Source organism: Erpetoichthys calabaricus, chromosome 18 (genome assembly GCF_900747795.2).
Source record: "Erpetoichthys calabaricus chromosome 18, fErpCal1.3, whole genome shotgun sequence".
Taxonomy (NCBI): domain Eukaryota; kingdom Metazoa; phylum Chordata; class Cladistia; order Polypteriformes; family Polypteridae; genus Erpetoichthys; species Erpetoichthys calabaricus.
In genome coordinates, this window is record NC_041411.2 from 35998091 (window position 1) to 36142269 (window position 144179).

At 42.4% G+C, this 144179-nt stretch overlaps 2 protein-coding genes across 5 annotated transcripts; both read right to left on the bottom strand.

The window, feature by feature from the left end:
* Positions 1–305: 305 nt before the first annotated feature.
* On the bottom strand, positions 306–89739 carry LOC114668545 (uncharacterized). 3 transcript variants are annotated; one of them, XR_007933911.1, is made up of 5 exons: positions 89134–89739; positions 61239–62915; positions 61012–61146; positions 2754–9960; positions 306–2684 (listed from the first exon to the last, which is right to left on the bottom strand). XR_007933911.1 is itself a non-coding variant. In XM_028824341.2 (4 exons), exons 2-4 carry the CDS (start codon positions 62854–62856, stop codon positions 7907–7909), a joined length of 3807 nt encoding a protein of 1268 aa, XP_028680174.2. In that variant the 5' UTR covers positions 62857–62915; positions 89134–89739; the 3' UTR covers positions 306–7906. The 3 variants fall into 3 exon arrangements, 2 of the variants coding, with proteins under 2 accessions (XP_028680174.2, XP_051777248.1); XM_028824341.2 differs by having other exon boundaries at positions 306–9960; XM_051921288.1 differs by lacking the exon at positions 89134–89739 and adding an exon at positions 72617–72795 and having other exon boundaries at positions 306–9960.
* Positions 89740–122405: 32666 nt separating this feature from the next.
* On the bottom strand, positions 122406–143456 carry ogg1 (8-oxoguanine DNA glycosylase). 2 transcript variants are annotated; one of them, XM_028824715.2, is made up of 9 exons: positions 143390–143454; positions 140406–140535; positions 134831–134951; positions 131971–132386; positions 131296–131475; positions 129543–129721; positions 129275–129422; positions 129131–129180; positions 122406–123149 (listed from the first exon to the last, which is right to left on the bottom strand). In XM_028824715.2, the coding sequence occupies exons 2-9, from the start codon at positions 140512–140514 to the stop codon at positions 123024–123026; spliced, it is 1329 nt and encodes a 442-aa protein (XP_028680548.1). In that variant the 5' UTR covers positions 140515–140535; positions 143390–143454; the 3' UTR covers positions 122406–123023. The 2 variants fall into 2 exon arrangements, with proteins under 2 accessions (XP_028680548.1, XP_028680550.1); XM_028824717.2 differs by lacking the exon at positions 140406–140535 and having other exon boundaries at positions 122407–123149; positions 143390–143456.
* Positions 143457–144179: the final 723 nt, after the last annotated feature.

Genomic DNA, 144179 nt, shown 5'->3' on the forward strand with positions numbered 1-144179 from the left:
ATAATATATAAATATTACACAAAATATGGAATTTACACACTATTTGTAAAAAACAAATCTTTTTTTATTTACAGTAAGGAGAGCCGGTAAAGATCCACATTAATATGCCTAATACAGAACCCCCCATCCCCCCCCCCCCCCCCCCCCCCCATAGGGAAATCTCCATTCTGGAAACTTCTCGCATATTATTTAAGACTCTGGAAATGTTATGGCTGTTATTCAGAATATCAATACTGATAGTCATATAAATAGTAATTCACGTTGTGCATACCTAATATTAAGAACCCTTGTGCTCATTCTTCCAAATTTTTCATTTGAGACTTTGCAACGCTCAGTACATGTCCATTTATCAGAAGTGGTGTTCATCCATCGAGCCCTTTCCTGGACTCTGTTATCGCATTACAGGTTTTGTCACAGAAGTCAGTGCCTATCCTGACAGCAGTGGGCATAAGAAATAAAAAAAAATAAAATAAAATTAAACCAGAACTGTAGATGGGATGGCAGTGGACAGCAGGACAATGTTGTGCTCACACCCACTGGCTTAATTTCAGTTCTCCAGTCAACCTAATCTGCACATATTTGGGATATTCGAAGAAACATACAACTTGTGAAAAGCCTACATAGATGCAGCATGATTGTTCATCCTCCACACAAACAGGGCTTGGGCAGGATTTGAACCTAAAGCTGTGTGGCAACAGTGACAACCAGTGCATCACCAGGGCGCCCACTTTCAGAGCATGTGATACATCAGTCCATCTTTGACGATGTTCCATGCCACTCCAGGGTCCATAATTTTTGTTGTTTTTGTACAGTGAAAGTCCTTACTAGTTCAAACCTTCAACAATCACACGTGCCTTTTGGCAGAGGTTTTCAGTGTACTTATCCTTGGTGTACTGCTCATGTTTACAGCTTTCGCTCTCATTATCCAGAAGCTGCTTAAGTATTTTGGGTCGGTTAAAGTAGAAATTGTTTGACTCTGATAGCAATGCTGTGCCACATAAATCACGCTGGAGTTTTTTGTTTAACTTGCTTGCCCATTAAACCCTACGTTCTAAAGGTCTGGACTATTTAGAGCATCGTTACATGTTACGGGTGGGCAGACTCCAATTGAAGGGCATCGTTACAGTTTAGGGGTAGGCAAACTCCACTTTGGAGGGCATCGTTACATATTAGGGGTGGGCAGACTCCACTTTGGAGGGCTTCAGTGAGTACAGGTATTCATTGGAGCCTGTATTTCTAAGGGACTGGCAGAGTAACCATTCAGCCTTCAGAACATTTAGTAACAATTTGCACAGTTTTGACATCACCGCACAGCTTGTAGCAGAACTGTGGTCAGTGTCACAATCTGCTAAAATCCAAAGGGCCCTTGTGAGAGGTGAACACTGGCGTGAATGACAAGTACTAAATAATAAGCTTATCTCTCACTCCGATGTCTGTTAATCAGAAATGTACAGCTTTATAAGAATCATTTAGAAAGGTGGGGTTTGACAGAGACTGAAGTGAATGAACAGAATGTGCAAATTATCTGACGGCAGTCCAAACCAAAGACTATACTACAGAAAAGCTGCTTAACCAAAGCCTTCGTATACAGGAATAATCCCGCTTTGATCGATAGATTACCCATTGTGCATTTCAGGAGCAAGTTTGTTCACTTCAGCCACATGAGGTTATGAAGACAAAAATATTCATCTAGGCCACCGATATGTATCTTATGCCACATTCCATAACTACATGGGCACAAAACAACATTAATTTATGACCACAAAAGTGTTAACACTTGTGGGCAAGTAATCTTTTAATTTATAGCCAGGACTAATTAGATCTTAGGTTTTTGGTTTCTAGGATATGGCCACCAGATACACGAGTTTCATGCTTAGGCAGGTGTGTGTTAGAATGGAGACAAGACTCTTTGTAGACTCAAAACCAAAACGTGGTTGAATCTCCATGATTTTTATTTCCGTTCTTTTTAAAAAAAAGGAAAACCATAGCCATTAGATTTGTGCTGAGGAGGATGATCGCACCAGTCAAACAAAAACGTTAAGCATGTCGTATCCAACCGTTCATCCTTTTTGTAACCTGAATAGCCGGTTCAGGGTTGTGGGAAGCTTAAAAAGGGGAACCAGCCGTTAAAGAGGCATCTGCCCATCATTGGGCACACTGATACACACTCACATATAAAGACCCACAAAGGCACTAGAAGAACATGCAGACTCTACACGGGCACGGGATTCAAGCCCAGAACTGGGTCAGTGAGGCAGAAGGGCTAATCCTGCCACTTTGATGCCCATAAGTAACTATCTCAGGATCAAAAATGAGTGTTACACCCATATCTACACGCAACATTTTTTAATTATATTAATTTCTTAAGGCTTCCAAAATAATGAATTATTTAGTAGTGCACCAAATTGGACAAAGCATACATTGTAGTCAATTTAATTAAAGTTACAACTTACCACTGGCTAGTGTTCGCTATAGAAATTAGTTGTATGGAAATACAATTTACATTATTCAGAACTCTAGAATTTAAAGTCCCTTAGACAGAATGGTTTATAAGCTCTGCCTGAACAGGTCACCGTACTCAGACCTTCACAACTTAACATATTCCACTACTTCAGACTCCAATACTGCAATATTCCATCTTCTCTACCTTCTTTGTGCCCTTGTTCTCAACGTTTCATCATTTACTCACAACAACTTTGGACCCGGAACTCTGAGGCAGTGAACTTTCACATCGATCACGTGTAATGTTACACTTTCCAGATCTTTCCACACCTGTTATCCTAAACGTTAAATTTTATTGCCAAGAATTTTTTCATGGATGTGGTGGTTTGGTGGCGCACTGGTTAGCTGAGCTACATCATGGATCCAGAGTCCTGCTGGTTGTTTGTGTGGAGTTTGCACATTCATCCCTCGTATCTGCATGGGCCCTTCTCTCCGGTCTTTAGAGATGTGCTGGCTAGAATGCAATCAGCGAGTTTACGAGTGGGTCCTATGACCAAAACCAGGCCTCAGTGCTGCTGGGATAAACCCAAACTGGATTAAATAGGGTTTGAGAATTTTATGTTAAGTTAGAATTATTTGGAAGTTTTGACATTTGTGTTGTCAATGGACAAGTCACAAGACTGAAGGTGTTAGCTGTTGTCCATTCATTTTCACTTTTGTAATACGAGATGGGGGGGGGTGCACAGGGAGGGCAACAACGTGCCAGAAACCAGCTTAAAAGGGATGCCAATCCACAGCAAGGAACAATTATAAAAACGCACTTGCTAATGCCAGGTGAACCAGACCAACTGGTGTGCCTCTGGGATGCAAACTCCACAAAGGTCACATCCGTGCAAGTTCATGAATCAGGCCCATTGTTCTTTAAAGCAAATCCATTGTGCCACAGTCCCACCCAATTTCCATTCCCACTCCACTTCAGCCAGACTATATAACTGCCTCTCGAGCTCTCTTCAGGGTAGATGGCACAATAATGAATCCATTGAAATCATGGCTGAGCAGATTCCACAGCAGCGCCTCCTAACACTACCACACACTCTGGGACAAAGAACCAATTTGGGTTTCAATAAAAGAATACACCTATGACAGACTTCACAACACCTCCTCGCCGCACCCATTCCTGCTTGTCCAATTGTCCTGGGCACCCGGCACACATCCTCTCTGTGGTCTTGAACACTCTAACAAAGAAGGTGAAGCTGGCTTGCTTAGGAAGGAAAGCTGCAGACCAACCGTTACCAATTTTCTCGAGCTATGCCAGGCTTTTGGCACCAGCTTCTTTAACTGTAATCTTTTTGGTGAACCTAGCTTTCACTTACAGATAAAAGTAATGCTGTCAGTTACAAAACGAGTGAAGCGCTTTGCATAAACACAAGAAGAGTCACGAAACTTCACTGGAAGGGAAGTGAACAGTACCCAAAAGAAAACTCGACAAAACAAGTGTAAACTCCTGTCATCATGCAGCGTGCACAGCACAGAGGAAAGCCTGCACTGCTTTTTGGAGCTAATATGTGCCACACACACACACACATCCCCTGCACGACGATGTGGCAGCACGTGGAGTCATTAGTGCTGCATTAAGAAATTAATATCACAGCCAAGAAATGTTTGAAAAGGCAAAGATCCAGAAGTGGTCTGTCAAATTGTTGCTTATCTTCTCCTCGCCAAAAATCCACAGTAAGATTACTCATATAGTGCATGTCATTGATTTTTTTCTTTTCTAAAATTGCATATTACTTTGTTATACAAAAATATAATTTCTACTGATTGTTCTAGCTGTAAACAGAAAGAGCTGGAAGATCTTTTCCTTATCTATTGTTACCACCTGCCAGCTCAAGAAAACGCACAGTAAAAGTCCGAGTACAACACTGACAACGGTCTGAAGGGGAGTATGGCCCTAGTATGTATTCAGCCATATCTGCAACTATCCTTACACAACTACACAATGAAAGCATTCAGTGTTAAATCTAGTCAAACCATTTGACAAGGTATCTTGAAAAGACATACTGTACCGTGACACTCACTTTAGAAAAAGGATTAGAAACTTGTTACAATCCTCGCCATACATTTTAGTTTGGGCGGCAGTCCAGTTGATTTTTAGAATTTCTATTCTATTTCCTTTCTGGCACTAATAAAATGTTCAAATTATCCTGTAGGATAAACAAATGTCCTAGTTTGGATTTTGCTAAAATGCCAAAAACAAAAATGGCACGCAGTCTCGATTTTAAACACCACTGGGAAATATCATTACTTCAAAGCCATATCCATCATCAACTTTCATAAAGAAAAGACTTTTATTGCTATACATTCTCAAAATTTTGAACCACCAACAGTACACAACTATTAACATCAAGAATTTGTTTGGTTGTGCTCAGTATTATGGATTTAATTTAATGCCAACTATTTACTACAACTTTCTGATTATCCATCTATCAGTTATCCAAACTCTCTTGTTCTGGCAGCATCATCAGGTACAAAGAAGGTGTCATCCAGTGCAAAGGATACCAGGGTGTCACAGCAGACACTCATCCAGACTTGGGCATACTGTGCCAATGCAGTCACCGTCAGCTGAAGCTGTGCGCTTCTCAAAGGAAAGCGGTGTACCCAAAGAAAAGCCACTATAAACTGACCAATAGAATTGCCTACAAAATTTACCCAAAATGCCAAATGCATCTAACACGTTTACTTCAGCAGTTATAATGGAAAGTACTTGTTATTCACTTGATCGCCACTATCAACACTGACTGAAAGCCACAGTCTGAAGATTTGTTCTAGTGAACACACTGTTTTTTAATTCACTAACATACAGTTTGATTTTTTGGATATATCCTACACCTGAGATATACTATATATACTCGCATATAAGTCGGTTCTTGAAACCCGAAAAATCAATCATAAAATCAGACCCCGACTTATACGCCCGTTCCAAACTACACGTACATTTTTTTACATCTTCTTTCCTCCTTCAAACTCGCACCAGTTTCTCAGACACATCGAATTTTGTTGCAGCAGCGCAGTCCCCAATTTCTTTCACCACTCCAACGACTTTTAATTTAAAGCCAGCTCTTACGATAAAGGTGTATGAAGGTGTGAGATACAAAAAACACAAAATAGTGCAAATGTCGCTTTGGAATAGTTTGGGTATTACCGTGTGGTCACATAGGTACAACACATAGAAAAAACGGGCAGTGTGCTCCGTGGTTACTCTCTCAGGTGGGCGTTAGCATAGCATAATCTCTTGAACCAATAGCGTGAGTTTCCCACATTCGACTTATACAACTGACCCTTCACCGTGATAGGTCAAGGAGCTCAGCAATAAGGAAGATCTAGAAAAGTCAGTTGAAGTGGTTTTTTGGAATGCGCAATTAGTGCCTCCTTCTTCTTCTTTCAGCTGCTCCCGTTAGGGGTTGCCACAGCAGATCATCCAAAATTGTTGTCCGCATATTGATTTGGCAAAATTTTACACCGGATGCCCTTCCTGACACAGTGGTAGCATTATAAAATACCAAATATTATACGGTAAAATCAAGTCCTGACTTATACGTGGGAGAACTTATCCGCGAGTATATATGGTATTAAAAATGTATGTAAATCTCCATCTAATGGGTATTTGAACTCAACTTTGCCCTTAATCAGTGAAGAAACAGCATTCTCCTCCAGAGTCTGGTGAACTGGTAATTGCAACTCAAACCCATAGACTGCTTTTGATATGCAGCTGTCATGGAACAAAACTGAAAAGGATTCATTCAGAACTAAGTGTCCATTGGGCTCAAAGCTTACAGACTCAGAATAAATCAATGATCTAGTCATTAGTTCATTTAGTTAAAAACAAGCAGGCAAGTCTCTTTCTAAACAGGCGGTGATTGTAATACAGACCAATAATTTCAGGAATTGTGATTACGCAGAAAAGAACATTAGAACCACACAATCTGTAGGTTTATAGCTGAATGGTTGCTGCACTGGTTAAATGTTTAGGAGCAATGGCTATATAGCAAGATCAGGTCGAGGGCTTTCAGACTTGGGCACACAGTGACTTAATAGTTTTGTGAGGCTACTTCCGAATTTGTAGCTCTTCTCCAATTTCATTTTTACAATACTACTTACCCAAGCCACACAACGTTAGGTTTAGAGCTATAGTAGAGCTGCTCAAGGCCTTAAAACAACTTGAGGCAGTGCAGAACCATCACCTCAGTAGGTGAATCGCACTTGCACTCCCTTGGTGGCTTCAGCTTGTTCCTTTGGATAAATGACTTACGAAAAAAAGACCCAAGTGGAATTATCAGTGAAATCTGTATTGCACAACCACTGACAGTCCTCATATGTGACTTCCAGTCTCCCAAAGAAGTCTGTGAAGAGCCGCCAGAAAGATAATGGTTTTTCCCGTTGCATTACCCCTGTATGGCCTGATGAACAGTAGCTCATCTCAATTATATGATGTCTTTCAGTTCTTACAGTTGTACCTCAGCGTAGCAGCAGTGTAATAATGAAAAGGACAGCAAGGTCTAAGCAACTGCACTGGAAACGGAAATCGAGATTCACTTCAAGAGACTGCTGAGAAACACCCAAAGGACAGCAATTGCAATGCATTATGGTTTACGATGCAACAATGTAAGTAAAATAAAACTGCAAGTGTTCTGTTCTCCAAACCAGCTGTACACGGTTGCCCACATATTTATGCATTCATATTTGATGTTTCCTGGGTGGTCCACTGCTTTATTCCTATACTTTTTGGGTACCTTTGTTTCTGATCTTTATTCCAATTGACACCTTAACAGTATATTTGACATTTTCAAAGTCCACTCTTTCCCTTGACGCCTTTAGGATATTGGACTCTTTATATCTTAATGAGCTGCGTCCACTTTTATGACGGCTGTGTTTATGTTTCTGTTTATTCCTTCAATCACAGCTGGTATTTTTTGAGTGTATTTTAATCCTTCAAGTTTCAATAAAGAGGAGCTGACAAGATGACAGGTACAATGATACCCTGTTGTTTTCCACTGGAACTCAAAAAAAAAACAAACACACTGACTTTAACAGTCATGATCAAGAGACTTGGAATGTGCAATGGGCCGACCTGGTGTAACTCGGCCCTCTGACTTCTTCTGAGACACTGACAGAACCTGGGGTGGACCTCCATGCATTCTGAAGCCTTCTGTGTAATGCTTCCTAGCTGCCCATTGGTCCATGGTGTTGGACATCTGTGATTGTCAGAGAAATAAGCTGGCATCTTACTAACATTTTGTATAAAGTATTGATGGCAACTTATCAGGCAGTCACTGTATGGCCACCACTGGCAAGGAATTCACAGGTCAATGGTGTCACTGATAATGCTCACTGAATCAATCTGCCGGCTTATTTCTAAGAAACTTTGCCTTGCTTCTGAATCAGGGTCACACAACTCTTCTCTGTCCTACAGGCAGTCCTCACGCAGGAAAGGCTCACTCAAGTCGGCTTCTGTCTCTGTGGGCGAGAGCCCCTGGCCTCTGAGCTGAGGAAAGCTGATGGGAACAGACAAGCCTGAAAAGCTGCTGTTTAATGAGTACTCAGAAGGCTCTGTCCCCAGTCTGCTTGAACTTTGCCCTGAAACGTCATGGCCTGAAGTTGGGGATTTCCCTTTGGCAACTGGTGACATCTTGCTAGGTGAAGCCGGTGAGTTTCCAATAACCACTGGTGGTGATGTTTTGTAGCTCAGGCTTTTATCTCTGTCCTCTACTGCATCGCCAGCAACACCGCCATTTGTTGGGCGGGAAGTCTTCTCCTCTTGTCCACAAGCTGTGTTGAGCTCTGCCAGTGAGCTGCACTTGGTGAGGCTGTAGAGATAATTGGGATCGCTGCTCCTCCGCCTGTAGACACCTTGGGATATTCCATCATTCTGAGTGGGACACAGTTCTTGAAAGGAAGATTCTGAATTGTCAGCATCAAGGTGGTGTGTCAGGAATCCAGATTGGCTAAAGATACTGTCCTTGACAAGGTGCTCTTTATACAAGGCTTCATCTATGCTGCGGCTCAGGTCGATAGGGGATGGGGGTCGCAGATCGAAGTCGGCCAAGGAAAGGACAGATTCCTTCTCAAAACACACAGTGCTGTGTGAGCGCCGCAACATGGCCAAGTTGTGACTCTTTCCCACAATGATTCCGCTTTGCTTCAGCAACAACAGAGAATTGGTGGAGCCACCCCCCTGCGGCGCATAGAGGGCAAGCCGGGCTTTGCTTTCATTGTTTTCTTTCAGGGTCCTCAGAGGAACATTCTCAGGGTGGTTGCGGATCAGATTCTTACTGATATCTACTCCTGTCCGGTCTTGATTGGTCCTATTGTTTGGTAGGTCCAGAGTTCCATTTCCCGCCCCGTTCGACTGGTTGCTGCTTTCATACTTTCTGCCCTGCTGTTTGCGGCTGCACAGGCTTTGCACAATTTTGACCCAACACGTATGACTCCCTGATGTTCCTCTATTATCCCCTTGGCGCCAGTAGACCCAAGTTGCCACCACAAGCATCGAGAAGCCCCATGCCAGTTCCAGGAGGCGATACCAGAACTGAACAAGCCACCATGACCAAGTAAAATGACGCCAGTCGCCCAAGATATCATATAGCCACAGAATTGCATAAACCTGCAGGCCACAGCAGAGAAGGCCCAGAATGGCACAGATTGTTAAGACTCGGGACAGAACGAGCAGCTGCCTCCTTTGTGAGCTCTCGAGGATATAACCTAGAGCATCTGAAGATCCACCTTCCCGCAAGCCATCTTCTAGAGAAGGGCTGGTTTGTCTCCTCAGCCTTGGATAGGAGTATAGGTAGCCGGCGTTGAGGAAAGTCCCCCAAGACACTGAGAGTACCTGCAGAACAACTTGAACTGAAGGGTTAAATGCCAGAAAGAGAAGATCTGCTGCTAACAGCAGTGTAGTGTGAAGCACAGCCACAGCTGCCACCACTGGGAGGCGCTGCAGACTGGCCGGTAACACGTGCAGTCGAGCCATTCTGAATGCTAGCAAGCACAGGGTTCCAAAAGCAGAAAGGAGCAGAGGAAAGGCCAGGTTATAGAGCCCCACCTGAGCAGGACGATGGAGAACCTCTTTGGAGCCATAAGGATCTGTTAGGAAATATCCAGCACGACAGCCTCCAGTGATTAATAAAAGTGCACTGGTCAGACACAGGCATGTGCACCTAGGGTACCCCACAATGGGCATCCCGATGAGGTTGATCAGTGACCACAGTGAGAGGAGCAAAAACAGAGACGCAGTGCCATAAACATGCATCTCCCACGCAAAGGCCAGCGTGCGCCGCAGGTCATCCCAGGAAAGCGAGGTCCTGTTGAAACTTGGCAGGGGGCTGCAAACACCAGAGCAAGGGTCCCAGTCCGAGGGATGACCCCTACCATGTGGTGTAGAAGCGGCAGGCACAAGGCGATCAAGTGGAGGTATCATCTTGGCATCAAGGCTGTGAGTTGGCTCCTGGGTAGTTGTTGAAACTGCAGGGAGATAAAAAAAAGCAAAAATAAATATTTACTAGAGTCTCATTTCAGAAGCTGCTGGGCCTGTCTGCCTTTATAGGGGCAAAGAGTTTACCTGCCTGTCAAACAACCCGGCAGCTGGCGTCAACCTGCCCGTGACATACACTTTGCACCCACCTGCCTGACATGTTCTGAGTCCGCCCTCAATAGGATTAAGCCAGCTTGAGCCAGTTGCTAGTCACACATAACCCTATTCCCTGGAATTATAATTCCAGTTAAATAAAGAGGAGGATTGGCTAATGGGATTTAGTACCTATCATGAGCGTTAGGCCATCGCTTAAACAATTACATAAGCAGGCAGTATTTGTGGGAACAAATCCACCGGTGCTATAGATCTGTTCAAGTCTGTGTGCTTTCAAAAGTCATAGATGATATCAAAGAAAAGGAGGACTAAGTTCCTCTGAGGAGTGCATCTGAAAAACGCAGAGCTGAGATACCAGAAAAGGCTTCAAGGCCAGTTGTTGATATCACACAGCTTATTTTTTCCTCTGTGTTTATCTTACATTTCCTTCTCCCACAGCAAGAAAAACCTTCAGCAATTCAGGGCCAAGCAACGGTTTTGAGCTTCACAATCCTGTAATTACAGATGGCCAGTGCACCGTCCCTTTCCTTCACCAGGCAGGCCTTGTGATGGATTGCAAGGGTGTAAATAGCACAAATGGAATATCACACAGAAATTAACATGGATAATGTCCAGAAAGAAAAAGGGCATTCTTATATATTTGGTGTGGGCCCTTACCCAAGACAACATACGAGATCAGGATATGTCACAGATGCTTACATACAGTTGCAAGGTTTGGAACATTTTTAAACTACGGAGGTTTCTGTATTAGTTACTCATTAAAATGTGGTCAGATGGTTAACTAAGTCACAATAATGGACACAATCTGTTCAAACTTACAAAACACAAACAATTGTAATTCTACAGGTCAGTACTGAACACAACATTTAAACATTCACAGCATTGGCTAGAAAAAGTTTGTGAACCTGTAGGCCAATGATTGCTCCCAAAGCTCACTGGAGTCAGGTGTTCCAACCAATCAGATACGGTTGAGGTGTGGCTTGGACCTGCCCTGTCCTATTAAAAGGAACACTAAATTGGGGTAAAATAAAGTAGTATCTATCTATCTATCAACTGACTTTGTCTCTCAAGAGAGAGCTGGTCATGTTAACTAAGGAACATCAGAGGACCTCAGAAGATGAATTGTAAAGATATATCAAGTTGAGAAAAGGTTACAAAAGCATTTCTAAAGGCCAGAGTGTTCATCAGTCCACAGCAGAACAGACGGACTACAAATTGAGGAAATTCAGTGATGTTGCTACACTCCGTAGGACTGGACGTCCTGCAATCGAGACAGCAAGAGTGCAGTATAGATGAGGTGAAAGAGAACCCTGCAGTAATGGCATAGGACATGCAGAAGTCTCTTAAACTTGCTCAAGTCTCTGTTGATATGTCCAGTGTAACAGAAAACACTTGACAAGAATGGTGTGGTCATGGAGGGACACCACAGAGGAAACCACTGCTCTCTTAAAGGTATATTGTTGCATGTCACATGTTTGCAAAACCCCATCGAGTTGTTTAATTGTGGGACAATGCTCTGTTGATTGATGAACAGATAATTGATTTCCTCATATTAGATTTCCTACAAAAGCCATTTTATATTTATATTAATGTAGACCACTTCAAAGCAGAGAACTGATTTCACTTTGACATTCAAGTGTCATTTTCTGTTGATCGGTGCCTAAACAGTGAAATTGTACCCACTGAGATTCAATGTTATATAAAAAATAAAAAATGTTAAAACTTCTAAGAGGGTGAAGACTTTTTACGCACTGTATTTTGAGAGAGGCACCTGGCTTTGAAGGGCACCCCCAAGTTCTAATCTTGGTAAAACACGGGACTCAACTGCAGTACACTCCTGACTACTTGTCGCACTTTACATTTCAGTATTCATATTTGAATATATATTCTTTTTTTTGTTACATCTTGTAGAAATTTCACATCATAAAGAACATTTTATTGAATTAACATAATTAGAATTTAATCTTGCCATTGCATATATCAGAAGACTCACATGAAAGAACACATTTATTTTAATGTAGTGTTTGGAAAGTTGGAATAAATTTTGTCACCGAAACACACTGCTGCCTTAAGTGGGTGGATAGATAGATAGATAGATAGATAGATAGATAGATAGATAGATAGATAGATAGATAGATAGATAGATAGATAGATAGATAGATATTATAGAAGATGTGAAAGATGTCACTTCCCACATTGAAGGAATGCATTCTCCTAATGAAGAAATTTCTCCTCCGCAATTTCTTACATAGTTCCTCTGTGTTACAAGACCAGTCCAACCTGTCATTGATGTGGACCCCCCCAAGTATTTATAGCAATGCACCACCTCCACATTGACCCCCTGAATTGTGATCAAACATAGAGGATCTTTGGTAAAGCGAAAGTCAATAACTGGTTCGTTGGATTTGCCAATGTTACGGTGCACCCAATTCTTTCTCTACCAAGAAACTAAGCTCTTCACTTGACTCCTATACTTTGCCTCACCAGCCTCAAGTCCAGAATCATCTGAAAATTCCTGCAAGTGATATGACTCGGTGTTATATTTATAGTCTGAGGTGTACAAAGTGAAGTGAAACACCTGTTCCTTGCGGTGTTCACATCCATATCAGAAAACACAGTCCCCGAGTCTCACAAGCAGCAATCTGCCAGACTCAAAGTCCATCCTCCAGGACACCAGAGGCTCCTCCACCTGCATATCTCCAAGTTTGCCCTTTATTGATGGCACTGAAGAAATCAAAAAACATAATCCTCCCAGTGCTGCCAGCTTTGTCCAGGTGAGAATAAGCCTTGTAGAGCGGACAGATAATTGCATCCTCCAAGTCAGCCTAGGTGGCCTGTCACACGAGGACTCATATAGTCCAGGACCAGCCACTCAAAGGTCTTCATGATGTGAAACGCAAGTGCCTTTAGGTGAAAGGGTGCCCGTTTCTATTGGTCTATTAATGTGCTCCAAGATTTTTCAGCAAAGAAAGACAGAGGTATTGAGAATAATGCAACAAAAGTCCATGCACCTTTTCATCCCGTATCTTGGTGTCCAAACTTTTCTGCCTGCTGCACTCGCAGAAAGCCTTGTGTCCTGAGTGTTAGGCCCAAGGTTGCCAGCTCAGTTCCCCTGGACAACTGAATATACTCAGAAAGGCAATGACTGAGAAGGATTTGAGCTCATGTTATTGGAGCTGTGAGCCAGCAGCACTAACACTGCAACCCCATGTTAGATATTTTGTCCTTCCTAATTTATCATTAAACTCTGTTACTCCGTTAGTAGAGTGGTGAGACAGAGCTGGGCACCAAGGTGTCAATGCATAGAATAAGATGGGTGCGTGTGCAGTTTTATTTTATATCACGCATTGCACAGGGGAGAAAGTGTAAAAGTGAAAAGGTAATCACAAATGTTACCAAACTTTATTACAATTAAACTTGTTTCAGGAAAGATTCTTTATATATGTTACCGGCAATGTATGAAAGGCAGGCATTATAAAGAATGCCTAGGCAATATATAGAATGCCTGGCGTTTTTGGGCAAAGTATGAAATATCCAAATTGTTTCAATATTATATATACTTTTCCTAGGCATTGTATGTAATACCTAGGCATCAAATAAAATGACAAATGCTATTTAGGCAATTAAAGGAGAGTCATGAAAAGGCTTTTATTGAAAAGACGTATATGAAAATGAAAAATACAAAATCAAGTATAGGACTTTCTTATTGAGGAAAACAAGACAAAATAAAATATGAACCTACTTGTTGCCACGTGACATTAGAAACATCATTAGCGGGAGTATTTTATATTTTGCCAGTTTGTCTTTTGGCACTGCACAGAATGCCTAGGAAATATGATAACATATTAATCGTTTCATACTTTGCTGTCCAATTTTCGGCATTCTATATATTGCCTAGCCATTCTATACAATGCCTACCTTTCATACATTGCCAGTAACATATACAACATTCTTGGTTTTTCCTTCTGATGCAAAGACCCCTGAGCTCCAATAAATAACTCTGGAGATAATATGTCTCTACCTGTGTTGGCTCGAAGCCATCACAAAAATAGTTGATTAAAGAAAAAGTTCAATGCAATGGGCAATCAAACATTGATTTCTTGGTGGAAAGGCAAGCATATTAATCATCAAACTGCCATCACAACTTGTATGGCATCATTTCCGTCGCCACACTTTAGTATTTCTTGTCGCTAGTTTTGTCCTTGTGCCATCCCTGTGGCCAAACGTTACCCATCAGAAACCAGACTTATGGTGAGAACCTGTGTGCCAAATTCAAGTCTGTAGCTTGAAAACCAAAGCTGTGCATAAATGAACAAAGATAGAGGTGGAGATTGTTGACTACGCCTCATGAAACCACAAGCTACAATAGCCAGAGATGTCTGCCTTGAATTAATCGTACAAATCACTGCAGCGTGCCTCCATTTCCTTTCTCTTAATTTTGTTTCTATTGCGAATTGCAGCTCTCATTTGGAGCCCGCATACCACGAGTTGGCCGAGATTTTATTTGCCTAAACAGACGTTCCTCACCCAAACCTGCCTGCTTCCTTGTTGAGGTCACAGCTTTTGCATTCCGACCCAAACTGTCCCTCTGCCAACCTCCAGATACCAACTTACATTCTAAAACACAAGAAGTCTGAAATACAAGGTCGAGGACTCAACAGCTTGCAGCTGGCAAAGCTTTTGGCAGTGGCGTCTAGGTTAGAGGCTGCCTCGCATGAACTGAACAACACATGCCTTGCATTCCGGGCATTTCAAACTCAGATACAGAATAGCGAGGGGCAGATGTCGTGGCTAACAAGTCATAGGCAGTCCAGAAGGCAGGCCAGACTGTACAACACTGAGATGGGTGAAATGGTGGATGTGGATCCAGAACCCTTCTTGCCACCAGAGGTCACTGTACACTTAGATGTCGCTCAACCCCACTCCTCCCTGCCCGGTTTTGCCTCCACTATGTCATTGGGTGCTGTGTTGCTCAAAGGCAGATAAGCAATGAGACAGTCTTCCTGATGCTTGTGAAGGTCACAGCACAAGCCTCCGAGACCCGTCTTTTTACGTGTAGTGCTGAAGAGCAGCGTTTATGAAGACGATATCCCTCAGACCTGCCTGTCTAGCAAGCTGGTGGCAGAGTTGAAGCCTGAGCATCACAGACATATCTGCTTCTCTGTACGGCAGGAGTCATGCCATTATGATCAGGGCCCTGTCTGTCTCTGTACTACGGCCATGATGATGTTAAAACATCTCTTGATATGTCTGTCCATATCCCTATTACAGCTGTGGTAGAGCAGTGATGTCTGGGGTATGCTTGTGTGTGTAATATCATAATTTAAAAGTGGAGTCCTCATTGTCATTTCTATCCATTTCTGTTACAGCTCTGGTAAAGAAAGAGCCACTCTGTCTTTCTGTTTAAAGTGAGATGAAGCTCATTACATCCCTCGCCACATCTTTGGCTGTCTGTGTGACTCAACTGCCCCACTGATAAAGCCGGAGACCCTTTGAGATGTCTGTTTGTATGTATCAAATACAAACATAATGTACATATGTCTGTTAATGTCTATGTGTACTACAGCCATGATGAAGGGGGCTCCACTCGGACCCATTGAAGCTGTGTGCATCTATGCTGCATTGTTGAAACTGGACCTTCTTGTATGCACTGGTCTGCATGTCCTTTCGGTCCACCGCTGTAGGCTAAGGCTGGAGTGGTTTGGATATACCTGTTCAAACGTCAGTCGTGATAAAGCGTATATCTGATGGATGCTGCTGGCCCCCCAGGACACACCTAATTATCTGGCTTATGGAGCTAAGACGTCTTGGACATAGCTGTCTTTCTGAATGTTACTCTTGCAGCCATGATAAGGCTCACACATTTCTCTGTCTGTCTCTGACAAATAAATGTTGAAGCTGGAGATGGTGAGATGTGTTTGCATGACTGTACATCAGTCATGATGCAGTGGGAGGTGTAGTGAAGCTGAGCCAGGTCCCTCTTGGGCACATCTGGCTCTTTCTTAACACTGCAGTGATAAAGCAGGGCCTGAAGGACAAGGCTGTCTGTTTGAATGTCCGCACTGCAGTGATGATGAAGTGGAGGCCTCCCTGAATCAAAGATTTGTCCAACTCGGCTCATTTTTGTTCATGGATTATGAGCTCCAAGCGCTTACACATATTTTCAAGAGTAAATTACTAATCCATACAACATTTACATAAATAGACACAGACAAAGTCGACAAATAGTAAAACTGAAAAAGATCAAAATGATTAACATAAACAAATCATGGCAATTTAGTCTCAGTATTAAAAAGACGCTGAGGACCCTGGGCCTGTCCTTCAAGTCTTGAACTTGTAGTCTTTCATATACAGCAGTCTGTATTTCAGCCCTGCTAAAGTGTTGGCCGCTCTGCTTGTGTCTGCAGTGAAGCTGGGACCCCCCCTAGGTCATGTCTGTCTATACTGCACTTGTCATTAATAGGAGACACCTCTGACCTGCCCTGTTAGATGCTCCAACATGTCTAAGTGTGCAGCAGTGGCAGATCCCCCTATCACTGATGTATTGTGCTGCTGTGACAATGCAACGTTTCCCTGTAATGTTCTTTTTTGTTACTTATATAAATTGAGATTTTTTTTACTACAGTTTCCACAGCTCCAGTGCCAAGCTGCATATGGTTTAAATTACCAGCTACTTTAAGACAACTTTAAAAGCCCTCACCACCATCACCAGCTTGTTTAGTAACTGTGCCCCCCACCCGAGTCACACAGAAACAGCTTCCTTTGGACTGCTGGTACACGAGTGCTAAATGTGTAGGGAGCGTCAGGGTGAATAGGCAACAATGGAATGAAACCGAGATCCTGTTCAACGCAGCAGAACGTGAAATGAGAGACGCTGCATGACGCACCCATATGATGCACAAGGTCACGCAGTTTGGGTGGCGAGCCACCACGATAGGCTGGGGTGCTGCAAGAGGTGCTGTCCCCATCTGTCTGTTTTGTGTCATCTCACGCTATGTTATGGAAAAGAGCTGCACTTCAACCAGCCCACCCGTCGGCACTCCAGCCTGCCAGCACAGACAAGTGGCAGCCAGGAGAGAAGGGGCTGTCGCCTGACCTAATCTCACCCTGCAAAGTACAGAGGAGATGACAAAGGAATAGGACTGATGGGATTCCATCCACAGTATAAACTAAAGTCAGGGCTCACACTGGAAGCTCATTATTGCACTGTTAAGTCTTTTCTTTGTATAGTGTCGTTCACAGTTACTGCCTTACAAGAGGTGGGCAAGGAAAAATATCACAAAATTAATTACTGCCACCCAGTGAGAAAAAGACTTCACTTTTCCTTAGTGGTTTTGCCGAGACTTTTTTTTTTTTTCCACTTCGTTTTTAGCCAGCCATAACTTGAGGTTTTGCATTAAAAGCAGTGTTGGGGATAAACTTTCACTTCCAGCAAGGGGGTCTGAAACTTCTTGCCAAGCTGTTCTCATTCACACAAATTAAAAGAATGTCCGGGCCGTCCACGTTTAAGAGCTTGGAGGCACTGGGAGAGGATTTGCTTTCAGTTTAGTGTCCCCACATGATGACTCACTCTTTATGTCTTTTTCTTTTTTGGATAAAACCCAGAAAAACTAAAACAAAAAAAAATGTTCCAGTTATCCGCCCACATCTTCTGGCACAGAATCATTGTTTAACGCAAAAAGAGAGAGAAATAAAAGTACAAAATTTGAGAATAAGAAGGTGTCATATGAGATGTCTGGGGCCCGTTGTGGAGCGAGACAACAGAACGACAGAATGGCAGCCATGGTGGGACTGAACAGCGACTAGTCTGGTTGGACTTTTACCTGTGATGACAGGCAGAGGCAAGAGTTACTTGACATGCGGGATCCATTGATGAGATAAGACTTGCTGCTGTTTTGGATGACATAGTTATCAGGAAGTGATTTATCCAAAGGGGCAGATACGGGTAAGGTGAGAGGAGTTCTGAGCCAGGAATTGGAATCTTTAGTAGCTGATCTGATTGCTAGTCTCCTGCTTGGCAGTAGCCTAAAGCATTAAGTGTGGGGGGACCACAAGAAGACTAAGTTATGCCCTTCAAATCAGGCAGCGTTGATTCCACATAGGCCCCTTCGACCAAAGACAGGCAGTCTAAGGGCTGTTACGGAACAGTGGGATCCTAGGGTTATGGGATTAGGTTACCCAATGGTGGCCCCACTTCTTTGGTGAATGAACACTAACTTTGTAGCTGAAGTTCAGAATTAAACACCAGGAGGGTTGAACATAGCTGACCCTTTCCAGAGTTAACAGAGTTTAGATTCAGGAGGATGACAGTGACAGCTATTTGGCATAAAGGAAGACGCAGTGGCCAAGCCGTGGAGAGGATGAGAATTGAGAGGATGAGATTAATTGGGTGGATGATTAGGGGAACTGAGACAGAAAAGAAAACAAGCAACAGGGGCCCAGTTCTTACGCAGCAACGCACAGATTGGGCCTACAGGCATTTCTTGCTATGCTGTGTGCTGTGGTTTTCTTGCCTCTCCTGTGTCGTCCTCCCTAATTATTAAAACAAACATCTTCAGGGCATACGTTTTCCTTTTTGTCTCTCTGAATCCAGGTTTGTGTGGTTTGGGGAGAAAGACTAGCACTCGGGCTAATATACAGAAGAGTGCATTATTAATCAGCCAGGAGGAACACAAATGAAATAAGACCACGCAAATTGAGAGGATGTCCACATGGACTCTGCTACATCTACTATTATATTATATATATATATATATATATATATATATATAAATAAAATCCTAAACCTAAAAGTGCAACGATTTTGTGCAATGTTTTTTTGTCACGCTTTAAATCTGGCTTATTTTAAAACCTACATATAAAATGTTTGGTATCATTCTTTTCAGAATTTATCGAACTTTAATGTGTTGTTAGATTTTCAGATTTTTATTCTGTTTTTAAATTATAAACTAAAAAATATCAAGAACTCGCGTCCCGCGAGACAAGACTTTGTGCCGAGATTTAACCATACCCGGTGCTGGAAATAAAAGACAGAGTAGGACAGCAGCAGTACAGGCTTTTAAATGTTTGAAGCGCCGCGCGAGGTGCAGATCATGTGGCATGGCAGCAGCAGCAAGCCAGCAGCTGATTGGGCAAAGAGGAGGTAAAAAAAAAAACTACTTGCTTCCCATTGTATCACTGTTCAAGAGGGACTTTCAGAGGAGTGACTGCGTCTCCTTGGGGTGCGTTCAGACAAATGGCTGGCGCGTAGTGCAGGGGGGGTTGGCAAGTGAAGCGTGCAGGGGGTAACCCCCCTAGTAAAAGACAAACCTTCTATCCACATGGACTCCACTACACAAGACATAGCATTAACTATCTAGTGGTATTGTCGTTATAATGGCGTGTGAGGATGAAATACACTCTTGTACCCAGTCTCACCAAGGAGATGTTATACACACAGTGCCAGGAAATATGTGTGAACTTCCATTATTGTGTCTATTTGACACAGGACCCTCTTAGGTGCATCAATATGTCATATCCACTGACTGCTACTAACTCATTATTATAGCTTTCTCTTCTCAGCATCCTGGGCACCCACTCCAGGAGAACGGACCTTCTTAAACCTGAGCCACACCAAACTGGGTAAACAGCGCCTCCTAGCTTGACTGCATGCATTTTATACATCCACTACTGCTGAAACAGTCTGGATTAACTGCAGCACCATTGTCTCTGTGAAAATGTAATATGGCACCAGCGTATTTATCACTGTCTGTCTCCCTGTTCTGCTAGGAGTCTTCTTCAAATACCGGTAAGTACTGACAGAGATTTGGTATTCTCAGCTGTACTTGCTTTTGCAGGATGCTGCTTCTAGTCACATGGGCTGGCAGTGAGAGTCTCCCCTGACTAAGAAAATGAAAACCCATTGCTGGCCTACAAAACTACAGGGTCTCATCCAACCAATACCTAGAAGTGGCCTGTCACCTTAGTGCTCTACTTCCCTCTGTGCTGCTCCATAACCATCTTAAAAAGCTGGCATCAACCTGCAGAACTCTCCTTTCTTTTTACCGTCTTCTCAGCATCTTGCAGCTGCCATGTCACAGGCTGACATCGAGCAAGTTCACTTAAGTTGTCTAAATCAGAGGTTTTCAAGTTCTGTCCTGGAGGACTAACATGGCTGCAGATTTTTATTTCAATTAATTCCACAAACAGTATGTCATTATTACTTTTAATTGTTGAAGAGAAAGTGCCTGAAGGAACATAAACAAAAAAAAAAATATGCTTCCCATTCTCATGAGATAATTTCACATGCACATGAATAAATATAAAATGACACAAGTACTCAAAAGCTTCCCGTGTGCACACAAAAAATATCACAAACATTTCTCGTGCGCAAAGGAAACTTTTTGGAACGCACAAGTAATACGAATTATTTTTTTTTATCTCTCTATTATAATAAAAAAAAATCCTGGGACAAGACTTTTTCAGGGAGATACTTTCACGTCTCGCGAGACAAGACTTTGTGGCAAGAGATGTAAAAGACAAAGAGTAGATGACAAAGTAGAACGTCGTAAAGAATTCAAAAACGTTGGCGCGATACACATACAGAGCAGGTTAGAGATAATGGAAGTACTAAAATTTGAAAGTCTCAAAAAAATAATAGTAAAGATCGCATTAGCGCAAACAAACGGAAATTATTACTCGGTGAAATAACGGAACAGCAAAAGAGATCGAATATATTGTTCAGATTTAAGTCGGAGACTTGTAGATCGTCTAATTCGTGTTGCCATCAGGGAAAAGTAGTGTTTCTTCCCAATGAAGAGACAAATCCATGAGAATTAAAAGATATGTTGTTTGGTGAAAGTGAAATCCACATACGCGAGCGGCTGGAGATGTAAAGTGGCTGGCATGTAGCACAGGCCGAGGGAGGTTAGCGAGTGAAACAAGTACAGGGCAAAGCCCCCTAGTGCTTCTAAAAAATGAACTAATGTTTGTATTTTTTTGCCAAAGCTCTCCCTGCTGCTCCCGGACCTTCATCAAATGCCGTGATCAGTAACAGTGACTTGACACCTGTGCTTTCCAATTAGCACTCCTCCTGCCTCACTGTTTACCCAGGTAGACAGTGAGCCACAGCTCTGATACAACCTAAACGTATGCCCTTTACTGGGTACACTCTAGTGCCTCTGATAAAAGTGTGCTGACTTCCCAACTGGCATCTCTTTGTGTCCCTGCCATTTCAATATTGAATCTCAGGAATTACCAACTTACTAGCTAACTGATACTGTCTCAGGATGGAAGCGAGCCGATGCCAGAGAAGGTGATGTCCGCTGTGCCAGGGGAGTTTTTAACTATGAATAATTTTGGTAAGAGTGCACAACTTCATAGTACTCAACTCCAGGGCCTGGGCCATCATTTCTCTCCTTCCATGTTGGACTAGCATTGACACTACCACTTGTCTTTAAGTTGCCTTTAAATATAGCCCCTTAACCAACTTGCTCTGCTGTATTTGAGGTGCTGGGGCCTCAGAATGAAGTTCTGATTTGCTGAGTCCTCACAGATTAACCACATTGGGATTGCTTGCCTGACAGTGTTTGATGAGCTCCACTCCCAGAAAAGCCTAGTCTGTCTTGTAACATGCCTCTGTAATTAAGTAGTAATTAAAAAGCAGAGACCTTAAACTGGCTCAGCGTTTCAAACAGCCTGCACAAAACCACAGGAATGGCCTGGCAGCTGCCTGACAGAGCTCCACGGATCACTGCGACTCACAGTCAGTTTCTCCGAGATCCTCTATTCAGTCTGTTCATCCATCATGGCCTCTGCGACTTGAACGCAATTCCCCGTCTAGGTGTGTGCCCAGTTATTCCCTCCCGTTCTCCATGCGCTTCTGGGCATACGTAGTGCAGCCATGCACGTGGCTCATATTTTGAAACAATGGAAACATTTGTAGCCAGACAACTGCTGCTTGTTGGGACCTGTCCATTGTGTGCTGGATCTGATGCTGTGAATTGTTTTCTGAAGGTTTTCTCAAGTCTCAACTCACGATTACAAAATGAGCAGAAATACAGATGCTTCTCTTGATAGACTGTGGGGGGTTCCCTACGGTGTCAAAAACAAGATTTTAGATGTGAGAAAATGAAATTCAGATGATGCAATGGAACACATTGGAAATGTGGAAAGCCTTTGGAAGCACACATTCCCATTACATATGGCCTGTTCCCGGAAGCGCCGCACAGAGTGGATGTGACTCTCACTCAGCATCTCTGCTCTTAGCCAGAGCGACTTTGAAAATCCATCTGCCCTCTCACGACATTTGAAACAAAAAGATATTTTCAGATGCTCACCCATCTGAAGAACCCTGACCACAATGTGGTGTCCTCTGGGGCTCCCACGCTTTGCTGCTCAAGGAGGTTTCCTCCCCATAGCCATGGCGCACTCCTTTTCAAATTAAATAATTGGAGGCTTCTCTTGTGAGTGGCTTGCCAAACCGACTGCAAGTAAATTTTGTTCTGTTTTTAGTTTTGGAATATTGCAGCTCAATCTGAAAGTCTCATTTGCTCAAGGTTTGGCCTTTCATGTATCTCCAAGCCTGGTCTCCGGCACTCCCCATGGAGACATGAAGGTTTATGAAAACTCGCTCTGTGTAGACACTGAATGCCAGTGCTTAGTCCTTCATGAGCTCCAACAGGACGAGTAGATAGTGTAAAACAATGTGCGTTTCTTGCATCTTTCCGAAGATGTCTTTGTGTCCCTTACACCCATGTGAAAAAGTAAATGCACACTATGAAATGTTTCTACTTTTTTAACATTTGAGGGCATATCAAGATTCGATCTTCATTTAAACTGTATCTTTAGATAAAGGTGATATAACAAACATCATTCACATTTTAGAGTCCATTATATAATTTAAATAAACAAACTTGTAAATTTTGCATGTGGAAAATGTTAGTACACCCCTACTTTTATCACCTAAAATTAGAATCAGGTACACCAGATCATCTGCAAATGAACAGAACAACATTAGAGAGGATCCTGCCTTATTTAACCCTCAGCCATTTAGTTTGATTTGCTCTTTGCAGTTGTGTGTTATCGCCATGACTTGATCAAAAGAGTTCCCCAAGTCCTTGGGTTATAGATGCCAAGTCAACCATTCCACTCTGTAGAAGATCATCTAGAAATGAAGAAGATTTCGACCAACTGCCAACTTGTCCAGGCCAAGGTTAAACCAGCAGGTTCAGCTAGTGAGCAGAACACAAGATGTTGGAAAAAGTCTCTAAGAATCCCAGACATTCATCATGGCACCTACAGGTAGCTCTTGCCACTGTTGAAGTCAAAATGCAGGTGTCTACCATTATAAAGAGGCTGTATACATCAGATGTACATGGGAGAAATGCCAGGAGAAAAACTTTGCTGTCCTTCCAGGGCAAGACTGACATTTCCCCATGAACACCTAGGAAAGAGACAAGGATTTATGGAACAACGTGCTCTAGTCAGACAAGGCAAGGATGTACCAGAAGATATGTTAGTCGAAAGCCAAATACGTTTGCCAGAAGAGACTAATACCAGCTATAAAGTATGGTGGTGAAAATGTTCCAGTTTGTGAGCACAGACCTAGTCAGCTTACCATCATACAATCCACTATGAATTCTTCATTATACTAGAGAGTGCATGAGAATAACGTGAGATCATCTTTCACAAGACTGAAGCTGAACCAAAGTGGGAACCAAAGGGGACCACAAACCCCTTCCCTTCAATCTGCAATAATACTGTATGTATAGCAATTGCCTTCATGACTCTTTGATTTGGCCGTTACATTTTCAGTTTTGCCTAAGGCAGCAAAAACCTACAGCAGGTCTACACACATCAATCTGCCACAACATTAAAACCACTGATAGGTGAAAAGTGAATAAGGCTGATTATCTCGTTACAATGATACATGCCAAGGGGTGTATATACTGGGCAGTAAGTGAACAGTCAGTTCTTGAAGATGAAGTGTTGGAAGCAGGAAAAATGGACAAGTGGAAGGATCAAGGGCCACATTTTGATGGCTAGGGAACTAAGTCTCAGCATCTCCAAAAATGATAGGTCTTGTGGGATGTTCCTGGTATGTAGTGGTTAGAACGTAGAAAAAAAGCGGTAAAAGGAAAGGACAACCGGTGACTGAGTCCTGGGCATCCGAGTGTCATTGATGCAATTGGGAAGTGAAATTCTGATGCCACACAAGAGCTACTGTTGTAAAAACTTATGAAAAACTTAATGTTGACCATGAGAGAAAGGTGTCAGAGCACATGGTGCTAAACATCTTGCTGTGTATGGGGCTGCGTAACTGCAGACTGGTCAGGGTGCCTGTTCCCCTCCCTGTCCTCCTCCGAAAGTGCCTACAATTGGCACGTGAGCATCAGAAATGGACCATGGAATGCTGAAAGAAAGTAGCCTCCTCTGATGAATGACATTTTCATTTAGATTATGTGGACAGCCAGGTATGTGTGCATTGATTAACTGTGGAATATGGCAGCAGGCTGCACTATGGGAGTGGAGTGGAAGCAGTGTGATGCTCTGGGCAATGTTCTGCTGGGAACCATGTGTCCTGGTATTCAAATGGATATTACTTTGACACGTACCTAAAGATTGTTGCAGAAATCATAGACCCGTTCAAGGCAACCATATTCCCTGATGGCAGTGGCCTCTTTCAGCAGGATAATGTGCCCCACCAAACTCCAAAAATTGTTCAGCAATAGTTTGAGGAACATGACATTGAGTTCAAGGTATTGACTTGGCCTCCAAATTCCCCTGATCTCAATCTAATCAAAGGATATGTGGGATGTGCTGGAAAAATAAGTCCATGGAGGCACCACCTCGTAACTTTCAGAACTTAAAGCATCAGCTGCTAAAGTCTTAGTGCCAGATACCCCAGGACACCTTCAGAGGTTTTGGGGAGTCCATGCCTGGAGGAGTCAGAGCTCTTTTTGGCAGCGTGAGATCAGTGTATGTTAAAGTAAAAATATTAGCGACAGTAAATGTGATGGGTAAAACATAGGGGAAAAGCCTGAGAAAGCAGGGGGCTCCCAGTTCAAAGTCTGTGTTCTCAGTCCCAGGATTGGTTTCATCTCCTTGTTTCCTACTGTTGAGGCCTGTTAATTCAGCTGAAAAGGACTAAGGCTGTCCGTTTCTGTGTCGTTCACATCTGGGTGTCCTTCAGAAAATGCTATGCAATCTGATCCCTTTTGTGTCCTTTGACCAGTTATGTAGGACATATACAGTAAAAGGCTACAAAAGCAGAAAGTTCTCCGCCCCAGTGTTTGCGTGGCCTCCTTTTTTTGAAAGTTAGGTGATAAGGCATTTTAGACCAGGCCCACCGATTGAGTGGTCAATAATATCAAGGCATTGTCACATTATGTGATTTTTCCAGTGATTTTCAGTCATAGTTTTCATTTACATAATCCTAGCGAGTCAGAGTTATTCAGCAGCATGCTTCTGTGAAGCTGGTCACCTCATGTGATATTCCTAATGACTCAGATTAACTAGTTTCATGATTCACTCTGACAAAATCAAGCAGGTTTGATTTTTGTCTTTAATTGTAAGGGCAGACTTGGTGTTCATGTTAGCTGACAACCAATGAATGCTCATCCAGCATGCAGTAACCAAGAATTAGGAATGCCAAGGGCCTCACAAACAGAAGAGAACCTTGTCCGTCTGAAATCTCATGTTTTTACGTATCTCCGCAGAATGTCAGAAATTAAAAAAAGGGCCGAGATTGCAACTGTGCTCGCTGTAGCTCTTAACCCTTTGTGTCAGGCAGCACATTTTTGGCTGTCAGAAAAAGGGTTGCACACTACTGTGCTGGAAGATCAGCACTCACTTGGTAAATGGGACATGGGTAGTGATTTTCAATCATTTAAAATGACATAATTCAACAATGTGATCAACAACTAAGGTTGAAAAATCTGACATACCACATGAGTTGTGGTTGCGCAAGGTGCCATTGGCTTAACTGGCATTAAAACTGAAAGATCTTAGTTGATTCGGTTTGCCCCTTTATTTGTCTGTATTGGGCCCAACAGGCCTGTCCCCATCTAGCTTTTACAGCGGTCTAGGAAATGTGTTTATCATCAAATTCACCAGAAAAGCACTTTAGCCCACACCAGCGTTTCTCAACCTTTAAGTATTTGCGACCCGAGTTTTCATAACAGTTTTAAATCGCGTCCCCCTAACGTTTTTTTGAAACCCTAATAAAATTTATTCCTATATTTTTTTGCTGCCGATACACTGCTACAAGTTTAAAATTTCCCTACGAATAGCGAAATTACGCCACATATGGCAACATTTGCGCCCCATTTTTGTTACTTCCCCCACAGTTTGAGAACCCGCTGGCCCACACAGTGGTTGCCTCATCATAGCATGCATTCAATCAATCACAGAATTTTTCTCACTTTATGCAAAGGCCAGTCAATGGCACAACGTTATTTACAATTTGAGTCTGAAGCCTTGTGTCTTCAAGAAAGGCAGCAATGTGCAGATTGGAGGTCTCAGGTAATTAAAGGAAAACTGTAGTTTAGAAAGCAGCGGGCCACCCAGTTCAAATTCCAGTCAACCTTTAATTCCCCAACTTTCAACTCTTCACTTCCCAGTCTAATTCAGACGCACATGTATGTCCAGTTCATCTGCTACCGCCTGTGCTGTAGCAACAAATACGTTCATTAAAACTGCATCCCGTTCAAGAGGAAAAATTCTTGTAATACTTTTATAAGGCAGAGATGCTGAGTGTTAATGAAGCTTGATGTTGATCAATTAGGCAGAACAGGGAGGCTTGCCAGTGCACTGTCAAATTGGGCAAATCCTCCTTCATGCCCCATAAACATCTCCACCATTGCAAACAGGAAGGGGGAATTCCTGTTTCCACTTAGAAAAGTTATTTTGGCTTTAGGGAGTCATTATTCTTATCCACTGTTACATTTCACGCTCTTCAATTTGAAACACAAAAAGCCTACCCACAACCATGGTTCACTTTCCTCATCTAATTTCTTTGAATATTTGAGTATAGACACCGCTTTTAACATTCCAACCAATAATTTGTGGTGCTGTGACTTTTCCATCATTCCTGGGAACAACTATGGTGAGGCTTCCCCAAAAGAACCAAGAGTCTGAGTGAAACATTCCACAACGTACACCTCTGCAGCACTTGGAGGACCTGATCGTGTCTTCAACACAAATCCAGGTTCATGTGCGGTTTGTCTAAAACTGCACCTTTCATGCCTGTCTAAGAGAGAAAAACACACTGGCACTTAGGGAACACCTCTACTCCACAACGATACCAAAAGACTAGGGGTAACTAGGGAGGTGGTAGACCCTACCCAATCAATGGCGACCCAAAAATGAAGCCCCCATAGGTACATAAATGAGAGAGAGTAAAGTCTCAAAGGTCTGACAAGAGGCTTAAATGGATCCTAGATGGGAAAGTTGGACCCAGGGCTTGAGGCAGGCCCACACTCACCAGTACTCTAACGGCACTGCTACATTTTGTTGTGTGGAGTAACGGGAGTGTCTGAAGTCAGCTGGTACTCACCCGTATGCACTACCAGCACTTCTCACAGTCATTTCTAGCCAGCTGTTATCTCCTGGAAATTCTACTGAGGCTGAAGGTCTTGAAGTATAAAATCTACCCATCTCGAAACTTCTATGTATCAGCTGAAGATGCTGAACCATATGCAATGCCACGTCTTCTCCTACCATTACCCGCTGTTTAGGAGTGACACTTGGGAGGACTGGCTGCAGGAGAGAACTTTTCCTCCAGTGCCTGCCTGAGATAAGTGGGACGGAGCTGCCAGTTTGAATCTGACGGCCTACGCGCTCGCTGTCTTTGCAGCAATTTATGGACTACTTAGGATATCAGGAAATCATTGTCCTCCGGTGGAAGAGCTAGCCTGCTGTATCTGTAATCAAACAGCACTCCTCCTCCTTGAATATGGTTTTAAAAGTTGACTCCCTGTGAGTGTGAGGAGGGGAGAGGGGCCGAAGCCGTCTGGCTAATGGAAGAGAGGAAAAAGTTCACAGAAAGAGACATAAAGTGAAAGAGGCCGGAAATAAAAAGGTAGAAGTAGTTGTGTACTGCTTGAGAGGTGGACAAGTAGGCGAGTCACCAGACTGAAAACCAAACGAGATTTCCCAGTGTAGTTTTACATTTGGGTCACCATTCAAAGGCACCCTATTGGGAATGTTCCCTGCCCTTTGTGACTCTGGTAGTACTCTTAGTCTGGCAAGACTTTACCATCTAAGCACTACTATTTGTTTGAACTTTAATTTGTATTACATACGACATTTTTTTAAGGTATATTTATTTAGAGCAGCGTGGTGGGTGCATCTGCTGTATAATTCTCAATCTTCACTGGAAGCAAACCAAAGATTCCTAATTAAATTTCACAGCCAAACAGGACCGACTGAGCCAAAATACAAGTGAGTGTGGGTGTTTAGTTAAGTATGCCCTGATGAGATGGCATCCCATCTATGGTTGATTACTGCTTTGCACCTTATGCTGTGTAAATAGTAAATGGATGGATGGAATTAGAATGATGCAGGGCCTCACAGTTCAGGCCGTCACTGTCTATGTGAGTCCACACACTCTTACCCCATTCCACATGTGTTTTGCCACATCCCCAAGGCATGCAGGCCGGCTTGACTGGTGGCTCTAAATTGGCTCCGTCCGAGTATGTGTGTGCCCTGTGCCTTGAAATTCAGTACTATCCAGCCATCCCTGTTAAAGGGTAAACTCAGAGATATGCAGGTGGATGACCCTCTGGACAACGGACTATCTGTCGGGCAGACTCAAGGAATGTGTTTCTGATACCAATGTGAACCACACTGGAACACCAGAAGGAAAAGTCCTGTCTCTTTTTCTCTTCACTTTGTACACTTCCGACTACAAATATTACACCAGGTCATGTGTAATTCACGGATGCCTCTGCACTTATGGGGTGTATTGATGAAGGGAATGAGACAGAGCAGAACTTTAAGAACTGTTTGCACCTTAACATCAGCAAAACCAAGGAACTACTTACTGACTTTGGTCACACCAAAGAGTTTCTAGGTTTAGCCCGTATTCAGGGAGTGGAGGTAGAAGTGGTGCACTCCTACGAGTACTTAGGGGTCCACATCAATGACAGGTTGGACTGGTCTCAGAAAACCAAGGACATTTATAAGAAAAAGCAGAGCAGGCTATCTTTTCTCAGGAGACTGTGTTCCTTTGACGTGGGCAGCGACATCCTTCACATCTTCTACAATTCTGTGAAGGCCAGAGGGATTTTCTACACTGTGGTATGCTGGGCTGGTAACATCATTTCAGGAGAGGCCCACCGAATCAACAAGCCAATTAAAAGGGCAAGCCTAGTTATGGGATGAACTCTGGACCACCTGGGGGTAGTAATGAAGGAGAGAATTAAAATAAAACTTTGCGTCATTGTGAACAGTGCTGCACATCCTCTTCTTGACACACTCACACAGCAGAAGTGTATCAAGAAACAGTATGGCGCCTCCTTTATACCAATAGCAACATACTTGCATAATCCCTCGCTGGGACGGAGACTGCCAAGTCAGATTTTCTCTTTTCCTTCTTTTTCAAATTTTCTTCCTTTTCTGTAATTCTGGTGTGCGTTCAGACCTTAGTGTTTGTGTATATTTATTTATTTATTTATCTATTTATTTATTTACAGAGCTTCTGCAAAAAGCCAGATTTCCCTCTGGGGAGAAATAAAGTTCTATCTATCATATAGTGCCTTTTATCTAGCCATCCAAGTGAATTATACTGGGACAGGCTTCAACTATTCCTAATACTGCAATTTAAAAACAGGTTAAAATGGCAGGGCGTGTTAGGCATAAAGGCCATTATAAACAATATTAAAGTACTGGCAACCTATGCTTCAGGGATAGGCTCCAGTGCCCGATAATTCTGATGAGGGGGAGAGGGCTCTTAAACTCAAAATCATGTTGGTTTATTTTGCTTGCACACTCCTTTGTAGATTAAAGCGTTGCTTGTTCATTTCCATTTCAGGGTGTTTTCCAAAGCTGGCAGCAAGATAAAAAATGTGTCCTCCCATAAGCCCCTTTGCTGGGCTGACTGCACAAGATGGACTGCAGCTCGGTAGGTCAAGGGCTCAAGCAGTGGATCTTCCTCCCCTGGGATTCTTCTGCACTTTCTCAACAGCGGGTTCTGTTTGTTTCTGACTGGCAGGTTGAGGGTCTAATCGCTCACGGAGTCCACTCCAGGCCCATACTGTGTTCTATTGTGACTTACTAGTTGCCATTGTATGCCAAAACAAGCAAAGGTTGCTTACAGTGTAGTGAAAACTTGCCTTGTTGTAGTCAGAAAGCGTAAAATATATTTATTTTAGTGGTAGGAACAGCAGTATGATACTACTATGAAATAGCTTTCACCTTGGGACTCGCAAGTGTCTACTCCTGTCTGTTACCTTGGTCCCCATGGGAGTGTGTTTAAAGACTCAGTGGCTGTTAATTCTTTGTTTTGCATTTCTCCCAACAGGAGCTTTGTTTTCAAATATCTCAGCAACCTATTGGCAAGGCAGCAGTTAATAATGGAAATTGGAATCAGGATATACGACGGACATTCAAAAAGTTTCCGCACTTTTATATTTTTGTTGGAAACGGTGAAGGTGGGAGGAGTAGTAGATTGCATCAGAAATGAATGTGACTATGTAGAAAAGTGATGCAATTTGTTTTTGAAATTCTTAATAAACAGAGTTAAAAAAAAGAGTGCGGAAACGTTTTGAATGTCTATCGTAAATTGTAGTCAAAAGTCGTAAGCAGGAAGAAACAATCAAAGCTTAATATGTGTAACAATAATCGTAGTCAAATAACAACGTAGCAAGCTGAAAACAAGGGAGTTCGCACATAACCAGGGCCAAAACATTACAAAAATCGAGCCAGAATTGGTAAACGAGACTTTCAAAAAAATAACTAACAAAAGAACAAATGTTTGGGGCAAATCCACAATCTAGGATGAAGCGTCCTAGCACAAAGCCGGCTTAAATATAGTCGTACTGATGATGTCATACAGCGTGACTTCCAGGACATTGTCCCTAACAGCTGTCTGTCATGGTATGGCAACGAAAGCAGAAGATGGCCGAGTCCATAAAAAAAACAAAATGGAATCACTGGAGAATGGGATTCATTTTTAACAGTTGAAAAAACTCAACGTAAAATTAAGAATTCCCCGAATTTTAAAACATTAGCTAATATGTATAGATTTTATGTCAAGTCCAAGAAACAGCCAGAAAGAATTAAATAAGGAATCGGATCATAACACTGGTGTTTTAATCTCCTATGAATTCTGACAGCCCTCGATACTCCTGACCACACCTTCCACTTGCTGTTTTCATGGCATGACATTTATGAGGCCCATCAGTCTTTATCCCGTAGCAGCACTATTTGAGAAGGACTACGATTGCAGCATTCTGCGGGATTACTGCACAGGGGCTGTTGGGCTATCATTTAAAAATGACGCCAGTTTGGGCAGAAAGATCTCCTCTTTTTTCATATCTTTTCACAACTTCAGCAAATCATTTTCCTTTCATATTGTTTTGGATTATAACCTCATCATTAGCCGTAAGGACTGCAGTTCTTTCCTGGATTGCTCGGTTTGTTCATTTGATTTTCTGCGTTTGGGGTCGTCATCATATGGAGTGCACTCCTTCAGTTACAGATCATCATTGGATATGCGACAAACATCAGGACAAAGTGAACATTTTCCAAAGGGCTGTTGACTTTGGCTGTTTTCATATCTCAATTATCAACTCCATCCCATAATTGGATGGTTTTTTGAACTGTGTTAAGTAGATGTCATACCATATATTGCAAGTCATTGAATATTGGGCGGGATTTTGTAAACGGAGACTGGGTTTTTTACGTCAGTACAATGTGTCTATCTGGGAGGGGAAGCATGTCAGTCCAGGCCAGTTGCCACCCTGTTAAAAAATAACCAAATCACTGTTTGATACAGTGTGAATCTTAGTGCCTCAGGGTTGTGATGGGCATTTCAATTCACTTTACTGATTCCATTCTTTATAACTACCCATTTAAGTAAATTGATTCTTTTGATTCTTCTTTAAGGTACTGGTGCATACAGTGCACCCGGAAAGTATTCACAGCGCATCACTTTTTCCACATTTTGTTATGTTACAGCCTTATTCCAAAATGGATTAAATTCATTTTTTTCCTCAGAATTCTATACACAACACCCCATAATGACAATGTGAAAAATGTTTACTTGAGATTTTTGCACAAATCTGGGGAAGGTTACAGAAAAATTTCTGCTGCTTTGAAGGTCCCAATGAGCACAGTGGCCTCCATCATCCGTAAGTGGAAGAAGTTCGAAACCACCAGGACTCTTCCTAGAGCTGGCCGACCACCTATACTGAGTGATCGGGGGAGAAGGGCCTTAGTCAGGGAGGTGACCAAGAACCCGATGGTCACGCTGTCAGAGCTCCAGAGGTCCTCTGTGGAGAGAGGAGAACCTTCCAGAAGGACAACCATCTCTGCAGCAATCCACCAATCAGGCCTGTATGGTAGAGTGGCCAGACGGAAGACACTCCTTAGTAAAAGGCACATGGCAGCCCGCCTGGAGTTTGCCAAAAGGCACCTGAAGGACTCTCAGACCATGAGAAAGAAAATTCTCTGGTCTGATGAGACAAAGATTGAACTCTTTGGTGTGAATGCCAGGCGTCACGTTTGGAGGAAACCAGGCACCGCTCATCACCAGGCCAATACCATCCCTACAGTGAAGCATGGTGGTGGCAGCATCATGCTGTGGGGATGTTTTTCAGCGGCAGGGACTGGAAGACCAGTCAGGATAAAGGGAAAGATGACTGCAGCAATGTACAGAGACATCCTGGATGAAAACCTGCTTCAGAGCACTCTTGACCTCAGACTGGGGCGGCAGTTCATCTTTCAGCAGGGCAACGACCCTAAGCACACAGCCAAGATATCAAAGGAGTGGCTTCAGGACAACACTGTGAATGTCCTTGAGTGGCCCAGCCAGAGCCCAGACTTGAATCCGATTGAACATCTCTGGAGAGGTCTTAAAATGGCTGTGCACCGACGCTTCCCCATCCAACCTGATGGAGCTTGGGAGGTGCTGCAAAGAGGAATGGGCGAAACTGGCCAAGGATAAGTGTGCCAAGCTTGTGGCATCATATTCAAAAAGACTTGAGACTGTAATTGCTGCCAAAGGTGCATCGACAAAGTATTGAGCAAAGACTGAACACTTATGACGTGATTTCTCAGTTTTTTTATTTTTAATAAAATTTGCAAAAACCTCAAGTAAACTTTTTTCACGTTGTCATTATGGGGTGTTGTGTGTAGAATTCTGAGGAAAAAATGAATTTAATCCATTTTGGAATAAGGCTGTAACATAACAAAATGTGGAAAAAGTGATGTGCTGTGAATACTTTCCGGATGCACTGTAAGTAAAGCCTGCTATGTGGGTTTGTTGGGGTATCCCTCTCTGATCACATCACCCTATCATTCTCTGGAGCTGTTTCAGCCACAGAGAGGTTTCAAACCACAATCAGCTGCAAAAGAAACACTCTTTCAAACAACGTAAAGTATACCTTTGTAGGATCAGCTGTAGGCGATAGCACGTAAGTCATATATCACACGGTGTCAGGAGGCGTTAAAGCCAGCTCACTTATGTGGTATTTTGATCCCTGTCCCGTGCAGACCGCCTGCGGCTCCGCTCCTGCCTCCCTTCAACGGAACGCTTTGGAGGAAGACACCTTTGAATTCTTTTAATCTGAAGTAACCACTGCTGGTGAAAACAACCTAAGATGCTGTTAAGTCTGCTTTGTGTTTGATTAAAGCTCCTTTGACTGTTCCTTCAAGTGTCACAATAATTCATATGTCATGTGACTCATTTTTGGGTAATGATTCAATTCAAACTCAAAAGAATAAGCAAATTTTACATGCCCACTGCTGGCAATGAGACATAAACATAAAAATGTGCACTAAAGTAAAGCTGAAAACAAATAATTGTTTCAGTACGCAAAGCACGACAACACATTTAAGATGGGATGCACCGTTAAAATAAGCCTTTATATCATGTTACGGAATCACAAGTGAATGAGAATCGTGTTGTTCGTTCCTGGTAATAATTCAGTTCACAAATAAAATGATTAAGGACCGAGCAACTCATTCTTGGGTAACAATTCAGTTCAAACTCAAAAGAATCAGTAAATCAGTGAGATGTCAAAGTGTGTGCGCTAAAGTACAGTTGAAACAAAAAATTAAAATACATTTATAAGATTCAGTTTTGTACAACTGATTTGTTGAATGTACAAAAGGACAAACATTAGTTTGAATATTGTTTATGTATTAATTTTAAAACAGCTGCAATAACAAATTCATTCTATTATTACTGTACCAGTAACAGTGCACTGCACAATAATAATGACTATGACTTGGGCATTCCTAGTTTTCATCCTCTTTCTCTGTACGTTTACCATTTGTTTGCTCAGAGGTTGATGCGCTTGCTGCTTCCTGAGCAGCTCTTCTTTTCTCCACCCTAGCGTCCCGCTTCTTCTCTTCTTTCGTCGGCATCTTTTTGCGTTAAAACTGATTAAGTCAGTGTTTGCGTTGCAATTACTTAGTACGTTTCTTTAATTTTGCACTCAAGTGTTCAATCTGCTTCAAGAATGAATTAAGATATGAAGAGGTAGGGGAAGTGATGACGCAGGTGGTAGAGATGAGAATGGCGCTCGTATGCATGCGCCGCACAGTCGCCCTGCCGAGACTTGATTCTACAATAAAATAAAAATAAAAAAAGAGGAATAACCTTGGAGGTCAATCATCACCCTGAAAGCGGATAGTAGACATCATGTAGTATATGTGTACCGGATTTCAGGTCAATAGGTCAAACGGTTTGCGAGCTACAGGTGATTTAAAATCCTGGACAGACAAACGAACAGCCACGGTTGCGTATTATATATAAAAAGACTACCTGAAATACCCAGCGTTGCCCGGGAGGAAAAAAAAGTTTTTTGGTTTTTTTTTTTTCCAAATTATTTGAGAAAAATCTAATTAAAAAAACTTTAAAAATGGGCGGCACGGTGGCGCAGTGGGTAGCGCTGCTGCCTCGCAGTTGGGAGATCTGGGGACCTGGGTTCGATTCCCGGGTCCTCCCTGCGTGGAGTTTGCATGTTCTCCCCGTGTCTGCGTGGGTTTCCTCCGGGTGCTCCGGTTTCCTCCCACATTCCAAAGACATGCAGGTTAGGTGGATTGGCGATTCTAAATTGGCCCTAGTGTGTGCTTGGTGTGTGGGTGTGTTTGTGTGTGTCCTGCGGTGGGTTGGCACCCTGCCCAGGATTGTTTCCTGCCTTGTGCCCTGTGTTGGCTGGGATTGGCTCCAGCAGACCCCCGTGACCCTGTGTTCGGATTCAGCGGGTTGGAAAATGGATGGATGGATGGAAAACTTTAAAAATAATAATAAATGAACAAACAATGTTTGTATTTTATCATCCAGTTGATACTCAGAACCGGCCAACTCTATTTAATTTCAAAAGCAACAGGGGCGTGGTGGCGCTCAAAACAAAGAATGCTGCCAGTCACTTTCAGTTCGCCCTCTGGTGGTCATTCGGAGTGTCAACTAGATGATAACATGCATATATGACCGCAAGATCACCCCCCATTGTACCCAGAAGGGGGTGGGTTAGGGTTGATTTCACCCTACAGTATTTTTAGTCAACCAATGAGGAACGTGTGTACCAAGTGTCATGAAAAATCGCTTCAGACGTTGGGAAGTGATGCTGGAACATTGACTTTTTTATGTTATATACAGTGGAACCTCGGTTTGTGAGCATAATTCGTTCCGGAAACTTGCTCGTAGTCCAAAGCACTTGTATATCAAAGTGAATTTCCCCATAAGAAACAATGGAAACTCAGATGATTTGTTCCACCATCCAAAACTATTCATATAAAAATGATTAATATAAAATATAAAGTAAAAATACATAAAACAAATTAACCTGCACTTTACCTTTGAAAAGAATCATGGCTGGCGCGAGTTTCTAAACTCTTGTGTGACTGCGCCCAACGGGACGACACGCGGAAGAGCATCAAAGCAATCGCAGTCTCCCAGCGCTGTAGCAATTTGCCGTAAAAGCGAATCCAAAAAGATCGCGGACATGCTATAAGTGCCTGCCGTCGATGGGTGATACAAGGAACATTATAAATGCACAGGTCCCTGCCTGACTGCTGTGTCTGTGTATAGGAGAGCGGCAGATCCTGCTACAATAAATAACCGCGCTGTTGCTGTTTCAAGCTGAATAAAGCTGGTGTTGCTAAAGTACTGAGACTCAGCTTCGTGTTTTAGGTTCAAGACGGGGACTCACATGTCACAGCACGTGAGCGCACGCACACACACACACACGAGCGTGCGCATGCACAGACACACACACGAGTGAGCGAGCACACACACATACATACACACAGTCACAATGCTAATGCTGCAGTAAACAGTATACGCTCGTACGGATGTTGACTATATGAGTGAGGCACGCTGACTCAGATGGAGAATAGGAGACGATTGCCCACAATCCCGCAGCGAGAGAGAGAGAAGAACCATCAGCTCAGTTGTGATCACATGACGCTCAGCAGACAAAGCGTATACATACTACTCGTACTGCAAGACCTCGCTCGTTTATCAAGTCAAAATTTATTAAAAATTTTTGCTCGTCTTGCAAAACACTCGTAAACCAAGTTACTCGCAAACCGAGGTTCCACTGTATCATATTATATATATATATATATATATATATATATATATATATATATATATATATATATATATATATATATATATAGAGATAGATAGATAGATAGATTGTACTTAGATGATGAATGAGAGAATCACTGATATTAATATAGTTTGAACTAAAAAGAATCGTAAGTGAACAAGTTGAGCCTCATGATTCAGGTGGTTCTTGCACCTGCCCTTAAAAGTCTGCCCGTGTCAGCTAAACCAAAGATGCTCATGACATCACCAAGGACACACATGTGCAATAGCTACAGCATTTGTTCATGCTCATGAATTGATTTATATGATTCACTCAAGAGTCATTCCAAAACAATGAATCAGTCGTTAGTCGCCCATCACTGGCCGCTATAATCCAAGCATATGCAGTTATTGCTAAATACAGAGGCAGGATCTTGGGGAGCTGGTGTCTATTCTGAAAGCACCAGGCACAAGACAAAAACCAACCCTGGTTGGGGCACTAGAAAACCTGCTGCAAGGCCCATGATCGTATTGTTTTTGCCTTCAGTTGCTGGTACAGTAGACCCACCATATCCTGCCCCCAAGTAGTTTATCACTAACCCACATTTAGAGGTGCTGGGGTTTCACATCTTAGTCTCACTTTTCTGGAACAGTCCAGGTTCTCTCTTGTCCATAATATGTATGTCCACATGTGTTAACCATTCATCATGCTTAGCCATTTCATCCTAAGAACTTTGATGTTGACTTTACAAATAGCAAAACCGTAAAAACCTTGCAAAGGTTCACTCTCTTGTTGTTGGCAGACTTTGGGAACTACACTTTCTCCAAAAGGCAGATACTTAAAACAATATTGACCAAAGGGTGTAATAAAAGTTGTCAGTAGGCCCGAAATGTGCTGAACGTAGCTCGGTACATTCAGCGATTAAAACCCAGAGGTCCCTTTTACTTCAGTTAGAATTTCCTCTGTGGTAGGCAGTATAAATCTTTTCTTTTTCAATGTTTCATTTACGTTGTTTAGATCAGCTCCTGTTTATATTTTTCCATTTGGTTTTATCGCTGGTGCCATGAGTGCACACACGTCAGTATTTTGGGTACTTCTATTCTCCATTGCTTTATCCTTGATAACAATGAGGCTGCTCCACCTGCTGCATGAATGCGTTGTGCGTTGGATTTTTCTTTAAACCTAACTTTTACTGGTTGCCAAGTCTTCCACTGGTTCCTCCATTTTGAGAGTAAGCCCCTTCTCAGCTGCTGCCAAGCTGCTGGACACATCATTATATATACAATAAAGCATGTCACTATCTTTACCTTATTTGTGCCAACTATTTCATTGTCAACCCAGATGTCTTCAGTACTGAATTCACCTTGCCTTATTTTTAAACATTTGCGATTTATTAATCATATATTTCAGTGCAACTGCTCGTTAAGTTTATATTTTTTTTCTCTACTGGCTTTCTTCCTGCTGAGACAGAATGTTCTAGTATCTGGACTCTCTTGATCATGACAAATCTGCTCCCGGCAGCCCATCTTCTTGCATTATGATTCCAGAGCACAAATCCTGTGGCTGGCTGTATCTTCTACACCGAGTGACTCACTTCATTTTCCTGCCATGTTGTAGCATCCATTCCTTCAGACGGCTCAGAATTCTGCACTCTCAAAGCTTGGCTTGGATTTGTGCTTATCCCTCTGCTCCTCAAAGTCTCCTTTATCCAACACTTGATAAAAGTGTGCAGATGTGTATTCTAGCCACTTGTCATTTTTGTCAAAGGTTTGCAGTTTGCTTTTGAAACAATGCGTGTGGAATATTTAACTAGCAGAAATGCAAGTGTAGCACAAGTGTCAGTGTCTTTTCTGCATGTAAAAACCTCAAAATATTTTTGTCTCCTTGCCCATCAGTCAACTTGAAATTTAACAACATGTTCTCTTCATTTGCAGGCTAGGTGGCATGTCACAAAGAGTGCATTCCATGAGGGTCAGTCTGTACATTTTCACAAAGATTAAACATTTTTCTGTTTCCTTCTCTCCATCAGTGGGCTTCCTCCTCTTTTTCTAAAGTGCTTCTATTTACCGTAAAATTTTACATATAATGTGCACTCGCATATAATGTGCACTCGCATATAATGCACACGCTGATTTAGCCCAAAATTTTCAGGTAAAAAAAAAATTCATATGTAATGCGCACCTGTAACTTTTCAAGATTTTATTACCTCTTTTAGGGTGGATATCGACATCTGTTGACAGGAGGGGTAAGGATGATAATCAGCTACAAACATTAAAAAAAAACTCACCGTTATGGTAGAGGTAAACTCTCTTTGCTTGGGGGAATGTTAGACTCGTTGACTTGTGATGTCTAATCACTGCATACGCGTGAGCAGCGAATCGCAAACAAGGACAAAAATAACATCGACATCTGGTGAGAGTGATGCGACTGCAAAAAGCAAAATACTCGGTGAAAGACGTTTAGCATATATTTTGAATTGGATTTTGGTGCAAGGGATCTGGAGATGGAGATCAAAAACACAAGTCCCAAGCTGATCGGCGTGCTGAACATGTTTGTGTAGCTGATGCTCCTATGGCAACGTTCGCCTGTGAAGACCGCCACTTATGATGACAAGAGGTACAAACCAGATTGTGTTGCACTGTGACCTCCGCCGACACCCATTCCACACAGCTACTGCCACTGTAGCCAGAGATGGCGAACACACAGCGAGAGTGGCCATAGAACAAGCAACAGACATTGCATGTTGATTTATGTGCAACCATTGCTTTGTGTGTTTTTCAGAAAACAGCCCGGCAGCCGCTTACTGCTCGCCACCTCAACTCCTACCCTGCCCTCACCTTCGCCCCTGCTCCACCAAGCTGCTGCTGCCGCAGACCTGAGATGGCTAACACAAGGTGACAGCGCACTGCATGCAGCAACAGATGTTTTATGTTGATATATGTGAGAAACTACTGCTATAAAATTATGTCTCGCATATAATGTGCACTCCATTTTTTAGTGAACTAAAAACAGTGAAAAACTGCTCGCATTATACATGAGATTTTACGGTAGTTTAGCAGACACCCCGAGCGGCCTGGTACCTGGCCAAGTGATCGTTTAAAAAGCTTTCGGCATATCAATACTGGTGAACCATGCCACGCACTGACGTAAACAATACCTCGTTTTCAACTGATGGGTGTCAACTTCATGCTCCAAGTAATCAAATTGTTACAATATTTACAGTTGGCTTGTATTTTGGTATGAAATCGCACCTGTGGGGTTTCATAAATTGTCATGAATATATTTGAAAAATTGTTCTGCATAAGGAATACCCAAGTGTTAGGCATCAATTAAAAAGTCCTAGCCCATAGATTTCAACCAATGCAATGAACCCTCCCACCGACTGAGCAGACGCAAGCTATAGGCTAAAAACTGCAAACAGCGTTACACCGAACTTTGGATTTTTCCATGTGCTCTCACATACTACTTCATAAAACAACAACAGCAAATGTCTATAAGTGACACATCAGTACTTAAAGTAGATTCTCCAGATCAAAACAAGTCCAAGCAAATTATTGTACAATGCATCAATCATGAGATAGGAATCACAAGGTGACCTTTGACCACCTCACATTTCCAGGTCATTAGCTCAGACTCAATAGGTCACACACTCGCAAAGTTTATACCACCAGATGGCAGTGACTGTGACGTCTCCAATGGTACATAAATGTCCACATATGGACCCGATAAGATGCAGCTGAGGGTGTGCGTAATGAAAAAAATCCACCGTTTGAAGCAGGAGCAAACAATGTAAATGGCTCCATGTAAAATGTGTAGGTGGGGTACTTAAATGTAAGATTATTAGGGGATGGGGTTAAGACTTTTAATATGATTTACTGTTTTATGCGAATTAAAATTAATCTGAACCTGGATCCCCGTTTGGAGAGGTTTTGGATAGGAGAGGGGGACACATGATGCTAAATGCTATTACTCTCTTTCTTTCTTTGTGTTATCGACATGAAACTTTAGACCGGTACAGCTGACATGTCTGGGAACATTTCAGAGGTGAAAAACTGCCCTGGTATTACTTGTACAGGAGATACACTATATCAGAAAACAAAACTTTGAAAATATTACTGTGAGCGCCTGCTTTTTTTCCCTATTTTAGCAGCAGTTTTTAAGTAAAGGAATGTTTAAATTTGACACAAATACAGATTCTATCACATGTGAGAAGCTATCTGTCAGATTTTTGTGAAATACCGACTGTCCCGACTATTTTTTGAATAATAAGGATTTATTTTGGGGCACCCCTCCACCCAGGTGGAGACTGCCCCCAGGGTGTAAGGGGTTTTAAGTACTCTTGACCCTTTGTCATGTGTTGTTTAGCTATATGAGATCATTTTATTTAGTTCAAGCGTACATCAATTTAAACTCCAGATGGCTTCTGTTCATAGCTCGTGTGCATCATTTAAACATCACCTTGGCAAGCACGAAAGGGAAGCATTTTAAAGGAAAAGACACCCGTTTGTTGGAAACTTCATTTTCCAATATAGGGTTGCAAGAAGCCACAGCCTGCCAGGGCAGCAGGGATTGCAACGCAGGAACCAGCTGTACATGAGGCACCACATGCGGATCCAAAACTGGGAGAATTATTAATAATAAGTTTTATTCATGTAGCGCCTTTCATAGACTCAAGGACACTTTACAATTCAATACACACATTAACAACACAGTAGAAATTACATACACGAAAAAGAATAATACTCATTGAAAAGATGTGCTTTTAACAGAAGTTTGAAATGAATAATAGATTTTTCCTCGTGAAGGCTGAGAGGGAGAGAATTCCAAATTTTAGGGGCTATCACACTGAAAGCTCTGCCACCCATAACTACTAATCTGTATTTAGGTATAATGAGTAAGTTAGCATCCAGTGATCTTAATGCACGGGCAGGAGTGTAAGGAAGCAGCAGCTCAGACAGATAATAAGGGGCGAACCCAAAAGAGCTTTAAAGGTGATGAGAAAAATTTTATATTTGGATTATTGAAGAAACTGGTAACAAATGCAAATCATAGCGGACATTAAGAGGATGCAACCTGGCCAGCCTGCATGTATACGGGATATCAGAAAAACACCGACACAAGAAGACACACAGACACTTTATAAATGGGTAGTGAGCTAAGCCTGACCAGATGCTGGAACTTTAAGGCAATAGCATTAGCCATTGTATCTCAACCAAAAAACTAAAGCTGAGGACATGCCAGGTCATTTTTATTGTTTATTTTTGTTTTTCTTTGAAATGTACTATCTATGCATCCATTTTTTGAACTTGCTTATCAAGTTCAAGGATATGGAAAACCAGTGCCTGTCTTGGCAGCACTGACCACAAAGCACAAACCATTCCAGTATGGATGCACATTCACACATAGGCACATATATACTCACTCATATTCACATAATATAATTTCCAGTTAGCCTAACAGCATGTCTTTGGGATGTGGGAAGAAAACCCAAGAGTACCAGGAGAAATGCTTCACAAAAACATAGTGGAACATGCAAAGTCCTTGCAGATAGGGCCTAAGCAAGGACTGGAGCCCAGTACTCTAGAGCTGCAAGGCAGCAATGTTAGGCGCTGTGTCATCTTGTCACTACTTAATGTAATTTGTAATTATAAATAATGTGTTCATCTCATATGGGATTTTACAGTATGAATCTCTCTCACTTGGACAGAGGCAGTGGTGCTGTAAGAATTATGTTTCTGGACTTCTCTAGCGCCTTCAACACAATCCAACCTCTGCTCCTTAGGGACAAGCTGATAGAGATGGGATTAGATTCATACCTAGTGGCATGGATCGTGGACTATCTTACAGACAGACCTCAGTATGTGCGTCTTGGGAACTGCACGTCTGACATTGTGGTCAGCAACATAGGAGCGCCACAAGGGACTGTACTTTCTCCGATCCTGTTCAGCCTATATACATCGGACTTCCAATACAACTCGGAGTCCTGCCACGTGCAAAAGTTCACTGATGACACTGCTATCGTGGGCTGCATCAGGAATGGGTTGGAGGAGGAGTATAGGGACCTAATCAATGACTTTGTTAAATGGTGCGACTCAAACCACCTACAACTGAACACCAGCAAAACCAAGGAGCTGGTGGTGGATTTTAGGAGGCCCAGACCCCTCATAGACCCCGTGATCATCAGAGGTGACTGTGTGCAGATGGTGCAGACCTATAAATATCTGGGAGTGCAGCTGGATGATAAATTAGACTGGACTGCCAATACTGATGCGCTGTGCAAGAAAGGACAGAGCCGACTATACTTCCTTGGAAGGCTAGCGTCCTTCAACATCTGCAATAAAATGCTGCAGATGTTCTATCAGACAGTTGTGGCGAGCACCCTCTTCTACGCGGTGGTGTGCTGGGGAGGCAGCATTAAGAGGAAAGACGCCTCATGCCTGGACAAACTGGTGAGGAAGGCAAGCTCTATTGTTGGCATGGAGCTGGACAGTTTGACATCTGTGGCAGAGCGAAGGTTGCTCAGCAGGCTCCTATCAATTATGGAGATTCCGCTGCATCCACTAAACAGTGTCATCTCCAGACAGAAGAGCAGCTTCAGTGACAGACTGCTGTCACTGTCCTGCTCCACTGACAGATTGAGGAGATCGTTCCTCCCCCAAACTATACGACTCTTCAACTCCACCCGGGGGGGTAAACGTTAACATTTAACATTATACAAAGTTATTGTCTGTTTTTCACCTGCTTTATTATCATTCTTTAATTTAATATTATTTATTGTATCAGTATGCTGCTGCTGCTGGAGAATGTGAATTTCCCATTGGGATTAATAAAGTATCTATCTATCTATCTAAATGCTATTTACAGATGGCTGCCTTGCATTGGCACCCATTGTGATAATGGATAAAAGGGCTGGGTGGTACAGAATCTTCTTAAATGGCGTCTTCTTGCTTATATTGTAATATAGCAGATAAAATGGATGACTCTGATAAATAAATGAGCTTTTATTCTGCGTATTCTGTTTACTGCAGTACTTGCACAATTATTTCCAACACCAGCCCCCTCTCTCTATCTGTCTGACTAGGGCTGAAAACAGAGAATTATGGGCTTCTCCTCTAAAACAAAACTTTTAACGTAAGTAAAAGTGAGGTATTACACGTAGGAAGTAGAAATGATAGATTTGAATACACAATGGAAGGTCTGAAACTTGAAAGTGAGCAGGACCAAAGAGTTACAATGGATTCATCACTATCTACTGTACATATGTCAAGACAGATGTGATCAAGAAGGCTAATAGGATGTTAAGTTATATATCACAATGTGTGGAGCTCGGCTTAAGACATATAAATGTGCTAGTGGGGCCTCGTATGGAACACTGCATACACTTCTGGTCTCCAAATCACAAAAAAAAGACATAGCAGCACTTGTGAATGTCCATGTGAGGGCGACTAGGCAGATTTCAGGCCTGAGGTGTATGAGCCATGAGGAGAGATTAAAGGAGCTTGAATATATTACTACTTGTACTTGTAATATTTTTATATTGTACTAGACAAAGACCCCGTTTCGACAACGCAAGATGAAACGGGCACGAGTGGAATAGTAATAAGTATAAGCACCACAAACCTGATATAGGTGTATTGAATGAATGCATAATTGAATCAGAATGCGTAATTAGGCCTCGAGCTGTAGTTGAAATCGCCTTTCAGGCCTCTAGAGCTTTAATCGAAGTCGCCTTTCTCTTTGAATTTTTGCGGCCGTAAATCCACCGCCTGCCGCGATGTTGGGGTTGGATGTCGGTCGAAGTCGCCTTTCTCTTTGAATTTTTGCGGCCGTAAATCCGCCACGATATCGGTCTCGTAAGGTTTTTCGGGCAGCTGCGCAGAAGGCGACTGCGCATTCGGCTTCGGACGGACGTGAGTGAGTGAGTGAGTGAGTGAGTGAGTGAGTGAGGAGGCTGGCGAATTATGTATTAAGATTGAGGATTTGTTCTGTTCTATATATTGTATTGTATTGACCACTCATTTTTTTGACCCCCACATCACGCCCAACCTACCTGGAAAGGGGTCTCTTCTTGAACTGCCTTTCCCGAGGTTTCTTTCATTTTTTCCCTACTAGGGTTTTTTTTGGGAGTTTTTCCTTGTCTTCTTAGAGAGTCAAGGCTGGGGGTCTGTCAAGAGGCAGGGCCTGTTAAAGCCCATTGTGGCACTTCTTGTGTGAGTTTGGGCTATACAAAAATAAATTGTATTGTATTGTATTGTATTGTATTTTCAGTTAAGGCAAGCGGAGATTAAGTGGTGACATGACTTTCAAAAAAAAAAAAAAAAAACGTAGGGATACGGTTGAAAACTTAAGGGCAAATTTTGCACAAATGTTAAAAAGCTTTTCTTCACACAAAGAATCATAGACACATGGAATAAATTACCAAGGAGTGTGGATGAAAGAAAGCAGGCCTCCAGGGACCTTCACATTATTGCTATCAGGCAATTCAATGCTTCCACCCGATGTACTTGTTAAGCGTATTTATTTATTTATTGCTTGATTAACTGATTGATTGGCTGTATTCTTGTTTTTGTGTTTCTGCCGCTGCATGCATTTGAATTTCCCCACAGGATTAATAAACTGGCGAGCTTGTTGGACTGAATGGCCTGTTCTTGTGACAATTATTCTAATGATTTAATGTGATCCCACTCTCTGATATAATATAAAATCTCAGTGCATCCATCTGTCTTTTCTCTCAAGCAGACTGCACCCCCCCCCCGACCAAACGTGACACTGTCAGGCCAAAGAGTCAGATTCCTGAGAAGTCATCCAGGCATTATCTACACACACATCTCTTCCATCTCAGGGTCACAGGGTCCCATCATGGAAGCAATGGGCGCAAAGCAGGGCCCATCACCAGAGAGTATGAGTACGGTAAAGTAATTGTTAAAAAACATTACAGAGTCATGCATACAGCAAACTACATCCAAAACAGTTAAAGCATCTACATTGTGATGCAGCTCTGCATGATTAAAGGATCCCTCGACACAGTACTGTGCAGCCAACTAAGCCTGCCAATCCGAATGAAATGGGCAATTGAGAATTTTAATCGCTCTCGCTCTGTAAAACGTATTGCTTTAATTGGGCACAGAAAAGAGCCGCATGATCTAAATGTCACCTGCAAGTGTTTTTGGAGTTATCTTCAAAGAGCAAACCCCCCCCCCCCCCCCCCCCCGGCCAGCACACACCATACAGTGCTATTATCCTAGAGAATAACAATAACCAGGAAACCTGAGCCGAGTGGTGCTGATGAGAAGAGCAGAGTGCTGTCTGCCCAGGGTTTCACAAAGCCAGACAGGCTCCCCATAAAAGTCCCACTACAGTATCTTCCAGCCACTGTCATAGAAAAATTGACTCAGTGAGTACCGGGAACCAATAATATACAGAGAGAGGAATAAAAAGAAAACAGATTGCTTCTCAATTTTCCACACAAAAAGAACATGACAAGAGATCTGCATGCAGAAATAAAAGGAAATTGAGCCATTTGTGGGTACCTCCCTCTTCTATCCTGAGGGTTTTTACCTTTAAATAAGTCAATAAAAATAAAATTAAAAAAAAAAAAAAAAACACAACAGCTTTTTGACTTCAAGAAAGAAAAAACAATTGGTAGCTCTGCCTTAAGTCGTGCAGCAGCTTGTGAGCAAAGTGTTCCAAAACCGTACTTTGCCAGTAAGTTTGGCAAGGCCTGGAGACAAATTCTCAGCCTGGCTTAATTGCTCTCTCACTGCGGTTGGTCTGAGGGGGAGCTGGAGAAGACTTGAGATTGGAAAAGTGAACGTGCAACTGCATTAATGTCATGGATGTAGCTGTCCCGGACTCAGTGTCGCGGACCCTTCAGACACAGCTGGCCACAATTATTTTCTACATCACAAAGACAGGTTCTTCCAGGAGTGAAAGCACTGCATTATATCCTTAGGTGACAAATGGAGTATCTATCAATCATATATGTTACCTTTTATTATCTATCTATCTATCTCTCTGTATGCGTCAGTGTGCACTGAGAACATTGTGCGTCACTTTACACATCTTTGTTTATCCGGAGGCAGTCCTGCTGGATCAGTTTCCACATATCGGGATCACATGTCAACCTGGGTGACAGAGCTGTGTCATTTTCTTTGCTCTGTTATGTCCCGACAGGCAGGCCATAGGACTGGCACATGTGATCCAAAATGAGTCTCCTCTGTGTGCGGTTTGGATGTTTGGAATTAATGCAATGCTTCCCAAACCCCGTGTTGTTTCCTAACATCTCAACCCAAAGAAAACAGCTCATCCTTTGTTTTCCATTCCTTGATCTCTCCAACCTCTCTTCAGTTAGTGTGCCACCATTCTATGTCAGCCATCACTGGGATGCATTCTGTACTCACGGCAGCACCCAAGAATGAACAAATAATGAGAAAGACAAACTGTGGAGGCTGAGCACTAGCAATCTGTGTAGAATTAGCTCTCCACGTCTCCTAAGTACAGGACTAATCACTCTTTGAAAGTCAGCATTAAGTCTCTTTATTTGTGAGAAGTATTCCGGTACAGAGTGCAGGTGGAGAGCAACAGAGAACTGGCCGCTGTACAAATATTTACTCAGTTGCTCACACACATACACAATTAAATAGATACCGGTACACAAACAGTTTCGTTCAGATATACACACACTGTCCCATAGCTACATGCACTCACGTGTCTCCAAGGCCACACACACACAAATACAGATGTGGTTACAGATCTATAGACACAACAAGGCGTGCATATAAAAAAAGTGTGTGTACACACATGCTGCCCGAGTTGCTCGGACACACAGCCAAGTATGGAAATGGTCATTAGTTCACAAACAGGATGCATACACTGTCCCACATTAAAAAGCACAAACATGCACATAGAGAACATGACATACATGTCCTAAGTCAACACACACACATACTCACATGTTTGTAAATGGAAACTGGTACACAAAAGTGGTATTGACATACACAAGCAGTCACAGAACTATAAGCTCAAGCATGTGTAAACACACACACTTAAATGGATGCTTGAATACATATAGGGGAATTCAGAAACACTGCCCTAAATATGTTGTACACACACACGCACACACACACACACATACAAAAAAGTGTTGCTTCAGTTTTTCTGGCATGCATATAGAGACTCAAACAGAAAGCCAGTGTTGCGTAAACCGAATACAGAGAGAGATGTGCCTTCAGTTACAGAAATACGCCGGCAGAGTGGCATTCACATATGCAGACGCTCAAGCAGTTTCAGGACAACAGAACTTTCAACAAAATTAACTGCTCCATAAACTCCCCTTTCTCACACTGAATAATGCCAGCCTCTACCACTTCAACAGTGTCTCTTCTTCCAAAGCTTTGCCATGGTCTTACTGGGAGTGAGACACATTTTGAAAATGCTCCTTATCCATTGGCATGTTTCATTGTCTGTGTTTCTGAGGTGGGCCACAGATATGCTGGACTGTCTGTGTGTGATTTGGCAAAGAGAAAGGTTGACCGTTAATAACCATCAGACACCAGTGCATGGGCTGTACGTTACATACTGGTGCTCTGGTTAGGCCGTCTGGTGATATCATTGTCCTACTCCATCATACTGTGCTGCACTCCAATCTGGAGAGGCAGACAGGCGCTGAAATTTAAGCTTGTGACACAATCCAGATGTGCTCCAATTGCACAATCCTTTGTAAACACTTGAAAAACAGTGAATGAATAGCCGTTGAGCATCAGCAGACCCTTGGCTGAACCGGCCAGCTCTGTCGAGTGAGAATGCACGGCAATAAGTAAGCCAGAGAACTACTAAGTACAGCTGCACAACGAGCCGGGATGACAAGATCAAATTGAGATAAGCAACATCGAGATTTAGAAGGCCAGCAAAGTCACAATTAGGGCTGCAAATGGCTAGTGCTCGAGTATCACTTAGGATGTCTAAGAGTAGGCCAGAGCTGCAAGAGCAGACTTCAGATGGGTGGTTAATTAGGGGTGTTTCGTGTTGTCTGAACCACATTAGACAGTCTACAACTCGGCTCTAGAACTTCAGCTTCCGGCATGAACTTTTCATTATAATTGTCAGAATGGAACTGGCTTTGACGTGGAGGGACAGTCGAGATATAGGTGGATAAGTCAGTTAGTTCATTAGCCACGTGTCTGTCATCTTCGACGTGGAGTCCCTGCCTGTTATAAAGCTTCCTCCACTCCTCTATATCCTGTACCACTTCCTCTGGGTTTCTTCCCCTTCCTCCTCTATCTCTTGTTTCTTCTATCACCATATCTTTTCACATTTTTCTTGGCCTTCCAGCTCCTCTCCTTCCTACTGGCTACCATCTTTCCACTCTTCTTGCTGTCCTGGAGACATTCATGCGCCATACACGTCCTGTCCATCTTATCATTCTCGATATGCCGACTTAACTTACCTCTTTCTGACCAGTGTTTGTTTCAAATCCTTGTTCTTGGCTATTTTCTTGGATCAGCAAAAATTTACAAAGCTAATAGCTGAATAAAATTACACAAAAATGGATACATATTCTATAATGTAAAATATTTCTTAAATATGAGATGAATAAGATGAAAATGAGATATTTTACTCTGCTGTAATATCTCTCTATTATATAAAAAAATCCTGGGACGACACGAGATTTTTTATCCTGGGACAAGACAAGACTTTTTCAGAGAGATAAATTTCAAGTCCCGCAAGACGAGACTTTGTGCCAAGAGATTTAACCACGCCCGGGGCCGGAAGTAGAAGACAAAGAGTAGAAGACAAAGTAGAACATCATAAAGAGGTTCAAAAATGTTGGTGCGATACACATGCAGAACAGGTTAGAGATTATGAAAGTACTAAAATTCAAAAGTCTCAAAAAAATGATAGTAAAGATCTCATTAGCACTAACAAACAGAAATTATTACTCGGTGAAATAACGAAACAGCGAAAAGAGATCGAATATATGGACATAGGTGATATGACAGAAGTATGTAGATATTGTTTGGCTTTAAAGTTTAAGTTGGAGACTTGTAGATCGTCTAATTCATGTTGCCATCATGGAAAAGTAGTGCTTCTTCCCAATGAAGAGGCCTATCCGCGAGAATTGAAAGATTTGTTGTTTGGTGAAAGTGAAATCCACAAAAATTACAGGCAAAATATCAGAATCTACAATAATCTGTTCACATTCGCATTAATCAATGGTCAGAATATAGATTTACACAATTCAGGACCATACGCTATGAGAATCTGTGGTCTCGCAACAATTAAAGCGGCGACAAGTTTAATTTCAAAGAAACTAAAATTCAGTCAAGGTTTATATATATGATCACGGAGAAGCGATGCAAAATAGAATCGAAAAAGTTAAACGATCGGACGTATTAGAAATTCTACAGCCAATAATGGATACAAATCCATACGTCCAAAAGTATCGCACTTTACACTAAATGTATCTGAAAAAACGGACAAAGAAGTTTTCTTGAATTTCTATATGAATCCGAAAGATCACACTTGCATATATAATAAACCAACATGTGAAGAACTGTCAGTGATAATAGTTTTGAAAGACAGAGATATCAAAAACAGAGTTGATATTCGTGTTTATCCAAAAGCACAGCACGATTCGTCGCAAGCAGCAGATCTGGGAAATGACTAGCGTGTAGGGTCCACACGGGGTTTGGTGAGCGAAGCGAGCAGCCCCCTAGTATTTAATAAAAAATAAACAAAATAAAAAAACCATGAGACCAATAAACACAACTATAAAAAAGGTCATTAGTGAAGGTAAAAGGCATCTGGATAAAGAATTATTACACAGAACTAAAAAAGAATCCAAAGTATATTTTTCTAATACCATATATTATTAGTAAGACAGCATTATTCATGGTAGTGATGTGCATTATGCACTAAAGCAATTAGAAACAGAAATCAAAATCGAGCAGCCTAGTGGTTTTCTGGGGACCCCTGTGGCTTACTGACCTGTAGGGAGCACCACTGAGCCCCCAAACCCTCCAACATACCAACACAGTCCCGGGGTCAAATGATTTATTTTAGCAAATGCCTTCACAGGTTATTCATAAATACAGCACAGCCACAATTCCTCCTATTCTCTCTTCCTTCCTTTCCTTTCACTCCTCCAGCCGAGTGATGTCCAGTTAGTCTCCCGGCTCTGACTTGCCTGGATGAGACAAGTGGCTTCCTTTATTCCAGACCCTTGAGTACTTCCAGTGTTACTGCACTACAGGTTGGAAGCACTTCAGAGTCAGGTACAAGTTCCTTAAAGTGGGGATGGTCTGTCCCTGCATCTCCCCCTGGTGGCACCCATAGAACACAGGCAGGGCAGCCTAACGGGACTGCAATTCCCACCCTGCGGGTATCCATGCAGGCACCGTAGCCCAGCCAGCTATTTTATCAAGGAGCAAATAGTCCATGTGATTGGTCTCCCCCTGTCCTTCCATTAAACTGGCCTCCTGGCTGGGTAAGAGGAACTTTGACCATCCTGGCCAGAATGCCAGCCCATGCCTGTTGTCTATGAAAGTCTGCAGGCTTTTGTTCCAAACAGATTGACAATCAGTGAGTCAGTTCACCTCTAACTTACATCATAGTTTAATTAACTGGTCTCTTTTGAATCGTTTTAAGTTCTCAACTTGACTTTTTATAAATTCATCTTCTTCTGTGGAGTTTGCCCTATTAATTAATAATAATAAAATAATAATTCTTTGCATTTATATAGCACTTTTCTCACTACTCAGCAATTGCAGGTTCAGGGCCTTGCTCAAGGGCCCAACAGAGCAGAGTCCCTTTTGGCATTTACGGGATTCAAACCGGCAACCTTCCGATTGCCAGTGTAGATCCCTAGCCTCAGAGCCACCACTCCGCCTGATAATTGTATTGTAATAATAAGAAATAACAATGAGCTGAGTAAACACCTTGGCAAATGACAAAAAATCATGAAACACTCAACATCAGAAATACCAAAACTGGGCAAGCTAAGTTTGTTTGGAATGTGGCAAGGATTTAAGTGAGTTACATGGAGATCATTTATATTTTAAAATTTTCTTCATCATCATCATTATTTTCATTGCTCTTTTTCAGGTTTTCAGATGCTTTAATCCACTATTTTCTAATGATCAGGCTAATGGGACGGACAGTGAAGTACCTGTAGCCTTTCATCACTCAGTGTCATATGCCAGGGTGTCTTCTCCACTTGTCATTAATTGGCATTTTTAGAATGCAACTGAAGGAGCAAACTCCACAGAAGTTGTTGAATTAATAGGAAAATGCATTGAGAACTTTGGCAAAAAGATCAGTTAGCTAAACAATGACATCAGTTAGAGGTAAACTGACTCACTGATTGTGAATCTGGTTGGGAAAAAAAGCCTGCAGCCACAGGAGTCTCCGAGGACTGGGGATGAAGGAAACCACTGGTCTGCTCGATTTCACTTTTTTCCTTCTAACTACTTTCATTCATAATGCACAGTACTTCTTCAAACAATGCCGTCTTACTAATAATTTATGGCTGTCACACATGCGTCTGCAGATGATCCTCATGGCTCTTCTGAGGTATGCACTTCCACCTCCAGTCGAGATGGGGGCGCAGACGCTAACCTTACCCTGTATTTCTCCTTTTTCGGTGCCGAGATGATGCCCAATGAGGACAGCGGACTCTGCCCTTCTGGTTTCCCTGCTATGTTTCTCGCTGTTCCCAGAAGGAGGCGTCACTCAGTACAAGAGCACACAACAGCACGGAGGTCCTTCGTGTCGAGACTTCATGAGGCATAACAACCAAGAGAAAATGCTTCTTCGAGAGGACCCCGCTTTTTTGTTTAGTTAGCGCCATGTGTTTTTGTTGAACTCTCGCTTATTAAATGGGGACGACTGTGTTGGTGCCCCAATACTTTTTTCTTTTGTGGATCTGAAGTTCTTCCAATGACCACACATATTAGCAAAATATACTGTCACCTATAAGACAATTGTCCGGGTGTCTACTCAGCTCATTGCTAATTGTCACTATTAGGATACAATTAAGGGAGCAAATGCCACAGAAAAAAATTAATTAATAGGTAAATAACAAAAGAACACTAGGAATTATAGCAAAAAAATATGAATATTTTTAATCTACTTACTAATTTAAATCTCACTGTACTGCTGTGTTCTACATACAGAATCCATATTACTAACCGAGAATAGTAAATCAGATGGCATGAATGCAGGTACACGGCGATGGGACCATGAGACGTACTGCGCAGGCGCGTACAGCGCACGTCTCATACACCGCAATCGAAGTCGTATCCACCGCGAACGAAGGACTCACGGCCCAAAAACGAAAGAGCTCAACTGATGTGAATGAGAAATGAAGCAACAACGCGCCCATAGCTAACGACTACCGACACGGCCACACAAAAAAGAGGATTCTGCGCTGCAGCCCAGATTCAAATGGAAGAGGCTACGGAGGCCCCACAGGTCCACAAAGATAGTACAGAAGGCGCGGGAAAGTACGAAAGGCAAAGGCGCCTACACAGCATAGTGAAACCCGACATAGTATGGAAGGCGCAAGCGTCACCGCCATATTGTGAGTGGCATTACTGCGGAGTGAAGTTAAGAATAATGTGCTGCTTGACATTGTACAAACCGCTGAACGCTTTACACCAAATTCAAACACAATACAGCTCAACGATACAAACACGAGCCCACCTGGATAAGATCAATGTACGCAGGCGCCTACAACGTGCGCCTGAAATGCCGCGGGCAAAGCAGGCACAGCTCCAAAACGAACGAGCTCGACTAATGTATTTCGGGATACCCAACGCCGGGGGTAGGCGAGCAAAGCGAGCAGGGGGCGGAGCCCCCTTGTAAGAGAAGAAAGAACAGACCAGCTGATTCGACAGCGAGATCAACTCGAGGAAAAACCACTCACTGATTGTGGAACTGGTTGGAACAAAAGACCTGCAACCAGATGGGGTCCCCAGGACTGAACCTGGGAAGCACCGGTGAAGACCCTTCTCTTTCACACATTCCATTGCAGTGGTTTGAGACGAACTACTGAGGTACAAAGGTGCAGTGATGAACATTGCTGCCACATGGACCAAATCTCAGAGCAGGTATTATCTTGTTGGGTCTGCATGATATCTCTCGTCTGTGTGGGTTTTTTTCCTTCCACATCCCCAAAGATGAATGCATGCATGTTTGTACCTGTGAGTGGGCCTTGTGATGTAACAGCCCCTGATCCAGGGCAGATTCCTGTCTTGCACCCAATGCTGCGATCCTGAATTACACTAAGTGGGTTGAAGAGTGTGTTGCTACTAAGGTACAATAATATAGTAATAAAAGAAATCACAAAGCTGTGGTATCCAAGTGAGGGCTTACTTTGGGCTACTACTGTAGCTGACTAAGTCTCTTATTTGGCCAGTTGCTTGCTCAGAATTGCCACTTAAACCCCATAAGGCAATACCGCGTTTTACAGACTGTGCTGTAGGCTGTGACCTTTCTGTGAAAAAATAAATCATTTATAGTCTGTTTTTGTGTAAGTATGCATATACAGGTGTGTCGACGGCTAATGTTAGCTTAGTGGACTGTAGGCTAAAATCAAACTATACAAGCAGCATTATCTTTTAACATTGATTTATGTGTTCGAGCTCATTGTATCTTACCTGGTTTCTAATTCGGCGTATTTATTTAAGAACACGAATGACAAGGCCTTAAATTGCTATTGATTCAAAAATGTTTCTTTGCACTTACAAAATGATGACCATCACTATGACCAGCTGTTACTGTTGCTTTTGCCGTTTCTTGTCACCACCCAGATACAATACCTGGCGCTATTGCTAAATTACTTTACCTTGGAATGGGGTGCCAGCATGGAGTGTCAACAAAGACAAACGTAGACATTAACCACTGCAAAAAAACGCCAAAGAGGCCTGCTTCCTAACAAAGCTTACTTAACCTTAATTCTTCTCGGTGTCGGGCTCAGCTGTTTATTTTCCCCAGTATTTCCATCAACTTGGTGCTTTTGTGTTTCTCTCCTCTGTTGCAAACTGGCCTTCTTTTATACTAGGAATCCCCTGTGGCTCCGCCCACATAGTAGTGAAACAGGACAGTCAGGAGGGCCCCGCCCAGATCTCTACTTCTGACGTCACTCTTCCCCCTCCCCTCGGCCCATAGCCTCGGTCTCAGATTAGCGCAAATATATCGCTCCTGCAAGCGAACTACGATTCAATTCAATTCAATTCAATTCTTTATTGTCATGTGTATAAGTACCATGTACAATGAAATGCTTGCTTGCATGTGTCCCCGCAGACAGTGGACAAAAAAAAAAAAAAAAAAAAAAAAAAACTCATACACAATAAATGAATAAGTAAATAAATAAAACCAGAATCCTAGGAATAAATAGAGACAGTGGCAGAAGTATATGTGCAGGTAGCAGTGGAGGTGACCCAAGGTTACTGATTGTTCATGAGTCTGATTGCAGTTGGGTCGAAACTGTTCCTGAACCTGGAGGTGCACGTCCGAATGGACTTTAGATTTTTAGCACAATGAGAGAAGTCGTAAAATCAACCGGAATGTTCAAGCAAATTATAGAAAAAAACCCGATCTAAATTCGTTAAGTAGTTCTCTCGTTCACTCACTAAGCGGAGTTAAGGTTACGCCCCGAGGCAGACACGCGAGTGAGGAGAGGTCCCGCCCCCAAGGAGTCTCTCTCGGATTCGCGCTAATAAATCGGTACCGCAAGTGAACTATGATACTTAGTGCGATGAGAAAGTCGCAAAAATCAACGGAATGTTCAAGCAAATTATAGAAAAAAACCTGATCTAAATCCGTTAAGTAGTTCTCTCGTGAAAAGCGGACAGACTTACAAACGGGTCTAAACAACTATAAGAAATTTCGTGTTTGGACCAAGAAATTTTTAAAACCGTTTCTTAGCAAGCACCGATGGGCCAAGGGTAACCTGCATTCCAAATTTCAAGTCCCAAATCCTCATGGTTCGAGAGATTTTGTGATGAGTGAGTCAGTGGAATTTGGCTTTTATATATATATATATATATATATATATAGATTTGTATGTTTCTGTGTGTATACAGTAGGATTAGAAAAGTGTGTGTACATGCCACTAGATTATTCATGAATTTAGAAACTGATAGAAAGTAAGGGAAACATCTTTTGGAAGCATTAAAGGTCTATTGACTGTCCATTAGAGAGTTTTTCTGAAGATCTTATTAGTGAAGAAGTAAAACACACACCAGCAGCTACAGAAGTGCTGAAGTCATGTTAGAAACAAGAGGGTGATGGATTATGGTGACTAAACACACCAAGCAAAGCAAATGATATGGGCCAGACAAAATGCATCCAAGAGTGATGATATAAAGTGCTAATATTGACAGATCTTTAATGTTTACTATTCAAAGGTCACTCCAGACTGCACACGTTCTAAAGAACTGGTGGCTTTGCGGTATCATTCCAGTATTAAAAGGAGACGGTGTATACCTGATAAATTTCAAAACTCTTTTTAGCTTAATATATCAGTCTGTTGTCAGCTTTGCCCTTTCTGAAACTGCATTTCACCTCCTCTTCTACACTTAGGCCTAGCTTCCAATGAAGAGGAAAAATCTGAGGCACATGAAGGCCAAGGACAGCAGATGGAATCGGTTATGGGTGAGTTGACTTTATAGCTTGACGAGGTGTAACGTATAAAAGACAGGAATGGAGAGCAGGTGGTGGGAATCTAAATCTTAAACATGGGAAGTAAGAAATCTGAGAGATTCAGGAACTTAAAAACACTCCAGGGAGTCTATGACAAAGCGCAGAGGCTAAGCTTGCACCTTGTGTAAATTTCCACACCCCTATTCATTACGTGACTTTCTAATAAATAAAGTTACTAGACAAACCAAAGGTGAGAGATAGGGCCAAGGGTAAGTCACAGGTGGCGGATGTGGGCATGGGCAAGGAGAACAAGGGAGGAAGGAATGGCTAAAAAGAGACCTCTGCTCAAAAGGAGAAGAAATTTAGAATACAATGAAGCACTCCAATTATATAAAAAGTGATAAAATAATTACAGCAAAAATGAGAAGAATCAAGTAACCAGTTGATTAAACATCATGAAATTCTCTTTCCAACCATTCAAAGACGCAGAAACCTCTTTAAACTCATTAAATCCCACCTTTCCTGTAAGATCTCCATCTAGCATTGAAATCATCAGTCGACAAGGATCTCTAAACTGAAAGGGTCTCGTAATTCCCAGTCTGTGTCAAACATCTCTGAAGCTCCTCTAAATCAATTTCACCATCCTGCCTAGAAAATGCTGTAAAATCCCCCCACCATCATTCACAGGGGGTGCGCCAAAACGCCTAGGAAACTGCCCATGCCTGCCACCGATTCCAGAAGCACCCATTGGAACTGCAGGCGCTTGTGCTCCTGGCATTGGGGTACCATATCCATATCCTCTGAATGGGAATGCCATCTGAACAATGCTGCAGTTAGATTCTCTGTGAATATCAACAAGCTTCCCAAATGTTTATTTCTTACAATTTATGGTTTGAATGATAAAAATCTTTCTCTTGCATATGCTAAACTTTGGCTGGTACCAGTTTGCTTGTTGAGGGATTGTAAACAAAGACAGTGGCGATCCTGTTTCTTTAAATAATGATAATGGAGTAGTAACAGCTGCAAATGGCAGAAGAAGAGCATACAATATAAATATTCACCCCTTTACAAGTTTTCACGTGTAATTGTTACACCACATTGAATTCTTCTTCTTCTTTCGGCTGCTCCCGTTAGAGGTTGCCACAGCGGATCATCTTCTTCCATATCTTTCTGTCCTCTGCATCTTGTTCTGTTACACCCATCACCTTCATGTCCTCTCTCACCACATCCATAAACCTTCTCTTAGGCCTTCCTCTTTTCCTCTTCCCTGGCAGCTCTATCTTTAACATCCTTATCCCAATATACTCAGCATCTCTCCTCATGTCCAAATCAATACAATCTTGCCTCTCTGACTTTGTCTCCCAACCGTCCAACTTGAGCTGACCCTCTAATGTACTCATTTCTAATCCTGTCCATCCTCGTCACAGCCAGTGCAAATCTTAGCATCTTTAACTCTGCTACCTCCAGCTCTGTCTCCTGCTTTCTGGTCAGTGCCACCGTCTCCAACCCATATAACATACAGTAGCTGGTCTCACTACCGTCCTGTAGACCTTCCCTTTCACTCTTGCTGATACCCGTCTGTCACAAATTACTCCTGACACTCTTCTCCACCCATTCCACCCTGCCTGCACTCTCTTTTTCACCTCTCTTCCACAATCTCCATTACTCTGTACTGTTGATCCCAAGTATTTAAACTCATCCACCTTCACCAACTCTACTCCCTGCATCCTCCCCATTCCACTGACCTCCCTCTCATTTACACACATGTATTCTGTCTTGATCCTACTGACCTTCACTCCTCTCCTCTCTAGATCATATCTCCACCTCTCCACGGTCTCCTCAACCTGCTCCCTACTATCGCTACAGATCACAATGTCATCAGCAAACATCATAGTCCACGGGGACTCCTGTCTAATCTCGTCTGTCAACCTGTCCATCACCATTGCAAATAAGAAAGGGCTCAGAGCCGATCCCTGATATAATCTCACCTCCAAATAGAATGTATCCGTCACTCCTACCGCAGCTCACCACTGTCACACTTCCCTCATACATATCCTGTACAACTCTTACATACTTCTCTGCCACTCCAGATTTCCTCATACATATACCACACATTGAATCACAGTGGATTTAATTTGCCACTTTTGACATGAATCATTAGAAAATAAACTCGTTTCAAAGTGAAAACAGATCTCTACAAAGAAGTGTGAATTAATTACAAATATAAAACCACAAAATAAATTACTTAAGTAATATGACATGCCTAAATCAAGAATGGTGCAGCCAACTGGTGTCGTTCATTGGAGATCACCTGTCTGGGATATCAGCGGATTGTAGTATAAATGCATCTGATCTGGAAGGTCCAATTTGGGGTGACTCAGTATGGTGGTCTAACCTGCAAGAACACTCCAAACAACTCCATGAAAAGTACACGTCAGGGGATGGAAACCCGAAAATCTCCAAGTCACTGAATATCCCTTTAGAATCTAGTTCAGTCAATCATTAAGAAATGGAAAGACTTGGCACAGATATAAATCTGCAAGAACAGGCCGTTCACAAATACTGAGTGATCGTGCAAGATAACGACTAGTAAGGGAGGCCACCAAGTGACCTAGATCTATTCCAAAGGAGTGACCAGCTACAGCAGATGAAATTGGAGAGACTGTGCAGAAAATAACTGCTACCCAGGTGTTTCACCAGTTGCAGCTGTATGGCAGCAGCAAAGAGAAAGCCAAAAAAAAAATACTCTAGTAATATGTCAGCTAGAGTTTGCCAGAAGGCATATAGAAGACTCTGGAGTCAGCCATCATCTGATAAGACCAAGATCAAGCTGTTTACCCAACAGACTAAATGCTGTGTAAGTCAAACATTGGATGTCATCACAAATACACCATCCCCTGCGTGAAGCATGGTAATGGCAGCATCAATGCTGCGGAGATGCTTCTCTGCAGAAAGACTGAAAGGATTCTGAAGGGGGGAAAAAAGGAACGCAGCCAATCTTAGGGAAATCCTGGAGGAAAACCTGATTTAATCTGCAAGTTAACTGCACCTTGGGAGAAGATTTGTTTTCTGGCAAGACAGTTACACAGGAATGGCTTCAAAACAACAATGTGAATGTTGATCTCAATCCAAGTGAGAAATTGTGGCTGGAGGCTGTTCACTTTGAAACCTGACAGAGCTTCCATAATTTTGTAAAGAACAATGGAGAAAAATGGTAGTATACAGATGTGCAAACTGACAGGGAGAGGCCTGTGCATACAGACTCAGAGGTGCACAGACTAAACTCTGACTTGAAGAGGATGAAAACGTAAGTTATCAGTTATTTTGAGTTTTAAATTTGCAATTACTTTAGACCACTTTGCAGAGATCTGTTCTCACTGTGACATTACAAGAGTCTGTTTCTGTTGATCGATATCGTGAAATTCACTGTGATTCAACATTGCATTATAATAAAATGGGAAAACTTCCAAGAGGGTGAATACTTTTTATAGGCACACTTTGATGACTATTGCCTCATAATGTATCATTTTTGTGAGAACATTGAGAACAGCTTCCAATTCCAACCTGGCATCCTTACTCATTTCTCAAGATGGCCTCCCCTACACACAGTGTGCCACCTCTGCCCTCGCCCTTCATTTCCAAGCCAGGCAACAATCTATTAATTGATGAATTTGTGTCTTTAAAAATCTCTAAACTATCCTGCTGTTAATAGAACACAATTCTGGTTGAGATCTTCTAAGAATCTTCTCTTAAACAGATCGTGGTGCCCTGCATGTAAATAAATGATAAGATCCTCTGAGGAGGTCACACTGTACTCACTCCCCTGCCTCGGCTTTAGACCACACTGCCTCTAGCGCAGTGCCGATCAGTTAAGTCTGAAAGTATCCGTGTCGGATTTATAAATAGTGATTTCAGAGTTCAGGAATGACTGCTTTTAATCAGGACCACAAGTAACACAAAACCACCTCAAAACACATAATGCTGCTCTGGTATCCATCGTCGGCACAGAGCACTGCTCCCTCTGCTCTTGGGCTGAGTAGCCTTCCTTCCTCCCATTTTTCCATCTGGCCCCATTTACTTTGTATATTTGTATTCTAAAATATAAAATTCCTCTCACGAGAGGAAAACTGTGCCTCTGCTTTCTCCATTCAGCCAATACTTGTCTGTCTCCTCTCCCACACTTTTTTGTTAAATTCCCACTGCCAATCCCCCCCCCCAACCATACATATCAAACGACCCCCATCAAGCCATTCTGGTCAGACCCTAAACCGCTTGCCACTTCACAGGCAATTGCTAACAGGAAGCATTAGCATTAGGAAAAATGAAACGTGCAGACAGTCCATCGACCGTCATTTTCCCTCCTGATTTGCTCAGATTCAATTTTCTTTCTATTTTATCTCTAGCGGCTGCATAAAATGAAAAGCAGTTTCTGGCCCTTTTTTTACGTTTCCTTGTTGATAAAAATAACTGAACTGAGCTTTCACTGCCACTAATCTAGTAAGCCACTTGTCTAGTGAACACTAAACCTCCACATACCTGTCCAAGACCGGGGAGCCGTTGTAGTGAGGACAGGTCTACCAATTGAAACCGTTGCAGTCCGGGGGGACTGTGACATTCCTGTAAAGGGGTGCCCAGTTGTCTTCCCTGTTGTCCCCAGTGTCTTCTGCAGCCCTGTCAAGCATTACAAAACACTGTCATTGAAACAACGTCCCACTGCGTTAAACATGGCCTAAGAGATCTGCATTTACTTTTCAATTTCTTACCTTTCCTCACTGTCTGGGGAGTAGACACCTCCATTGTGGTGTGTAACATCTCTGTGCTCAGCTTCTTCCTGACAGCAGGAGGGACAGTGGTGCACAATTTTCCATCAGAACATCGGTCCTCTGCTTCCGCTCGTGTAGTCACAGTTGTCATATTCTGTGTCTGAGTGGTGGCCAGTCTAACAGAGTAGGTGGCGGTGTGGGCTTCAGCAAACCTTACATCTCCTGTCACCTCTGGTTCACCAGATGTTGGTTGGGTCGTAGTAGAAGTCTCCAACAGGGGATCAAGCTTTGTGAAAGCTGTGGCTTCAGAGGTTTTGCCAATAGTTGGTTGAACAGTGCCAGGAATGAACACCCAAGGTACCCTATCTGTAACCTCGGACTGCACTGAAGATGAAGATGTGAGGCTACCAGAACTTGTCTCTTCCACCATTGACTGGAGACCAGGCTCTGTAGGTACCTCGTAGATCTGTGGATTTAATGCAGCCGTTGATTGAGTTACCTGCAGGAAGTCACTGTCTCTAGTAGGCTTTATTGCAAGAACCACATGAGGCAGTGATGAAGTGAGGGAGCGGGCTGATGTGGCTTCAGGAAAAGTTCCATTTGTTCCTGGCTCTGCTCGGACAGTGCCCTCTGGTGGGAAGGTATCAGAGCTCAGAGTGGGTTTTTTAGTGTGACCAGTTCTTATTTTATCTCTGGCGGCAGGCACAACTGAACTTTGAACCAGACTTTGAGTTGACAGTCCAGCATTTGGAAGTGTTATACCCTGGGACTCGGTGTGATCATCTGCACCATTGAAGAGAGAAGGAAAGGCCTTGGTTTGGTCAGCTCCTTGCAGAGCAGATGTGACTTCTGCTGGGGTTTGTGCTGCTTGGGGTGTAAATGAAGGCCCTAAGGTGTCCTCCGAAATGACCCCAGTTGTAATCATTGAATAGGGTGGTGCTGGTGTAGCAGAGGAGGGGGGCAGAGTTCGGATGATGGCATTGGGATTAGTCTCTCTCTGGCTACCTACTATATTTCTTTGAGTGGGTTCTTTCATTTGTAAAAGAGGTGGGGGCTCACTGCTTTCCAACTTCTCCACAGAATTGGTGATTGACCCCTGGTCAGAAGCCCTTACTGTGGTCTGCTGTGGAGGCAGAGGTGTGGGTGTGAACTGAAAATGTGTCTCCTTCTCTGATGCAGACACTGCAGGGCTCTGATGGTTACTCTCTCCAGCATATGGATGTGATGTTTCTGAAGCTGAGGTAGAGCTCAGTGTGCTTTTATCAGGTATTGTGCCAGCCAAGGAAACATTTGAAACCACTGTTGTCCCCTGAGAACTTGTGTGAATAACCTCTGCTGGTGGCTTTGTGCCCCTTGTTTTAATTGATCCACTTGTTGAGAGATGTACTGATTTGGGGGACTGACCCATTGTCTGTCCAACAGTCTGATCAGTCCATTCAGGACTGGAGGTTGTCCGGGAAACACCTCCCGGTTCAAAGGTAACCATCTTGCTGTCTAGAAGTTTTGTTGATGCTGGTGTGGAGGACTGGCCGGTGACTGTATCCAGCAGGGCCGCTAAGACCATCACCAGTACGAAAGAACTCATCTTTCTTAAAGACATGGCTGCAGAGCAGTGCATTTGGAAGACAAAGGTAAGGACTCACTCAATGGACATGGCGGATCAAGGGCCACAGGCTCCTGAGGGCAGAAAAAAAAAAAAATGTAAAGAATTGATCAACAAAGTTACATAACATTACATTCTAAATAAAAATTCCCTGTTTATGAAGGTGCAGTGAATATCCCAGTAGATCTGAACACAGGAAACAAAAAAAGCCATAGAAGATGCACCAGTCAACTGCAGGGCCCACCCGTGCATAAACCTATAAAGGGACCATTTAGAATTGACACTGTCTTTAGGATGTAGGAGGAAATCCCAAAAAGACATGGAGAGAACAAACAAATTTCATGTTGATAAAATTTTAGGATGCTGGATTAATTGGGGTGGGGGGGGGGGTGGGGGGGGGGGGGGGGGTTTAGGCACGGTGGCACAGTGGTAGCACTGCTGCCTCACAGTAAGGAGACCTGGGTTCGCTTCCCAGTTTGCATGCTCTCCCAGTGTCTGCGTGGGTTTCCTCCCACAGTCTAAAGACATGCAGGTTAGGTGCATTGGCGATCCTCAAAAATTGTCCCTAGTGTGTGCTTGGTGTGTGTGCCCTGTGGTGGGCTGGCACCCTGCCCAGGGATTTGTTCCTGCCTTGCGCCCTGTGCTGGCTGGGATTGTAGTTAGGATATAGCAGGTTGGACAATGACTGACTGACTGGTTCAATGGGGCAACAAAGCTAACCACTGAGCTACCATGCAACACTTGATCAATCACTTCCTCCAGTTACTAATTCACTTGCTACTAACAGCTGATTCAGCCTTGCGACAATCCTGAATGGAGTCCAAGTGTTGCTATATCCTTGAACCATCTGCTTAATGGGAGACAAAACAGCACTTGGGACCAACTACTGGTGCCATTACATGCAACTCACTACCTTTATCTGTGAGTGCAGCTCACTCATTCTCCATGTAGAAGACCAAAATGCAGGCTGGTCTTCTCTTTCCAGCATTTCTTAACTAACCATCTTATCCTTAATTGGTGGCTTTTCAAGTGCTGTCCTTGATAAACATGTCCTCTTACTCTTTGTTTATTTTCTGTTTCCATTTTATCACAGTCTGGTCTGGCATTCAGTCAAGAGACCACCTATTACTGCACAAACAAACAGACTGACACCCGTACACTGGATGACAATTGAACTCGGCTCCCTATAGCAATGAGAAAGTAGTCCTAACCATAAATAAATAACGCAGGAATCAGTCCAGCTCTTAATCATAAATGAGTCCACCTTGATTATGTCAAATTTAAACTCCCCCCACCCCCACCTCCCCCAGGTTTTGTGCCTTTGTTGTGCACATACAGTGAAAACTTCCCACGTCTTTTATTCCTTATCACCCAGCACAGGCAAAAAAAAGAGCACATGACGACACTGGCGCCTTCTGCTCACGTAACGGCCACCTTCAAATGTCAGTGCCTTAGTCATTACTCTGCTGGATTCTTGTCCACCTCAGGGTGTTGAAGCGTCCCTTTTTTTTTTTTTTTTTTTTTTTTGCCATCATGTGGTCTTTCTCTACCAACTTACACATAACTGCTGCATCAAAGCTGCAGCACAGGCCAACCTGCGGGTACAGGATTGTTATGTAACTAAGGGTCCAGATTTCCCCTTGTGAAAAGCAGACAAAACAGACACAGAGGTACGGACTTGGATTTTTTTTGTTCAGATGTTCCTGGATTGCTGCTCATAAAAGCCCAAGTTACTACGCATATAAGACTCATTAAATGGGGGTCAGAGTGCCAAATAAAACCTGTGGTTAGTAAGGCCTGCAGATCAAAGATTTACTGTTGGGCTATATAGCAACTTTGGGTGGGTGGACACAGACAGGCCTGCATTTCTCCCCTTACTGCAAAGTTAGGCTACAACTCAGTATGGCCTTCTCCTGGGGAAAGTGGATCTGGAAAACAGATGAATGGCTGAGTGCTACCATATGCTCCTGCTGTAAAAATCGCAACCAAAGGACAGCTCTCTCTGCCATTGCTAGCACTCAAAACCAAGATCGATTAAATTATTGGATAACATGCAGCCCTAACTAGGTGAAAAAGTACTGTACCAAATTCTATCAAAATATCGAATCATTTGTTTATGCCCAATTCAGGGTCACATGAGAGGTTGGTGCCTATCCGAGCAGCACTGGATATACGGTAGGAACAAGTTCAGGTTGGGATGCCAGGTCCATCACAAAATGTGCTCATATGGACACTCAATGAACCAGAGATGGGTCACCATAAGCACATCGTTGGGTAGTATAGAGAAGGTGTAAATGCCACATTGAAAGTGACCAGGCTGAGACTCAAACTCAAGTCCATGGAGCTGTGAAGAAGCAGCACTACACTCTGTACCTCCTTGCTGTTATTTACAATAAATACAAAATGGAACAAGGCAATTTCATTCCCCAAATTTGGATATGGAGTGTAGCGGTGCATATTGTGGGCAGTGTGGCGCAATGAGTGAGGCCTGGACTACATGCTGCAAGGCTGCAGGTTTAAATTGCAATATTGGATTTTATTTGTCACTGTAGAAATATGGAGACAATCGTCCATCCATCCATTACCCGCTATATCCTAACTACAGGGTCACGGAGGTCTGCTGGAGCCAATCCCAGCCAACACAGGGCACAAGGCAGAAAACAAACCCCAGGCAGGGCGCCAGCCTACCATAGGGCGCACACACACTCACACCAAGCACACACTTGGGACAATTTAGAATCGCCAATGCGCCAAATTGCATGTCTTTGGACTGTGGGAGGAAACCCACACAGACACGGGGAGAACATGCAGACTCCATGCAGGGAGGACCCGGGAAGCGAACCCAGGTCTCCCAACTGCTAGGCAGCAGCGCTACTACTGCACCACCGTGCCGCCCGAGGACAATCATATCACAATTTTCTTTAAGTTGCCTTGGATAAAACTGTCAATAAAATTAAGGTAAAAGAATTGAACCACAACAAATAGCACCAGAACAAAAAATACAGAATGGAGCAAAACACACAGCAGAGGTATGTTAAAGAATTGCATCCAAAAGTAGGACCCCCAGAAAAATACACATTAAAGTTAAAAGCAGGGCCAACAGAAAGAAACTTATGTAAGGAAGCAGCGTAACAGCAAAAGCAAATTGCATATGGTGGCACAATAAATTTACCCCACACATGCTACAGAGAGCAGCAGACTAGGCACACCAAAAGAATAATGCAGATCTGAAAATACAGGCATACTAAAGTACCCCATTTATTTTATTAAACTTCAAGCAGGAAGTCATACAAAGAAGTGGCAAAGTCATTGGCCAACGCTTTCCAAAAATCACAAAGCATAAGGCAGAATACAAAATAAGCCAAACGTCAACAGAAGTAATTTAAACTAAGAAAAAAACCATTAGGCAAACTCCATATCCCAAAAAACTAAGTGAAGGTCAAAAGAAAAGCACACTAATCACGCTCACTACACAAATGGAGCTCTAGAAAGTGGCTACAGCAAAGCCCAAATGCAAACACCCGAGCACCCCGCTATTCCAGGATCCCATGCGTAATAATTATGCAATGAAATACACAGATGGGACAGGCCTGAGGCAGAAGACTCCAGTGTCCCAGGCCACTCTTCGGCTCTTCACTCTGATCCTTGCTCTTCCATACTTAATGTGGTGTACCATACTGAATGACGTTTGCTAGACCTCAGCTTACAATATTTCCGCATTTGTCTGACCTTACCGCTGCACACAGTATGCAGTTTGATAGTAGATCTGTTATTGATTGGGGTTTGCATCTTCTCAGCTCTCAATATTTTATGGAGATGAGTAGTCTCTAGCTGAACTAACTACTCTATGCAGGCTATGGTAGCAGGAGAGAAGAACCCAAAAAAAGCATACAGTGACAAACAGGCACACATTCAAGGTATCACCTCGCATTTTCCAATAGGTATTCACAGTTCAGGTTTGTGAGAAATGTGTGGAGAACTGTCCCAGCAGTGTGGCTTGTGGGTTTCTTTTTCCATCTTGAAGAAAACTGCATTGAATTTGAATTAGTGGCCATTTACAAAAACAATAAAAAGAATTCTTGTGCATAGTAAAAATGTTATTAGCTTTTTTTTGGCCTTGTGATGCTGGCTGGAGCTTTTTGAAGAGCTTGTGACCATTAACCCAAAAACTAAACTAGAGGGGACCAAATCAAAACATGTCCAGCTTGTTTATTGCCAGCAACACTTAATATCGACATATGGATGAGAGCCACTTTAGACTTTTTATGAGAGATTGCACATAACGTGGCACTGAAAAAAACACACAGTACAGTTACCCTTAAATTTAAATGGTTTACTGTTTTGTCTCCATTTGCATGGCGGAGTGGTAGTGCTGCTGCTTTGCTGTAAGGAGATTGTGGGTTCACTTCCCAGGTCCTCCCTGTGTGGAGAGTGCTTCGAGTAGTGAGAAAAGCGCTATATAAATGTAAAGAATTATTACGTAGTGCTTCTCTTCATTCTATGTTTTGTTTTGTCACATTTTTACCAGTAAATAAAACATTTTTTTCAGTAGTGAAATCAGGGAGACTTACAGATCTTAAACAAATGAGATTATACATATACATATATCTGCAAAACGGCAAACATCCACCACGGACCACAGACCAACCACAAGCGTTACCTGGTAGGTAACCACCCACACAATCAGATTGTGATTCAGACTACGAATGTCATGAATGTAGTTACCCCGATCTACATGCTGTCAAATAAATGAACCACACGCCATGGCGCAACGTAAAGAGGCTTCACCTCTGACGCTGACATCCGAGGTTCGATCCCCGAGAGGGGGTGCAGTGAGTGTGTACGCCTGATGAGCCCAGAATTAGGGCAAAACACATGTCGCGTACTCTTTGCATTATTTGACAGTAAACTATGCAATATATTATATATTATATAAAAAATGAAGTTTGGGAACTTCTTCATATCAACAAGCAGTATTTAGTTGTATGAAATTAAATCAAATGTGAAAAACTGGGTGTGCAAAAATTAGGGTCCCCTTGTAATTTTGCTGATTTGAATGCATGTAACTGCTCAATCCTGATTATCTGCAACACCAAATTGGTTAGATGAGCTTGTTAAGCCTTGAACTTCATAGACAGGTGTGTCCAGTCATGACATATAAAGGTATTTAAGGTGGTCAATTGCAAGTTGTGCTCCCCTTTGACTCTCCTCTGAAGAGTGACAGCATGGGATCCTCAAAGCAACTCTCAAAAGTTCTGAAAACAAAGATTGTTCAGTCTCATGGTTTACGGGAAGGCTACAAAAAGCTATCTCAGAGGTTTAAACTGTCAGTTTCAACTGTAAGGAATGGAATCACCTGCAAGAACATCTTGCTGCAGATGGTGTATCTGTACATCGTTCTACAATTCAGCACAATTTGCACAAAGAACATCTGTATGGCAGGGTGATGAGAAAGAAGCCCTTTCTGCACTCACACCACAAACAGAGTCGCTTGTTGTATGCAAATACTCATTTAGACAAGCCAGATTCATTTTGGAACAAAGTGCTTTGGACCGATGAGACAAAAATTGAATTATTTGGTCAAAACAAAAAGCACTTTGCATGGCGGAAGAAGAACACCGCATTCCAAGAAAAACACCTGCTACCTACTGTCAAATTTGGTGGAGGTTCCTTCATGCGGTGGGTAGGGAATCCATTCCCAGGATTCCCGGACATTTTTCATTCCCGGGAAAACGGGAATGGCCAAGCTCACATATATAGCGTGTAAAAGTGTAAAAAAATCGATCAAGAAATAACAGAGTTATAGTTGAAAATAATTAAGGTGACGCCATTGCTGCAGCTTGCACTTCATCAGACAACAGCTTTGAACAGCAACTTGAAAAATTGCAATGCGTCAGTCTGTTGCATCCGCATTATCTGTGCCAAGAAACTTGCCATCACAGAATGATGACAAGAAACTGGATGCATCAGTAAAAGCTGAAATGGCGGTGTTTCAGCGCAACGGCAAGCGCGGGCATTGTTTAGAACAAGTGTATGAGTATCTGACGATTGTGCCGCCTACTTCAGTGGAAGCAGAGCGTGCTTTCTCAGTGGCTGCCGTACTTCTGCATGAAGGTGAGGTCTGGCATGGACAACCGCACGCTGGACACGTTAATAATAATTCATTACATTTATATAGTGCTTTTCTCAGTACTCAAAGCGCTATCCACACAGGGAGGAACCGGGAAGTGAACCCACAATCTTCCACAGTCTCATTACTGCAAAGCAGCAGCACTATCACTGCGCCACCTGTGAGGACGTTGTGCTTTCTGCGCTCTTATTACCACAACTAAAGATACATGTACTTATATGACAGCATGAACCGCTTGTAGATAAGGTTAGTCTTTTATTTGTGTCAACATATTGCAGTAGTTTTATTAAAAATTAGTGTCGGTCGTTCTAAAACCGTTCACATGTGAGATGCCCGGGAGCTCGGGATTCCCGGGAATGAAATGCAGGATTCCCGAATTCCCGGGAATGGATAAACCCGTCCGGGAATGGATTCCCTAGCTGTGGGGCTATGTGGATGGTTCAGGGACTGGGGCCCTTGTTAAAGTCGAGGGTCGGATGAATTCAACCCAATATCAACAAATTCTTCAGGATAATGTTCAAGCATCAGTCACAAAGTTGAAGTTATGCAGAGGTTGGATATTCCAACAAGACAATGACCCAAAACACAGTTCGAAATCTACAAAGGCATTCATGCAGAGGGAGAAGTACAATGTTCTGGAATGGCCGTCACAGTCCCCCGACTTAAATATCATCGAAAATCTATGGGATAATTTGAAGCAGGCTGTCCTTATTCAGCAGCCATCAAATTTAACTGAAGAGATTTTGTATGGAAGAATGGTCAAAAATACCTCCATCCAGAATCCAGACACTCATCAAAGGCTATAGGCGGCGTCTAGAGGCTCAACTAAGTATTGATGTCAAATCTCTGTTGGGGTGCCCAAATTTATGAACCTAATTTTGTTATGATGCATATTGCATATTTTCTGTTAATCCAATAAACTTAATTTCACTGCTGGAATACTACGGTATCCATAAGGCATGTCATATATTAAAAGGAAGTTGCTACTTTGAAAGCTCAGCCAATGATAAACAAAAATCCCAAGAATTAAGAGGGGTTCCCAAACCTTTTTATATGACTGTATATAATGGAGAAATTACTACCTGTGGGTTTACCTTACCTGAAATGTTTAAACAATGATGAGTGCATTTGTCACCACATGCTTTTGTTGGTGTGCCATGTGGCTACAGCTCCACAGCTTTCTATACTTCATGTTGTTTGCTATTCTGCACCTCCCTGTAACTGGGTGCTGGTCATCAAGGAATTTGCAAGTCCTCTTCTCTAAACACAACATGAAGTTTGTGGGTCCTTTCTAATATTTACTGTATGGAGACATGCGACCCCTACCTCTTTATTTAGCATGGAGTTTGCTAGTCCTCAACTCTCTGTACAACTGCTCTCTGTATAGTCTTACCTTACTGTACTATACTGAGTTGACCCGTCGTCAGTTTTGAACACTGAAGGAAGTTGGCCGATCCGTACCTCTTTTTACTGAATGGAGTTTCACTGGCTTCAGTGCTCTCCGTGCTGCCTAGACCTTGCCTCTCCGTACTGTATTCAATTGACTGGTCCTCATTTTTTCCTGATGGAGTTTGTTATTTTTTTTTTGTATGTCAGATTTTGTATGTTAGATATATCTGCCCCCTGCTCTTTTCGCTCACCAACCCTCGTGCGGGCACTACACGCTAGCCACTTTACAGCTCTGCCGCTCGCGATTGGGGAAGCAGATGTACAATTTAAACAGATTGTTATTTTCATGGGTATTGTTACATATGCATAATAGACATAACTATTTTACATTACAGCGAGTAATTAACCATAGAAAAAAGAAAAAAAAAAAAAAAAAAACGCAATAAATTGAAAGAAAATTATGTTTCATGTTACGATACATTTTTGTTCTGTTTGGCTTTGAAATTAAACATCCATCCATCCATTTTCCAACCCGCTGAATCCGAACACAGGGTCACGGGGTTCTGCTGGAGCCAATCCCAGCCAACACAGGGCACAAGGCAGGAACCAATCCCGGGCAGGGTGCCAACCCACTGCAGTGAAATTAACATGCAAATACTTTTTAAACTTACACTTTTACTATAAAACTTCAGTAAAAACAATATTTGGAATTTACTTTTCGTCAATATCGCTTTGAATTTTGATTCCATGTTTTGAGTTACATCGTGACAATGCAATGTATAACTGCCCAGGAGTGAATATCGTTTCATTCTCTCGAATAAATAAACTGACTTTTTCGAACGTTTGTCCCTGTGATTTGATAATTGTCATAGCAGAAGCTATTCTAACGTGAAACTGTCAATGTTTTAATACAAATGCCATATCAAGATCTCCTTTGGTGTCTAATAAGTTATCCCCTGAAGACGTACTACATTATCTTTCTTTTCGCCTGTTAAAATTTTACATGTCAGAATTGTTTGACCAATTTTGAATACAACTAATCTTGTCCTATTGCATAGCCCATCACTCAGACATTAATTACGCAATAACATTACAATATAGTCTCGTCTTGTGGGACTTGAAAAAAACCTCTTGGCAATAGTCTCGTCTCAGCTCAAGATTTTCATTTATAATAGAGAGATATTCCCAGTGGAGTCTGTTGATCTTTGGCTCTTTTTATAACTTGGGAGTTTGCTATTCCTTACTTCTCTATACTGCGTAGAGTTGGCTGGTCATCATTTCAATGTAATAAGTTTGCTTGGCCTTACCTCTCTCTCAGGTTGTCCTTAGTTTACAATACTAAATGAAGTTGGCAGATCCCGGTGTTTTGGCACTGTATGGAGCTTTCTGGTCCTTAGCACTGTATGGAGCTGGTTTATCGTGAACTTCTATGCTGTATGGAGTTGGCCGATTCTCAGTACTGAATGAATGGAGTTCAGCTCCCTGAAGTGCACTGACCATGCTGGTCCCCATATCTCCAACATACTAGAAGTTCCCACACTGTACATTATTTTTGTGTTCTTAGTCCTCTGCACTGTTCAAAGTGTGCCATATCTCAGCTCTCTGTACTACTCGAGTAATTCAAATGGTATGATTCTAACTGCTTCTCAGCGTTTGAGTCTGTCAGTCGATTATTAGTGCTCAGCTGTCAGATTTTCACACCAGCCTTCGCTCCCAAGTTTGAGGAATGTAAGCCTGAAATTTGTCAAAATTCACATCAGCGTCACCTGTGCAGCATTGCATGGTTTGTGGGACATGAAGCCCTCTGTCCCATTTCTGTTTCCCTGACACTCATCTCGCAGGAGCTCAAAGCTATGCATGGAGTCCATTAGTCAGCCAGTGCTGAACACCGAGAAAACATCTGTTCTTACATTTTTGTATGCATTCATCACACGTATAAATTGCCAAGTGAAAAAGTAGAAAGTTAATACAGCTAACCGCGGGGCTTCCAATTGCACAGTCACTCTGAATTTTTCACAATTCCTCTCTTTCTAAAAATACCCCTTTGTGGAACGGTGAAGTTATTGCCTCATGGCTGCTGGAGACCATGAGCTTCATATTACGTATCTAATGGCTGGGTAGACTTTATAAAATGCGTATAGCATAAACTAACAGTAAAACAATCAAACAGCCTTGTTATTACTTAACCTTACTAATAAATAAATAAATAATGGAGGCATGCAGAAGCCCTAGTGATGTGTCTCTGTCTGTTCATACCTGCCTCTCTCTTTTGCTTAGTGCTCTGGTCCTTGAAAGTCCCTCTGCTTTTCCGGTACCCAGCATCATCTTGTAAGCCGCACAGCATCCATGGCTCTCACTCGCGCTCTCCTCCTCATTGCTTCATCTGACAGCTCCACTCAGAGAGCCAGAGGCAGGCCTGAGCAGACGAGTGCTGAGCCGCCGAGTAGGACGCTCAGTCTCTGTCACCAGTCAGTCTCTTTTTCTTTACGGCTGTCGATTAGCATTCCTCACGTGTTCAACATCTTTCACATTCCTGGTACAGGGCCATTCATCAGAAAGGCAGCCAGCACTTTAAGAATGTCTCCAGACTGCCATGATAAATGTACAAAACAGGTAACACAGCAAGGAGGCAAAGGAAACCACTTGTCCCCAGTTTTCTATTTCAGCATTTGAGGAAAAGTGACAGCTGCATTAACCGCTAACACATACTCAACCTCGAGCCTAAACTGTAAAAAGGAAGTACTCAGACATGAGTCACACTAACCGTCAGGTGCTATCAGTGACTTTTGATCCCAGCAATTCAGAAAGAGGATCATTATGAAGTAAGGCTTGGCGCGGAGGAAGCGTGCCAGAAAATCAAGGGTGCAGATATTACAGAATCTAAGTGTTAGGTGGGCTGCTGGGATGACATAAGCATACACCTGGAGAGCAGAGATTAACACCCAAGGCCCTGCTCTCTGGCGTGTGCAGTCCTGTTGCTGCCTTCAGACTACTTAACTTTGTGCATCTAAGGGTGGGCATACAATATGGGAGCTGGGCTCGGACTAGATGGTGGGATTTAAAGCTTAAACCCAGTTCCTAATGGATGCCTTAAAAGGACTCTGGACCCAAGATCAAAGTTCTTCCTTGGGGGTTCAAAGGTCGGCATTTCAGCGTGAGGTCGATTTTGTGGTATAGAAGGAAAATTTTGGGAAACACCATTTAGTGGTTGGGACTAGAAAATGACAGCATCTCACTTCATATTCTTTTCACATTTTGTTATGTTGCAGCCTTATGCTAAAATACTATTAAATCTCCCAGAATGACAAAATGAAAACAGGATTTTAGGAGGTTTTTCAAATTTAAGAAAAAAAAAAAAAAAAAAAAAAACCCCCAACAACAAACTGAAATACCAAATTCGCACACACATTCAGACCCTCTACATTCAGTATTTAGTTGAAGTGGTTGTCCTTCTGGAAGTTTCTTTCATCTCCCCGCAGGTTCTCTGGCGCTTAGCCAGAGTAATTATCGAGTTCTTGGTAAGCTCTCTTGCCAAGGCCCTCTCCACCGATTGCTCACCTTTGGCCGCAGAGTCGTTGTTGCTCTGAAACTTCTAATATCTAAGAATTATGGAGGCCACTGTGTTCTTGGGAAATGCTGCAGGCATTTTCTTGTAGCCTTCTCCAAATCCTGGCTCTAAGCTCTATAGTCAAATAACTTGACCTCATGGCTCGGTTTTTGCTTTGATCCACGTGGCCAGCATCGGAGCCTTCTCTGGACAGGTGTGTGCCTTTCCTAATTGCGTTCAAGCAACTGAACGGACCACAGCTGGACTCCAAACATTTCAAACATGAGCAACAGAATGGGAAGCACCTGAGCCAGAATTCGAGTGTCATAGCACAGGGCCTGAATACTTGTGTCAAAGTGATATTTCAGTTTTATTTTTAATACATTTGGAAAAAAAATTTAAAATCCTATTAGAAGCAAGTGTTGTTTAATGAGGGGGAAAAATTGAATGCTTTTAGCCCAACTATACAACACTAGAACTATCATGCAACTGCCGACCTGCCAAATGGTTTTGCCTGCCAAAGATAATGTCATCTCTGATGGAGGATCGCAGGAATTGTCAGGTAGAGGGGTCCTTTAATTGGATTGGCTGGCCCAGCGCGGACTTGGCTGTGGATTGGCCAATAGGGGGAGGCAGCTTGATAGTCAAGATCTCCATGACTCTGAACAAATCCAAATCCTATTATGTGATATCATCTACTGTTGAATTCTGCTCTGCACTTGTAATATTATTTTACTGTTATGTTGTATTGAGGATTACTTGTGTTTTGTTCTGTGTATTGTATTTAATCGCCTTATTTTTGACACCCACTGCAAGCCCAACCTACCTAGACAGGGGTCTCTCTTCAAACTGTCTTTCCCGAGGTTTCTTCCATTTTTTTCCCCCCCTACAAGTGTTCCGTTTTTTTTTTTTTGAGACTTTTTCCTTGTCTTCTTAGAGAGTCAAGGCTGGGGGGCTGTCAAGAGACAGGGCCTGTTAAAGCCCTTTGCGGCACTTCTTGTTTGATTTTGGGGTATAGAAAAATAAATTGTATTGCATCATATCTAGCTCTGCATTTTTGAACACACCAGTCCTCTTACTACTGTGTGTGAAATGTGTCATTCAGTTGCCAACCCATCAAATTTATTTTTCCTCTAAAACTCTAAGGCTGCTTGTGTTTCTGAGCATGCAGCTCATCGTTATTCCATGAAAGGATGGCACCTCTTTGTTATTACCCCCTCTCTTTATTTAAAACCTATGACAAGGCACTTTAAAGCGCAATAAGAGAAAAAGCAAAATGTTGGTCACGTGGCCATTCTAGCCCAAGACAATTCACAAATAACTTTTTTGGGACACAGAAAAGAGTGTGCTTATGTCCTGACAGCAGATGTGAAAACAGAACAGTGATATTAGAGTATTAGAAATGATCATTTTATTTCCAGTGATTTAATTTGTCCAATTACTTTTGAGCCCCTGAAATGAAGGGATTGTGTTCAAAAAAATGCTTTAGTTGCCTCACATTTTTATGCAATCGTTTTTAATCACCCCACTGAATTAAAGCTGAAAGTCTGCACTTCAACTGCATCCGAGTCGTTTCATTTAAAATTCATTGTGGTAATGTACAGAACCAAAATTAGAAAAAAGTTGTCTCTGTCCAAATATTTATGGACCTAACTGTAGATAGATATTATTTGTCACCAGGGGGAAATTTGGCTTTTTCAGAAAAGCACTTTAAATAAATAAATAAATGAATAAATAAAATAGGTAGATAAGTAAACACATACATACATACACACACACTTTGTTCTGAAAACACACCAGAAGGACTATAAAACAAGAATATTAAAAAGAAAAAGCTGGCAGTTTCAGTCCCAGTGAGGTCTTATGCAGAGGTATAAAGTATATAAAGTTGGTATAAAGGAGCTGGCGTGGCGATTCTTGACACTTCTGCTGAAAGATCTGATGGCTGAAAGTCATGTGTTGTTGGTTCAGAGAAGAGGATATGCAGCATTGTCCATAATGACACTGTCCTTCATTACGACTTCCAAGGGGTCCATAGTGTGTCCCATAATGGAGCCTGCCCTTTTAATTAGCTAGTTGATTCAATGGGCCTCTCCTGAAGTAATGTCACCAGCTCAGCCCACCACAGTGTAGAAAATCCCACTGGCCATCACAGAGTTGTAGAAGATGTGAACGATGCCAATTCCCACATTAAAGGAACATAGTCTCCTAAGGAAAAAGAGCCTGCTCTGCCCTATCTTACATAGTTCCTCTGTGTCCCAAGACCAGTCCAAACTATCATTTATGTGGACCCCCAAATACTTGTAGGAGTGGACCACCTCCACATCCACTCCATGAACTAGTGACCTGGGGCCTCATGCATAACGCCATGCGTAGAATTCACACTATAACATGACACAAGCACAAAAGCGGAAATGTACTTACGCACAAAAAAATCCAGATGCATATATCTGTGCATTCGCCAACTTCCACGTTCTTCCGCTATATAAATCCCGGTCAGTGTGGAAATTAACGAACGTGCACGCACCTGCTGTTATGCCCCAACTCCTCCCAGAATTACGCCTCTTTGAATATGCAAATCAATATAAATAGTCCTTAAGCTTAGTGTTCTGTGAAAAGGCAATAGCAAAAGTACGAGGAAAAATAGAAGAATTTCAGCGAATACCAAGTGGAGGCAAAGTAAAACATACTATTTGTTGGTTTAAACAGTTATATAAGCAACAAAAGGAAGTTGATCGAGTGACATAGCGTGTCGGACAAACTCGAAAGCTCAAGTTCACAAAGTCGCACAGTGCCCGAAATAAAAAAAGTTGTCAGATATCAAAGTCGCCATGAAAAGGCGAGTCGTAGCCCACCGTCAGTGTCAAATGAAAGCTTATTAGGGTACAGAGAAAAAAAAAAAGGCACACAGTGGGGAAAAAAAGCACGAAATGTCAACTTTAATCTCGAAATTTCCACTTTAATCACGAAGTTTATTTTGTGATTAAAGTAAAACATCATAAACTTCATCTTAAAATCGTTTAATTTACTAGTTTCTCAAATCCCATCATAACTAAAGTAGCACGTTAAATATTTTGTTTTGTATTTGATCCTCTATGTGCGTGAATCACTACATGCTTCCGGGCTTTGTCTTCCTCCGACAGCACACAGAATCCATTACATTACGTAATATTACAGCTCTCTGAATAATTAAAATACTGAGAAGTATATGTGATATCATTTTCATGATGATAGGAGTTAAAGCATGTTATTAAACATGGGAACATGGTGGCGCAGTGATTGTTCATGTCTTACGCAAGAGGCTTGCTGCGCAATGCGCGACCTTCAATGAAATGCTTTATTACAGAAGTACTGTCTTTTTCAAACGTACTAACCCCCAATTCCTGTCCTTACTTTTCTTCCTCCAAATACCCAATCGCCACACAATCTGCTCTGTAATAGACGTTAAGCCATCTGTAAGCTTAGAACACAGATTCTTCAAAACTTTTAAGGAACATTGAAATATATCCGTAATGTTTAATTATTCTATCCATCTATCCTTCCAGTGTCGCGCCAGTCACAGCAAGAATACAGCGCGAGGCAGGAACAAACCGTGAACAAAGCTCAAGCTCGCTAGCGCTGCGGCACCGTGTAGTTAAAGTTTTATCTGTATAATATAATAAATATATTTTGCTGCATTTCATCTTAAAAATGATGTCGTCACCATATGTAAATATGCGCTTTATAAAGTGGTTCAGGTTGTGCAACATTATAATTGTATCATAAGTACAATTACCTCACGGTAACTTGCAAGTACAAACAGTTGTACAAGGAGCACTTGATGGACTGATTGAGCGCGTGTATAGTTCTTGGGATGAAACTGTTTGTGAACCGCGAGGTCCGAACAGGAAAGGCTGTGAAGCGTTGGTCGGATGAGAGCAGTTCAAATAGTGAATGGCTGCGGCAGCGTGTGCTTGATGCTGTATATCGATAATTCTCTTTACGATCAGCTGCTGTACAGCTGTGATTCACACTCAAATACAGTGATTTAAATACTCCGAGTGGTGCAGTGAGAGGAATATGGAAAAAGATGATCCGATGTGGCAACCCCTAACGGGAGCAGCTGAAAGAAGAAGAAGGTGGTGCAGTGAGAGTAACAACGCTAAAGCAGCCACGGTATTTGGAATAGTTTGACCATTCTGTGGACCATTGTATTGTTACAGGTGAATTACAATCAGATGCATTAAACTAATAAACAATAGGCGGTTAGTTTCAGTGTATTTATAAAGCCGCGTCAGGGATGTGGATCTGAAAAAGAAAGGGAAACCACACAGGAACAGTAGCACTGCTTTGACGCTGGGTGCCACCAGTCTGCAAAACCAAGCGCAGAACTTGCGTACGACAGGGTATGAGCTATCGTGGAAATGTGCGTGGCTTTACGCCAAGTTTAGGTTTTATACATTGTGATTTGAACATGGAAACGTTCTTACGCAACATTTCTGTGCGTACGCACCGTTTATACACGAGGCCCCTGATGTAGAGGCTCTTTGGGGTGGTGAAAGTCAGTCGCCAGTTCTTTGGTTTTGCTGATGTAAAGAGGCAGACAATTCTTTGTGCACCAAGAAATAAACTTCTGCACCTGACTCATATACTTTGTATCACCCCTGTTATCAATACACACCATAAATGTTGGAAGCATCTAATAATTTCTGCAAGTGACATAACCTGGTGTTATATTTATACTGAGAGGTGTACGTGAAGAGAAAAGCAGACAGGACTGTTCCTCGAGGTGCTCCAGTGTTACTCACACAGTCCTTGAGTGTAACAAACTGCGTTCTGTATGACAGACAGTCCATCATCTAGGTCACCACCTGCATATCTCAGAGTTTACCACTTAACAGGGATGGATTGTATTGAAGGCACTGGAGAAATCAAAAAATATAATCCTTCAAATGCTGCCAGCTTTGTTCAGGGGAGAATAAGCCTTGTGGAGCAGATAAATAATTGCATCCTCCACTCTAATTTTTGTCCAACAAGCAAACTGCAGTGGGTCTAGGTGGTCTACCATGCGAGCGCTCATATAGTTCAGGACCATGTGTGGCACAGCAAGACTTTGGGACAACTAGAAGTTGGTTTCAGAATATCATTGGAGTCAAACAGGTTTACGCAGGGTGGGCAGCAATGACAGGTATGTGGTCGTTATGCTTGGTTCAAGTCAGGGCTGGGACTACAACAACAAATATTTTTATAAAGAATCAGTATGTTGGTGGTGTCAAAGTGAATTCGCCTGCTCATACATTTTTCCCCCCACCAATAAACACAGGTTCAAAAAACAGGATGGATGGGATTATCATTTCTAGAGAAATTCATCCTATTGATATTATTGGCAGAATTGAAACAAAGCCACTTTTCTTTCAGTAAACTTGTCCAATTTGTATTGTGTTCACTATGGAATATTGGCACATTAGTATTGTCAGTTCAAAGAAATCAGATTTACTGATCCGGTCATTACTAATGAATTTGATTTGTCGTCATCTTTTTTGTCGTATTAGGGGGAATCAGAATTTGAATTGTTAATTTGTCAGACTCACGGTATGCTAGCATTTGATGATTTTTAACTTGTTTTGAAGAGTGCTATATAAAGTGGAGGCCTGCACAAATACCATATCAACAACCAACATGCAGCTTATGGGGTGCCAGATACAAAGGCAGCACCAGGACTCCTGCCCACAGAGTGCCCCTGATCCTGTATGCAAATGTGACCATGCAGGGGCCACAAGGGGGCAGTAAGCCCTGCATATGTGCCGACCTCTCCGGCTGCCTTGCACAAATCCTGGCCAGCTAGGCACTCTGTCGTAAACTGAAGTACTACTTGATGCTATGGGAGTAGTGAATTTCACTTAGGGTTAAGGTCAACTGGCAACAGGAAAGACAAACATACTGCAGGGTGTTGCAGATTTTGACAAAACAAACCCTTGGGACAGTAAAACTCTGGCAGGCCCATGCTAGCGGGATCCCCAGTTGTCTCCATAGACACTCAAGCTGTCTAGTCAAAAGTTCAGAGGCAAGGCCACACACCATTTTGAGTTTGTTTGCATTGCTGACCCAATATTACTTGTGGTCATTGAGAAGAATGTGGAGAGTACAGAAGGATAGGCAAATTTTGGTTGTTGTGTACAATCAGGTCTTCTCCTATCCCCACAAATGTTAAAGGAAGGCAGAAATGCAAACCGCTAACGTTATACAGCATGATCAGGCTCTTTGAGGTGCTTGCACTGCGGAGGTCACTATGTAAAATTAAATTAACGGACGTCTATATCGGTAGTTGACACATTCACACTGAGCAACAACTGAATTGCATCCTCTGCTTTATTCTAACTCCTCGGTAAACCAGACTTATTTTTAAATGGCACTCACCTAAGAAAGAGCGAGTTCCGTCATATCCATAAATATGCATACAGCTGGGACTGCTCCACATTCTCCGAGTACCTCTGAGCGGCTCATAAAGAGAAGTATATAAGCAGGATTAGCCTGCCATGCTCAAAATGACCACATTACTGTGGAGCTCCAAGACCGGGGGGGAAGGGGGGGCTGTGTGACCAGGGGGCCTCCGGCCGGCTGTACCTTCACAGGCCGAGTGATTAAAAGCAGCTCAGACATCGATAAGATAATAATTATAATTACAGGCTCGTCACAAGAGAGCACACAGCACGGGACCCCACAGCATTTTTACCTGCAATCATCACTTCCCTCCATTGAAATAAAGATACGATTTATTACACCTTTTGAATTGTTTTGTTTTTTCCACACTTTTGCTCAAAAGACTAAGTGCTTTTTTATTTTATACATGGGGACAACTGTCATATGCATGACGATATGGCAAGATGGCACACATGGCTCCCAAGCTGGGCCAGCACCACCATTAAGGCGACTTAGGTATTCACCTAGGGCACAGATCATAAGTGGAGAAAACCCAGCTTCATGGGTGAACTACCGAAGAGTCGTTTGACACACGGATACTCTTGGCCTAGGGGGCTAATGAACCTAGCACCGGCACTGTTCCCAAGATTCTGTTTTTGCTCTGATATTGCCATTGACAAGACTTTTAATTCCTAATTGAGGATCCCTTTAATGTCAAACAAATAAGGGCACAGTGGGTGGCACAGCTACCTCATCACACTTGGAGCCCAGGTGGATTCCTTGCAGGGTACCTTTGGTGTGGCATTTGTGCCTTCTCCCTTTGTTCCCATGTGCTTCCTTCTATAGTACAAAATGCTCTGGGGCCGGTTCAGTTTTGGCCTTGTGGCCTGTAGGGGTTGTTGAGCACCCAATACCCCCGGACAAAACTTCACTACACGGTCCTGGGTTTGAATAAAAGGGGTTTATTTTAGACAATACTTCCACGGGGATTCAGTTTCCTTCTTTATAGAACATACAACAAGCACTGCGCTTCTCCTCCTACACCTCCCACGCAGCCCCATCCACCTCCTCCTAATTCTGACTACCTAGTGGACGGAGGTGGTCCCTTTTATGCTCAGGACCCAGGAATACTTCCAGCGTCAAGAAGGAAGTACTCTCTGGTCAGGCAGAAGCCCCTGAAAGTAGGGAAAACCCCAGCAGCTCACCCTGTCGGGAACCAGGGAACCCAGTAGAGACCAAAATTCCCAACATGCCTTGCAGATACAGGAATGGGCCTACTGGCCCAGGAATGGTGCCATCCAGTGTGTCAGGGGAGCATGTGTTCTTGGGAGGCAGCCCCCCACCTCTCCATCCATCCATTACACTGGCCTCCCTGATAGGTAAGAGTTTGGAGTTTATCCCGGCTGGGTTGTCTGCCCAGCACTGCTGTCCATCACAGCCTGGTGTAACAGCATATGCCCTGTGTGTCCATTGTTACTGGAACAGATGACACCTTCAACAGCCTTTGATATGGCAGCACAGTGGTTGTTAAGGGGGTCTTCTGTGAGTGTTTCTACACCTGGTTAACCTGTAAGTGGGTTCCTCTAATACCTTTAAAGTGGATAATTCAGTGAAAATGCACATGTGACTAGAAGTATACAGACCTGTCCATGGGCTGGCAGCACTCTAGAATAGCCTCCATGTCATGTGATGTGCAAGAGGACCAATTACATGAAACACCCCTGTGTGTATCCTGCCAGTGGCCACAGAACACAAAGGGAAGCAGAAGATGAGCAATGTGTGTCATGCTATTCCCAGAAGTAGATATCCCGTTTGTTTATTCTTTTATGGACTCCCTTTGATCTCCTCACCGGCTTGAGATCAATGAAACATGCATTGACTAGAGCCAGCAGCAAGATCTAGCTGAATTCTTAAGTGAGAACACCAGTGCAAACTAAAGGAAAGTGTATTTAAGACTGAAGCCAGGAAACGCTTCTTTACTCAAAGGATTGTGGGAATCTGAAACAAACAACCAACCAAGTCATGGAGTTGAAGCAGAAACCTTGACAACTTTTAAGAAGCACCAGGTTGAAATATTGGGAGAGCTTAGTATTTAGCTAAACAAACACGCGTGATGGAGTAAATGGTCTCTCGCTTCTCGCTTGTCAAATCTCTTATGTTCTAACTTGGGTGCCTGAAGGAAATAAAATTAAAAATCTATTCATCCTCCATGGCCGACGACACTCACACCAGAAAAGTTTGATTTTCCTGTCTGGGATATGGGAGGAAAGCAAAGTACACAGTTACACAACGAGAACATACAAATGCCACACTATGGCTACGTCTACACTACTGTACTACATTTTCATTTTAAAAAGAGTGTTTTTAAAAGAAAGCAATCTCTGTCCACACTAATATTTTCACATCATTTATAAAAGCATCTCGACCCACACCAAAATGACAAATGTTTGCCTACACTGGGAGTGCGCGCACGCATGGAAAAATCCTTGAAGGACTGGTAACAACACCGGCCACAGGCGTCGTAGTGGGCAGAAAAAGGGTAATGATTACCTAGGGCCCATGATGGGGTGGGGTAGGGGCTTTAAAGCCTGTTTTCAAGCCCACAGAGTTCTGTGCTACGCCCCTTCTGCCGGCCATTGAATTTATTGAAAATCTGTTGTCGCTTGTAATTGATTTGTCTTTTTCACATATATGCAGCATTCAAACTGTACAAAAGGAAATTTAGATGCATACAGATAGGCAACACAACAAGTGCCATGGGAAGCAACTCTTCCATAGCCCTATTTGGACAAGATTAGTTTTACACCAGGAGGTCAGGTAACAGCAGAGGCGGCCTTAGGGGTGTGCGGGGCCTAGGGCTGACCAACACCATGTGGGGCCGGTTACATCAAACGCGGTTACTGGTATGTGTGGACTGTATAAACTTGTACATGAATTTAATAAAAATAATGCTAAAATACACCGGATTTTCACATTACAGTATTCAGCAAAATTTTTGCAAGATAACACGCAGACTTTATCAAAATATAACAGGAGAATATAACTTGACAAATCTGCTCAAACGGGACACGCGGACCTCAAAAGCAGGACCCCCTTAGGCACAGGGCCTGGGGCGGTCACCCCACTTGCCACCCCCAAACGTCACTCTTGGGTAACAGTAGTTATTACTGGAAGATCTCTGAAGTAAAATGACACCTTTTATTGGCGAACTAAAAAAAAAAAAAAAAGATTACAATATGCAAGCTTTCAAGGCAACTCAGGCCCCTTCTTCAAGCAAGGGTTGCCTCGAAAGCTTGTATATCTTTTTTAGTTAGCCAATAAAAGGTGTCATATTACTTGACTTGTCACTACATTCATAATGGCTAACATGGTACAACACCCTAGTACTGGAAGGCTTCGGTAACTTTATTCCCATCTGAATTGCTCAAATGACAGAATTTTACTGGTTTGCATGTTCTCCCCGTGTCTGCGTGGGTTTCCCCCCCACAGTCCAAAGACATGCTGGTTAGGTGCATTGGCGATCCTAAGTTGTCCCTAGTGTGTACTTGGTGTGTGGGTGAGTGTGTGTGTATGTCTTGTAGTGGGTTGGCGCCCTGCCTGGGATTTGTTCCTGCCTTGCGCCCTGTGTTGGCTGGGATTGGATCCAGCAGACCCCTCACGACCATGTGTTAGGATATAGCGGGTTGGATAATGGATGGATGTTCATTGACATGGAACTTAGTTTAACCTGGGGTTATTTTTATTTTTTTATTTATTTATTTTTTTTAAACTGACATTTTCTAGAAGGTAAAAGGTTACTGAGACGTTGAATGTGCAGTCCACAAAAAGACATGGACATGAGAGATTCAAACAGAACTAAAATCACAGAGGTCCCATGGAAGAACTACTTAACTCGTCCTCCTGGTGTTAAACAAATCCTTGCCGAATAGGGCTTTTGTCTTATGTGTTGGAATATGGCTTACTTCCGTGAAGGCTGACCAATCATGGAATGTAATGGGCAGGATCCAATCAGGGAAGGGCATGAATAAGTCAGAATGCGATTTGAGTCTGCGTTTTCACCTGTCCACATTGCAACATCGGGCTGGCATTTTCAGAAGTATACAGCTCTGGTGGGAATTTTTTTTAAAAGTCTCCATTTTTGCAGGTCACAAATGGCAGTGTAATATGAGCGAAAGCCAGAAAAGGAAAACTAATGTCTATGTTTTTAAGCAAAAAAGTAGTCATGTGGACATAGCTTAAGCCTCCATTTGAGCCCAGGCCTCTGGAGCAGTGCTACCAAGCCATCCTGAAAAAAATAAATTATTTTATATTATATATTATTTTTTTTTAAACAAATACATACCAGATTAGAAACTGCTAATTATAATCATGGCTGCCAATCTAAATGTCAAATTTCCAGTGAAGTCTCCAATTATGCATTCCACATTTACAGTAACAGTAAAAGCAAGGAATGCTCTCAAAATGGTAATCTCTTTGAAAATGAGGACTGTATATGGTGAGAATAATCTTAGTAGTCCTTCAGGAGGACTCGGGTCCCTGGACTGAAGATTACTAGTCCACTTGATGACACGGAGGCAGATGGGGCCCAGCACCTAGACAATGTGGTGAGCCAGTCACAATCCTCCCAGCACCCAAAGGTGTAAGCAACATGAGAGGAGGAGTCCAAGGCAGACCTTCCCAGTTAATGTCCTATCACTTAGGTGTACTGTGTTGAAGACACACAAGCACATGCAGAGCTGTCTCCTCTTCCTCACTTCCTCTGACATTTTAATCAAACATATCTTTTAGGATTTGTCTGGAGTTTCAAGAGGAAAGCACACCAACCTCCCCCCATTATAAACACAAACACACACTTTCCTCCTCGTGCTGAGGCCTCACTGGACTGAAAAGGAAGAGAGTGACCTGGCTGGCAAGCATCCAGCCACACCCGATTTTAAGTACTGTTACTCAAAGTCATTGAGCAGACAGAATATTTGCCACAAACCCCCCTTCCCAGAGCAGCACAGCCAGTCTTTAGTGGGTCTCGGCTGGAAGGCAAGGCAGTGTCTGACTTTATTACTGATAGCAGAATGATTGTGAATGGAGATTAGGGGGCAGCTAATCAGGAGTTTCTCCTCCCTTGAACTTTTCCCAGGTGACAAACAGAGACAAGACGCATTTACAATGGCAAGTGACTGCAAGGCAAGAGATAAAGACTGGAATTCCCTGGAAGTACAATAACAAAGAGGCATTGTGGGCAGATCAGAAACATCCCACTGATTATACACTCAGAGCACAAGATAAAAATGAATGAAACCCCAACATATGGATAAGATATGCAGTTTGGGGTGCAGGGCAGGAAATCTGTGGCTTTTACAACAAGAGGTTTAGAAGAGAAGCTACAGTATATGGGGTGTGTAGAAATCGTGTGGATGTAGGGAGAAAAAGATGTGAAGGAAGCATAGAAATATACATGTGGAGGGCTGGAGAAGTGGAATGTGTTCAGGAAGTAAAAAGAGAGAATGAGGAGACGTGGGGAGCAAGACTTGTTCTGTTGACTACCCAACCAACACATCCCCCTTACCAGGTGACCTTTTTAACTTTTAAGGGGTAAGGTTAGTGTTTACTGGAATTCTGTATAAAATGTAAATATTATACAGCTATATTACATTTAATCAAAGACTTAATCAAAGCTATCCACCCATCTATCCATTTTCCAAACCTGCTATCTCAGTTCAGGGTCATGGTGCAGCCGGAGCCTATCCCATGAAACATCAGGCCCAAAGCAGGAACAACACCTGGACACGGTGCCAGTCTATCACTAGATGAACAAACACACATAAGCCAATTTAACAACGCCAATTCAACTAACGTGCATGTCATTGGACCGTGGGGAGGAAACCTACACAGAAACGGGGAGAACACGCAAACTACAACTCGCAGGGAGGACACAGGACAGTGAACTCTGGTCTCCTTGTTGCAAGGCAGCAGCATTAACCACTGCACCACACTTAGCTAGATATGAAAGGTACTGTATAATTAATTAGTATGAAAGACACCTTATGATAGACAAATTGATGTAAAAGACACTATATAATTAATAGGGATATATGTGTCCTGCGGTGGGTTGGCAACCTGCCCAGGACTGGTTCCCTGCCTTGTGCCCTGTGTTGGCTGGGATTGGCTCCAGCAGACCCCTGTGACCCTGTGTTCGGATTCAGCGGGTTGGAAAATGGATGGATGGATGGATGGATGGATGAAAGACACCTTATGATAGACAAATTGATGTAAAAGACACTATATAATTAATAGGGATATATGTGTCCTGCGGTGGGTTGGCACCCTGCCTAGGATTGGTTCCCTGCCTTGTGCCCTGTGTTGGCTGGGATTGGCTCCAGCAGACCCCCGTGACCCTGTGTTCGGATTCAGCGGGTTGGAAAATGGATGGATGGATGGATGAAAGGTGCTATATAACAGATATGAAGGATACAATATAATTAATAGCTATGAAAGGCAGATGTAATGTAAAAGGCACTATATAACAGATATTGGAGGATACAACACAACAGACAGCTGTGAAGAAGCAATTTATAAAAGATTAGTATGAAAGGCACCATATTATAGATGGATTTAAAAGGCACTATATAATAATAGGAAGATATATAGATATGTAAAAGGCACTATAATAGATACCATACTGACAATATGATTTTGTATCCTTGTCTTTTGTCTCCTGACACAACCCATGCAAATAAGAAGTTCGGACAACTGCACAATGCAAATAAGCTCCACCGTCAGACAGTACAGGAGAACCAGCATGCAGTGTCATTATGCATTTACCGGTTAGACAGGAACACATTGTTTGACTAAAACTAATAACTAAAAACCCAAAAAGTTTGCAAGCTCACCGTCTATAAAATGAGGCAGAACCCTGGGCATTAGTAAAGATCTGAGCTTTGCCCTTCAGACACATTTCCAGAAGACTTGTGGACACAACGCTCTTTGAACTTTTCCCCATTCAGGACCACTGTCTACCATGTTATCTGTTGCACAGCATGCCCCTTTCTTTCAGCCTTCAAACATACTGCCAGGTTAAATGTGGGGGACAGGAGCAGCACCTGCAGCTTACAACCCTCATACAATTTAACAAGACATCTGTGGGCTCAACTGTACTCCCTACCAACCTACCACTTTTAAAAACATTTCCCAGATATCTGTTGGTAGAGCAGACCCTTGACCATCGGTCTTTAAATACAATGTTAATCTATGGGTATAGATAAAACGGTACTGAATCACAGTTGTGTGGTAACTGTGGGTACAGCATCCCAACTCCCAGCCTTTAAATACATTTCCAAGGAATTTATGGGTACTGCAAGCCACCTGACATTTTAACAAAGACTGTGGGGCACATTATGGGTTGATTTTTTTTCCCCCAATATAATGCGAAGGCATCCACGGGCAGGGCATTATGTGACTCTGGATCTTCAAACACAATGCCAGCTTGGTAGTCAGTATGCCCTCTGACTACCAGCTTGTAAATATATCCCCCTTCAATTCAGCTGTTCCCGATTCTCTAAACTATCTGCACAAACTGCCAGTGTATCTGCGGCCTTAGGTGACTACCTGAGTGCGAAGTTCCACATGCTGCACCATGGTGTTGATTTGCAGTGTGATTTATTGTTTATAGCTAGCGGCAGACTGACACATTCACTGCACAGAACCTGTGACCTCATCATCACTGAAGTTTTAGTAGTTTCCATAAAAGGAGACTTTACTTTTACTGATCATTGTCCCACAATCTTCTTTCTGTCAGCACATGGTACTCTCGCCCCTATCTCTCGCCCGCTTTATCACATGTAGAGCCCCAACAAACGTGCCAAATTCAAGCCTCCAGTCTGCGCACACACATACGGGCACTGACCGAGAATGATGCCACAGCCATTCACTTTCTCTTTCAACGGCACTCCTCTAACTTCACACTCACAGCTCCCTGCATGTTACCTGTGCCGTGGTTTCACTTTGCCACCGCCGAGCACGGTTTACATTCACGGAGAATTCTCAAACAAAAAACATTTTTTTCACCAAACCAAACAGAACCCATCCTTCTTGGATTGCCCTCACAGAGCCAAACGTTAATGTGCTTTTTATGGGACCCACATTGCCAGTTTTTAATTGGGTGGAAAACAGATACCAGCTTAGACAAACTGACAGCTGGGGGATTGACAAGGGGGTTACTGAGAGTTTCCTGATTAAAAGTAGAAATGGAGGGATTCATCAATGGAACTGCTCAACTCTTTCACACAAGGAGAAGAGACAGCTGGAATATGGTTTCACAGTTTAAATTAAAGCACTAAAAAGAAACCATTTCCACTTAATTAAAATCCGCTTGTATTTATTAGACTTTGCTACTGCCACTGCTCCAAAGTATGAGATTTGCATTGTACCAAGCAATGCACTAGAAAGACATTTGTGTTCTGAATGCCTACTATATACAGGTATTCATAAGATGAGCTACAATACTGGGGTGGGGTGCCTAATGTAGGAGTCTCCCTTGGGGGGGGTGGCTTTTAATTCTTCAAAGCCCAGGTAGCTGTGAAGGGAGCAGCTTTGCCTTTCAATGTAAAGGTCTAAGGTTAAGCACTGTAACTGAGAGGTTACCCTCAGCTTTTAGGGATATGGCACTACAAAGCTGTCTAATTCACAAAAATCTACACACTTGACATAAAAATAACCGAAAAAGTTTCAGTTATGTGCCACTCAGACATCTGCTAAATCCAAGGCAGTCAGAGTGGGATAGCTGGGCTCCTTCTAACGTTTGGCATGCAGAGTACCAAAGGAAAACACTCACCTCAGGACAGCTGCAGTTGCAAAGTGAGGACAGTCATCAGGAATCCGCTCGGCCTGAAGGATGACACCTGCAGCACGGTGGGCTGCTCAGGTGCAGTCGAGGAACACAAGCAGTTTGGGCCTTGTACTCCTTATTTAAGAGTCCCTGCCTGTAGCTGAACAACTAAATGTTGTTGTTGGACTCTTCTGAATGCGCTGGTCTTGTATTAGCCACACGGTCAACCTGGAATGGACATCTCCAATAGCGCAAAGAAGTCACCTTCAAACAGCAAAAAAAACACCCAGGTTTTCTAGATATCTCTGCTTGAATCTTTAAGCTCCTCTTTGCAGTGAATACGCAGCAAGATACCGTGACACGTCTCAAAGGTCCTTCTGCTCCATCTCCCTTCTCCGTTCCTGAATCCTCCTCGCGTGTCAGACCGCTTGCCTGTGGCAGAGAGGTCCGCTGTTGCTCTCTCCCTGCCGTCTCTGTTCCCAGCAGACCAGCCCATTGAAAGAAGATCAGCGAGTGCTTAAGCCACACCCCCTTTCCTCCTCCTGCTCTCTCATTGGCTCTGACACAGCCAGGCTAATATGGGTCAACAAGCTTAGAGGCAGCTTCACGTGTTCCTTTGCCTTGCCTAAGCCAAGGCAGTCAGTGCCTCCGGCAGTCACTCAGCGCTCAGGGGCTGTAAGATCACCAAACTGTTTAACGGGACACCCTAGAAGAGCCCACATGGAGGACAAAAGAATCGCTTTGGACTGATGCGCTTGAATTTTTATCACGTCAGAGATTCCTTAAAGATGGAAAAATATTTTCACACTTGCAGTCTTCAACCCATGGAAATAGCGCCCTCTATAAATGCGTGCGCCATACATAGACCAGTTAAAAAAAAATTAAGAGTGTAACCCGCAGGAAGGACTCATTAAAAAGGTGGGAGAAGGTTAGAGGTAAGGGAGGACATTAAAACAGAGCCAGGAAAATGCGTTCTCATGCACACAGTGTGGAATAGTGGGTACGACTTTGGACCTCAAACTGTGAGTAGATGAGTTCAAATCCCTCTACTGTTGTGCCCCTCACTAATCTACACTCCATGGGTGACAGGGCCTTCACCTGTATAGCGCCCAGACTCTGGAATGACCTACCAAAATTAATCAGGTCAGCTGACTCCATAAATTCTTTTAAAAAACAACTCAAAACTCATCTGTTCAGGAAGGCTTTTAGCTCTATTTGACTTTATTACCCTTCTCTCAGTTTACTTCTCTGTCAAGATGCTAATGTAACCTGTGTGTGTGTGCTAGACCATCAATTATGTTGTCTGTTTCTTTTTTTTCAGAATTCAGTCTTAATCTTCTTTATTTATTTATCTGGTTTGTACAATGCCATATACTGTATACGCTGCCATTCTTTATTATATTCTGTAAGTGCCTTGAGCATGGGAAAGGCGCTATATAAATAAAATGTATTATTATTATTATTATTACTGACACTGTGTGACTATGAGCATGCCACTTGCCTGTGTTCCATCTGGAAAAACAAAAGAAACGTAATCAATTGTACCTCAAATATTGTAAGTTGCCTTGGATAAAGGTGTCAGCTAGGGAAATATTGATGGCAAAGTTGACTCACTGATTAACATAAACACTATTTCCCATTTTTTTAAATGTGGTAGGATTGTACATCTAGGCTAGCAGGTAGCTACTAAGAAAGGACATTTTGATATATCAATATTTAGGGTCGGCACGGTGGTGCAGTGGGTAGCGCTGCTGCCTCGCAGTTGGGAGACCTGGGGACCTGGGTTTGCTTCCCGGGTCCTCCCTGTGTGGAGTTTGCTAGTTCTCCCCGTGTCTGCTTGGGTTTCCTCCCACAGTCCAAAGACATGCAGGTTAGGTGGATTGGCGATTCTACATTGGCCCTAGTGTGTGCTTGGTATGTGGGTGTGTTTGTGTGTGTCCTGCGGTGGGTTGGCACCCTGCCCTGGATTGGTTCCTGCCTTGTGCCCTGTGTTGGCTGGGATTGGCTCCAGCAGACCCCCGTGACCCTGTGTTCGGATTCAGCGGGTTGGACAATGGATGGATGGAATATTTAGGGTTATAAATAGAAAAGCTAAATATTGTAAAATCTAAAAATTGCTTTGACTGATTTAATTGAAATTTGATGATGTTATACTGTAGAAAAAGAAAATTAGAGGACACACTTTTTGTAATTTTTCGATATTTGTTCCTAATACTACTGTACCAAGTAGGCTATAATTTTTTCAGCTCAGTGCTGATCCGCTGTGGCAACCCCTAACGGGAGCAGCCGAAAGAAGAAGAAGGGTGCTGAGACAAAGCCAGGACAGACAGCACGTCACTTGGCTGTTTCTGGCATTCTGGTTTATGCAAATGAAGGCTGGCAGCAGAAGTGAATGGAGGGGCACACAAAGAGCAGCAATGACCAATAAGGTGGGTGGACGAGTAAAGAAGGCGAAAGATCCAGCATGATATATGGCGGCATGGAGAGAGAGTAGGAGGAAAATTCGGTGAAGCTGAAGTAAGATGTGCTTAGCAAGTGTGCCACAAAGCTCGAATCCGGATGCCAGCCTTTGAGGTTGTGAGTGTAGTGTGAAAAGGTCACTATAAAACATTTACAGGGACGAACCAACTTTAAAATTAAACACATTTATTTCATTGCATGAGCTATGTAAATCTCTAACCTGTAAATATTACTGCTGTTTATAATAAGTTAAACACTATTCAATGTTAGAACTTTATTGTCTGGCTATAGCTTTTGGGGTAAAGCCATATTGATAAAATTAAAAAGAAAACAAATTTCAAAGAAATAAAAATAGAAGCTTAAATGTATAACTGATTAAAAACACAAAAGCAGATACACTGAATCTCAAAGACTGAGCCCAGTCACCCTGCAAAGGAATCTCATGAATGAAAATCATATCCGCCTATCCATCATTCCATCCATCCATTTTCTGGCACTTATCTGGGTCAGGGTCATGGGGACAGCAGTGTAAGCAAAGACTCCCAGATGCCCCTTTTACACGCCACCTCCTCCAACTCCTCCAGGGAGATACTGAGCCATTCCCGGAACAGCTGAGAGATATAGCCTCTCCAGCATATTTTGGGCCATTCCTAAAGTTTACTCCCTGTTGGATGTGTTTGAACCACATCCAAAGTAAGGCATCCAGGAGGCATTCTAATCAGATACCTGAACTACCTTAGCTGGCCATTTTAATGCAGAGGAACAGCGTCTCTACTTTGAGCTTCTCATGAATGTCTGCACTCCTTACCCTATCTCTAAGGCTGAGGCCAGACACCCTGCAAGGTAAGCTCATTTTTATTGCTTGCATCTGTGATTTAGTTCTTTTAGTCACTACCTAAAGATCGTGACCATAGATGAGGAAAGAGACATAGACTGGCTGGTCAATCGAGAGATTTGCCTTCTGGCTCAGCTCTGTCTTCACCACAACTAACTTGTACAATGTCTGCATGACTGTGGACTCTGCTCCAATCTGCCTGTCACTCTACCATTCCCTTCTTCCGTCACTCATGAACAAGACCCCAAGATAATTAAACTTTGTGCTTGAGGCAGCACTTCATCCCCAACCTGGAACATCCACCCTTTTCTGACTGAGAACCATGATCTCAGACTTGGAGGTGCTGATCCTGAACCCAGCCGCTTTACACCTGGCTGCAAACCTCCCCAGTGCACGTCTGCGGTCACAACCTGGTGAAGCCATCAGCACCACATCATCTGCAAAAAGCAGGTATGTGAGCATTCTCCTTTCCTTGGCTGCACCTAGAAATTCTATCCATATAAATTATGAACAGAATTAGTGACAGAAGGCTGAGTCTGGCGGAGTCCCAAGAATGACTTTGACTTTGACACCATGAGGAACACGTTAGTATGGCTTTTCCAAGTGCGTAAAACACATGTAGACTGGTTGGGCATACTCCTATGAACCCTCCAGAATCCTTGTAAGTGTAAAAAGCTGGTCCAGTGTTCCACAACTGAGACAAAATCCACATTGCTCCTCCTGGATCCCAGGTCAGCAGACAGCTGGACCCTGCTTTCCAGAACCATGGCATAGGCCTTCCCAGGGAGGACACATCTAAGCACCTAATCATAATAACAAGACTATGATACTGCATCCTTCTGCATGCCCAGGTGAACAAACAACTGGTAATCAACTCCAAAACAAATTATTGAGAAAACAAATTCAAAATCCCACATCTGAAGCTGACTTGAGTTCATTTGATTTGCTACCTTTGTGTGATACTTACTGTCATGCATGTGCATCCCAATGGTCCACAGAATAGCTTGAAAGAGGTAAGCAATACCACTCCAGGGCAAGAGGGGGTGCTGTTGCTAATGGCATCCTGTCATTTCTCCACAGCCCAGAGATAACACCCAGTGAGGGCACTCCCACCTGGCCATGACATCTGGAACAAGTCCTGCCCCTTCCTGCTGATCCACCATATAAAGCAACGGCACAGAAAGGTGTTGTCTTTATGTCGACTGGGTCCTGAGTGCCGCTAAGAGACAGAGACACTTACAAGAGACAGCAGAGCACGAGAAACCCCACAGCGACTGACCTTACGTCAGTGTCTTGTAAGTTGTCTTGTTCAATTCAATTAAACAGGGTAACCCCAATTCTTCTCGAAGCTTCTAGCTGCTTCCTTGCCACTGGCCGAAGTACAAGTTTAGAGTTGCGATTTGCCATATTTTTTATTTGACTTTCTGCTGTTCTCAATTTTGTAAGATTATTTGAGGTTTATTTCAGTTCTTAAAGGTTGCAATCTTTAGTTCCTGATGCTCCCTCACAATGCAGCCAATGTACCTCCTTCAGGACTCCATGAGCAACCGCTCGTTCAACACAAAGACATACCAGCGGTACCCAAGGATTCTCCAAAGAGACATAGTACAGAAGGAGTCCAGTCTTCATCTCAGGTCACTGGATAGCGTCCATGTCTCACAACCATATAGCAAGACAGGAAGCACCAGGACTCTAAAGACTTGGACCTTCATCCTTTTGCAGAGATATCAGGAGCACCAAACACCCCTTTCCAGCAACCTCATAACTCCCCATGCTCTCCCAATCCGTCTACCAACTTCATAGGAAGAGTCACCAGAGACATGAATGTCACTGCTGAGGTAAGTAAACCTCTCGACAAGGTCGTCACTCTGTCCGCAGACAGACACACTACTGATGGCCATGCCCCAGAGGTCACCAAAGGCCTGGATTTTGGTTATTATCAAGACACTCGCATGCCTAGACTCGGACGAAAAATTTTGTAATAGTACAAAATTACAGATCAGGGCATTATATTAAAACCTGATTGAATCAACTGTTTTTACAAGACGACTTAAAGAAGAAATTGCATTTATACCCAAAACTCCCATTATTCCTTCAATTAAAATTGAATTAAAATCCATCCATCCATCCATTTTTCAACCCGCTGAATCCGAACACAGGGTCACGGGGGTCTGCTGGAGCCAATCCCAGCCAACACAGGGCACAAGGCAGGGACCAATCCCGGGCAGGGTGCCAACCCACTGCAGTGAATTAAAATTACCTGTAAAATTTTGTTATGCAATGACCATCAACAGAACCCAAAGTCCGTCACTAGGAAAAGCAAGAATTCAACTATGGCAGGAATGTTTAACTCCTGGGCAATTGTATGCAGCGTGTTGAAGAGTTAGAAGATCCAACAAACTAATAAAATATACACAGAATTAATGAATTATTATATGCAGAAAAGTACTTAGTGACATACAGAAGGTCTTCTGATACATTGGAGGCCAATTGTGTCACAAAATATCATGGGTGAAATACAGCTAGTAATAAAAAATATCGGGGCAAAATGAGGCTTGGTGGAACACCTTTAATAACTAGAACTTTAAAAAAAAAGGGGGTTTGTACAAATGAAACTGGGATGGCAGCGAGCATCATTATACTGGAAGAGGTGTAGGTTGAAACAGGGCACAGAAGTATGCAGCCAGCCATTTTCATACATCTCAAAAAGGCAAAGGTGGCACAGTAATATGGCAAAAGGTAAAGGATGAATGGAAGCTCATAGTGCAAGATGATATAAACAGATATTGATAAAATTGATCATATTGCCAACTGACAACAAGCTTCCAAGAGAATACTTCTACCACCATCCCTTGGCATCACCATGCACGGTGTAAAAGTTGGATGTAGTCACCTGTCCATTTTCTAATCTGCTTAATCCAAGTCAGGTCTGCAAGGAAACTGGAGTTTATGCCAGCTGTGTCAGGCACCAGGCAGAAGTCACCCTCAGATGGGCACCAGTCCGTAGCAGTACAATGACACTCTCCAGTTTTTGGGAAATTTGAAATCACCCATGAACCTATTATGCATTTCTTTGGGATGTGACAAAAAAGCAAATACTGACACGGGGAGAGCAGGCAAACTCCACAAAACTGCAACCTTTTGAGAATTTGAATCCAGTCTCCAGGTTTGAATTTTCTATAATCTTCAATGTTTCCATTTGAGTAGCTGTGACATTACTGGAAAACAATTTAATTCTTCTGTGGCTCTTTTTGACACAAGAGCAAAAAAATAAAATATTTGTGTAAACCTTTTTCCATACACAACATCCAAAAACCTAGAACATCTGCCAATGTCTGTAATTCCCATGGAAACATTTGATATTCAACAAGTACAAAATGTTGGCCTTGTCTGTGCTGACTTGTCTGATTTTATCCTTAGTGATTCTAAACTTTTTTGGATTCCATTGTTTCAGCCTCTTTTCAATGCAGGGCCTTTCACACATCATGGAGCAATTAGCACAATGAAGAGATGAGCAGAGCGTAGATAAGCATTGCTGTTTTGTTGTGTGCCTTTCCCCACTTCTACAGTACTTTTATTCTAATGCTCTGATATAGAATTGGCCAACATCTCTCATCCTGAAAAAAGGTATTCCTCTGCACTTACAGTGGTGTGAAAAACTATTTGCCCCCTTCCTGATTTCTTATTCTTTTGCATGTTTGTCACACAAAATGTTTCTGATCATCAAACACATTTAACCATTAGTCAAATATAACACAAGTAAACACAAAATGCAGTTTGTAAATGGTGGTTTTTATTATTTAGGGAGAAAAAAAATCCAAACCTACATGGCCCTGTGTGAAAAGTAATTGCCTCCTGAACCTAATAACTGGTTGGGCCACCCTTAGCAGCAATAACTGCAATCAAGCGTTTGCGATAACTTGCAATGAGTCTTTTACAGCACTCTGGAGGAATTTTGGCCCACTCATCTTTGCAAAATTGTTGTAATTCAGCTTTATTTGAGGGTTTTCTAGCATGAACCGCCTTTTTAAGGTCATGCCATAGCATCTCAATTGGATTCAGGTCAGGACTTTGACTAGGCCACTCCAAAGTCTTCATTTTGTTTTTCTTCAGCCATTCAGAGGTGGATTTGCTGGTGTGTTTTGGGTCATTGTCCTGTTGCAGCACCCAAGATCGCTTCAGCTTGAGTTGACGAACAGATGGCCGGACATTCTCCTTCAGGATTTTTTGGTAGACAGTAGAATTCATGGTTCCATCTATCACAGCAAGCCTTCCAGGTCCTGAAGCAGCAAAACAACCCCAGACCATCACACTACCACCACCATATTTTACTGTTGGTATGATGTTCTTTTTCTGAAATGCTGTGTTCCTTTTACGCCAGATGTAACGGGACATTTGCCTTCCAAAAAGTTCAACTTTTGTCTCATCAGTCCACAAGGTATTTTCCCAAAAGTCTTGGCAATCATTGAGATGTTTCTTAGCAAAAGTGAGACGAGCCCTAATGTTCTTTTTGCTTAACAGTGGTTTGCGTCTTGGAAATCTGCCATGCAGGCCGTTTTTTGCCCAGTCTCTTTCTTATTGTGGAGTCGTAAACACTGACCTTAATTGAGGCAAGTGAGGCCTGCAGTTCTTTAGACGTTGTCCTGGGGTCTTTTGTGACCTCTCGGATGAGTCGTCTCTGCGCTCTTGGGGTAATTTTGGTCGGCCAGCCACTCCTGGGAAGGTTCACCACTGTTCCATGTTTTTGCCATTTGTGGATAATGGCTCTCACTGTGGTTCGCTGGAGTCCCAAAGCTTTAGAAATGGCTTTATAACCTTTACCAGACTGATAGATCTCAATTACTTCTGTTCTCATTTGTTCCTGAATTTCTTAGGATCTTGGCATGATGTCTAGCTTTTGAGGTGCTTTTGGTCTACTTCTCTGTGTCAGGCAGCTCCTATGTAAGTGATTTCTTGATTGAAACAGGTGTGGCAGTAATCAGGCCTGGGGGTGGCTACGGAAATTGAACTCAGGTGTGATACACCACAGTTAGGTTATTTTTTAACAAGGGGGCAATTACTTTTTCACACAGGGCCATGTAGGTTTGGATTTTTTTTCTCCCTAAATAATAAAAACCATCATTTAAAAACTGCATTTTGTGTTTACTTGTGTTATATTTGACTAATGGTTAAATGTGTTTGATGATCAGAAACATTTTGTGTGACAAACATGCAAAAGAATAAGAAATCAGGAAGGGGGCAAATAGTTTTTCACACCACTGTATACAACCCCAAATCAGAAAAAGTGGGGAAAGTATGGAAAATGCAAATACATTACAAGAACACAGTGATTCTTAAATGTACTTTGACTTTTATTTCATTGCAGACAGTATGAACCCAAGATATATTTCATGTTTTGTCTGGTTCACTTCATTTCATTTGCTAATATTCACAGGTCAAGCATTCATCACTTTGTAATGTCGTCATTCCTTCTCACAACACTCAAAAGATGTTTCTGCGCTGAGGATACCAAGCGATGAATCATTTCAGGTGTTTTTTTTTTGTTGTCCTGTTCATCCTGCAGACTTGTCTTAAGTTGTGCAACAATAGGGGGTCGTCATTGTCGCATTTTTCATTTTAAAATTCTCCACACATTCTCTACTGGAAGCAGCTGAGGACCCTCTTCTTCAGCAGCCATGTCTTGTAATGTGTGCAAATAGTGTATTTGCATTGTCTTGTTGAAAAATGCATGGACATCCCTGGAAAAGATTTTGTCTTGAGGCTCTAAAATCTCAATGTACTTTTCTGCATTAATGCTGCCATCACAGAAGTATAAATGACCTTTGCCATGGGCGCTGACACAACCTCATACCAGGACAGACCCTGACTTTTGGCCTTGTTGCTGATAACAGTCCGGAAGGTCCTTTTTGTCTCTGGTCCAGAGAACACAGCATCCATTTCTTCCTAAAAAGATCTGGAATGCCGATTAATCTGGCCACAATACACATGACTGCCAATACTGATTCTCTGAGCAAGAGAGGACAGAGCCGGCTATACTTCCTTAGAAGACAGGCGTCCTTCAACATTTGCAATAAGATGCTGCAGATGTTCTATCAGACGGTTGTGGCGAGCGCCCTCTTCTACGCGGTGGTGTGCTGGGGAGGCAGCATAAAGAAGAAGGACGCCTCACGCCCTGACAAACTGGTGAGGAAGGCAGGCTCTATTGTAGGCATGGAGCTGGACAGTTTAACATCTGTGGCAGAGCGACGGGCGCTGAGCAGGCTCCTGTCAATCATGGAGAAGCCACTGCTTCCACTGAACAGTATCATCTCCAGACAGAGGAGCAGCTTCAGCGACAGACTGCTGTCAATGTCCTGCTCCACTGACAGACTGAGGAGATCGTTCCTCCCCCACACTAAGCGACTCTTCAATTCCATCCGGGGGTAAACGTTAACATTATACAAAGTTGTTGTCTGTTTTTACCTACATTTTTATTACTCTTTAATATTGTTGGGTTTTTTTTTTGTATCAGTATGCTGCTACTGGAGTATGTGAATTTCCCCTTGGGATTAATAAAGTATCTATCTATCTATCTATCTATCTATCTATCTATCTATCTATCTATCTATCTATCTATCTATCTATCTATCTATCTATCTATCTATCTATCTATCTATCTATCTATCTATCTATCTATCTATACGTTCCCACTATGTGATGGTCCACCCCAGATGCCTCTGAGCCCAGAGAAGTCACTGCCGCTTCTGCACAGGGTTACCACAGTAAAGTTTTAAGAGGCATTTGTGAATGTAACTCCGCACTATAGTCCTTGACAAAGGTTTGCCAAAGTCATCTCTTGTACTCCCATGTGGTGATATCAGCTATTCTTGATGCCGTGCCATCTGTGGGATCAGAGATCACGGGTGTTCATCTTAGGCTTGTGCCCTTGCCCATTACGCACTGAAATTCCTCCAAATTCCTTGAATCGTTTCATGATATTATGCACTGTAGAGGGAGGAATACGCAAATCCCTTCCAATCTTTCTTTGAGGAACATCGTTTTTAAACATTTCAATCATTTTCTCACACAGTTGTTGACAAACTGGTGATCCTCAGCCCAGCTTTGCTCCTCAAATGCTCAGCCTTTCATCACCTGTTTGAAATCACACCCTTATTGAATGATTTTTACCTCATTACAGGCCCTAATATGCCCTTGTTCCAACTTTTTTTGGAATGAGTTGCTGGCTTGAAATGCAGGAATTACTGTATATTAACATGATATATCTTGGGTTCATACTGTCTGCAATGTAGAGAAAAGCCAAGCAAAATGACACCTTTTATTGGCTAACTAAAAAGATTACAATATGCAAGCTTTCGAGGCAACTCAGGCCCCTTCTTCAGGCAAGATGTAATACTGTCTGCAATGAAATAAAAGTCAAAGTAAATTTAAGAATCACTGCGTTTTTCTTTTTTTTTATTTTCATTTGCCATACTGTATCGTGCCAACTTTTTCTGATTTATGGCTTGTGACACGTGAGTCCCTGTCTTGCACCCTAAAACACGAGGCTGAGTCTCAGTCCTTTAGCAAAACCAGCTTTATTCAGCTTGAAATAAGAACAGCACGATTATTTATTGTAGCAGGATACAACACTTTCCTATACACAGACATGGCAGTCAGGCAGAGTCATGGCCAGGTTAATGGCCAAGTAATCTGTTCCCTGCATTTACAATGTTCCTTGCATCAACGGCAATCGCTTATAGTGCGACTGTGATTGGCTCGGATCTGCATTAGCTGCGAGCTGCTACAGTGTTGGGGGCCCACGATTGCCCCAGCAACTGATAAACTGTGTTCCATAGACACGGCAAACGCGCTTCAAGATGCTATTCGTCGTGTCATCCCATTGGTGGGAGTCCCAAAGGAGTTTAGAAACCCTGTATGATGCCATATTAGAATTATGTGCAATTGCTCCCCGCTCACCACATGCTGCATTACACTGCAGACCTTTAATACGACACACATCTTCCCTTGCATTTCTCCCACTTATTCTGTTCAACCTTATCCCCTCTTCTACTATGCAGTAAGTGTGACCACAAACCCACACCAGCACATCCACATCATTGATGCTCTACAAAACGGCACTCTCATCTTGTGATATACTGCACAACACCACCAAGAATGCTGCCCTGCCTTCAGTTATGATCTGTATGAGTAAAGTTAAATCTTGAGGATTCAGAAAGCATTTCTTTAATAAATATATAACTATTTTACAGTCCCTCTCTTTCAAAGATCCAAGAGTGCAGTGGGAAAAGGATCTCTCACTCAACATCTCAGAAAAGGAGTGGAAAGTAGCAATGCAGAGAATTCACTCGAACTCCTTATGCGCAAAGCATAGAATTATTTAACTCAAAATTATATATCGAGGGCATCCGTTTCGTTTAAAATTGTCCAAAAATGTGTCCAGGGCAAGATCCAACCTGTGAAACGTTGCAATCAAGTTCCAGCCTCACTGGATCACATGTTTTGGGCCTGCACCAAATTAACATTATTTTGGACCAAAATCTTTAAATGCCTTTCAGACAGCCTTGGTGTCACAATCCCTCCTAATCCACTAACAGTTGTGTTTGGTGGACTCCCAGATGGGCTTAAAGTGGAGAAGGACAAACAAATTGTAATTGCCTTTACTACACTATTAGCACATAGACTTCTCTTGCTCAATTGGAAGAATCCGAACCACATGCTGTGGCGCAACGTTAGGGGCTTCACCTCTAGCGCTGACGTCCGAGGTTCAGTTCCCCGAGAGGGAGTGCAGTGAGTGTGTACGCCTGATGAGCCCAGAATTAGGGCGAAACACGTGTCATGTATTTTGGGGTGGAGTGGTGGCTCTGAGGCTAAGGATCTGCGCTGGTATCCCAAAGGTTGCCATTTCGAATCTTCATCACTGCCAAACGAGATCCTACTCTGTTGGGCCCTTGAGCAAGGCGCTTAACCTGTAATTGCTCCAGGGGCGCTGTACAATGGCTGACCCTGCGCTCTGACCCCAAGGGGTATGTGAAAACTAACAAATTCCTAATACAAGAAATTGTATAAGGCGAAATAAAGAACAAAAATAAAACCTCTTTTAAGTCAGTGGGTAACTATATTATTTGAAAAGAGGATCTGTACAGACATTTTTCAAAACCTGGCAGGATCTAATCAATAACATTTTAGAAAAAGCATTTAAATTGAGGAAGCAGGTTCTCTCCCCTCTTTTACTCCATTTATCTTTATTCATTTTGTTATTTTATCTATTCATTTGTCTTTACAAGCATAAAGTGTTACACTGCTGGCCTAGCTCTCTTTCTCAGGAGTGGGGTTTGATTTGTTTTGAACCTTTTTCTTTTTTTTTTCTTTTTATAAAACTCGAGTTATGTGTATGGAGTGTTATTTGATTTTAAAAAAAATTCAATAAAATAAAAAAAAAAAAAAAAAGTTAAGATTGTCTGTGTGCCTGGGCATCACTCGAGAATGGCTCAGCTGATTTACCTGAAATCTGGCAGGCAATATTTGTCTTGGTGATTTGTCACAGTACAGGGTTAATTGTTTCTGCCCACAGTAGACTCAGGGGTGTCTTCTTTAAGAAATCTTGCCATGCAACACATTACTTTCTTACACATTCAGTCCCCAATCAAGGATGCATACAAATAGATTGTCTTAAAAGTTTAGAGACAGATTAACGCAGCGTATGCATTACCTCGCTACTGCCCCCGGTGGCAGACTCACAGACTTCGACAGTTAAACATTTTTGTGGAGGGTATAACCCGGTTGCATCTTGGCATTCAAGTTCTGTGGGGGAAAAAAAAATCAGTATGTTTTGCCACTTCTCTTTCATTTATTTATTCAGTTATAGTGAAAAGTCAAGCAAAATGACACCTTTTATTGTAATCATCTTAATCATTGTCTGAAGAAGGGGCCTGAGTTGCCTCGAAAGCTTGCATATTGTAATCTTTTTAGTTGGCCAATAAAAGGTGTCATTTTGCTTGACTTTTCACTACATTCATAATGGCTAACACGGTACAACACCCTAGTACTTTATTCAGTTGCAAATAATATGCCTTGTAGAAAGGGAACCCATTGAAATCAAAGATCTGCCAATGCCAGAAGAAAGGGCCTGATGTGGGATTCTCAAAGAACAGCAAACCATTCAACCATTTGAAACTGAAAGTTATCTATCTATCTATCTATCTATCTATCTATCTATCTATCTATCTATCTATCTATCTATCTATCTATCTATCTATCTATCTATCTATCTATCTATCTATCTATCTATCTATCTATCATTGTTTCTATCATGTTTCTGTCATCATTTTGCTGGCACATGAGTGCAATCAAACAGGACTTCGCTTACTGTATCTACGCTCCACAAAACACAACAAGAAGTGTTGTTAATAAAGAAGCAATTGTTTGGTTTCTGACTTTTATACACCTCAGGTGACTTTTACATAAATAACAGAATGTTTTTTCAATGTAATTTAAATATTTCCATAAATATAATCACATTTATTTAAAGTGTAGTATTTAAAAAATTAAACCAAATGCTATTTATTCTTCAGTAGTTTTGAAGTCACAATCTTCCCAGCATAGTGGGTTTACTCAGCTAGTATACAATACTACAGTCCCACCCAGTTATTCACTACAACACTACTCTTTATCCAACAATGCACTTGCTCCACACCATGAATATTACCTTCTCCTCAAGACCATGCAATGTACCCAACTTAGAAATATTACCACTTGCCCATGATCTCAGCACTGCCATTTTCCGATGTGTACAGTACTACACCCTCTCAGTGCTGCCTACAGCCTCCTAACACTATACAGTACAGCACCTCCTCCATTTCTACTAGACACTACTACATTTTTTATATACTTTTATTAGTCCCCAAGTGGAAATTGTGTTTTCACATGACCTTTGCAGGTCAGAGCGCAGGGTCAGCCTTTGTGCAGCGCATCTGGAGAAATTTTCAGGTTAAGGGCCTTGCTCAAGGACACAACAGAGTAGGATCCCTTCTAGCAGTAACACTGGCAAGCTTCCAGATACCAGCTCAGATCCTTAGCCTTGGAGCCCCCATCCATTAGTGACGATTCAAAGAGCCAATTCTTTGTAACGAACGAGAAGAGCCAACTCCCGTCAGGGAGAGCCAAATTTTCAGCTGGTCCTGCTCAGCTCTGCTGAGAATCCCCACAGGTAGGGGTGTGAGTTAATTTTAATGAGTTTAAAAAGTTAGCATTTAGCAACAACAGAGCTATGGATGAGGCACTTCAAAGAATAACTGCAGCATCAGCAGATATCCCTCACATGCAATGACTGCTTGACGTCTATGATTCATAGACATCACCAGGCACTGAGGATCTTCTCTGGTGATGCTCTGCCAAGCCTCTAATGTGGCCATCTCCAGCTCCTGCTTGCTTTGGGGGCTTGCCTCTTCACATATGGAAGGCCAGTTCAATTGGACTTAAATCGGGTGACTGGCTTGGCCAATCGAGAATTTTCTGTTTTATAGCTTTGACAAACTCCTGCATTGCCTTAGCAGTATATTTGGATCATTATCTTGTTATAGGATGTCGTCCAATGAGTTTGGGGCATTTACTGGACTTTGAGCAGATAAGATGTTTTCTGTACACCTCACCGTCAGCAGTTCCATCATCAAAGAAGAGAAGTGTGCCAGCACCTGTAGTAGCCGTACACGCAAAATCCTTAACACCCCCCGCACCATGTTTAACAGATGAGGTGTTATGCAAATTCCCTTTAAATGTAAGTCTGCAGTGTGCACTGTAATCACGTCTGAATTGTTTGATTTATAATTTTAACCCGTGGAGCAGAGTTGTAAATCAAAGAAAATGTGTTATGGAAGGCATTGTGAATCACTGTCATTGTTATTGTACTCTTTCAGGTATTCTCATTATTTAAGTCATTATTTACTAGCGGCCACACAAGTCAGTCTGTCACTGAAGTAACTGCAGCATTCGTTGTCATTTTCTCAGATGTCTACTCCACTTCTTGTTAATTCACATTATATTAAGATACATTTAAGGGAGCAAACCACCCAGATTTTCTTCTTCATCTTTCAGCAGGTCCCATTAGGGGTTGTCACAGCGGATCACCTTTTTCCATATCTTCTTCTCCTCTGCATCTTGTTCTGTTACACCCATCACCTGCATGTCCTCTCTCACCACATCCATAAACCTTCTCTTAGGCCTTCCTCTTTTCCCCTTGCCTACCAGCTCTACCTTTAACATCCTTCTCCCAATATACCCAGCATCTCTCCTCTGCACATGTTCAAACCAATGCAATCTCGCCTCTCTGACTTTGTCTCCCAACTGTCCAACCTGAGCTGACCCTCTAATGTCCTCATTTCTAATCCTATCCATCCTCGTCACACCCAGTGGAAACCTTAGCATCTTTAACTCTGCCACCTCCAGCTCTGTCCCCTGTTTTTTGGTCAGTGCCATTGTCTGCAACCCATATAACATAGCTGGTCTCACTATCGTCCTGTAGACCTTCCCTTTCACTCTTGCTGATATCCATCTGTCACAAATCATTCTTGACACTCTTCTCCACCCATTCCACCCTGCCTGCACTCTCTTTCATAATCTCCATTACTCTGTACTGTTGATTCCAAGTATTTAAACTCATCCACCTTCATCAACTCAATTCAATGCATCCTCACCATTCCATTGGCCTCCCTCTCATTCACAAACATGTACAATATACTGGAAGGGCCTGGGGAACAGATGAGCTATATGGCAGCCCCCGTGGGTGGCAGTGGCATCTCAGATTCCAACAGGGCTCCATGGGAGTTGCAGTATGACACAACCCTGTTGGGTTCCATCGGTACCATCAGGGGTAGCCTGCAAAGCTCTACTTTGGGTTTCCACCACACCTGGGAGTACTTCCAGATAATGCTGATGGGCCACCTGAAGTACTCCCAGGTGCAGCATTAAAGGGACAACCTCACTTCATTCGAGGAGCCAGAGTGGGGAGGAAGATGGACGAAGCTTGCCCGAGGAGGAGTGGAGACAAAGGATACAAAGAGAGGAGTAGAGAAGGCATTATGTGCTCCATATTATGCTTCATTGAACTGTGATTGCTCTAGGGGGAACGAAGGGAAAGCATTTTCCCTTTGTAAATGTGTGTGTTGCTGGACTTGTGCCTGCTGTCTGTCTGTGTCAGGTTTGGGGAGCTGGTGCGCCAACCCCGGTGGCCACACAAGTTAAACAATGAGATCAATTAGAGGTAAAATGATGACTGGCTCATTGTGAAACTGGCAGGAACAAAAAGCTGCAGCCACAGGGGGCCCCGAGGTCTGAACTTGAGAAGCACTGCTCTACACAAATGTTTTCTTGGCTTTGTAGAATTGTTCAGAAGTATGATGGCTCTCAGGGTACGCCATCATATCGGTATTAGCTTCTTAACTTTAGATGTCTGCTTTTCCTATTGGGATGTAACTCATTTTGGAGATCGACATATTCAGTAGCAGAGCCCAGCAGACAGAGTCAGCCTGCTTACTGGCACTACACGGCACGTATGTCTGGTGGTGGCGGGGAGGGCTGTTGTTGGATTAACTTGATGGCCTTGTCTGTAACAAGGACCTTCCAGCAGGAGTCTGCAGTTCTTTAAAGTGTAAACAGTGATAAAGAACCTCTTGGAGATATTACACTACCTCCCCCAAAGTACACACACATTTCTTGGTTACTGAGGTCAGCCTGTGCCATCTGCCTGACGGCCTTTGAGGGGAGAGAGCGTGGAAGAAAAAAAGAAAAAATGGAATGAAAACAAATCATTTATCATAATGGCTTTATCACGGTGGGGTTGGTGCCATGCTGGCTGACACGGCCTCACAGGTGTGCGGGCGGCAGCCACTCTTAACTTCACACAAGGCACTCCTCATCACACGCTGCCATGCAGATCTTTGGCAGAGTGAGCTGCTAACGTGGAGACTCATAAAAATAAGCACGAGGCGCACATTACTGAAGCTGGGAACTGAGCGCCAGCCCCAAGTCTGCTTCTCCCCTGCCAGACTCTTTTCTCAGGACATTTAACACTGCCCTTGGCCACAAAGAGAGGCTTTTGTTGCATGTGTAGGGTTTCTAAGTGGTACAAGTAGCGTGTGCATCACAAAGATTATTTTTCCATTCTGGTCTGAAACCAGCAGGAGACCAGTTAAACAGTGGATTTAGCCAGTCAGTACACTCAAGTTTATTAGCAGGATTATTGCTAATCTGACGGCTTTCCAGGGGCTCTCAGGAGCACTGAGGGGGCTATCCAAGGCAATGCCAGCCATAAATTAACCTGCTCCTGATTTAGGATCACAAAAATAGTGAAATGAGCTTCCTTGCTGGTGTGGTGCACTCCTCATTAGTGTCATCAGTGCGTGTGGACAAGGAGAGGAACACTGAGCTCACCTACAGACTGCTGCCCACTCAGTCAATTTTCATACTAGAATTGGCAAACAGTAACACTGTGATGTGTGTCCTGGCCTCTGCTCATTCAGCTGAGGTCCATAGTAGAAGATATTCTCAGGATCAGGAAACACAGAGCTCATATCCAGATGCTGAGTTCTTCTCCTAGCCAATGCTCTCTCAGTCAAGCCCCATAGCAGGTAGTGAACAGAAAGAAGAATACGGGTGATGTGTAGGATGCTTTTATCTTAGACGAGTTACATGTAAATTAAGCCCATCTCTTGGAGATTGCTCATTCATCTGAGTTTGACTCATGGATAATTGATATTGGCAATAAGCTCGCCCTCAGGCCATTGCTTCATACTATAGAAAATCAGGATGAGGGATTTTGAGCTACTTTCCTGTGTGCTACTTGTGCACCATGGCAAGAAATGTGAATGGGGGGAAAAGGAACAGCATACGCAGGTCATGGCTGCTTCTTAGTGAGCTGAGCTCTACAAAGGAAAATGTGGGTAGTGACGCCAAGCTCCAGGCTGATGCTCTCCCATTTGAGCTTCATCATTGGACTTATCTTCAGAATAGGGGGAATACTGAGCTATTGTCCTGCTTGCTGCTCACGTTTTTGAGTATACAAAGAAACATAAACACTGAGATGACAGTATGCTCAGACCCTTGCTGTGGTTTGCTTAATTAAGTTTCAAACACAAGTTTCCCAAAAGTCATCTGAAAGGTTTGGGGCAGCCACCCGTATATTGTTCCTTGGCTGCAAAATTGCTTGAATTTGAACAGAGATGTTCAGAGGTACGAGTCCAAAACAGAACTGATGGTATGGAGGCAAGATGGCAGCTTTAAAGGTCAGTACAGGAAGTGACGTCATCAGGGCTGGAACCAGAAGTGACATCATCGAAGGCACCAGAATCGGAAATGACATCATCAATGGCACCAGAACCAGAAGTGACGCCATCAGTGGCACCTGAACCTTGCAGGATTTCCCTTGGATGGTCTGATAGAGATTGAGAGAGACAGTCAGCGCACCCCGCCGCCCCCTGGTCTGGAGTGGAATTACTATCATTTAGGCCCTTCAGCTGTCTCCCAATCGCACATGTGTGACACCATGAAATATGAATTCACATTGTAAATTCATCTCCTGATTGCTGTTCATGCAGGTTGTTTCATGAAAGAACAAATAAGTGACTATAAAACGTATTCACCCCTTAAAAGTTTTTACATTGTCTTTCTATCTGGAGGGGTGACTCTGAGGCTAGGGATCTGCGCTGGCAATCAGAAGGTTGCCAGTTCAAATTCCATAACTTTCATGTCCCTGAGACGAGACTTTCTGCCAAGAGATTTAACCACACCCGGGGACAAAACTAAAAGACAAAGAGTAGATGACAAAATAGAACATCGTAAAGAATTCAAAAACGTTGACGCAGTACACATGCAAAGAAGGTCAGAGATAATGAAAGTACAAAAATTAAAAAGTGTCAATAAAATGATAGTAAAGATCACATTAGCGCAAACAAACAGAAATTATTACTCGGTGAAATAATGGAACAGCAAAAAGAGATCGAATATATTGTTTGCATTTAAACTTTAAGTCAGAGACATGTAGATCGTCTAATTCGTGTTGCCACCAGGGAAAAGTGGTGTTTCTTCCCAATGAAGAGGTGTATCGGCGAGAATTAAGAGATTTGTTGTTTGGTGAAAGTGAAATCGCACGAGAGAAAATTTCAACCCCATGAGACAAGACTTTATGCAAAGAGATTTTTTAAAACCACGCACACGGTTCAATCATTTCTCATTTGTGTAAATGGTATTGTCAGACAGTTCGTGTAGAGAGAAAGAAATGATATTCACTCACAGGCAGTTATACGTTGCGTTGTCACGATGTAATTTGAAACACGGAATCAAAATTCAATGTGACATTGATGAAAAGGTAAAAGCGAAAAGAGATCGAATATTTGGACATAGGTGATATGACAGAAGTATGTAGATATTGTTTGGCTTTAAACTTTAAGTCGGAGACTTGTAGATCATCTAATTCGTGTTGCCATCAGGGAAAAGTAGTGTTTCTTCCCAATGAAGAGGCGTATCCGCAAGAATGAAAAGATTTGTTGTTTGGTGAAAGTGAAATCCACTTACACGAGTGGCAGAGATGAGAAGTTGCTGGTGCGTAGCGCAGGCAGGGGGATTGGTGAGCAAAGTGAGCAGGGGGCAAAGCCTCCTCGTTTCACAAATGCAAATCTTGACAAGTTTGCTGAATGAAGATTCTCTCCGTTGACTTATTCTGCCCTGCGGTGGGTTGGCACCCTGCCCGGAATTGGATCCTGCCTTGTGCCCTGTGTTGGCTGGGATTGGCTCCAGCAGACCCCTGTGACCCTGTGTTCGGATTCAGCGGGTTGGAAAATGGATGGATGGATGGACTTATTCTGTCTGAAAGGGTCGAACCCTTCAGTCTCATTATTAATATTTTATTATTCTCTCAATCTCAAGATGACACAAATAAAAGAAAGCAGTGCTGCTTTTAGAAAAATGAAAAAGGCGAGGGAAAAAGTATTAAAAAAGAACAAAGGGGCATTAGTGAAATAACTCACTTGTAATTAATAATTAAAAATGTAGTTACATTTTTTGTTGTTTTCATTTTTTGTTTTATTTTGTAAGTATGGGTGGTAGTGGCAAACTCAGGCAAGAACACTAACTGCACCACTGTGCCCCAGTGTAACGACAGGGACACTGTGTGGTAAAAACTGGCACTGTCTTTCAGATGAGACTGATGTCCTGACTCTCTGTGTTCATAACAGATTCCTGGGCATCTTTCATAAAAAGTAGGGTGTTTCCAGACGTCCAGGATAAATTTCCCATCAGCGCCAGGACATTCTGGCCACTTAATCATCCCTTGTCCCTTATTGGCTAATTTATCTCGCTCACCTCTTCACCACCAATGTACTGGCACAAAATGGCCACCGGCGCATTATCCATTGGTGGTGGCTGAAGAGGCTCCCTCCTCGTATAAAGCATTAAATAAATGCAAAGCCTTCTTCTCGTTGCTACAGCACAATTAGCTGAGCACCACTCCATAAAACATGCATTGGGATACTGATACTCAGCTCAATTCATAACTGCTGTTCACTTGCTCCAACTCCTTTTCAGGTGGTGGTCTCCAAGCTGCCACTTTCTCAACTGACCTGCATACAGGACCCACAGACAAAGGAGAGAAATGCTACATTCACCTATATGGAGAAAAGAGAAACAAAATGTAGCTTATTTTGCTGACTGACAAACTGCTGCTAGATATTAGAGATAAACCCCCTTGCACTTATCATCGGGACATTATTGTCATCACAGTTGACAGGAAAAAAAAGAAATTCTATTGAGTATTACAGTGTTATTTCCAGAAGAAAAATGCAAAGTATGTAGCAAAGAGAATAAAAGGGCCCAGTGTGTTTGTCCTGAGCGTTCAGTGAGGTGTGGATGGGTCTCAGGTAAAGCACCTCTGCTCAGGTGTGTTTGTTTTTGTGGTTGTTGTGGAAACCACCTGCTTCCCCCCCATCGCTGTAAGTACCCGTTATCAGCCCAAGAACAAAAAAGAAAAAGTAAATGACATCACTCAGAAGAACAAATACAGCATGACACACGAAGGAGTGCGCCTTCACCTCTAGCAGCAGGTTTTGTCTTGTCGAGCTGACAGGTTGAGAATCTGCTTCTAGTTCGGCTGACCGAGTCACAGCCTAGGAGGTCACGGTTACTACAACATCAACTGAACTTTGACACGGTCTGCTCCTCCATTCGGTTTTTAGCAGTTATGTGTTCTTTTACAGAGACGGTGGTGCGTCATGTGCAGATGTTGACAGTCTCTCCATTATCATGTACACAGAGCACAGTAAGATTCTAAGTTGCATGTGCAAATCAACATGCAACACATCACCCTGTTCCAGTGCCATGGTTAGTGAGTAGAACAACCATACCTCAAAACTTACACTATATTGCCAAAAGTATTGGGACGCCTGCCTTTTCACACACATGAACTTTATTCACATCCCATTCTTAATTCACAGGCTTTAATATGGAGTCCGCCCACCCTTTGCAGCTATAACAACTACAACTCTTCTGGGAAGGCTTTCCACACGGTCTAGGAGTGTGTTTATGGGAATTTGTGACCATTCTTCCAGGAGAGCATTTGTGAGGTCAGGCACTGAAGTTGGATGAGAAGGCCTGGCTCGTTCACAGTCTCCGCTCTAATTCATTCCAAAAGTGTTCTATCAGGTTGAGGTCAGGGCTCTGTGCAGGCCAGTCAAGTTCCTCAACACCAAACTCACTCATCCATTTCTTTATAGACCTTGCTTTGTGCACTGGTGTGTGTGCAGTCATGTTGGAACAGAAAGGGGTCATCTGCAAACTTTTCCCACAAAGTTGGGAGCATGAAATTGTCCAAAATGGCTTGGTATGCTGAAGCATTAAGAGTTCCTTTCACTGGAGCTAAGGGGCCAAGCCCAATCCCTGAGAAACAACCACACACCATAATCCCCCCTCCACCAAACTTTACACTTGGCACAATGCAGTCAGGCAAGTACCATTTTCAAGACAAACACCTGTGATGGATTGCCGGCTTCCTATTCCGGCCCTCACTCCCAGGCCGCCAGGAGGAGCTCTCCCAACAGCATGGACGTGCCCCAAGTTCCAGCAGGGCCTCATGGACTATGTAGTTTTTATACACAGCCCTGCTGGATACCTTGTGGACCACTGGGAGTCGCTGTCGGGAAGCCCGTGGACTAATATGTGCCCTATAACCTGGAAGTACGTCCTGGTCACGTGAGCAGGAGAGATGACGTACTTCCAGGTTGAAGAAAAGGACTTTTACCCTGACCCGGAAGGAATAAGGAGCTGTGGACTGTTGGGCAGGAACACCTCCGGGTCAGGGTGTATAAAAGGACTCTGGGAAAGCCCAGAGACTGAGCTGAGCTGGGAGATAGGGTGGCTAAGTGTCTGGGAGTAGGAGGAGAGAGTATTATAGTGATTATATTGTTTACTTGAGTAGTGTGTAGTGGAGAGTGCTTTGTGCACGTGAATATTGTACAATAAAGAAGAATTGTCCTTTTTTTTACCTGGTGTTTGGAGTGGTACCTGAGGGTTCAAGAGGTGGACACACGCCTCTACTACTACACACCAGACCCAGACTCGTCCGTCGGATCATGTGATTCGTCACTCCAAAGGACACGTCTGCACTGCTCTAGAGTCCAGTGGCAGTGCACTTTACACCACTGCATTCGACGATTTGCATTGCACTTGATGATGACAGGCATGGATGCAGCTGCTCGGCCATGGAAACCCATTCCATGAAGCTCTCTCTCTACGCACTGTTCTTGAGCTTTTGGAGGTCTGTAGCTATTGACTCTGCAGAAAACTGGCGACTTCTGCACACTGCGAGCCTCAGCATGCGCTGTCCCCACTCTGTGATTTTACGTTGCCTACCACTTCATAGCCGAGTTGCTGTTGTTCCCAATTACTTCCACTTTGTTATAACACCACTAACAGTTGACCATGGAAAATTTAGTAGTGAGGAGATTTCACGAATGGACTTATTGCACAGGTGGCATCCTATCATGGTACTGGGCTTGAATTCACTGAGCTCCTGAGAGCGGCCCATTCTTTCACAAATGTTTGAAGAGGCAGTCTGCATGCCAAAGTGCTCGATGTTATACACCTGTGGCCATGGAAGTGATTGGAACACCTGAATTCAGTGATTTGGAGGGGGTCCCAATACTTTTGGCAATATAGTGTATCTAATTTGAAAAATCTAGGAGCATATTTATCATTAGCATGTGCTTCTTCTCAGCCCTCTCAGTAATATTTGAAAGGGCTGCACAGAACAGTGCAGTGTTGGAGAGTTCCACGTGCCGATTTTCTCTACACTGCTTCCACTGTCAGGCCATGCTCTTCTTAAGCAGACCCTCTTGATGATCTTCCTAAGCAGCTAGCAGCTGCAACTAATAAGTATGCAATAAAGTGCCATCCAAATCTGGCTTTGAAGTGGCACCTCTTAAACATAAGGCCATCTCCCTGGGGGTTCCGGAGAGGCTTACTTGCAAACTGTGAACATTCTCTCAAAAAGAACCGGGCACGTTTTTCAGGCTGCAGCATGATTTATAGGAAACACATTGCACAAGGGGTCTGTGTTGATGTAGCTCCACCTAAAAGATCAGTCCCCACCCGCTCCATTTCTTCACTACTATCCAGCAAACAGCCGCAGGGCTGAACCTGGAAAGACTACACAAACAGAGAAAGCCACAGGCTTGCATGTGTACTCAGGAGAGCTGGGAGAAATTATCGCCTGGGGCCAACCTGCTTTATCAGGATAGCTTTGTCTTTATGTTCTGTCACTTCCTTCCAGATGATCCAGACAATTTCCTGGTTCTGGACTCTCTCCAAGTTTCACACCCGCACTAGCCTGCCCTGCTGTGTGTGACAAGGATGAGTTTGTTGAATCTTAAGTCTCAATTGCTGTTCTCTGGGTTTAATTTTCTAAATCAAGACAGGGGGAGGTGCGTACTAGAGGCTGAGGTTAGAACTTTTATTTTTTTCCAGTGGCAAAATCCCTGTGTTCCTTTTGAAGGGTGGCCACAATTGAACTAAGGGGTGGGGGGGTGGGGGGGATTAATAAGTCTCTGGGAAAGAAAGTGGAACAGATTGCTCACCCTGGCACACTTTGTGACAACATGCACCGCTGCCTGCACTGAGTAACGGCAGCACATACCAGCAGCAAGCTGCTAACATCACGACAGCCTAGGCAAGTGTTGGCAAGATGTGCCAAAGAGCACAAGGTGAGAAAATCTCAGCTGTTTATTTGTAGAGGCGGTCTTAGTCGGCACTGCTGCCTTTCATTATAGACCCAGGCACAGCCTCAATGCAGAGCTAAACAAACTGTGTAGAAAAAGCCACACCAGGGAAACCCCATACCACCAGTCACTTTCATTGGATGGGTAGCGAAGATTTACTTATGACTACATAGTGGATGTTATACTCACTGAACCACACTGGCAAGCAATGTGGTATAGCAGCTAAGGTACTGGACTTTAAAAGTAGAAGGTCGCCCACCCCTACCTCTCTTTGTGACCCGAGAGTGACACACACTATTAATAACCGCTTTCAACTAGAGAATTAATCATTAGAAGTGTGTTAAGAAACAGAGCTCCTTCACAGCAATGGCAATCGGCCTGCATAATGCCTCACTATGACTACCAGTATTCTTTCTCTTTAGTCATTCCAGTGAGTGTTCAGACCATAGTGTGTGTGTGTGTATTGTGGTGGTGCATGTTAGCTCTATACTACTGGTTGAATCCTGGGAATCTCATAAACCTGCTACCATCGATAATGTACCTAAGGCATGAGCCAGCGGATGAGGACGCAACACACAAAGCAAGGGGTAGGGGCAAAAGTGATTAGTGCTTTTATTAAAACAAACCATCAAAAAAACAAATCAAGTGTCCAAAAGCAGTTCAGTGCTCCATCAGTAAAAAAAAAAATGATCTATAAAAATATATAAAGTGGAGTTTAAAAATAAGTAAATATGAATCCAGTAAAACGAGGTTAAAATCACAGGCAGGTAACTGTCTTTTACTATTCTGAGCCCTGGTGCCCTCCTTTTAAAACTGACGTCTCTCTGTCTTACCCTGATCAGGCCCCGCAGCATGGAGAGATGTCAACCTACAGGCAGAAACAACATTTTATTCCGGCCCGTGTCCCCATTGCCAATCCCACGGGGTTCCATGGGGAGCCACCGAGCCCTGCTCCACTCGCACCGTTGCCGATACCTGGCTCATCCTGGTGAGAACGTGCTGCCCTCCCACCACTGCCAATCAATGGTTCCTCCTGGTGAGAGCACACCCGGAGCACAATGGTCAATCAACAGGAGTGATCCCACGGCCCCTTCCTGAGCTCTTTCCTGGGGCTCGCCTTCCCATCCGCCTGCTCACTCCCATCTTACACCAGCTCTTGCTCACTCCTGACTTTCTTTCTACTTCTTTTAACCTTCTTTCTTCTTCTTTTCCTTTTTTCTCTCCCCTCCCCTCCCCCCCCCCCTATATGCCATTGCACACTGCAGAAGGCCGATGGAGCAATTGAGACAGACTGCACCCTCATGTGTAGGTGCATCTCACCTTAATTACCTCACCAACCTCCTGCAGCTGTGTGAGCACACACACCGACTGAGATCATTAATGTATATATATTAACTTATTTAATGAGCTTCTGTTAAAAGACAATTTTTCCCTTGGGTACAAATCAAGGTTGTTCGTTTGTTTGTAATATCTATCTGTCTATCATGGTCTACTGGCTAGGGAAGCAAACATAAAGCCCGTGGTCCAACCTCGATAAGACTTTGAGCGGTCACTGGTTTTATCCCTTTTCTTAGCTTTATAAAATCGCCTTACAGTAAGTATAATATAGAACAACTGCGTTCTCAGTTAATTAAAACCCTGTTTCACATCACATTTAACACCATTCCTAGTACTAACAACCCAGATATCCCAATAGGTACAGTTGATTCAAAAGCTCCTCCTTCACTTTTTTCACATTTTGCTATGTTGCTGCCTTGTGCTAAAATCGTTTAAATTAATTTTTTCCACATCAAGCAACACTCAGTACCTCAGCCCCTGATGCTAAAAAAATCAACCCCACACCACAGGTGATGAGTGGTAACTGGTTTGATGCAAATCTTAGTTCTATCAGACTAAAGAATCTCGTTTCTCACAGTCTGAGAGTCCTTCAGGTGCCTTTGTGCAGACTCTGAGTGGGCCTTTTACTGAAGAGAGGCTTCTTTCTGTTCTGTTCTGCCAGACTGTTCTGGTGTGTTGCAGTGATATTTGTCCCTCTGGAAGTTTCTTCCATCTCCACACAGGTTTGCCAGAGCTTGGCTAGAATGACCTTTGGGTTCTTGGTCACCTCTCTTATCTAGGTTTGCTTGGTTTGGCCAGGTAGCAAGCTCTAGAAAGAGTTATGGTTGTTCCAAACTTCTTCCACTGAGGAATTTAGAAGGCAACTGTGCTCTTGGGAAGCTTCAGTGCTGCAGAAAAAAATGTTGCAGCCTTCCCAAGATCTGCATCTTGACACAATCCTGTCTCTAAGCTCTGCATACAATTCATCCGACCTCATAACTTGGGTTTTGCTCTGATACACATCGACAACTGGGGGGCCTTATACAGAAGGTGTGTGCCTTTCCTGATCACGTCCAAACAACTGTACTGACTGCTGGTGGATCTCTAAACACCTCAATGATAGCAAACAGAATGGGATGCAATCTGCGTCAAATTTCAATTGTAACAGCAGAGGGTCTGAAAACTTGTGTTAATGTGAGATTTCAATTTTTTAGCTTTAAAAATGTGCAAAATTTCAAAAATCACATTTTTGCCTTACATTCTAGGGTATTGATTGTTGCCTGATGTGGGGAAAAATGAATTTAAATGATTTTAGCACAAGGCTGCAATATAAAAGAATGTGAAAAAGTGAAGGGGTCTGAACACCTTTGGAATCCACTGTACATTAAACATGTTACAGCATCTCAATTGTTAACAGAAACCTAGAATGCTTAAATTCTAGAAAGGTTTTAAAGCTGCATTTGGACAGTCCCACAGATACAAAAATAAAAGTTTATCTTTGCCGTTCCTGGTATGGGTCTGATACTATGCATCGAGAATGGACTATTACAAAAGTGCATTTCTCTTTTGGAAACATGACACTTTCACCCATAAATTAAAATTCTCAAACCTGCTAAATCCAACAGCAATTGTGAAATGTGCCAGGCATACACCCTTCAGGTGGCGATGGGACTCCATGCTGAGACCAGGGTTGCAATCAGCACTAGTCACACACTGCCATCTACTGTTCAAGATAGAAACAACATGGAACATTTAGGGCGCACTTCTGCAGGAAGGACTCTCACTGCAAAGTGTGATTTGTTTTTTGGGAAGGGGGATACAAATTAGTAAAAGTCGTTTTAAATTATGTTATTATTCTTGTATAAAGAGTTTTGTGCAGGTATTCACAACATTAAGTTTAATAAGTAATAGACAATTATTTTCCTTATTTCCGTATACTCTCTACACATGGCAACCTACTTCTACTAGCATTCTTCATAAATATATATATAATTTACATTTATTTACCTCAGATAAAAGCTCTCTGTAATGCATATTTGCTTCCTGACAAGATTTCAGATCTCTGAAAATTTTGATAATGTATGAAACAAATCCATTACATTGCTCCTAATAATAAATATTGGGTACCTCATAGCAGACTGACAGTGTGAGATTTTGAGTTAATATTTTGCCAATTTGCCATCTCTCCGTTACTTTCTTAAATGATAAGTTGGTACAACACATCTAATGGCTAGAAAGCTCAAACTCAAAAGTTTTTCTGAAGAAATGTTACAACGCAGTACTAAAAAGACCATGCAAGACTCACAGCAGGACCCATCATTATTAAACAAGCATAAATTAACTGGCAGCTCACCGCATTTATGTTATTAAATGTTTTAGAAAAAAAATACATTATCACAAGTTGCAGTGGTCCATGTAGTCTTTATCTGCTCAGTTAACCTCTTGTTCAAATCAGTTTTGCTGTTTTCCTTTTTTAGTGCTGAACATCATAAAACGTCTCTAAACTCAATGCCTCACACTGGTTTTAGAACACTTGTATCCAGGGCCATCTTAGCGTATGGGCACTGGCCATTTTCTGATGCCTATGTATGTTTCTGTTTTGCTGTTAAAAGCCCCAGCGCATTACTTTGCCCATGGGCCTATGATGTTGGTAAGACAGCCCTGCTTGTAACATTGCAACAGATTGATCACACAGTGTCAAGGTCACCTCGCACAAAGTGATCTACCATGACATGCAGGCTCTTGTCTGAACTGGCCAGTATGAGGTACTCTTCAACAAAACAATTGTTATAATATCATTCTAGCATTAGTAAACAAACACAGCAATGGTGGATAATAATGTAAGTGGTCAAATCTCTCTATTATGAAAGAAAATCTTGAGATGAGACTATAGTCCTCCTCTCAACCATTTACGGTTAACGGCCGACGCCTACAGTCCTCTCACCTCTCATTCGTGTGAATGCTTTTGTCAGACACAGTTCCTGAGCTGTCAGCTCTTATAAATGTTTACGTTTTCCACACTTTAAGTTCCCAACAAAAGAAGACGTATTATGTCCAAACCGTATTGAAGACTTTCATCCCAAAGGGTTATCAACAGAAGACACGGGCAATCCTAGCACCGAGAAATGATGAAGTCAAACGAATTAACGTGACAATTGTTGATCGGTTACACAGCAAATTGGTTAAATGCGTATCAATAGACTATGTTGAAACAGTTGGTGGTGATTGTGCGGAAGATGAAAACTTCAACTTACAATATCCTGAATACTATCTACAATTGTTAACACCCTCAGGTCTTCTACCGCCCGAATTACTGTTGAAAGAAGGATGTATCGTAATGTTATTGCATAATTTATGTCTGAGTGATGGGCTATGCAATAGGACAAGATTAGTTGTATTCAAAATTGGTCAAATAACTCTGACATGTAAAATTTTAACAGGCGACAAAAAAGGTAATGTAGTACATCTTCCGTGGGTAACATTAGACACCAAAGGAGATCTTGATTTGCCATTCATATTAAAACGTTAACAGTTTCCCGTTAGAATAGCTTTTGCTATAACAATTAACAAATAACAGGGACAAACATTTGAAAAAGTTGGTTTAATTATTAGAGATTGAATGAAATGATATTCACTCAAGGGCAGTTATATGTTGTGTTGTTACGATGTAACTCCAAACACGGAATCAAAATTCAAAGCGATATTGAAGAAAAGTTAATTCCAAATATTGTTTTTACTTACGTTTTACAGTAAAAGTGTAAGTTTAAATTCAAAGCCAAACAGAATGAAACGAATGTAATGCAACGAATAACTAATGCAACATGAAACATAATTTTCTTTCAAATTATTACGTTTTACTATTTTTTTTTACTATAGTTAATTACTAGCTGTAATGTAAAATAGGTAGGTCTATTATGCATATGTAACAATTCCCATGAAAATAACAATCTGTTTAAATTGTACATCCGCATCCTCATACACAAGCGGCACAGCCGTGAAGTGGCTAGCTCATAGTGCCCGCACAGGGGTTGGCGAGCGAAGTGAGCAGAGGGCAAAGCCCCCTAGTATGTGAATAAAACAACTTCAAGAAGATCTAGGGGTTAGCTGTCTGAACTCTTTTGTAAATTCTCAGGGATCACCCTGCACTATACAGGTTTTAATCATTTTATCTGTGTGCTGAAGTTCTTCATTGCACAGCTTCTAATCACACCTTCACTGCCTTAACAGCTATGGAAAACATCCTGTGTGGTCTCAGTGCCAAAGAAAGGGCATTCCAGTGATCCCAAGGACTTCAGACCAGTTGCTCTTACTTTATGTATCATGACGACCTTTGAGAGGCTGGTCCTAAAACATGTATGGATCCTCTGCAGTTTGTCTATCAGACACTCATGGCTGTGGAGGATACTCTCATCTACATGCTCCACAGAGCCCACTCCCACTAGGACAAAACTGACACTACAGTCGGGATAATGTTCTTTGGTTTTTCCAGTGCTTTTAACACCATTGTGCCTTATCGACTGGGTAAGAAGCTCAAGGCTTTCAATCTTGATGTCCCCACAATCTCCTGGATCAGGACCTGACCAACAGGCAGCATTTTTGTGAGGTTGAGGGACTGTGTGTCAGAAATGGTGGTGTGTAATAATGGAGCACCTCAGGAAACTGTGCCGTCTCCCTTCTTTTTCATTTTCTATACAACAGACTTTCAGCACAATACCAGTGCTTACCATCTACAGAAATGCTCAGATGATTTCCCCCATCACAGGCTACATTAATAATGGAGATGAATGAGTGCAGGAAGGTTGTGGAGGACTTTGTCTTTGTGGTGTGGGGACAACAACCTGCAACTCAACATCAGCAAGCAAAAAGAACTGGTGGTGAACTTCTGATGTGCCACAAAGCCTTTGAGACCACTCACCATTCAGGGGAGGACATGGAAGTGGTGCAGAGCTACAAGTACCTGAGTCCATATAAACAACAAACGGGACTGGTCTGACAACACAGTGGCACTGTAGAAGGATCAGAGCAGACTGGGCTTCCTAAGAAGACTCATGTCTTTAGATGTGCGCAGCAAGCTGTTGGAAATTGTCTACCAGTCCATAGTGGCCAGTGTGGTGTTCTACACTGCAGTCTTCTGGGAAAGCAACTTGAGCTCAGAAGAAACATAATACTTGAAGAAACTGATCAGGAAAGCCTGCTGCATCACTGGGTGAACCCTGGACACACTGGAAGCTGTTGTGGAAAAGAGGAGAGCAGCAAAATTGGGTGCCATCATGAAAAATCCTCACCATCCCGTCTAGTAGGCACTCTCTCAGTGCACATTTAGTCACATGTTCATACCTCCATGGTGTGCTAAGAAGTGCTTCTGGTGGTCCTTGCTGCCCACTGTGATCATGTGATTGCCACTCCGGGTTCATAACGAAACAATCAGATTGCCTGCACGTGTTGGCAAGGAAGCACACATGCCTCACACCAACCCAGAGACGAGCCATCGCTCGCACCTACTTCTTTCCCCAGCATGAGCACATCAATTATTTATTGAAAATACCCTGGCGAGCCACTGCCCTTCTCTTACCACACTGACATTTTTTTTGTTAGCTCATTAATTTGTGTACGGCGAGCTGTATCTACCTGGAAGTCAGTTGGTGCAGCCATCCCACATACTTGACTCTCAAGAACCAAACCAGAGTGGTCCCCTCTCAAGACCCATCTTTCTCTTATTCACAACCTTAGTGCCTCTTCCTTCCCCAAGTTAGCCTACACCCCTAAACTCTTCTTCAGACTTAATATGCTTCTTGCGTGAAGTGCCTTTAAATGGATCACCTGGAGAAGGAACCACTTTCAAGGTAAGAGGAGGAAGCATTTCACAGGCTAAACTGACGCCTGGCTGGCTCTAAGGTCTCCTGCACAACTAAGGCCAGGTCTCTTAGGTACAGTCTTCCACGGTCTGGGAGCGACCACGTGCAAATTGCTAACGGTCTACAGTTTTAAGTATGGCCATCTGCATATTCACCCAGGTCCCTGTATCTCCCCTCAGTTAAGAATATCTGCATTCCAGGTGTGTCATCTGCCCTCTAGGATTCTTGGGGAATACAGCATGTTTCTACCCAATTGCCAGTTTCTCTTTATTTGCATTCATACCTCTGCCAGCTGCTCTTCCATGGCACCATTCATGTCTGCTTAAATGGCATTATGAGCTCCTTTTCCAATCCATGGATTTCAGCCAACCTTGTGCCATCAAAGGGGTGTTACTGCCCTGGCAATGTTTCCATCAAAGAATCCCTTAACTATATTTTTGAATGCATATTTTGATTGCTTTTATGTTTCATTATATTACATTTTGTTTGTATGATTGAATCTGTAGATGTCTACAGGATCTGCACTAAAGACTGTAAATGGCAAATACATTATATAAAAATAAACTGAAGTAAAAGCCATAATCATTTCTGTTGCTCTGCAAAATATAACACACTGAGGGTGAATGTTTTGGTGGGGTGGATGGTAGGAAGAAGAACCAGATGGTGTTCTCCTTTCTTTGTACAATTTTTTGTTCTTGCTTGGTGAAAACTGATGGCAAACCTACAATGGATGTAACACAAAGAAGTCAAAAGTGGGACTCTGTGATATGTAAGGATCTGGTTACTGTATATCTGGCAGAAAACAACAATGCACTCTACCATATGAATCTCATATCAACTATGAAACACTGATTGTAGCATTGTTTGGGGATGAGGACCACATATGGCCACAGTGGTAGTGCTGCTGCCTTGCAGTGAGAAAACTGGGGTTCACATCCCAGGTGCTCCATGCTTACAGCTGACATCTTCTCCCCATGTCCGCATGGGTTGCTCTAGGTACTTTAGTTTCCTCCCACATTCCAAAGACAAGGCAGGTTAGCTAAATTAGCCCTAGTGTGGGTGTTTGTTCGCCCTGCTGTTGTTCCTGTCGTGTTCCTAATAATTGCTCGGATAGGGTGCAGCTGCCCAGAAACCCTGTCCTGGATAAGCAGGTTAGGAAAATGGATGGATGGATGGTTTGAGGATGCCATACTCCCTCAGGAACAGCATATCACGCCATAACTATGGGATTGATTTCTACATGCAAACATGAAGCTTTTTGAGACTAAAGTGAAGATAAAAACGAAGTGGGCCGTTGAGGAAGACATCAATCCCAACTCTGCAATAATGGCTAAAAGAGTAGAAATTCAATACATTGGAAAGTACAAACCTAAAACTACATACACAGTTGGAACAGATGTACTGTATGTAATAGAAAACGTATTCTGGCACAAGAAACAACCATTATAAACCACAAATGCTAAAAACTTGGACTTCATATATTTTAGTACACAGAAGCTAATTTTTTGCCGCAACAAAATCAGCACCATGTAATACAATATGCATTTAGGTTCAGAAAAAAAATTCTGATCATCCTTCATAGTTACTAAATTAGTAACGGATAATAATTTACATCTTCACATGATCTTCAATTTTGTACAGTATATCAAAATAATATCTAAGTATCAAAACTTGATGTAATTTGTTCACTCTGGTATTATGAGCTGAATGAAGAATACTAAATGCTTTGTGAGCATATGTTACAAAATTATATACACCAATAAAAACCAAAACCACAGAATCACTCATTATTGCATTAAGTGTTTACAACATGAGGTCCATATAGTCACACCAATAAACACTGTGTGTGATGCTGTCTTGGAAAGTCTTTCAGTGACAATATACCTCAGATTTCATATCTCTTTTACTAATGAATAAACCCTGGGCAGTTTGAAAGAATTAAAAACTACAAACAAATCTTATTTTTTTCATTTCATAAAAGTGAAGCAGATTAAATACCTCCCTCCAATCATAGCAGCAGGTTGGATAGTACAAGGACAACGTGAATGAATTTCACACTTCAGAGTCTGTTGTATAGCAGACATTTGGTGCTGGGCCAACGTCCTCATTCAGCAGGAAACATTCTGGACATACAGTACATTCAAGCCTTGTCTGTCCCACAAGTCCTTACTGTTGTTAGTGAGGCTCTTGTTTAACCAAATACTTCAGATTGCCCTTCCCATCACCCTTCTGCTTCTCCGTTTTCAACCTTGGCTTTTCTTGCACCCCCTTGAACCTCTTCAGATCAGAACAGAAGAGAACCTAACCAGTTAAGCAAAGGACAAAGATAGGTGAATCATTACTAATCTGTAATCTGGTTAACTGAACAAAGAGGAAAACTACTTTGCTTTCAGGAAATTTTTTGTGATGTCACTAGGCAATAAAAATCTAAAAGAGAAGTAGTGAGGTTCTAATTACAAAGTCTTTAAAAAAAAGAAAAAATCACATTTAAATAACTGTTATACTTTTTCATACAGTATAGTTTCTAGTACTATCTCATGGGTATGTGGACCAAGAACCCAAATAGGGTAATTTAAATATACAGGACAGCATTAAATGCCCTTCAGTTAAGCAAAGCTGTAACTAATCATGCTCACAAGTGGCCTCTCAGGGGCACACTTTTTTTCTAATTCATGTTGTCACACACGTGCGAGGCAGCTAAAGGGCCTGAGTAATTGTAATACCACAACAGACCAGGGGGCGGCATAGTGCGCTGACTGTCAGTTTCAGTTCCTTGCAGACCATTCTTGGGAAATCCTGCCAGGTTCTGGCCCCTCTGAAGACGTCACTTCCGGTTCTGATGGCATCATTTCCGGCTCTGGCCCCAATGATGATGTCACGTCCTGTGCTGGCTTTTAAAGCCGCCATCTTGCCTCCATACAAGAAGTTCATTCTTGGACTCGACTCTGTGAACATCTCTGTTCAATTTCTAAAAACCTATTTAGCTGCCGTGGAACAATATACGGGTGCCTGCCCAAAACCTATACGATGTCTTTGGCTCATCCTTGTTACAATGTATACGTCAGAGCAAGGAAAGAAGCAACCATCTAACATTTAACATGGAAGAGCTGACGCTACTAGGGGCTCATCTTCCTTTTAACAAATAAATATAGTTGATCCCATGTATCCACAAGTGATGAGTTCCAAGACCTAGCATGGATACATGAAACTGCAGAGAGTACAGAACCCTATATATATGTTGTCTTTTGTTTACATACGTACCTATGATAAAGTTTTCATTGATAAACATCACACAGTAAGACGTTAAAAACATTAAACAGTAATAAAATGCATTGTACATTATTACATTTCTCTCTGTCTCTCTCTCGAATGAGCAGGATTCTGGTGTTTCAGCTTAACCCTGAAGGGACGATGGAGCAATGAAAAACATCATTTATACACAAACATACAGTTGAAATACATTTTCATACATTTTTATATTAATTTCCTAAAACATTCTTAGCCTATTATGGGTACTCCATTTCTCATTGTTTTCACTAATGGGAAGCACTTTACATAGTATATTTATTTGTACTAAGTTTATGCTTGTTGGCCCAGTGTTTAAGGATACATTGAGGTCCATCCATCCATCCATTGTCTCCCGCTTATCCGAGGTCGGGTCGCGGGGGCAGCAGCTTGAGCAGAGATGCCCAGACTTCCCTCTCCCCGGCCACTTCTTCTAGCTCTTCCGGGAGAATCCCAAGGCGTTCCCAGGCCAGTCGAGAGACATAGTCCCTCCAGCGTGTCCTGGGTCTTCCCCGGGGCCTCCTCCCGGTTGGACGTGCCTGGAACACCTCACCAGGGAGGCGTCCAGGAGGCATCCTGATCAGATGCCCGAGCCACCTCATCTGACTCCTCTCGATGCGGAGGAGCAGCGGCTCTACTCTGAGCCCCTCCCGGATGACTGAGCTTCTCACCCTATCTTTAAGGGAAAGCCCAGACACCCTGCGGAGGAAACTCATTTCAGCCGCTTGTATTCGCGATCTCGTTCTTTCGGTCACTACCCATAGCTCATGACCATAGGTGAGGGTAGGAACATAGATCGACTGGTAAATTGAGAGCTGAGCCTTGCGGCTCAGCTCCTTTTTCACCACGACAGACCGATGCAACGCCCGCATTACTGCGGATGCCGCACCGATCCGCCTGTCGATCTCACGCTCCATTCTTCCCTCACTCGTGAACAAGACCCCGAGATACTTGAACTCCTCCACTTGGGGCAGGATCTCGCTACCAACCCTGAGAGGGCACTCCACCCTTTTCCGGTTGAGGACCATGGTCTCGGATTTGGAGGTGCTGATTCTCATCCCAGCCGCTTCACACTCGGCTGCGAACCGATCCAGAGAGAGCTGAAGATCACGGCCTGATGAAGCAAACAGGACAACATCATCTGCAAAAAGCAGTGACCCAATCCTGAGCCCACCAAACCGGACCCCCTCAACACCCTGGCTGCGCCTAGAAATTCTGTCCATAAAAGTTATGAACAGAATCGGTGACAAAGGGCAGCCCTGGCGGAGTCCAACTCTCACTGGAAACGGGTTCGACTTACTGCCGGCAATGCGGACCAAGCTCTGGCACTGATCGTACAGGGACTGAACAGCCCTTATCAGGGGGGCCGGTACCCCATACTCTCGGAGTACCCCCCACAGGATTCCCCGAGGGACACGGTCGAATGCCTTTTCTAAGTCCACAAAACACATGTAGACTGGTTGGGCAAACTCCCATGCACCCTCCAGGACCCTGCTAAGGGTATAGAGCTGGTCCACTGTTCCGCGACCAGGACGAAAACCACACTGTCCCTCCTGAATCCGAGGCTCGACTATCCGACGGACCCTCCTCTCCAGGACCCCTGAATAGACTTTTCCAGGGAGGCTGAGGAGTGTGATCCCTCTGTAGTTGGAACACACCCTCCGATCCCCCTTCTTAAAGAGGGGGACCACCACCCCGGTCTGCCAATCCAGAGGCACTGTCCCTGATGTCCATGCGATGTTGCAGAGGCGTGTCAGCCAAGACAGTCCTACAACATCCAGAGCCTTGAGGAACTCCGGGCGTATCTCATCCACCCCCGGGGCCCTGCCACCAAGGAGTTTTTTGACCACCTCGGTGACCTCAGTCCCAGAGATGGGGGAGCCCACCTCTGAGTCCCCAGGCTCTGCTTCCTCATTGGAAGGCATGTTAATGGGATTGAGGAGGTCTTCGAAGTATTCCCCCCACCGACCCACAACGTCCCGAGTCGAGGTCAGCAGCGCACCATCCCCACCATATACAGTGTTGACACTGCACTGCTTCCCCTTCCTGAGACGCCGGATGGTGGACCAGAATCTCCTTGAAGCCGTCCGAAAGTCATTCTCCATGGCCTCCCCAAACTCCTCCCACGCCCGAGTTTTTGCCTCAGCAACCACCAAAGCCGCATTCCGCTTGGCCTGCCGGTACCTATCAGCTGCCTCCGGGGTCCCACAGGACAAAAGGGTCCTGTAGGACTCCTTCTTCAGCTTGACGGCATCCTTCACCGCCGGTGTCCACCAGCGGGTTCGGGGATTGCCGCCACGACAGGCACCGACCACCTTACGGCCAGAGCTCCGGTCAGCTGCCTCAACAATAGAGGCACGGAACATGGCCCATTCGGACTCAATGTCCCCCACCTCCCTCGGGATGTGGTCGAAGTTCTGCCGGAGGTGGGAGTTGAAGCTACTTCTGACAGGGGGCTCTGCCAGACGTTCCCAGCAGACCCTCACAACACGTTTGGGCCTACCACGCCTGACCGGCATCCTCCCCCACCATCGAAGCCAACTCACCACCAGGTGGTGATCAGTTGACAGCTCCGCCCCTCTCTTCACCCGAGTGTCCAAGACATGTGGCCGCAAGTCCGACGACACGACCACAAAGTCGATCATCGAACTGAGGCCTAGGGTGTCCTGGTGCCAAGTGCACATATGAACACCCCTATGCTTGAACATGGTGTTCGTTATGGACAATCCGTGACGAGCACAGAAGTCCAATAACAAAACACCGCTCGGGTTCAGATCAGGGGGGCCATTCCTCCCAATCACACCCTTCCAGGTCTCACTGTCATTGCCCACGTGAGCATTGAAGTCTCCCAGCAGAACGAGGGAGTCCCCAGAAGGTATGCCCTCTAGCACCCCCTCCAGGGACTCCAAAAAGGGTGGGTACTCCGAACTGCTGTTCGGTGCATACGCACAAACAACAGTTAGGACCCGTCCCCCCACCCGAAGGCGAAGGGAGGCTACCCTCTTGTCCACCGGGGTAAACCCCAATGTACAGGCTCCAAGTTGGGGGGCAATAAGTATACCCACACCTGCTCGGCGCCTCTCACCGGGGGCAACTCCAGAGTGGTAGAGAGTCCAGCCCCTCTCAAGGAGATTGGTTCCAGAGTCCAAGCTGTGCGTCGAGGTGAGCCCGACTATATCTAGCCGGAACCTCTCAACTTCGCGCACTAGCTCAGGCTCCTTCCCCTTCAGAGAGGTGACATTCCACGTCCCAAGAGCCAATTTCTGTAGCCGAGGATCGGACCGCCAAGGTCCCCGCCTTCGGCCACCACCCAACTCACACTGCACCCGACCTCCTTGGCCCCTCCCATAGGTGGTGAGCCCATGGGAAGGGGGACCCACGTTGCCTCTTCGGGCTGTGCCCGGCCGAGCCCCATGGGTGCAGGCCCGGCCACCAGGTGCTCGCCATCGAGCCCCACCTCCAGGCCTGGCTCCAGAGTGGGGCCCCGGTGACCCGCGTCCGGGCAAGGGAAAACGCCGTCCAAAATGGTTTTTCTTCATAGGAGGTTTGTTTAACCGCTCTTTGTCTCATCCCTCACCTAGGACCAGTTTGCCTTGGGTGGCCCTACCAGGGGCATAAAGCCCCGGACAACAGAGCTCCTAGGATCATTGGGACACGCAAACCCCTCCACCACGATAAGGTGACGGTTAAAGGAGGGGATACATTGAGGTCTCTCTGTAAAACCTTCAGACAAACCAAAATTCCCTCTTGGGACAATAAAATCGAACTAAATTTTATTCTAATAGGCCTCAAAACAGGAAATATCCGAAAGATGTTAGGCCACAAAGGTTGGCAGCATGGGTTGCCACACCCACCACACACTGAACCTGCCAGTAGGAATTCGCCAGGCTAATACAGTGGAGCACTTTAAAAAACTACTGAAAACACATTACTTTAACATGGCCTTCTCATAACTTCACTGTAATTTAATCCTGACACTCTGTATATCCAATTCATTATAATAACTATTCATTCAAAATTTGTACTAACCCCTACTCTCTCTTCTGTTTCCTTTTCCGGTGTCCTATTGGTGGTGGCTTGAGCCACCACCATCTACCCAAAGCACCATGATGTTCCAACAATGATGGATGGATTAAAAGCCAGAAGTCTGTATAACCATCAGCATCAAGTGACTCCGTGAGAACCCTAACTACAAAGAGGACTATTTCATTTATGTTAGGTAGAATGCCCAAAGGGGACTGGGCGGTCTCGTGGCCTGGAACCCCTACAGATTTTATTTTTTTCTCCAGCTTTCTGGAGTTTTTTTTTGTTTTTTCTGTCCACCCTGGCCATCGGACCTTACTCCTTATTATGTTAACTAAGGTTGTCTTATTTTAATTTCTTTTTTGTCTTTTATTCTTCTTTTCTTCATTATGTAAAGCACTTTGAGCTACTTTTTGTATGAAAATGTGCTATATAAATAAATGTTGTTGTTGTTGTTGTTGAACCACCTGGATTGGGAGAGCCTCAGCACCACACTGGAAGTGTGTGAGGTTTTTTTACAGTGGCAGGAGTGCCAATCCTGCCACCAAAATAGGTAATAAAAATGCTATTGGGTCAAACAACAACCTTTATTCAGACATCTATCAATTCAAACTCTTTTACTATACTGTATGGAGATAGAAACATTAGTGTTCCTTGAACTAGCATTAAACTTAGTGCAATATGTTAACTCATGTATTGAAGAATTATTAACAAGTAGCTACTGTTAACTTGAACAGAAAATTTAGGTTGATCAAGGCTATTGACTATTTAGGTTGACCTGTCCAGTGATAGTTCTTACCATCTGCCCAATTTTGGAGAATTTGATTACTAAATAGATAAACTTTCATGGGGATGGAGTAGTTCTGTCATGACAGAGCAAATATAACCAGCAGCAATACTAAATCAAAAGGACACAAGTTTGCAAACTAAAAGTTTCATGGTAAGGAAACAAACAGGGATTTTATAATACTTACAGATTGTGCCCAGCCAGCATAGGTGCCAAACCGATTCCTGAAGGTATCTCCTTAAATTACATATTAAAAGTGTTACATTGTACTGAACAAATTGAGTGCCACAGTTAACCCTCAGATTCAGAGCAATAATGATGGTGTTCTCACCAATTTCACGGTAGACCTTGGGTGTCAGAGTCTTGGACTCCTTGCCTAACTGAGGCAGATAGTTCTGGGATGCCATTTGCCATACATGAGTGTCTACTGGGACAGCATCCGTTTTATCTAGTGCCATCAGACACACACAGTCTGCCACCTGCAAGAAAGCAAGAAAAAAAGACAAAACAGTCCTTGCTACATTTCACAGACCTGCCAGCTGCTAGACAATATTAGGAAATAATCTGAATGCTGCACACATTCAATTGCAAATATTTACCTTGTCACCGACTCCAGGCAGTGTGCGGAGTGCTTTTTTAGCCTCTTCATATGTAACATGACGTAAGGAATCCAACCAGTGAGGACCATATTTCTCTAGGATCTGTTGAGCTGCTTGCTGAATATAACGAGCCCTATACCCAAATTTTAGTTCCTTCAGACGGGCTTCTACGTCCGGAGCTAAAAATGGAGAAAATTTAAGGATGGTGAAGACAGCATGATTAAAGGATAACTCGAACCAAAAATTCAATTTTGTTTAAATGTTACATACCCCATGTGCTTTGTAGTGATGGCCAAGAAAAAAATTTAAACTAATGTTTTCATGCAGAACAAGAGAAAAATGTTTATGACATAGTTGGAAATTAATGGTCACCAGTTCTGTCCAATGACAATGTGAAAACATCCATGGAAAAAAAATGTAATGATTCTCATATTGTTACGAGCCACCCAGTCCCTGTACAGGAGGAGCAGGAGCTTGGTCCGCATTGCCGGTATTAAGTCGGACTCGTTTCCTGTTGAGGTTGGACTCCGCCAGGGCTGCCCTTTGTCACCGATTCTGTTCATAAGTCATATGGACAGAATTTCTAGGTGCAACCAAGGAGCGGAGGGGGTCTTGTTCGGTGACCTCAGAATCTCGTCTCTGCTATTTGCGGATGATGTGGTTCTGTTGGCTTCATCGGACAGCGACCTCCAGCTCTCACTGGAGTGGTTTGCAGCCGAGTGCGAAGCAACGGGGATGAGAGTCAGCAACTCTAAATCCGAGGCCATGGTTCTCAGCTGGAAAAGGGTGGAATGCTCTCTCCGGGTTGGGAACACATTACTGCCTCAAGTGGAGGAGTTCAGGTATCTTGGGGTCTTGTTCACGAGTAAGGGAAGAATGGAGCGGGAGGTTGACAGACGGATCGTTACGGCTTCTGCTGTAATGCAGGCTCTGCAACGGTCCGTTGTGGTGAAGAGAGAGCTGAGCCAAAAGGCGAGGCTGTCAATTTACCAGTCGATCTACGTTCCTACCCTCACCTATGGCCACGAGCTTTGGGTAGTGACTGAAAGAGCAAGGTTGTGGATACAAGCGGTCGAAATGAGTTTTTTCCGCAGGGTGGCTGGACTTTCCCTTAGAGATAGGGTGAGGAGTTCAGTTATCCAGGAGAGACTCGGAGTAGAGTCGCTGCTCCTCCGCATTGAGAGGAGTCAGTTGAGGTGGTTCGGGCATCTGGTTAGGATGCCTCCCTGGGGGCGGTGTGCCGGGCATGCCCCACTGGGAGAAGGCCACGGGGCAGACCCAGGGCACGCTGGAGGGATTATATCTCCCAGCTGGCCTGGGAACGCCTTGGGGTCATCCCAGAGGAGCTGGAGGAGGTGGCCGGGGAGAGGGAGGTCTGGGCTTCCCTGCTTAGGCTGCTGCCCCCGGGACCCGACCTCGGATAAGCGGTTGATAATGGATGGATGGATGGATGGATTCTCATGTAACTTGTGTCACATATTTTACATGTCTGTTTTCCGCATACTGTATTCACATTGTTTGTCACTGAATAGAACTGGTCACCGTTAATTGTCTGTTATGTCATAAATATTTTTCTCTCATTCTGCATGAAAACATCACATTAAAAATGTTTCCAGGCCATCACTATAAAGCACACTGGGTAAATAAAATTCAAACATAATATTGTTTTTGGGTGGAGTATTTCTTTAAGCTTTACTTCATGCTGAGTACTATCCAATTAAAAAAATGTATGACTGACACACAAGAGAACAACCTGCTAGAGCTTGAAGTGATGGAAAGTCGTGGTAGTGTTTCATGTCCAATGTGCATAGTAAAGGTCCAAAGTTCTGACACAACCTTTCCACCATGCCGCTGATACGTGTAATGTGGTTGTTAGAGGTACAAATCAATGAAAACAGACATTCTCGGGGGTCTTGACGCAGTACTCGCACTCCTGTTAGAAGACAAATTTGTAAAGAAAAAATGGAAAATGTGTAAGAGGTCCTTCTCACCAGCTTACAGACAAAATAAACTGACCTTGGATGCCTCACACATAAAACAGCTGGGATTAGTGGCTGGTCTCGACACTCAAGCAGCACACTTAACATTTAACTGCTGACTAGTGTCTGATTTTGGAATTCTATAATGGACAGTGATAGGCCCAACTGCTTTTGTACTGAACAATAGTTTTGTGTAAGATGACAACTGACTGGACTGGCTATTCATGCAATAATGTAATGTATGATGTAATGCATAATGTTTTAGCCCTGTTTGGAAGTGACTAACCTTACTAACCTGGCTTCTAGTGGAGTTAAAAATACAGGTTTGTGAGAGACACTGAGGCAGTGACCACTGATCTTACATTGTTTTTATTTCCAATGTAACCACCTGGAGCCCTGACCAGGTTAACAGGCACACCTGCAGTCAGTACAGACACAAAAGCATGTACCTGGAAACTTTGTTGCAGCTTTTTTGAAGAAAGAGTCTGTCTGACTCCATTGTTCATATAGCTCCTCCATTCCAACATGCAACTGGAAGTAATCCATCAAAATGTCTTTGTCCTTCATGCTCTGTCCATCATCCCCTGTGTTACTGTCTTGGTCACAAGTAGTCACTAGTGTTTCAATGGGCTCATGTTTGGCTTCTGACACCTTCTCCTGTAATTCCAACGTCCTCTTCCTTTTCCCCAGCTTAGCTTTGAGATGTACAGTCATACTGACATTTCCATCCTTTGGGTAAAGATTTTTGCCTGGACCGTCTAATTCTCTATATGTACGGTACCACAGTCGATCTTCTGTCTGGGTTAGTGTCCATACCTGGCTGGCAATCACACCTGTCCAGTGACCCTTGCTCGTCTCATGCCACCTATCCAACGGTATATTATTTTACATTAACATGATTAAAACAGCTATACTTAAAATAGTGATAAAGAAATCATTCTAACAACAATTATTTCTGGTAATAGCAAACAAGTGATGCCTCCATTAAATGCATCCAAATCTAGGATCATTAAATGGGTGGGGGGCATTCAAAGCAAGAAATGTTGGAATTAAACACTGAGATAATTATGTCACTGTAGATTTGAATATCGTTTGGCCTCATTTTTCAAATTCATTAGGTTAGCCACATTAGGATGACTTTTGCATTTAAAACAGAAACCAAGCCAGTTATGAACAATATGACCCCATCCTCTTCCAAACAGGAAATACGTGTGCATTTATTAGATAGATAGATAGATAGATAGATAGATAGATAGATAGATAGATAGATAGATAGATAGATAGATAGATAGATAGATAGATAGATAGATAGATAGATAGATAGATACTTTATTAATCCCAATGGGAAATTCACATTATCCAGCAGCAGCATACTGATACAATAAATAATATTAAATTAAAGATTGATAATAATAATAATGCAGGTGAAAAACAGGCAATAACTTTGTATAATGTTAAATGTTAATGTTTACCCCCCCCCCCACGTGGAATTGAAGAGTCGCATAGTTTGGGGGAGGAACGATCTCCTCAATCTGTCAGTGGAGCAGGACAGTGACAGCAGTCTGTCGTTGAAGCTGCTCCTCTGTCTGGAGATGATACTATTTAGTGGATGCAGTGGATTCTCCATAATTGATAGGAGCCTGCTGAGCACCCTTCGCTCTGCCACAGATGTTAAACTGTCCAGCTCCACGCCAACAACAGAGCCTGCCTTCCTCACCAGTTTGTCCAGGCGTGAGGTGTCTTTCTTCTTAATGCTGCCTCCCCAGCACACCACCGTGTAGAAGAGGGCGCTCGCCACAACTGTCTGATAGAACATCTGTTAATTATTAATGTGGAGCATTTCATTTTACCATCTTTGCTATGAGCTGTGTCATAACAAAAGTTCAATTCTTTAGTCTGGACTAAATATATGTGATACAATATATGTGTGTTTATCTTATACACACAAACATATATCTTGCACTACTATACTACCTCAAAATATGTGTGATAATTATCTCCTAACAATGGAGGATACACTAGCACATTCACACATGGCCCCCACATTTTAAATCAAAGTTATACTTCAACCTCTGCATACCTTAATTACCTACTTAATTTATGGTATTGCTTTGGAAAACCAAATGAAAGATATGACTTTTTGTATTAATGTGGCTGAGAAAAACACTGCTCCTGGATTCGACAGAAAACAAGACATCTAAATATGTGTTCTAGGAAGGCTTTAAAAGCACTTCACATTGCTACTACTATTTTGTATTATTTTTAACTACTATGTTGACAATTAGTTTTTCTTAAATTTATTACTAAAATAATTCATGACTATAGATTTGTTTCATATGTGGAAAAAACTCAATTTATCCTACATGAGAAAAGTTTTACTTTTTTATAGAAAGAATAAATACAAGCAGATGTGAGCTTTATTCTATTAAACCTTCTGTTATTTCTGTCTCAGTACGGCAACCAACACATTTCCCTTTGAGAACCAATATATGAATAATCAAAGTATAAATCCATAACAAACATACGAGCCAAAACGTAACATTTCTGAACTCTTGTGAACCACATAAAATTAGTTGTAAAGAATCGGTGAAACTCCTGACCCGTTGCCAAAACAAGAAATCTGTTCTTTACAGTTTAGTTAATAAGGGAGCACTGTCGATAATCAGAAACTTTCAACTAAAAGATAGGCGCTTTTTTAAACAAGCAAAATAAAATCAGCATAACAGACACATGTTTAGCAATCCATAAACTTGTGAGCCAGCTTAATATAATTATATGGTCACAGGTACCGTACCCTAGTACCATCAAGCAAAGGCAGAAACTAAACTACCATAATATACACTCATTCACACACCCACATTCACTAATATTGGGCCAACAAAGAGTAGCCAGGCTCGTCTTTCAGATAAAAACTAGAATATCCAGAGAAGGCCCACTGAGAACATTTTAAGTAGAAACTGACTAGGATTCTAACCCAAATCCCTGTAGCTGAGAGGCAGCAGTGCTAACCAACGCAACAGCACGCCTCCCACAGACTCAAGTGTCCTTTAAAAAATAATTTAGGCACTGCTTGAAATCATATGCATTAACTCAGATGCAGGAACAAGTTTGATAATTCACTTTTATGTAAGATGAACATGAAAAGATCATTTCTAGACCTGGATTTAATCCCTATTAACAATAAATGGTTCACACTAGCTTTCTGTTTTGGAATTCTTACTGGCCTTAGTCTCCTATTTTGAGTTTGTCAGAGCCTTGCCACTGCTGGCAAACACCACCCAATAATAATAATAATAATACAGTACTTACCTGAAAGACTGGCCACAATTAAGTACAATGTCCAGGCAAAGCTCAGAGCGGCAACATGGAATCGAGCGCCACCTTTCATCTTTAAGTAACAGAGTTTCATGCTGCATCATTTCTGCTTTCACTAAGAAAAAAATAGGTCACAATAAAGAGATACAAACAAACAATACAGGTAGAAAAAAAAATCTCCAAAAAAGATTTTTCTACAGAATTAGTCCAAAGTTGTCAAACTAAGTATTTGGATTGGAACAGCACCAAGGAATTTTCATTCTAAATGCTTTGCTGCCTGTTTAATTGCTTCAATTAAAACATATGCCTTTATTTAAGAAGACAAGCAAATATTTTGGTATGAACAAGCCACTCAGTACAAAACAGCTCATCCACTGGCATTTACCTAGCATGGGGAAACTAACACTGAGACCTGGAGGTCCCTATCATGTTTAATCTAAGCTATAGATGTAAATGGTTCACTGACTAATCTGACTGTAAACCAGCACTATATAATTAGGAAAAAACAAGAAATGGAACAACTGCATAATTTAATGTTAATTTCCACGTGGCATCATATGTCATACACTACATTCAATGGATGATATTATACAGTTATAATGAACAGATAAGACAGTAAACTGCAGGGTCACCTTAAATTAAAAACAGATGTCACTAGGACAGTCTTCAAAGCGAGCCAGTGATCAAATTCAGTTGTGTGTTTCTGTGCATACTGCAGTAGGTTCATAAATTTCAGAGAAAAAGATGTCACTGCAGCAAAGATGAGAATGCTTTGGGTCAGGGGCATACATGCTTAGCACTTTGGACTGCCCATATAGCAAACAGCCACCTGCCTCTACTATTGATGATTTTCAGAATTTAGTCTTTTCAAAGCAGTGTGATTAACACATTAATTTATTGAAGTGTTTCTATGTGTATTTTTATATTTTCTTTGAACATGATCAAAACGAAAAATCAAAAGTAAAATAAATTTTTCTTCGGGCAATAATATTACTTATGAGTGAATAATATTTTATTGATAAGACTGCTACATGAACAAAAACAGCATCCCATCCACAGCAGACATTTATGTGCAAAGATATATTTCAAAAGTACTTTTGATTTATTTTTTTGCACACAGTCTTGTTGTGAACAGTGATGTATCCCCTCAGACTTCAAGAATTTTTCAAAAAGTATACTTTCTGGCTCTAAAGCCTCAATGTGTAAATTCATCCTAATATTTAAAACATTTTTATTAACTTTAAACATCATTTAATATCACAGGTGTATGAAACTTAACCAAGTCCATTTACAAGGTTTTTACAATCTATAAATGACCTGCTGTACTTTTATAGCATGCTTGAGATGCAAAATATTCACTTCTGGTGTTTTTTATTTTTAATGTAGCTAAAATGTATTTTAACTTCATGAATACATTAATAATAGATGAATTACTACTGAATTACAGGTTGTTGCCTAAATAATAAAAAGGTTATTAACTAATACAGAAAAAAAAAGATTGTCAATAACTAGCAGAAGTGATGTACTCTAAAATATGCAAAGATAGCAGGAATGGTAGCCAAGAATCTTTCTTCACTATTATGTATTATTATAATACTCTGAAACCAATCTGTTTACATAGATTTTCACTTGGGTGCCATTTTGGTGCAGTGGTTTGATCAGCTACTATATAAAAACCTGGGTACAAATTTCAGCCCCAGCGCTGTTTGCATGGAGTTTGTTCACTCTCTAATTTTTTAGGGGTACTCGTACTCCATTCTCCTCACACTTCTTGAAGATGTGCACATTAAGGTGATCGGTAACACTGCTCATCTGCAATTGTAATGGGTATTTTGATTGACTTCACTGATTCAATTCTTTTAAAGTACCCATTTAAGTAAATCGATTCTTTTGATTCACTGACGTTGGTACATATGGGAAGCCTGGGTCTGCAGTTTAGGGAACATCCCCTCTGATTGCATCACAAATATATAGTTTAAAAAATGTGAACCGAGCATGGAAGCTCAACTCTATTGGGGCCTGTGGTCACCACTGGGGGGTGCCTGGAGGATTGTGGAGACCTGGAGGCCAACGGAAGGAATTCCAGGGACACCCAGAGTACTTCCGGGTGCTCATGAGGCACTTCCTCCACACCAGGAAGTGCCGCCGGAAGTTTGTCAGAGAGCACCTGGAGCACATCCAGGTGATTATAAAAGAGGCCGCCTCCCTCAAGCAAGAGAGCTGGAGTCGGGAGGAAGAAGGCATCGCTCAGGAGGACTGGAGGAAAGGCAGCCAGAGAAATCCAAAAGGGAGAGAAACGGACTCAGAAAGGTGTTTGGTGCATGGACACTGTGATGTGTGCTGGACTTTAAATAAAACATGTGTGAATTCGGAACATTTGGTGTCTGTCTGTCTGTTTGTGCCCAGGGGCTGTCTTTCTAAAATATATATAAAACAAAATATACATTTAACATGACAATAATTCATGTGAAAATTGTCCTGTTACAGTACGCAAAGCATGACATCATACTTAAGATGCATATTTACAATAAGACATTACATTACAGAATCAAAAGTGAATGACAATGATCCACTCATACTCAGGTAACAATTTCTTCCCATATTAAATGAACGAGAATTATGTGCCTCGTTCTCAGGTAATGATTAGTTTGCAAACTAAATGAACGAGATTTGTAAGACTTGTTCATGAATCAGATGAATAAGAATTGTGTGACTCATTTTTGAGTAATGATTTAGTTGGAAATTGAAAGAATTAGTAAATGAGATGTGCTCAGTCCATTCATTGAGCCATAAAAGGCATGCGCTAAATTAAAGAGCAAATAATTGCTAGAAATTAGAATTATTTCTCATTTATAAATAAAAATCCTTGCCTTGAAAGCAAAAGCAAGGCTACGATACGTGATCTTCTCGGAAGACATTTAAAAGACAAGCGAGACCAAAGAGACTTGCCATGGGGGACCGTAAACATGAGACATTGTGCCAAGAGATTGACCCAGGACCATCTCACGATGACGTAGAACATGAGATTCTTGCAAGACACACCCTACTTACAATCTATCAAATAAGACAACGGGGCAGCAAAACATTCAGTCTTGTGAAGGATTTGAGCACATACAGATCCAGGGTCTCAGCGCATATAAAGCGTATAAGGACAATACGTTATAAATGAAACGACGACGAATAAGCAAAGAAGAAAGCAGCGCGGAGAAAAGACACTCAAAAGCTTTGGAAAGAAAAAAGAAAAAATAATCTAGGTGCAAATTCAGAAAATAAGGCAAGTAATTATCAGCCCGTAACAAGTGGAACTGAAACAAAGCACATCCAATCGGGCTCAGAATTAAAAGACAGAGTAAAAGACAAAGTAGAACTTCATAAAGACATTCACAAACATTGGCACTATACACATGCAGAGCAGATTATGAAAGAAGTGCAATTCGAAAGGCTACACAAAAAAAAAAAAAAACATATGCGCGATTCAAATGTGGAGAAAGTTAAAGAATATCAAAGTAGGAAAATCAGAAAATATAAAAAAAAGAAAGTAAAGATCGCAGTAGCGCAAACAAACGGAAATTAATACTCGAAAAAGGGAAAATAATCACCACGGACCAGGTGTCATTGGAAAAAAAAAGCAGGACAAAGCGAGGTCAGAAATAAAAGACAGAGTAGAAAACAAAAAAAAACGTCATAAAGAGGTTACAAAACAAAAGGGCCAAACACATGCAGCGCAGGTTAGAGAACATTCAGGACAGGTTTCTCTGTTTGGAATTTCAGCACAGACAAAGCGATCTACAACATCATCAGTTAACAATTTTTTTGCAAAGTAAACAATAAATGCATGTGAGGTAAAAAACATTTTTGAAATTCTCTGACTTAAACTTCAAAGCCTTACAATATTTACATACTACTGACATATCACCTGTGTCCATATATTCGATCTCTATTCGCCTTTTAGTTATTTCTCTGAGTAATAATTTCTCTTTTTTTGCACTAATGCGATGTTTACTTTTTTTTTGACACTGTCGTTTTTTTCTGCTTTCATATTCTGTATCTTGCTCTGCATATGTTTCGCTCCTACATTTTTTTGGCATCTTTTGAATTCCAGTTTTCATTATCTCTAACCTGACAAAGTCATTAAACACATGTCTCACTGACCTCATTTAAAAGATTCATATTTGGACTCAAAAGATTCCAAATATTGTTTTTATAGAAGTTCTGAAATAAAAGTGAAACTAATGAAATAGCAACAATTCAAAGAAAAAAAAATCTTAAAAGTGTGTCTGGAAAACCAAACATGGGGGTTGGCGAGCGAAGCAAGCAGGGGGCAAAGTCCCCTAGTATTTTATAAGGTTCAGTTTTGAGCGACTAATTTGCTGGATGAACAAAAGGACATAATCATATTACTTTAATATTATGTTTATATACTCTGCTTAAAACAATTCCAATAATGAATTGTACAAACAAACAACTAATGCATTGTAATATAAATGTGTTGTTATGATGAACGAGAGAATGATCAATGACAGAGTTCTTGTTCGCTGATGATTATTTAATTCTAACTTGAAAAAAGCATGAATCAGACGGCCAGTACTTACATATGCACTTTAAACATCTAACCAAAAGAGGCTGAGAGCATCACGCATGCACTTCAGCACTCCCATTAAGCTCTACTAAACTGATTTGTTCAAACTAGCAAATCGATTTCCACGATTCACTGAAAAGAGTCATTCAAAAAGAACGAAATGATTAACACACTGATCATTACTAATCTGCAACTAACTTCCCAGCAACCGTATAGTTCAATCTTATCCTCCCGTCTGAAACCTTTCAGATACAAAAATTACAGTTTCAGTTAAAACCCAATGTTCCAATGACTAACTAACATGGGAATTTAAGTGAAATGTTTCTTAACAACTCTACAATCGTTTAAACAATAAGCCAACAGAATTTCTATTAACTAGTAGTAACTAAAAGCATGATTTGTGGTAAACAGTGCATTTGTTTTTTTTTTTTCTTTTCTTGTTTTATAAAATAAGTTTGGTAATTCAGTTGGACTCCCTGTTTGACATACACAGATGGGGCTTTCACAATGTACTATGGGCTACTCTGCCTGTGCTTTGTAACTGTCATCATTGTATCACATCAAGAAGTGGGTACTGCAACAGACATTTTAGGGCTGAATGCCCTTTCTTACTATAGCCCAATGTCACATGGGTAGTTCCTAACACTGACTAAGAAAGAATTCAAAAGGAAAGAGAGAAGAATTAAAGGTGCCACATCAACAACAGATGAGATACAAATATGGGCAGTAGGTGAACCACGCCTGTACCAAGACCTGCTCATTTGCTACTGATTACCTATCCCCAGTTGCATTTAGTTCATCTTATCTCAAGTGTAAATAGTCCAAAACCACAAAAAACTTGCAGGTCACACATATCAGAATTCACATATATGTAATGCACTTCCAAAGATGAAATATAGGACTAAACTGAGGAGGCCAACTTAAAAAGTGTGAAGAGGGTACAAGATGCTAGAATAACGTATCAAAGGATTCTGAATTTAACTGCAATACCTGTCTCACCCTGAAGGAGGAAGCCAGTAGTAAACGGAGCTCTTCCAAGCTTCTTAAAGCTGATGTGACACAGCTTGACAATTAATACTGATGGCGGAAGACACAGCATTGCACTCAGAAACAGCACATTCTGTACAGGGACCAGAAAGTGAAAGGAGAACCGATATTTACACTGCAGCCTCTTACATCACACATAAACAATCATTGAGAATAAAAGGCCAGTCTTCACATATTCTATATTTTTATTTCTAAATGATATTACTACAACTTTGAATCTGTGCTACTCAGATGAGACTTATATATAATGTACAGCTTCCTAAACAAGTTATTTATTACATCAAGTACCAATTTTTACATGACTCTGTAAAGGAATAATAAAAATGGTAAATCAGTGGGTAGTGCTTGAAAATCATCTCAAATTTTAAGGCCAAGGTTTACATTTCAGAACAGGTGAAACTATCATTTACACTGCAAATCTATCAAAATTTGGGTTTCATTGCAAAGACAGCAACCACTTTGATACTATGAGGACCCACAGTGGTAGTGATTAGCACTTCTGTCTCACAAGTCCAATGTGATACATTCATCTCCAGGCTTGTTGACAATCTTTGTAGGGCGTTTACATTCTGTCTGTGTCTGCAAGGGTCTCTTCTCATCTCTCAAAGATGTGCAGCTTAGGTGAAGTTGGCATTTTTAGGGTAACAAATCATGAATGACTGTTTGAGAATTTGCCCTGCAGCAGACTAGTGTTCCAAACTGATTGCACCTGCCTTGTGCTCGGTGCTTCCACAACAGGCTTTTTCCCTCTTGTAAGCCTGTAATTGGAAAGGCAGAGGGACAGACTATGAGATAAAAGTTATATTATTAAATCTTTTTAAATATTTCGTATCAATCCAAAGCAAGTATTTCTACTCATGATTGTAACATGCTTTTGGCCATGACTGTGCAAGTTTCCTTCTGAAATTCTTACTTCTTCTTGCTATTTTAAAAGATGCTGTTAGACTCAATGGCAATTCTAAATCAATTTACCCTGAATAAGCGGTTTAAGAAAATAAATGGATGAGTGAGCTGGACAAGACAGATCCTGCCCAAAATGTATATATATATATATATATATATATATATATATATATATAAATATTACATGTGTGGGTGTTTATTGAAACTATCCAGTTCTTCTTCCAAGTTCCAAACATTGTGTAAGTTAATTGGAAACTGTAAACCAGGGGTAGGCAACATTAATCCTAGAGAGCCGCAGTGGCTGCAGGTTTTCATTCCAACCCTATTGCTTAATTAGAAAACAATCTTTGACAATCTCAGACATTATTTAATTTTATGGCTTGTTAATCTGCAATGTAATGTTATTACATCATAGATTTTGTCCCTTTCCAAGGAAATCATCCAAATGATTTGAAGCTTAAAAGGGATCATTTTCAGTGTGTCACATTTTTCTCTTAAATATTTTATTAAACCAAATAGGGCATGTTGAGTATGCACAGGTGTAAATGGAAACAAGTTAGATGGAGAATTGCTGGCTGCTTTGTCACTTGTATCTTATTGCTAATAAGGAGCCACTGAAACAGTGAATGCAGCTGTTTAAGACTGAAATAAGCAATTAAGGGTGGGGAACTTTAACAAGCGTGACCACGAAAATGAAGAAGAAAAATGTCACTTGAGCAATAAGTGCTTTATTAGCAATGATTGATATCCCATTAAGAAACTGGGCTGGAACAAAACTCTACAACCACGGCGGTCCCTCCAGGACCATTTAAAGAATTCCAAAAAACATCAAACAGGCAGTAGAGCAGACTTCAGGGTTCAGCATGACATCAGTTGGAAGCACTAGACATTTCAGTCTGGACTTTCCGCCTAATTCTTCACGAACATTTACTGCATAGGTTTTAGGTATATTTTAGCTACACAACTCAAATGCTGCACTCAGTTTATTGAACTCTTAAAATGAAAATTGGGTTATACTGAACACTGCGAATTTCATTAGATGAAGTTATTGTTCAAAGTGGAGCTCATTTGAAAAACGTTACTGTAAAAATAATGCTATTTAAGGCAAGAGAACAGAATCAGTTTATTCTATATTCAGTCAACAGACTAAATTAAATGACCATACATACTACGTACTTTCAAAATCGTCAAAACCTTGCGGTGTATTTCACGAATTTCATTCCCTCTGATTAAGCAAGGCTTACAATAAGCATGTGCACTGGCCGAAATCTATTCCCTGTTTTGAATAATAATTGTTTCACGAACGATACATCTATTTACGATTTTCTCTTTTAGTAATATTCATATGAGAGGTATGCTTGAATGGAAACAAAAACCTTCAGTGTTTTATTCACTAGGTTGTCACTGTTATTTGTCTATGTATGGCTATGTTGTTGTTAATCCTCTTCTCGGGTCACAGTATGGTATCGATTTTCTCATTTAGATCGTAAGATTAAAAAGTTTAAGAACTCCTGGTATATTATATAACCTGGGCGTATAACTTGTCCGACCGAGACTGCGAGGTCCCTGAACTTGCTTCTTCTGGCAGCTCAGGGTGCCACTGAACGGGTCGCCAGCATTTCGCAGAGCCCATTCACGCACACGGTGCCGGTGTCGAATTAACTTAAACACGCAAGGCTTTGAGATGCAAGTAAATGTACCACCTGTCGATTTTAACCGTTGTTTCTATTTGCTTAAAATATATTCACCATCAAGCAATGGAATACGTACAAATATAAAGCTTAAAATATCGCTATCGTATATTAGGCGTATAATTACTGCTGAAGTTAAACTGGAGAATAAATAAAATGTACATAAAACAATATCAATATACACTGAAAATGGAACGGTTGTTTACACGGCCAACACCTGAAAACTCTACCCGGTATTCCGACGTGAGATACTGCTGCAAAAACACACGGCTGCCACATGCAGCTCACTACGGATTCTTCACCCTCGCACTAAAGTTTTAGTTAGTAATTTACCTTCCATTATTGACAAGGAAAAGAATTGCCAGCCGAGCCGACTCACGTCACGCAGTACACAAACGTCATTTCCGGTACTACCCAGCTGTTTCCGGTCTTACCTTTTCATTGTACAGCGAGTCATTTGGTGCTGAGCTTGTTATTTTCGGAAACTCATTCTGCAGTATTTTGCGTAGCTTCCTTAGTGTAAATCGTTGGTGACTATTTTGTTATTATTATGGTATGCATAACTCACGAGTACGTACTACAAGTTCGGGATCTGGGAGGCTACACGAAAAAAGGAACGAATATGTCTTAATTTAACATACACAAAAGTAAAAAGTTGAGGAAGTTAACGCCACTCATTTTTATATAGTAAATGACATCAAAGAAACTGTTGCCATTTTTTTGTCAGTAATTTGAATGGCCTAATTACTTGCTGGAATTGCTGGCTTCTTGAAAACAGATATAGACTGACTTTCTCAATGAAAGCACTTCTTTAAATCAGCGTTGATGTGTAGTTTAACCATTTACTGTATATATTTGAAGTACTGCAGCATGTTGTGTATTTGCTTTATATTCAGTCCAAGGATTTCAGCACAACCCGTTCTACATTAATCCCATTTGATTTTGCATGCACTCCCAGTTTTTATTTTTTTTAAACAAAGATGTTTAATTAATTTTACTTCATATTTTGTTTGTATTTTAATGATAAATTAACTGGAAAATTATCCTGGTTATGGACTGTTGGCTTGTTTGTATTTTCTTTTATCTTTTTTACTCTTTAGTCCTTAATTATTCCAAATAAATA

Bases quoted from the DNA above. Each gene is read 5' to 3' on its own strand.
- LOC114668545 (XM_028824341.2), bottom strand. From the start codon at position 62,856: ATGCACTGCTCTGCAGCCATGTCTTTAAGAAAGATGAGTTCTTTCGTA. The intron at 61,147-61,238 runs GTAAGAAATTGA...AATGCTTGACAG, and splicing joins TCCCCAGACAGTGAGGAAAG to GGCTGCAGAAGACACTGGGG. The intron at 9,961-61,011 runs GTATGTGGAGGT...ATCTCCCTGCAG, and splicing joins GGCTCCCCGGTCTTGGACAG to TTTCAACAACTACCCAGGAG.
- ogg1 (XM_028824715.2), bottom strand. From the start codon at position 140,514: ATGCTGTGTCTTCCGCCATCAGTATTAATTGTCAAGCTGTGTCACATC. The intron at 132,387-134,830 runs GTAAGTACTGTA...ACCGTTGGATAG, and splicing joins AATTGTGGCCAGTCTTTCAG to GTGGCATGAGACGAGCAAGG. The intron at 123,150-129,130 runs GTAAGTATTATA...TTAACTGGTTAG, and splicing joins ATGCTGGCTGGGCACAATCT to GTTCTCTTCTGTTCTGATCT.